The sequence below is a fragment of the Urocitellus parryii genome, chromosome 6 (genome assembly GCF_045843805.1).
Source record: "Urocitellus parryii isolate mUroPar1 chromosome 6, mUroPar1.hap1, whole genome shotgun sequence".
Taxonomy (NCBI): Eukaryota; Metazoa; Chordata; class Mammalia; order Rodentia; family Sciuridae; genus Urocitellus; species Urocitellus parryii.
This window is the reverse complement of record NC_135536.1, coordinates 185,538,015-185,681,646: the sequence shown is the minus strand read 5'-3', so window position 1 is coordinate 185,681,646 and position 143,632 is coordinate 185,538,015. Positions and strand designations below refer to the sequence as shown.

At 47.4% G+C, this 143,632-nt stretch overlaps 1 protein-coding gene and 1 non-coding gene across 2 annotated transcripts; one reads left to right on the top strand and one right to left on the bottom strand.

Annotated features, from left to right (window-relative positions):
* Positions 1–50,116: 50,116 nt before the first annotated feature.
* Positions 50,117–111,858, top strand: Znf831 (zinc finger protein 831). Its single transcript, XM_026412234.2, has 6 exons — positions 50,117–53,824; positions 54,521–54,660; positions 72,774–72,862; positions 106,468–106,521; positions 110,149–110,303; positions 111,007–111,858. Exons 1-6 carry the CDS (start codon positions 50,117–50,119, stop codon positions 111,856–111,858), a joined length of 4,998 nt encoding a protein of 1,665 aa, XP_026268019.2.
* On the bottom strand, positions 103,141–103,214 carry Trnaa-ugc (transfer RNA alanine (anticodon UGC)). Its single transcript has one exon. It is a non-coding gene; the product is annotated as a tRNA-Ala (tRNA).
* Positions 111,859–143,632: the final 31,774 nt, after the last annotated feature.

Sequence of the window (143,632 nt, the reverse complement as noted above, 5' to 3'; positions counted from 1 at the left end):
TGTGAATTTGTCTGATTATGTTGTCAGGGAAAATTCCTAGGTGATTAATTGCCGTGTGCCAGTATTGCCAAGTTGTTCTCCACAAAGTTCACCACCAGACAGGCTCAGCAGCGGGGCAGGAGCATCCTGCTCCCCAACCCCAGGACCTGGGCCTTGGCAACACCCACGTCATTGTCAGTCTGGTAGATAGAAACACCGTCCTGATTTTACCTGTTTTCCTTGTGCTCAGAGATGTGAAGCATCTTTTCATTTGCCACTTGGACGTTGGCACATCTTCTGGAAACATCTTTGCCCATTTTTTCCCCCAACTGGGGTTTGTCTTTTTTATACTCATTTGAAACCCTAGGGTCCCTAAATGGGGAGTTGAGTCCTCTGCATACTTCAACCTGATCTCCAGCAGCCCACAATGGAAGGAGGTGCGCTGAGTGGGTCTAACAGGCTATTTCTCTGGCCTCGCTGGCCCACGAGGGGACTGAGGCCCTGCTCTGCTGCCTCTTCTAAGGCCAGACAGCAGCCCCTTATGCTGCTGACCACAGCTGGAAGTGTCTCAACTGATCTGTTAGGGCCTATTCAACCTCTGGTGCCACATGACTTCCATGGGGTCGCCTCCGGCAGCTGCTATGCTTGTTTTTCCAGTAAGAAAACACACCTCACCTGTCAAACTCTCACCCAAAGTCAATTTTCGAGATGATTTAAGGCAGCGTATGTTAATGCTGATCTGTGCCTAGGCACCTCCATGCAGTCAGACAGCCCTGCCTGTGGGCGGGCCGGGTGGCCCCACGAGTGCCTCGATTTGATAGTTTCCAAGAAGAAAGAGGGAAGAAAAAGAGTCGATTTACAGTTATGAATGCAGGGCTGGCACACAGCAAGCGGCAGGTGAAGGCTGGCTGAAAGAGAGCAGTCAGCACGCGGTCCAAGCGGAGGAGCCAGTGGAGACTAGGGAGCTCTGCTTCCTGCTTTCTCTCACTCCCCAGCCTCCTGAAAGGGTGGGGCTCACAGCGGAGATGCAGATTCACCGCAAGGACTAGCTGGAGCCTGATCCCTGGCTCCTCCTCCTTCATCCCACACTCTTCCATTCTGCCCGCTCTCAGGTCCCAGAGCCACAAGGGAGGGCCCTAGCCACTGCAGGACGAGTGGCACTCTGGCATGCAGATAGCTCACATCCCAGAGTTACCTTCATAGTCCCTAGGAAATGTCTTGGGCATGTTGGAAGTCACCTCCCTGCCAGCTTCTCAGTGGCATCCACACTGTCCCAGAGCCCTCTAGTAAAGGTGACAATGCCCAGAATCCTCCCTGACCTTCTCCTGACCCAGATCTAAAAGGTCCTGCCATGACTTAGATATGGTTTGAGTGTCCCCTAAGTGGTTAGAAGTGGGATCCCCAGGGTGGTGATATTACCTTTACTAGATGGGGCCTAGTTGGAAGAAATTGAATAAATGAGGTCTTGTGGGACCCCCGTTAGTTCTTTCTGAGGATTGTCATAAAGAGCAGCCTGGCCCCTCCTTGGTCTCACCAACTGATCCCTCTTGCAAGTGCTCCTGTCATTGAGATGCCATCCTCTTCAAGGTCCTCATCAGAGCCAGGCCAATGCTGGCAGAAGGCCCTTGGACCTTCAACTTGGGATCTAAAGAAACCTCTTTTCTTCACATCACCCAGCTTCAGGTATTTTGTTATGCAACAGAGAATGGACTAACACAGCCCCCTTCTATCCAGTTGGTCTTATGTGCTTATTTTGTTACTTTCTCACTCCTTGTCCGTATCTCCTTGCAGGTACCTGATCGATCCATCTTGTTCATCACTATGACCCAGCACCAAGGACAGGGCTGGCATGTAGAGGGAGCCTCAGCTGCTTCCCTGCTTCGACTCTCAGAAAGTTGAAGTGAAGAAGCCGCCAGGCTGTGTGCTCTCTTCAGAGGCTCTGGGAAAGTCTTCCTCCAATATGTTCAGGTTACTGGCAGAATCCGCCTCCATGTGATTGGGGCTTTTGTTTTCTTACTAGCTGGGGCAGGGGTCATGCTCCGCTACTAGAGGCTATAACCTTGACTCACAGCCTCCTTAAGGCCAGCAGTGGTGGTCAGGTCCTCATGAGGTGGCCCTGTCTTCCCTCCTGTTCTGGCTTGTCTCCTGCCCACTCTTCTGCTTTGAAGGGCTCATGTGGTTACCCTGACTCCACCTGGATGATCCAGAATAACTTTCTTATCTGAAACTCAGCTGATTAGTGACCCCAATTCATCTGCAATGTCCCTTTGCAGCAATGCTTAAAGTTTGGAGGTCCAAAATTATGGGAGGAAATGTGAAGAATTCTGCCTTCCACATTTGCCCAGAAGTAAATGGCAGGGCAGAACCCCAACTCTGTCCTCTGACCCTGAAGCCCAGGGTTCTCTCTGCTGCCCAGATCCTTGGGGTGTGTACAAGTTTACCCTTTAACCTGGAAGGATGTTTTGTGGTAGATACTGTAGCTCCCTTTTGATTTCTTGATTTTCCAATATCTCCTTTCCTCCAAGCTTTCATCCTGACAGGTGTTTGGCTCATTCTAAAATGAAATGTTGAGTTGAATCATGTTCTTTTTGACCCACCAGGCTCCAGGTTCCTGGGGTGAACCAGGCTTGGGCTACGAGTTGCCCCACACCACTTCCTTTCAGTCTCACAGTGAGCATACCTGGTTCTAGCTGCACAACGTCATGAAGAACAGGCAGCACTTTTATCTTTTGGTGTTGCTGGGATGGAACCCAGGGGCTTGAGCATTCTAGGCAAGTGCTCTACCACTGATCATACAGAAAAGAAAAAACTTTCCAACTTTTCTTGCAGTTGCATGTGATCTGATGGCTAAAATCTGGCTAAAGAGCCTTGTGCAGAAATGAATTGTGCTGTTTCCGTGTCCAGCCTTTGAGGGATGTGCACACATCCCACTCCTTGTCCATTCTGGGAGACTGTGCGTGCCATCCTTGACCATGTGGCCAGGGCTTTGCTAGAGGGAGCACAGCCAGCCAGAAGTGGCCTGGGTCCTGTGTGGCTCCATAGCCATCCCTGGGACTGCCTGTGTTGTGACCGTAGCATAAAGAGAAGGTAAGCACTCTTCTTGCTTAAGCCACTGTTGTTTTAAGTCTTCATTACAAAGCCAAAACTTTTATCCCAAGATGGGGCAGTTACAGGTGGTTGACACATTACACATGCAGCATGCCTTTGATATGTTTTTTTTTTTCCTGAAGGCTCAATGAAGTATTGTGCATAAGATAAAAATGCCTGGAATTTCCCAATATTGTGTGCAACCCATCTCTCTTTACTGCCATTCACCAGTGAAGTCTGTGTGGGGAACTGTGAGTTCTGAGATGTTACTTGATGACCCTGGGTCCAAAAAGTGGGTAAACCTCAGATTCCAGCCTTAAATTTCTCAAGCTTTCTAGGGATTTCAAAGCTGAGATGCCACCAGGTAAGCATTTCCTTTCCCTCCCTCTCAGTTAAGTTCATGCAGGGGCTGGGATTCCTGTGCAGAGTGGCAGTTTGAAGCCACAGTCAACCTGAAGCCTTCCAAATGGGAATAGTGCCAACAGAGCATTCATAGCAAATGGCACCAGGCAGGGAGCCTGGTACTGCCCATATGTTCTGGGCACAGTTGTATTACTCTAACCATGCTAGGCCCCCTCTGACAAACCCAGCCCTTCATTTTAATGCCTAAGTCCTGTCTGTCCCACCCCTCAGTATCAAAGTCCCAGCCCCCTTCTCTCAGGTCATCTCAGAGAAAATCCCAAAGGTCCTTTGGACTTTACTGTTGGTTTCCTGTGTTCAGAGAGGCATTATTTTCAAAATCCAAACACCAGGTGATAAATGTGTGTCAATTATTCAATGTATTGAATTGCAGGATTAACGCTGTGACACAGTCATGTATTTAAGGACACATTAAATGTATTATTTTAAAACTGTGATTAGCACCGATTTTTGGAGCATTTTGGAAGACTAATTAAATGATTGAAAGCCACATTCTGGTATTGTGATGTTTGCTCAACAAAAGCATTTGTGGAAATTAGGTGTCATTCAACCACCTCATTATACAATTAGTTGTTTAATTCTGCCTGCAGACATTTAAGGTCGTAGTTAGGATGAAACTGTTGCTCCCAGGGTGCACCTGGCCTTGGGGGTGGGCCTCCCCACTTTAGGGTGCTATCTCCTCTGCCCACTGTCCTCCCTGTGCACCTATTATGCCCTTGTTTGCCCTCCCGCTGGGCCTCATTTGGACCCAGAGGCTCCTGTGGGCCACTCTTCTCTCTGCCTGTGTGGTCATCATTGCCGCTGTTCTCCGAATATTTTTGGTTCTGCTCACAGGCACGTGGGGTGCACTCAGCTCCCCACCCGCAAAGAAGTTCCGTGTCCTTAGTAACGAAGGCATCGTAGGCAGAAGGGACAGGTGCTGTTTCTTGGCAGAAGGTTCCAGAACCCTGAGGAATATCCCCCTTTCCTTTTCCTTTGCCATGGCAACTGGAGAGCTTCCAGACAGTGGCTTCTCCATCAACCTTGGGTCTTGACGTGAGGAAATGCTTCCTCCCACTTACAGACACGAAGCAGAACTTAGAAACAAATCTTTATGGTCTTAAGCCACCGGGACTTGGGGATTGTTTGTTCTGAATGATCTACCAGCTCTGATGGACAGTCAGGGTCACTTTCCCTGACCTTCCTGTGGCTGATGCTTCTGGAAGGCATTCCCTCTTCAGAAAGTCCTCTTGTCCCTGCCCTACCCCTCCTCACTTGTATGTCCTGCCTTAGGTTCTTTGAAGCACTTGTTCCCTTCTGACATTATTTTATTTGTCCATCTTACTCGCCTTCATTAACTCTAAGATACAACATTTCCTGTGTTTGCATTTCTGGAATCAGAAAGGGTCTTAGGGGCATGATGTCAATCAGGCCAGGGCGTGGTTGGATGCCTGTGTATGTGGACATGCCAGTGATCTGCACCCAGACCTGAAGTTCCATTCGGCAGCGAATGTGTCACTAACATGTCGCAGGGCGCTGTCAGCACACGGGAGGAGAATGCGGGATTGGAGAGTGTGTTAGCTCCTCCAGACATCATGGCTGTGGATCACACGTTTAGCCACTTTGCTGAAAGATGACACAAAGCAGAAAACCTGGACACGATTTTAAAGCCTGCTCAAGAGCCTAGTGCTCACGACCCCTCATCCTTTTTTGGGTTCTGGGAAGAAATGCCACATCGTTGGTGTGCACGGATGAAGGCAGGGATGACAGAGCGTGGAAAAAACCCAGTCATTGATGAGTCGGAGCTGAGCAAGCAGCTCGGAGGAGTTGGCCTGGGTGTGAAGTAATGTGAGGAATAACAACCAATTTATTTCACTTGTATTTTCATTTTTATGTATGCACAATAGTAATATGTGATAAAAATCTGTCTAATTAAGTCTCAAAGAACTCTTTCAATAAGTAAAATTAAAAACTCTAAGTGATAAGAAAGCATTGTGTCACGGTTTAATTGGCTGCATATTTTTCTTTCATAGCGGAACAAAAAATAATGGTTCTTCTTGCAAGTGTGCATCTTAGGGCTGATGAAATGTGGCATTTTCGTCTGAGGCTGCCCTGTCGCGAAGACATCTGCTGTGTCATTCAATTTAGTTTCAGTTGAGTTTAAACAAGGCCTCCGGCAGGTTAGAGAGTTGGCTCATTTAAACCCAGAGGCTCCTGTGGTTTTAAATTTGATCTAACCTGGACAGGAGAAGAGCTGGTGTTCTGCCTCCAGGACCCATTAGGTGCCTAAGGCTTGGCTGTCCAGAGACTGTGCTCCTGGCTGCACCAGGTCCCCAGCACCTAAAGAAACAGCAATCCCAGACCTCAGGCCTATCACCATCACAATTTTTTCTGTATTCACAAATCACTTATAGTATTATTTAATATTCTCCTTTTATAAAACTTTTATTTTTCAAAAGTTATAGGCCCACAGGAATTTCCAGTACAGAGAGGTCCCAGGGATCCTCATCTGGCTTGCCCAATGATAAGGTCCTTATGGAACTAGAGTGTAGAATTTAAGCAGGAAACCGATACGGGTTTAGAACAGTGAGCTGTGGTGCAGAACTTATTCAGACCTGCGTGTGTGTGTGTGTGTGTGTGTGTGTGTGTGTGTGTGTGTGTAGTTCTACAGCACTTTATCATATGTATAGGGTTGCGTGACCCTGGACATTATCTGGTTGCAGACTTGTCCCTGGGCATAAAGATGCTCATAAGGCCCCTTCGTTGTGGTACCCCATTTCCATCCCTAACCCTGGCAAGCATACTTATTTCTCTTGTTCTAATTCTATCTTCTGGGAATTGTAGCACACATTGAATTGTGCAGTATACATGATGTTTTTTCTCCACTCTGCTCTTGAGATTCACCCAAGTTGTTGAGTTTATCATGGCTGATTGCTTTCTGTGGTGTCCCATGGTCTGGATTACTGCAGTTTACTTTGTCACCTACCTGTGGAAGGGCGTTTGGGTTGTTTTCAGTTTTGGGTACCAATGGCACCTATAAACATTTCCGTGCATTTTGTATGTGAAAATACATTTTTATTTATCTGGGATATATGCCCAAGAGTTCAGTTGGTGGGTTGTCTGGTACGTACATATTTAATTTTATAAGAAACCACCAAATTGTTTTTCAGAGTGACTGTCCCATTTTACGTTCACACCAGCAAAGTGTGGGGGATTGGTTTATCTACAACTTTGCCAGCATTGAGTGTTGTTGGCATTTTCACTTTTAGCTCACCTAATGGGTATGGTGTGATATTTCAGCATGGTTTTTAGTTTGCATTTTTTCTGATGGTCAAAGATGTTGAACATTTTTCATGTGCTTTTTGGCCATCTGTGTGTCCCTTTTGGGGACTGTCCTTTCATATCTGCTGCCCATTTTCAAATTGGATACAGTGGGTGTGTTTACCATGGAGTCTTGAGAGTTCTTGATGTATTCTGAATATTAGTTGGATATGTGGTTGCAAATATTTTCTCCCAATTTAAAGTTTTTGTTTTAGTCTTCTTAACAGACTTTGCAGAGCAAAGGTTTTTAGTTTTAATGAAAGCTAATTTAATGATTTTTTTCTTTTATGTTTTTTTTATATATTATGTTGAGGGTCTCTTTGAATCCTAAATCTGAAAGCTTTTCTCCTATCTTTTTCTCTTAAATTATTATGGTTTTACATTCAAATGTACGATCCATTTGACTCATGCTCTGTATAAGGAGTAAGGTTTACTACAGCTTTTCTCTTTCTCTTGTAACCTTCCAAGTCCAACGGCTTCAGCATCAATGAAAGGTTACCCTTCCTCCACGGAAGTAACTCTGTCCCTTTGCTAATCAGTCCAGCATCTCTGTGAGGGTCTATTTCCAGGTCCTTTATTCGGTTCTATTGATGCCAGTGTTTAATCTCTTGATTACTGTTGCTACATAGTAAATCTTAAAGTTTGGTACTGTCATTCCTCCAAATTTATTATTTTTAAAAATTATTTTAGCTATTCTAGTTCCTTTACTCTTTTTCTGTAAGTTTTCGAGTAAAATCAATGCTTTAAATTGATGCTTAAAATTTTACTTAAAAAGGAAACACATGAGTTAGATATATTAGATCTGTACTGTCAAAAGCACATTAACATGAAAATATAATTAAAAACTTCATCTATGAACCATGTTTAATGATTTCATGAATCAGCAACTGGTCTGCTCTTCATCTCCCAGCATCCCAGCTCTGGAAGGTCCTGAGAGCTGGCTGTGCCTCTCTGGGGAGGCTCACTTGGCCCTGACCCTTGGCTAGAGGGTCAGTGGTGGCTGGTGCTCCCCACCACCCAGCAGTCATCTATAGTCTGGTTGCAGCTACACAGTTGGCTCTAGGAGCCTCTGCCTAACTGTGAGGCTCCATGTGGACTAAGGGAACTGTCAGGCCCTCATTCAGCACAGCTGAGTGTTGGGTAAGAAAGTCAGTGGTTGGCAGTGGGCATGGGGCAGAAGCCACGTGGAAGAAGGACCAAGAGGGAGCCCAACAAGCAGAAAGTAGGTAACTCGTGTGGAGGGAGCAGCCAGTCCTGTGGGTGGGAACAGGAGCAGGGAGTGGCACACCCTTCTGCCCTGGCAGAGGCCTGGGAAGAATGAGGAAGTAGACTACCAGGCTCCGGAGCTGTCCTAGGTCCTGACAGCCTCCTCTCAGGAGGCCTGAAGCCCAGGGTTGAGCTGGCTGTGTCCCCTCCCTGTGGACAACTCCCACCTCCTACAAAAAGTGTCATAGAACAGAAGACCTAGCTCTCCAATGGTGTTAGCCAAGACCAAGAGCAGGTCGTTGGGATCTGGCCCTTCCCTAGTCCTTTAGAAAAAGAGGTGGCCTTGGCCTTAGGGCTCTGGGTGAGCCACACCCTTAAGGCTGGAGCTTAATAGTATGTTATGTTTTCATGGTGGGTTTTGATGGTGATTCACCTACCTACGTTTTCCTTCATTGGGCAGCACCTAGTATGTGGTAGAGCTTCAAATCACCACCCAGTGAGTGGCGGAATTGGACATTTTTTTGTCGTTATCACTCTTTGATTTTTGACTTTTCATCCTGATTGACTGTGAACTCTGCCAAGGCAGCGACTGTGCTGTCGCTTCTTCTTTACTGACTTGTTCCTAGGGCTCCATAAAGTGTTGGTCCAGGAGGCCTGCTGGTGTTTCTTCAACTTGCCCTCTTCCTTCCCTCCTGGGCTGGGCCTTGTCCTCACCCCACCATGTTCCCATCTACCAGGGACCTCTCCCACCCAGGAGGGAGCCAGAGTGAAATGCGGCCAGATTGTCCACTCTGAAACGAGGTCATCTGCTGTCACCTGCACCTCAACTCCAGCTTGACGTTCTCTCTTCATTTTCCTCTGATAATTTGCTGTGGGCCGAGGGCTGTGGTGCAGCTGGCTGAGGACTTCCTTAAAAGAAAAAGCCCACCCAGGCTGGCTGCATTAGCCTGGTCAGCGTGACCGTCCGCCTCCTTCAGAGAGAAGGTCAACAAATAATTTTCAGCTTTGTTTAAAACCTCTTTAGTGGATTCTATAAAACGCTCTAATTACAAGTGATTACCTGCCTGAGTGCTGGCAAGCTTCTAGAGCTTTCTTTCCTACACCCTTTCCACTCTGTTCACCCAGAGTTCAAGTTATCTGATGTACTTAAGCAAGAAGAGGCATTTCTCTTTTTCCTTCGCATCCTCCTCCTCCTCCTTTTCTTCATTTATTATTTCCACCCCCTCCCCCACAAAATCATACAGCTTAGAGCATCTATTGGTCAGGCCAGTTCTTTCTCTCCCTGTCTAAAGCAGGGAGTTTTTGTTCTACTTTGTTTCTGTCTTATCACTCAAAAAGAAAGCAAAGGCCATTTAAAGGATATGGAAGTCTCTTTCTTGCCAAATAGAAAGTTATTGGTCTTTGTTTTGCATAGAATTCTTGCATGTTGTCTCATCTGGGCTCCACGGGGGGGGGGGGGAGAAGGGAGCGGACACTTAGTCTGGGCTTCTCTACCTCAGCACTGGGGACAGTGGGGCTGGATCCTCGTCTGTGGCCGGGCTGTCCTGTGCAAAGAGGAATGGTCAGCAGCATCTCTGACTCTGCCCAAAAGATACCTCTACCTAGCACCATCCGGAGTTATGACAACTAAAATGTCTCCAGACACTGCCCAGTATTCCCTAGGGGGCAAAATCACCTTTGGCTGACAATAGTTGACTTAAGTCTATTTTCAGAGGAGATCAAGACTCATGTGAAGGGGCCATAGCCAAGGGCCCAGAGATGGTGTACTGTAGGGCTGGGGTCTGTCAGTCTCTTACCTTGCTTGTGTGGATGGCCCGTGGAAGCCCCAAACCCAGGAGGGGGCCTCTCTGTCTTCACCTCTCCTAGTCTGCTTCCTGCTTCCTTCCTGATAGTCATCTCAGTATGAATGCCACCGTTCGGTAGCTCCCCGTTGCAGCGCTGCTGTCTTGCATGTCTGCCTCACACTGGAAGACCTCTCTTCTCATCTTCATAGTGCCAGGGAGGCCCTTCCTGCTCTCCGTCACAGGATGCCCTGTCCCTGGAGGCCCACTGGGGTGGAGAGGAGGCAGAGTGACAGCTGCTGTAACAATGAGAGATATAAACTCCCACATCTTGGTCCAGTCCATGTTCTGTTCATGAACCAGGACCAAAAGTCTCAAGTTCATTGATAACTCCATGTGGCAACCAGTGTTGATGCAAGTGGAGAGTGCCCTGAGGTGTGAAGCTTGCCTCGTTCCCATTCTTAGCATGGGGCTTTTCCTGCCCTCTCTGGCTATGAGGGTTGATTTGGGTCACGCTAACGTTGGTTGGTGTGAGTATGTTGTGCTGTAATCATTGGTAAGAGGGGGATCCTTTCATCTAAGGTCTCCCACATTGTGAGAAAGTTGCATTAAACCAAGGAGAACAAGATTCTGTATTGCAGGACTTCTCCCAGTCTTTCTTGGCTGAGTGCTATGTGATGACCCAGAGCAGTGTGGGATGAAACATTGAGGAATTTGACCACAGACCCCTTTTCTGCTATCCGTGGGGTACTTCCTTCCACTGTTCACAGAACATTCTTTGGGGAAAGCGCCACATCCAGAAATGAAGGTACACCTCACCCTAGTCATGTTGGCTGGTTCTCAGGTAGCTTTGACACTAGGAAACCTGCAAGAACATCAACTACGGACACCCAAAACCTCTTTGGGTTGGCTGGCGCTCAGTAGCTGGACTCTGGGAGATCCCAGAGGAAAGGGTATCTTCCTCAAATGACTGGACGTTCTCAAAGCAGTGGGCACAGATCTTCAGAACTGACCTACCTGTGCATTTTGGTGGCCACAGGGATGGTGTGGCTGGAAAACATGGGCTTGGGGGTCCCTGCAGGGGAAGTGACCACCCTCACTCTCCTCCTCAGAAACTCAAGAAGAGAGGTGAAGTGGAGAGAGTGAAGAGAGAGGAAGGGAAGCAGAAGTTTCCATTTGTACCCAATGGTTTTGTTTTTTTTTTTTTTTTATCTGTTTGCAAATGTTCAGTGCAATGGTTTGAAACCCAGCCGTGTAGCTGCTGCCGCCCACACAGAGCTGCCGTGGCGCTCAGCTCCAGCAGGAAAACCATCTCACCAGCGTCGGCCATTACCCCCGAATCCACACCAGGGCAGGCTGCTCACCTACCCCCCGGTGTCCCCCTGCCGCCCCCCAGCGCCCCGGCACCCCCGACACCCACCACCCTCCACACACACGGTTCTTCTTTTTTTAAACCTCCAGCACTCTGTTTTCTCTAGAGGAGGCATAAAGAGAAGGCAGAGATGGGACGAGCAGGGAGAGCACTCCTGCCTCATCGGAGCCACCGGCTTTCGGGAGAGAGCAGCAGCCCCCCCCTGCTTGTGGACTGACCACTGAAAGGTGAGAGAGGACTTTGTGATTTCTTTGTGCACCTGGAGGTCTGGGATGCAAGGCCAGGTGAAGGGGTCTTGACCACTGAGCCTGGTTTGCTGCCTCGGAGTGAGTCGATGAGGCAAGCGTGGTGGACGCCCCCTCCCGACACTCGCCCTTGTCTCTGACACAAGCCCCCATGCAGGGCCCGCAGAGCTTCCCACCCGGGGGCGTCCGAACCCCCTCCACCTTCCAGCACAGCCCCCGACACCCAAGTGGGATTGAGGTGTGACCCCGCCTTCGGTTGGACCTGTTGATTCCCAACCAAGGCTGCTGGCTCTTCCTCTCTGGAGTGTGTGGTGACCCACGCCGTGGGGGCCATATGGAATGCTTCTCCATCCAAGGGGCTTTGGGAAACCTGTTTCCCTAGTGGCCCCAAGCCCGGTAATCAGAAGCAATCAGACCCAGCTGTCCAGCTAATCTGTATGAAATAGGCTTCCTTCCTTGTAGAAATCAACAAAGTTTAAAATAGAAGGGACTGTAATCGGAAACGAAGCTATAGAGCTCTCTGTGTGATGCCACGGGCAGAGACATCCGCATGGAAAATATTAAGTACAGATGACATGGCTTACAACCCTGGGAGCCAGGAAAGAAGTGATTTCCTTGCTTATTAAGCATGTTTATGGGTCGGAGGGTAGCTGAGTGGGGACATCACTTCCGGAAGGTTGAAACCTTTCAACAAGAAGGACAGAAAGAAAAGGAAGAACAACAAAGATGGAGAGAAAGGAAAAAGGCCATAACGTAACGTTCATGTAGAAGAGAAGCAGAGAAAAAGGCTCCGAGTTCTGTGCAGTCGGGGGATGAATCAGTAGGCAAAGATCTATTTTTAGTTTCCAAGATCTGCTGCTACATTTTGCCTGGCATTAATTAATGTCACAGGCATGTTCCACACACGGTTCTGAAGGGCCCTAGCATGTCACCAAAACTGGAGGTGTCCGTCCTGAGCACAGGCATTCCCTGGCCCTTCGGGATCTGGTCTCTGATACAAACATGTGTCCAGGCTGTTCTGCCCTCTGACCTTGTCCTCTCCGGGTGTATCCGTTAATCTCCTGGCTCCAGCCCTTGGATGTCTGGCCACTGGCCAAGGGAGAATTGCAATTGTTATGCTTTGTTTTTCAAAAAGGAGAGGCTGTATAAGCTGAAATTTGAAAAAAAAAAAAAAAGACATCAGATCATGGCTTGGAATTAAAAAAATAATTAAAAAAAAAGGTTTTGGGGGCAACTCTACCACTGCTAGGAAGAAGAATGAGGTCCCCAATCTCCAATCTCCAAACGAGGTTGACTTTGACAAAGTAGATTTCATAACCAGGGAGCATCTTCCAACATAGCTTAGACAAAGAGCAATAGGCTGTTAGCAGGAACTAACTATGTGACTGGGGTTGGGTGGAGGTTGGCTGAAACTGTGTGTGGGGCACCCCCAAAACCTGTTCTTATTCAGAGATTAGGCGGTCAGTCTGAAAAGCAATGTCCATGAAAGAGGGATCCTAAGCATGGTGCTTTGCTCCGAGGTGAGGACAGAGGTAGTGGCCAGCTTGAGCAGAGAGGACGGTAAAAAGCCAATTGGAAGTCCACACTGGGGCCACTGCTTTGTGCACTTGCATGGGTGTCAGGCCAGTGGCACCATTAGAGGTGATCTCCATACACTAAGATCATTCAAAATAGTCTCCGACTCTTCTAGAGTTACCCGAAGCCACGAGGGTCCCTGGTTCAGTGCCACCCGTCAAGGGCTGACCACAGTCTCATTAGTTCATATGTCACCTCTGTTTGGCCCCTCCAACACGCGGCCTGGACAGGGTTCTGCTCTTCAGAGTGGGCTGGGAGAGTTCCCGCAGAGTCTTGAACCCTTTGTTGGGTACAGAGGAGCTCTGACGACCATTGGTAGAGTTGATTTTCAGGTCCTTGAGAAGAATTAACTCCCCAAATTTAAAAAGTTCTTGAGAATAAGGAACAGAACAGAGGCTGTGACCCAGGCAGGGCACTGACCTTGGGTCTCAGGTCACAATGTGATTCGAGCCTAGCACTCAGATAGCTCGATCTGGGGTCCTGAGCCCACCCATCTCAGACCATGGATCTGAGGTGCACCCTGCCCTTCTGACTGTCCCCAAGTGCCTTGGCCATGGCTCACAGCCTCCTTCACTGGGTGGCTTCATCTGGTGAATGGGCACAGTGTGTGTGGGGTTCTGAAACAGGAGCACTCTGTCCACGAAGGGCAGGGCTGGTAGATGGGGGTCTCGCCCCCTTTTAGGCTGGTCACATCTGTGGCCACAGATGTGCAGGAGGGGTTCCCATCTTGGCAGACCACACAGGCAAATGGCTTTTAGGCCACTGTCTTTTGTTGGAGGTCTGATGCCTGGAGGCCACTAGGAAGTCAACAGAATATCCGTCACTTTCCTCTGTGCCCCAAATCGAGACTCCCTTTTCTGCTTCCTGGTTTCTTCATGCACTCGGGAGTCTGATGAACGGGACCTCAAGAAGGAAACTTAATCGCTGGGTCTGGTCTCTGTGGGAATTAGTGTCCCCACAGAAGGTCATACTTGGCCTGCTGTGGCTGTGCAGGGTCTTTCCTCAAGTCCCTGCACTGTCTTTGCAAAAGTTCTTGGGGACTGCCCTCTCCATCACCACTATATAGAGCAGAAAATGGAGTCGTACACACTTCACTTTTTGTATTTGATCTTAAAAATACAAGTCTGTTGCATTATGCTCCACAGTAAAAAGTCCACCGATCTTACTGTAAGACAAGATTTCCCTCTCAAAAAGCTCTCACGGGAAAGCAGTCCCCCCTGGATTAGGTTCAGGTTCTCAGCTGGGGTCATCGACTGCATCACATCAATATTCAGAAGTACCTGTTCCCCAGTGTGCAGAGCCTGGCAAGGCAGGGCCCTGGAGTGCAGAGCAGATCATCCCCAGAGGTCTCTCACCCCACACCCTCTAACACCTATGCTTGGTGCCCTCAGTATTGGTTCCAAAAGAGTGGCAGAGCTGGGACTTGAACCCTGGTGCCCAGCTCTGTCCAGCCTCACAGGCCCCCGGTGCAGGCAAAGAATCTGGCAAGGCCCGTTTGCCCCAGTGCACTCTGGGAAAGGTCCCAGTGGACCTGTTATGGCAGGAAGTTGGGCAGTGGGCTGGTGCAGGCCCTCAGGCTGTGGGGCCAAGGCTCTCCAGGTAGACCCTGGCTCCAGCCCCAGGACTGCAGCCGCCTGGCCCACGGGCCCCCCTGTGTGCTCGCCTCTTCCTCTGCGACCCACCGTGAGCCTCACATCCTGAGAGGAACCCTAGAAACGAGCTCTGTTGATGAAAACACACATACCCTTCACCACAGGAAGCGTGGCCTCACGTTCGCAGCGATAACACTGCTCCTCACAGAGACCGGAGGGGAACAGATTTGAGATCTTTAACTAAATTAGGAAACACATGTTCTCTCTGGTCTCCCTCTCCCTCTTTCTCCCCTCGGCAATTTTCAATGTACCTCGCAGGGACCCCCGCCCTCCCTTCCTACCCTGGACTGGGATGTGGACGTGTAGGTAGCAGAGACGTGCCCTCTGAGCGGAGGTACACTCTGCGAGAAAACAGGATGTGCGTGATAACAGAAGCCTCCGGGCCTTGGGTCCAGGTAGTGTGGTTGGACGTGCTCTGGGACTCCCAGTTAGCACTGGACTTTCAGGTAAACAGCGGACACCTTCTCACTGTGGGAGGACTGCACAGGACAGACTTCCCCTGAAAGTTCTCTGTTCCCTTGAAATTCACATCCAGCCCTGCGTCCTATAGTTTTATATACTTGCTGCCACTAGTTACCAGAGCACAGGGGACCCTCCTTGTGAGCCTCAAGCATCATCGGGGCATAGTGCTAGGGAGAATTTCTCTGTCCAGCCTTGCTTCCTGCCCTCTGATAGGAATAAACAGCCTACTGTGTGCCAGTAGCTGCTCAGCTCCGGGCATGAGCTGGGTTTTGAGCATGAGAAGCTCTCTTTGGGTCTGCCCAGTAGAGGTGTGTTGTTGTTTGTAGTCAAGGGGGAGAAACAGGCCCGGGAGGTCCCTGTGAGTCTCCGAAGCTCCACCATCTCTGGGCTGTCTCCTGGCATAGTATTGCTGGTGGTGGGTGGGGATGCAGCGTGAGCTCGGAGGAGCAGTAATAACAGGTTAGCTTGGAAGTGCTCTGCGCAGAGATGGGAAGGGCTGTGTCAACACATGCAAATTATATGCAAATACACTTGGCCTCCTGGCAAGCTCCCATACCTGGATGAGAGACCCAGGAGCACAGCTTCCAGCCCAGCCGTCCATGGGCTTCCTGCAGGGGCAGGGGAGGAGGCAGGGAGAGAAGCTGAGGGATGCTGGACCCGGGAGGCCCACGTTTCCCTGTGCACGTGGGCTGGGGCAAATGCACACACGTGTGTTCTCTCAGCGTGGATGTGGAGGTGGATGCAGGAGGCTGTGGGGCGTGTTGATGTGTGCGTGACCTGCCACTGCGATCTGTGTATTCCCAGCAAGCCACAGGGTTTCTGTCTCCTGGGATAACCCCTCCTGAGCTTCTGGCATCTCTCTCTGAAGAGAAGGAAGCATCCTTTTTTCTGGGCATCCTCCTGATGAGATGCCCCAGGACAGGAGAACTTTGTGAATCATCCTGCCACAATAAAGGCCTTGTCAGCAGTGGTTGGGTGTTCAAGCACCTTGTACTTAATTCTTCAAGTGTGGGGTTTGGGTTTCCCAGACTTCATGGTTGAATATGCTAAGGTTTGGAAGGTGAAGGCCCTTGCCCTCAACTAGTGAGACTCAGAGCCAAGATGTGCTCCTAGCTGCCACTAACTCCTCGCTCTTCGGTTTGGTCAGTAGATTCAGCGGGAAGGGGCAGGATGAGGTAGGATAGCATGAAGATCAGGTCCTGGGCCTGGGCTTCCTAAAATGGGAGAACTATTTTGAAAAGTCCTCTATGGAGATTTGTAGTAGTTGCAACTGAGAGAGTTCGGGATTTGGCCTATGGGAGTTAGCTGGCCTCCAGCATTGGTGCTGAGGTACAGGGAGATATTCTCCATGGCAGGGGACACCTTGGAGAGGAGCTGCCTTGCCTTCCGTCTTTCACATGCTGCTAAAGGACAGCATGGTTCACTGGTAGAACATGCTGGTGGGGCAAGGTGATCTCCAGTTGAGTGGTCTCCTGATGGTCACCTCCACCAGCTTCTTTCCTCATCTGTTAAATGGGGTATTTGAAAGGTGTCTTTCTCTCACATGGCTTGGAGGTCTCACTGGCCAACAAGTATGATTATTATTTGAATAATAATAATAATAATAATAATAATAATGGTGTTAGCTCTCAGCTTTGATAATCTTACAGTTCAGTGAATCAAGCTAAATCCATTCTAGTGAGGAAGGTAAAAATTCACTCAGAAAGTGTAGCAGAGACTGTGATGCTAGGGTTCAGGACAAGGGGAGATCATATCTAGCTGGGAAGTGCACCCTGAGGCCTTTGCTGAGGAGGCAATCTTTGGGATCCACTTTGATGGATGGGTAGGCTGTGGATATATGGATCAAGGAAGGAAGGAAATGCCACGCTGAACAGCCCACAGATTCTCCTTCATGCTATGTTTATACCATGAAGGAGAATCTGTGGGCTGTTCAGTTTGACTGGGAGGTCCATTCACCATCCATCCATCCACCCACCCATTCATTCATTCATCCGTCCACCCATCTACCCACCCATCCATCTATCCATCCACCCATCCATCTATGCACACCTGAGCATGGATGTGAGGCATAGAACAAGATAGAAAGCCTCCTGACCTTATGGAAACTGCATCATTAAACAACATTAAACAAGCAATGCTGTATCTGATAGTTTACTCATGATTGTGATGGGCTGGTGGGCTTCTGAGCTGGTCAGGGCATGGTGTCTAGAAGCTTCCCTGAGGACGCGATCACTGAAGTTTCATTAAGAGGTAATGAGAATGCAAAGAGCACTTAGGGCCATGAATGTGGCTCTCTGGGGACCCTGACTTGCACAGGAGTTCAAGGACCTAAAAGGCCAGTGCGTGACTGGGCTGTGTGTGACAAGAAGTGGCTGGGGGGTAGAGTGAGGTTGGTGCACATGAGACCAGTGGGGCCAGGGGACATTACTTTATCCCAAGAGTAGCCGGTTGCTGGAAGGCTTTAACCAGAGGGAGGACATGTGCATGTAATCCTGTGTTTGAAAATGTCCCTCTGGCAATGGTAGAAATGGCTTTGCTTAGGGCATGGGTTAAAGTAGGTAACTGCGGCCTGTACACTTTGACCTAAATCCTACTTGGCTACCAGCACTGTCCTCAGCACAACACTCTCAGGGCCTCACTGGTGTCTTGTTTAGACCCTGTTCCTGAGGTCAACATCCCGCTTGGCTTTCCACCACCCTTGCTTCAGAGAACATGTGCACTGGCTCCCGCCCCTGGGCTCTGAGTTCTTTCCATCAGAGCCAAATCCTGAGGAACTGGGCCCAAAGAGAACAGGAAGGAGTCAACAAGATATTAAGCATGCTTAAGACACACTGCCTGACTTTTGAGAAGGTCAGGGCCTGATTTCTGTTTGGCCCTCCTCACTGGGCTGGGCGCATCCTCATGGGGTGGATCCCTGGGGAGCCGAGGGCTTGGCAGGAGCAGTGGATTGCTTCACTGAGCAGCAAGTGCCAAGGCATACAAGGTGAAGTGCTTAATTGTGCTGGACTCTGCCCAGGCCGCCCGGGGCCTCCCGCAGCCAAGACCTGATTGCGAGGCTGCAGAGCATGTTTGACTGTCCCAAGGGCCACCAGCACCCGCTAGGAAGGGTGAGACAGTGGGGCAGGGGGCATCAGGAGGAACCCCAGAAGGTCAAAGACAGGGCGGATGAGGCTTTGGCCTTGTGGTCTCGAGAGAGAACCACTGCCCCACTACTTCTTCTACAATAGTAGACTCTTTCTTTGAAAAAGCCACAAACGATTTTTGCTCTCCCAGCAGATAAGAGATCTCTTTTGGTAATTGCTTACCAAGTACTTACTCAGAGCCAGGCTAAGAAAGTTAGATTTTTGTCTCCTTTGTCAGAGAATACATAGTCTGGTGGGAGAGACTGACATGTAAACCAGTCAGGACAATACACTGTCCTAAGGGCCCCAGTGGTGGAGCATGGGACTTTGGGACCCTAGAGGTGTCTGTGGTTCCCAACACCTGGAGGCTGGGTCATACCCTATAGAGGGTGGAACATTTGAGTAAGGCCTGGGTCTGTTTTTCCCACTTCAGGGCTGGGGAAACAGATGCATCCAGAGCCTGGCACTTCTCCAAGGATGCACACACTGTGTCTCCATGCAGCTCGGGAAGCCCCTAGAATGCATACGTAGCCTCTTGGCCAAGTCTCTGAGCAGTTTTCTGTACATTAGATTTGAAGCAGTAAACAGAAAGCCATTTGATAACTCAAGTACTTGACTTGCTTGTATTTCTTAAGCTCTATGAAGAAGCATGATCCACATCAAATATTCCTTAGAGTCTCTTAATCTTAATTTCTTCTTTCTTTCTCCACCCCCTTTTCTCTCTTCTCATAGAATTATGTGGAAAGTTCTTTGGTTATGACCCCTGGATTTCTCTCATGCACTGCCCCACCTCTGTGTCAGGTCCCATGCACTTGGAATCTGATTTCTGTTACTTGTCCCCGGCATCCCCTCTGGCTTCCCTGTCTGTGCTGTCCTCTTTGCTGTGGCCCTACAGACCCACTGACCTTGTGGCCAGTGAGCGCCTGAGACCTCTGTTCTCACTGCTCCGTCCACCTCTCCCCTCTGCCCTCAGACATCCTCATGCTGGGTCTTCCTGGTCTGCCAGGGTGGAGAAGGTGCCCTCTCAGCCCCCTGCTCAGTGCTTGTCACTAATTTTCCTCTTGTACCATCTTTATATAAAATGGAGGGAGTGTCAGCCCAGGAGGGCAGCGACCTCATCATCCGCTTCCTCTTGGTCCTGTGGCCTCAAGCAGAGCAGGGACCTGGGTTGGTAGATCATCAATATTTGTCCAACAAGTAACTGTTGGACGCAGTTTCCCTGACACCTGGGAGGGATTGTGACTTCTGTCACTATTTTTTTTTTTTTTTGCTTAGAATCTGCCTGTTTGGCTTTTGTCATTGTTTTTCTCTCCAATTATCTTGATTATGCGTTACACAAAGGATGACAGAATAGTCTGTAAAGACAAAATCCTCTCAGAGGAAGGAAGCAACGGATTGGATAGAGCTGGGCCCTTTCGTCTGCCGGGAGAGTGGGCGAGGCCAGGCACATGATGCTCTGCTGCTCTCGTCCACGTGCACCTGTGCGCATGTGTCCGCGTTTGCTTGCCTCTGCTTGGAACGTGGTGCTGTGAAGAGCAGCAGCTGCACCTTGGTGTTCTGGTGATGGGTTGGTTCCCATCTCGCCCACGAGCTGGTCAGCTTTCCCTGCTCCATAGTCTTCAGAACCAAGAGTGGCAAACTGGTTTTAGCTCAGGTGCTAAGCCTCCTAGGGAATGATGGCCCTGGAGGCCCCGGGTGAGGCAGGTCTTGGATGAGCAACTGTGGGAAGAGGACTGTGGCCAAGCAACCATGTCCACCCTGAATGTGGGAGGAGGGAGGGCACCACAGTGCACCTGGCCTTGCTCAATTCGATGATCCCTGAAGCAACCTTGGCTGGGATTTCAGGAATGTCTCCAACCTCGGGACACTGGTAAGAGATCAGCTGGGGACCCTGAGGGAAGAGGAGAGTTCTCCCCATCAGGAAGTCTTCATTCAGGGTCTAGCCTTGGAAGACTCAATAGGGAAGCCCCTGCCCTGTGGCGTGAGGTGGATGGACCTGGAGGGTGTGCAGATAAACTTCATCCTTTCCTTGGTGCCAAAGACTTAAATCCTAGCACTGAAAGTGGAGTCCTGTGAGAAGTTGTACATATGTAACTGTGGGCAGCTCCATCAAGTCCATGGGCATCCCCGTCACCCTGTTAACCCCAGCATCCTTTATGAAGATGTGTGGTAAGAACATTTTACATGAGATCTGCTCTCCTAAAAGACTTTAAGTGGTCTACACTATGGCCAGCTCCTGGTATTTGCCACATAGTAGGTCTCCAGAACTAATTCGTCTTGAGTCCTGAGATTCTGGCCTTTGACCACCACCCCCTGGCTCCTTGCACCCTTCAGCTCCTGGCCAACACCAGGTTCCTCCCTGCCATCTTGGATTCCACAGGCAACTGAGACCTTCTGAGTCCAGCTTCCCTCACCTAGCACGACCCCCTCGGGGTCCAGCTCTGCTGCTGAGAAGGCAGGTTTCCTTATGTTTTTTTAAAAGTTGAATAAATACTTCAATGAAGTAGTCTTCAAAGAGAGGGGAAAATAATAAAAATAAGAACAAGTGTTGTTGGGAGGGGGAACTAGTGTCCCTGCGCTCAAGGAAAAGTAGGACGTAGGTCATGCTGGCTCTCTCCTTAGGGTGTGGGTGGGATTCTGAACTCAGCTCTTGGAGGCTTATTATTGGAGCTCTGCCTATTTCCAAGAAGAATTTGAGAGGACTTACGGAAGAAAGTACCCAGAGGACAGACAGCTGGAAATGAAGCTAGGCTGAGAGTCAGAGGACATGCAGAAGAAGAGCAAAGCTCAGGAAGGGCCAGGGTCTTGGGCCAGCACTTGGATTCGAGGAACAGCCATCATTCGGGTTCACAAGGACAAAAGCATCCTTGGCTCAGGAAGGCAACTGGCAGAGGCTAATATACAAATCTGTGTTTTAGTCTGTTTATTGAAATGTTCAAACATATTGTTTTCCTGAATAAAAATACATCTAATGGTTGTGGCCGATGTGCCAGCCCTGCAAGCTTTGGGTGGGGCAGGCTTTTCACTGACGGTGTTGTTCCCATCAGGTCTAGATTTTTTTTTCTTTTTAAAATTTTTTTTTTTTTTAAAGAGAGAGAGAGAGAGAGAGAGAGTTTTTTTAAAATTTATTTTTCAGCTTTCGGTGGACAGAACATCTTTATTTTATTTTTATGTGGTGCTGAGGATCGAACCCAGTGCCCCACTCATGCCAGGCGAGCGTGTTACCGCTTGAGCCATATCCCCCAGCCCAAGATTTTTTTTTCCTTAAAAAAAAAAAAAAAAAAAAAAAAAGAAGAATTGCTTTAGCTATTCTGGGTCTCTTATTTTTCCAAGTAAATTTCATGATTGATTTTTCTATTTCTATGAAGAATGTCATTGGGATTCTAATAGGAATTGCATTAAATCTGTATAACGCTTTTGGTAGTATGGCCATTGTGACAATGTTAATTCTGCCTGTCCAGGAGCAAGGGAGATCTTTCCATCTTGTGAGGTTTCTTCAATTTCTCTCTTTAGTGTTCTGTAGTTTTCATTGTAGAGGTCTTTCACCTCTTTTGTTAAATTGATTCCCATGTATTTTATTAATTTTTTTGAGGCTGTTATGAATGGAGTAATTTTCCTAATTTCTCTTTCAGTGGATTTATTGCTGATGTATAGGAACGTGGTTGATTTATGGGTGTTGATTTTATGTCCTGCCACTTTGCTGAATTAATTTATTAGTTCTAGAAGTTTTCTGGTGGAATTTTTGGGATCTACTAGATACAGAATCATGTCATCAGCAAATAGGGATAGTATGAGTTCTTCTTTCCCTATTTGTATCCCTTTAATTTCTTTCTTTTGTCTAATTGCTCTGGCTAGAGTTTCAAGGATGATGTTGAATAAATGTTGTGAAAGAGGACTACCAGACCTTAAACTATACTACAGAGCTATAGTAACAAAAAATGCCATGGTATTGGCACCAAAATAGACTTGTAGACCAATGGAACAGAATAGAGGACACAGAGACAAACCCACATAAATATAGTTATCTCATACTAGACAAGGTTGCCAAAAACATTCACTGGAGAAAAGATAGCCTATTCAACAAATGGTGCTGACAAAACTGGAAATTCATATGTAGCATAATGAAATTAAACTTCTATTTCTCACCCTGCACAAAAATTAACTCAAAGTGGTTCAAAGACTTAGGCACTAGAACAGAGACCCTGTGCCTAATAGAAGAAAAAATAGGCCCAAATCTTTACCATGTGAGCCTAGGATCTGACTTTCTTAAGAAAACCCCTAAAGCACAAGAAGTAAAATTAAGAATCGATAAATGGGATCAATTCAAATTAGAAAGCTTCTCAGCAAAGAAAACAATTAATAACGTGAGGAGAGAGTCTATAGATTAGGAGAAAATCTTTACCACATGCACCTCCAATAAAGCATTAATCTCTAGAATATATAAGGAACTCAAAAAACTTAACACCAAATAATAATAATAATAATAATAATAATAACAACAACCCAATGAATAAATGGGCTAAGGAACTGAACAGACACTTCATAGAAGAAGAAATACAATTAATCAACAAATATATGAAAAAGTGTTCAACATCTCTAGCAATTAGAGAAATGCAAATCAAAACTCCTTTAAGATTTCATCTCACTCCTGTCAGAATGGCAATCATCAAGAATACAGTAGGCAACAATAAATGTTGGTGAGGATGTGGGGGAAAAGGCACACTCATACATTGCTGGCAGGACTGCAAATTGGTGCATCAACTATGGAAAACAGTATGGAGATTCCTCAGAAAACTTGGAATGGAACCACCATTTGACCCAGGTATCCCTCAGTAGATGAAGGGATAAAGAAAATGTGGTATATATACTCAATGGAATATTACTCAGCTTTAAAGAAGAGTAAAATTATGGCATTTGCCAGTAAATTGTTGGAGTTGGAGAATATCATGGTAAGGGAAATAAGCCCATCCCACAGAACCACAGGTAAAATGTTTTCCCTAATATGCAGATGTTAATTTGCAATAAGGCAGGGGTGGGTGTGGGTGGGTGGGTACTAGGGAAGAATAGTGTTACCTTAGATTAGGTAGAGGGAAGTGATGGGAGAGGAGGGGAGGGGATGTGGGGATAGGAAAGACAGTAGAATGAAACAGACATTATTACTGTGTGTATATATGTGACTACATGACCAATGTGATTCTGCAACATGTCCACTCAGAAAAATGAGAAATTATATCCCATCTATGTATGATATATCAGAGTGCATAAATGCATTCTACTGTCACATGTAACTAATTAAAACAAATTAAAAATTTTAAAAAAAGAAAGAAAACAAACTCCTTACTTAGGGCACTTCTGGGGGAGGAGATAGCGGAGCCAGCCTTGGTCATTATAGTTAAAATACGACTTGTTCCTCTGGACTGAAGAACAGACCTACAGAGCAGCGGGCGGCAGCCACAAGCTCAGGTCAGGTGGCAGCAAGGGCTTTGGTTTTAACTCTGGGGTTAAAGGTCGTGTGGTCATGAGCTCAGGAGCCACATCGTGTGTCCATTTTAGGGACACATGATGCCCAGCCTGCCACTGGCTTTCCCGGGGTCACCTGGGCACTGTCAGCACAGGGTGTGCTATGAGAGATGGACCCACAGCGGTCACTCAGGAATGCATTGAAGGGGCCCTTCCCTGAGCGGGAAGACTGTCAGGCACAAGAAACCCCATCCATTCCCAAGAGTGGCGCGGCCAGGCCTGCTGCCCCCCATAGCCAGCTTGATAGAGCCAGCTCTGTGGCCTGACGTGACAGGAACTGATCCAGAAAGGCCCTGGGGTATTTATTTCCCAAATGGCCTTTGATGTTTGGGGAGAGGAGTGGAGGCAGCAGGGCAAAGAAGGTGAGAGTGGTCAGCTTGGGGGATGCTGTCTTGCAGTCGCAAGGACAGCGTCTTGGCAGAGTCCTGTCCATCCTGTGCCCACTGAGTCATTGGTAAAGGCCACATGGAGCACCGTTACTCAGCTTCCTCCCAGCCTGTCCCATTGCTTAACCTGTCGGAAAATTCAGAGTGCAATCTGGTCCCGAGACTGGCGTGCAAACCCCAGGAGGGCGTTTGTGTTATTGTTTCCTTTTCACTTTTTACCTTCTTTCTTTTAACTTGAGGAGGCACTGGGTTTTTTTTTTTTTTTTTTGTCCTCCTTTTGGTCAACGTTATTTTGGAATTCTTTTAGATTTACAGAAAAGCTGCAAAGTGTGTGAGGAGCTCCCACATCCCTTTCACCCCGTGACCCTCGAGGGGCATCTGTCATGGCTGAGAAGTGTAGGGGTCAGCGGCCGCCAGGCTGGAGCGCGTCTCTGTCTTTCATGCATGCTGCCCTTCTCCAGGAGGCAAGCTGGGCTCGCTGATGCCTTTTGATATAGTTTTTTAAAAGAAGTGCAATACTTACCGAGGTATTTTAATGGATACCACAAAAAATATATTATTATCATTTCAACTAGTACTACAGCTTGGGGCAAATTAAACGATAAAAGCAAGTCAATTCGAAGGAATGTGTCATAAATATGAATGGAGATGGCACACAGCTGGGCTAAGAGCAAAGCCACAGGGAGCGGAGGGCTCACTTATCACCCCTGCCCCCCCCCCCCCGCAAGTTAGAAGCAAAGTCCTGGGGGTGTGTAGGGATGGGGACGTACATCCCAGGACCCCTTATGCCCCTCTAGTGACCCTCTTCTGGCCTGGGAGCTTGAGGGTAAGGCAGGAGGTGGAGAGGAGAGAAACCTCAGTGGGAATGAAGTTTCCATTTCAACTATTCAGCTGATCCTTGACCCCCATTAGCATAGACGATCAAAAAGTGGCAGGATGTGGGAAGCTTTAAGTAAAAACAAGCATCAGTTGAGTGGCCCCAAGGATGGGAAGTGCAGACAGATAATCGCAGGGGTGCTCATCCAGTTCCACATTTCCATATGCACAGAAGGAGAAGGACAGCCACCATCAGGCTGTCACACCTCTGTGGAGTGCTCCTTCCTGAAGGGGCTCAACAGGTACAACCCCGTTTTTCCTCCTGCAGGGGTGATGGGGAGCCTCTTCTGACAATGGAGGGACCTGTGCAGAGGCCATTAGGGGAACCAGACCCCCAGAGAGAACCAGCTGAAGGTGAAGCTGAGTGAGTGTGCGTGTGCAAGCAGACCAGCACTCCTCCGTGGAGTGTAGACCCGGGCCTGGAGCCTTCCTGGCCTCCCTCCACAGGTAGGCAGGTTCCACCTGCTGTGTAGGTTCGCCAGGCTCCCCAGGCCGGGTCAGTGAAGGCAGGGGTCTGGCCAGGGCTGACTGTGCCTGGCAGAGGTGTGGGGGTTCCTTCAGTGGAATGTGCTGCAGTGCACACGGGTGTGTGTTGGGCAGAGACAGGCGCTCACGCTGCTGGTGAGAGGGTAAAGGGCAAGGGCAGGGACCCAGAAGCAGAGCCATGTGTTGAGCACGGAAACAACGGTGATCTGTCGTGAGAGACTTGGGAGGTCTCAATTCCTCTGATTGTGGCTGTGGCCCCTAGGCGCATGCTGAAATGAATAAGGACATTCCTCCTCCCCCACCCTGCTCATTTATTTAACACAAACTTTTGAGTCCAGTCTCTGGGGAGAGCATGGTCAGCAGCAGGCTGTGGCGACAGGGCTGAGCCCTGGAGGAGCCATGGAGATGTGTCTGACCATTGTCACCCACATGGCTGCCCAGGCAGCAAGAGGTGATACACAGTTCCCTGCTTGCTTGGGAAGCTGTGCTGGGCCTCTTGTCCTAGCTGTCCTTTCAGACATGCCAGGTGGCTCCGTTTGACAAGGCTCTGCTGGTGACTTTCTGCCCCCTGGTTGCACATGTGGCACTGGGGAGGGTCCTGGGACCGAGCCCTGAACTACCCCCAAAGACAAGGGAGTATCCTGCATCTGCCTGCTGGCTTCCTGCTGGCACATGGTGTGAGGGCGCAAGGCCTCTTTGGCCTGCCTGAGTGTGCCTTCTTCCCACCCGTGTGCTTCCCAACAGTGTCTGGTGTCCTCTCTTGTTTGGCTGCTTGTCCACTTAGCTGCATCAGAGTTTTGTCTTAACACAGACTGCAATTTGCCAAAGAGCCTTGCTCTTGGCAAGAAAATTATTTATCTTTTTTTTGTTTGTTTCCTTAGAAAAAGAGGCCTGAGAAAGCGAGTTGATTCTTTGAAAGTCATTTTTCTTTTTCTTTCTTTTTTTTTTTTTGGTGACTGCATCGTGGTGCTTAGAGACACCGAGGGTGCATTTGTTTAATACTCAGCCGCAACTCACAAGACCATTCGAAAGTGCACCATGTGAGAGTGCAGTCAGTGGTTAGCGAGGCCACATATCCTCATGGTGATCTGCTCCAGAGCCCTTTCAAGAGTCCGGAGGAAACCTGTGCCCTCCAGCACATGCTTCAGCTTACCCCACCCCCACAATGCCCAGACCCTGGCAACCACTGCTCTACCTTCTGTTGCTACAGATCTGCCTCTTGTGACATTTCATCAAAATAGAATCACAATATATGACTCTGGTGTCACTTTCTCAAGGTTTCCCTGTTATTGCCTCAAGATTGTCCCCCTCTTATTGCCTCAAGATTGTCCTGCCTACCGGAAGCCCACATTCTTCTTTTCTGGTCCATATTTGATACTTTGTTTTTAATCAGACCACTCCAAAGTCTTCGTTTATAAAGTAGCTTTGTGCAGGAAACCTTTCCATTAATTCATTTCAATGAAGTACATTCCCAGTGAAACTTAGAAGGAGAGGCAAACGGAAGTCTTTTAAAGTTCTGGAGACAGATTCTTTCCTGAGGATCTCCTTGGTAAAGGCCAGGGAACAACTGGCCAGGCCCTGGGGGGGAGTGGGCTTGGCAGCTGCTTGGGAGACCCTGTCCCCACTTTCTGGTCTCATCTCCCCTTTTCATAACTCTCTGACTCTGTCCTTTGCGTCTTTAGTCCTTCCAAGGTCGGCAAGTAGAGCCCAGCCTGCAGCAGAAGCAGAGACTCCCCTTGAGAGCCCAATTAAAGGCAGAGGCTCATCCTTCAGATCATAACTCAGTACAAAGTTTTAAAACAGAAATCAATGCAAATAAATTTATATTGAGCACAACATCAAAATTATTAATAAAGCCAGCATCCCAGTGACCATGGCTGCTCCCCATCCCCTGCCTAGCCACCTGCAATGGAAATGCTCATTCTGGGCCCTTGGGAACCTCCAGGGTTACAGTGGAGGCTCTGCTAACCCCATCTCCAGGAAAATGTACACCCTGGCTCTCCTTCTTACTAACCTGTGCAGAACAGTCTCGGCTCTAATGCAATATCTTGTACACCTACCTTCCTGGGAAGCAGCCTCCATTCATAGGTTGTTAGATCAATAGCCACACTTCTAAAGATCTGAGCTGTGTCTGTACTTTTTTTTTTTTTTTTTTTAGGTCTCTGCTTCTCTCTCTTCCTGTTTTCTAAGGGTTGCTACTGTCACATAAAGTAACGTATAGACAATAATTGACTTCCTTTTTCTGAACCCGACAAGTTTCATCTCTGCTCGAGTCTCTTCCAGGTTACCCAAAATGGTGCTTTTCTCAGTTAAACATGGAGTTGACTCAAAGGACAAGCACTGGGAGGCCCTTCTCTTTTATTTTACTTTCTAAGGTGCTTGGAACCTCTCTGTGCTCTGAGATGCTGCCCATGGAGCAGGAACTGGTAGAGAACACCAGATACCTTCTCAGCAAAGAGGAGCAAGTCCCCTGCAGAGTGTGGCAAGGCACCTGGAGCTTAGTTCTCCTCTGCGCAGCCAGCCTGGGGTCCTTTCGGGATCTGTGGATGTTGTCTCCAGACTGGGCCAGGCCGTCTGGGTCTGAACGGGTGTGTCTCTGGTTGGAAATGCACCTCTCTTTATGAAGGTAGGTGACTGCCCCAGGGCACAGATACAGAAGGGGCGAGTTATTTATTTATTTATTTTTAACCAACAAGCTGATCTTTTACCCTGTGTTCTTAATGATATATTTGTCTCCAAACCCGCAGTTAAAAAGAAATGCTACGTGAAACTGGGTCTGACCCAGTTCAGTAATTCTCCTGTGTGCCTACCACCACTGTTGTGTTTGTCAAAATATTTACTGCAATTTATAATGGCTGTCAGAAACCAGGCTCACAATCCATGTTCTACTAAACTCGAAAACATTTGTAAGGAAATTTAGTGCTTTATAAGCTGTATTTTTTTTCCCCCAATGATGGACCTAATTACATTGAAGATGTGAATTGGTTAAAAACATACATTATATTAGCACAAGAGTTTTAAACAGAGTATAATCTGACTATCAAGGTATTTGATAGACATGCTATTTATAGCAGCTGCGCTAATCAGTCACCCAAGGGTAGCATTTTTCAGTGAGATTTACGGGGGCCAAGGAACCATGTATTTATACACATATTTGGCTTCCCAGCCTCCAAAATAGCTGAGGGCTGGAGAGAATCTCAGATAAGCCATGGAAGCCAGGTTCTGAGTGGCAACATGTCTCTCCTTTCCCGTAGCAAATCTTTCTGTGAGAGTGACACCAGAGATCTTATCTGCTGAAATGCATCCAGGACAGGATTCAACCTAGAGGATGATAACGGTGGCTGGTGGGGAGACGCAGCGTCAGCGTCAGGGCCCGGAATGTGCCCGGAACCACCTACACTCTGTATTCAGGACCACAGGCTCATACCAACCGCAGACCCCAGAAGCCAGGCCACGAGGATGGGCTGGGAAACTGGGGATGGGGCCAGTCATGGGGGAGGGGGGATGCTCCACGTGAGCAAGGCAACCTGAAAGGACCTAATTGACCGCAGCACAGCTGCCTGGGGAAATGAGCTCACGGCGAGGGGCCAGGGGTCAGCAGCCAGAGAGACCTTTCTCCTGGCAGGCAGCGCAGCAGCATGTCCACAGAGACCAAAGCTGGAAAAGGGGGTTGATGAGGGGGCAGACTCACGGGGAGCCCGCCCTGTGCCAACAGTCACATCTGTGACTCTTCTGATCTTCAACAAAGGAACGAGAGCCCACTGTGAGAAAAGGGAAACAGCAGGGCGCATAGAAGTGACTTTTTCAAGGTCACAGGGGTTGTAGGTAGCCAAGGGGCAAAGGTGGGTCCTGTCTCCCAGGCCTTGCAAGGGTGGTGCAGCTGAGGGGCCGAACCATTCTGGAACTTCACGCTGAGAAAATTCTGCAGCTGTGGCTTGGGCCTGGGGCTGGGGTGGGGGCCCTGGCCTGAGGGCTGGCTGGCTCCCGTGTGCTGGCTCCTCAGGTGTGTCTCTTTAGCTGTGCCTTCTTTGTGATGACTTCTGGTTGGCAGCTGCTCTGAAGCTTTTCCATGTATGGTAGCAATGCAAGCTGCCTTTGAACATAAGTGTATGTGGACAAAAAGTGACTTGGTACAAAGAAAATGGAGTGGAGGAAAATGGCCTGTGAGAGCCGGCATTTCTTCCAGAGGGGCCAGGTGCCCATGGCTAGGGCAGGGTTTTAGGTCTGATGCATCAAATAACATTAACTCACACTGAGAATGTTGTTCTGATTCCATTTGTTTATGATTTAAAAAAAAAATAGCCTCTTTGTTTTGAGATAATTGTAGATTCACGTAGAGGAGGAAGAAAAAAAGCAAAGTCCCCGTGTGCGTTTTACACGATTTTCCTCCGTGATGGCTTCTTCAAGTTGTAGTCTGATGTTGACAGAGGCCGAGTTAAGGTACAGAACATTTCCATCACTGCCAGGACCCCGGGGCCACACTGACTTTCTCCTGCTCTTCCCATCTATTCCATCCCCTTAACCTATGGCAACCACTTACCCATCTGGTCTGCAGTTCTGGAATTGGTCATCTCAAGAATGTTATGTGAGAGCATTGTTTCGTGCGCAGCCCTTGGGCATTGGCTTTTTTCACTGAGCATAATTCCTCTAGAAATTCATTCAAATCCATGTCAACAGCTTGTTCTTTTTTCACTGCTGAGTAGTATTTCACTGTAGGAAAGTTCTGTTGAAGGACGTCTAGACCGACTCCCACCTTGGACCATCATAAAGCCAGTGCTCTGAGCATTCACAAACAGGTATCCCTGTGTCCATGTTTCCTTGGCTCTGGGGCGAATTTCCAGGAGCACCGATGTTGGGTGAAGGCGGGCTGCATGTTTAGCTGCACCCTCTTGGGATGGCTGTGCTGCTTTACTTCTAGCAGGGACATACCCAGCACGTCCGCGTCCTCACCTCCATTCTTTATGGTTGCTTTCTGAAAGGAGCACAGAGATGTCCCGTCTCGTCGTGGTTTTCAGTTGCATTTCCTTGGTAGATAACGATGGTGAACGTTTTTTGGTGTGTCATTTGCTATCAGTTTATCTTCTCGGGTGATTTGTCTCTTATGTCTTTTGTTCATTTCCCAACTGGACTGTAATTGGATTTTTTTTTTTTAACTCTTAGTCTTTACTCTTACTCTTAGTTCTTTCTACATTCTAGATGTGCGTCCTTTGACAGATCTGTTGCTGCAAATATCTTCTCCAGGTCTATGGCCAGTGTTCTCTCTTCTCTTCTTACAAGCAGGGACTTTTACATAGTAAAAAGTTTTCATTTTAATGAGGTGAGACTTTATCAATTTTTCTTGTGTGGCTCATGCAAGTCTAGAAACTCCTTCTCGTGTCCTAGATTCAGAGCATCTTCTCCTATGGGTTTCCCCTAAAGCTGTGTAGTTTTGCGTTTCATATTCAAGCCTGTTTTGCATCTGAGTTAAGTTTTGTGCATGGGAGGTGTGAGGTTGAGGTGTCAACTCTCAGTTTTGCTTTTGGCAATGGAAGTCACTTGCCCCGGTGCCTTTGTTGAAAGGCTGCACTTTTGCTACAAAAATTGCTTTGAACCTTTGTCAAAAAATCAGTCGGGCATATTTACGCAGCTCAATTTCTCTTTCATTATTATTATTCTTATTCTGCTCTGCTGATCTATTCCTATGTCTATTCCTCTGACAATACAGTCTTGATTACTGTAGCTCGATAATAAATTTTCAATCAGGTAGACTGGTTCTCCCACTTTATTATCCTTCTTCAAAATTGTTTGAGTTATTCTGGTTCCTTTCCCTTTCTATATAAATTTTAGCTTTTTAGAAAATCTTACTGGGATTTTGATGGGGATTGCAAGAAGTCTGTATATCAATTTGGGGAAAATAGACATTTTTACTATGTTGAATCTCCTCTTCTGTGAACACAATAGGCCTTTCTATTATTTAGGGTTTATTTATTTTTTTTTTAGTTCATTCATCAGTGTTTTATGGGTTTCAAGATATAAGTCCTGCACATGTTTGGCTAGATTTACACCTAAGTATTTTATTTATTTTTTTGAGTGAGTGGAAATGGCATTGTGTTTTTAATTTGGGTTTCCAATGATTCACAGCTAGCTCTAGACAGGCAATTGATTTTTGAGTGTTGATCTTGTACCCTGCTGACCTCACTTACTAGTTCTAGGAGGGCTTCTTGGGGGGAGGGGTGGGGATTCCTTAGGACTGACTCTCTACAGGGACAATCAAGTCATCTGCCAGCCGGAGCAGGTTTGCTGGTCCTCTGCTGTCATGTCTTCCCTGTAGTCTGCATTTCTCCCCACCCTACGGCACTGTCTAGAATTCCAGGGACCTGCTGGATCAGAGCAGGGAGAATGGGTGTCTCTGTCTTGCTGTCAACTCAGGGGAGAAGACAGTGTGTGATTTAGCTCCACAGTCATGTCAATGTTCTTTATCACATTAAGAGGATCCCTGTTGCTATTTTTTTCTTTCCTTCTTTCTTTTTTCCTTTTTTTTTTTTTTTTAAGTACCAGGGATGAAACCCAGGGGCTCTGAGCTACATCCTCAGCCCAGTTTTTAAGACAGGGTCTTGTTAAGTTGCTTGGGGCCTTGCTCACTTGCTGAGGCTGGCCTCAAACTTGCCATCCTCCTGCCTCAGCCTGTGCTTATGGCTATTTTTCAGAGATATTTATTCAGGAAGGGTGTCAATTTGTCAGAGGCGTTCCCTTGTTGACTGTTTCTCTTCACTGGGCTGGTGTGGTGGTTTGTACTGCACACACCCCTGCAGCCCCCGGTCACGGTGTGCAACTCTTTCATATCATAGAATGTGAATCCTGTGGCTAGTACCTTCTGAAAGCTTTTTCATCTCTGCTCCTGCGGGACATCCTCCTGGGCTTTCTTTCTCATGCTGTGTGGTGTCAAGATAATACCTAGGTTCTTGAAATGAACTGAAAGCACTCTCTCCTTCTCTGTTTTCTGGAAGAGATGATATAGAATTGGTGTTGACTCTTCTTTCAAAGTTGGGCAGAATTCTCCACATCGGGGCCTGGGGACCTCTGATGTGGGAGTTGAAAATCACAGGTTTATCTTGATGAGTTATCATGCTATTCATACTGTCTGCTTCAGATTAGGTGGGTTCTGGGGAGCTTGTGCTTCTTGAAGGACTGGTCCATTTCATGGAGGCTGTCGGCTGTCAGTAGTACAGCGGCTTCCTCCTGAGCCTCCCGATGCCCAAGGGGCTGTAGCTATGGCCCCTGGCTTGTTTCTGCTATCGACAGTCTGTGTCTTCTCTAATTTTTCATTTGTCTTTGAAGAGATTCTGAATCAATTTTATCAATCTTGCCCGAGAACAAGCTTTCTCTTTCATTGATTTTTCTCTATTATTTTTGTTTCAATTGTATCGATTTCTCCCCCATCTCTGTTATTTCCTTCCTTCTTCTTGCTTCAGGCTTTTCTTTCTTTCACTCGATGGACCCAGGGCTTGGAACTTTGACTGGAAACTCTGTCTTTTCTAAGGTAGGCACACAACGCTGCGCCTTTGCCTCCCAACCCTGCTTTAACTGTGTTGTTGTACTTTTGTGCTCCTACACCAGCATATCTTTTTTATTACTCCTGAGACTTCTTCCCTGACCCATGGATTATTTAGAAGCATGTTGTTTAGTTTTCAAGTATTCAGAGTTTTCCTGTTATCTTTGTGTGATGGATTTCCAGCTTGATCCCACTATGGTCTGAGAACACACTTTGTGAGATTCCCATTCTCCAAATTCGACTATGTTATTTGACGACCTGGGTATGGTCTGTCTTGGGGTAGCTGTCTAGATCCAATCAGGAAGTTGAAGCTACACAGAAGTTTAAGCATGATATAATGATAAGAGTGATTAACCACACTAAAAGTGACTATGAGAAGTGGGAAACTGCATTTGGTACCCCAGGATTGAGAGCGTACCCAAGGTGAATGTGGAAGGAATTCAGATCTCAAGGAAGAAGGTGTGATCTGCCACGGGGTGACTGAGGATTGGGTCAGTTTGTCCAGACTGAATTTCGTGTGGAGTTGCTGGGCAAACAGTAGGCACAGTCTTGAGGGGAGGTAGGAGCCAGCCCTCTCTAGTCCTCAGAGCTTGCAAGCTGCAGGACTGGGTAGTGGGGCTGGTCACTAAGGATGCTCCAGCCCTGGCAGGCGCCATGGGCTGCTGGTGTTGCAGAGGAGTGTCAGATCCCCATGGAGCTCTGGGCCACAGGCGAACGGCCAGGGCTGCACAGGAGCTCAGGTTCCGTCCTGCAGTGCTCCTCTGGCATCTTCTGTTGGGAGGACTTAGCACTATGTTCACTTGAAGGAGAAGAGCAGAAGGAGCTGCACTGTTTACTCCAGGTGCGCCCAGGTATAGTGGAGCAGGTAGGAGATCTACCTGCGAGGGATGCAGTCGGCCCTTGGTCCACTCAGCAGCAGGCGCACCCTGTTCTGCCCGTTCAAACCACCTTATGGCCGCAGAACGGCTCTCTGCTTCTACCTGGCAAGAGCAGCCATCCTCCTGCGAGTGAAGACTCTCTCATTGTCCTCTCGATGAGAAGACAGTCCCTGTGTCCCGTGGCAACTGTATACATTGCTCTTCCTACTCACTCGCAGTCTCGCCAAACATTCTGCTCCCTGAAGACTAAGTTGTAAAGTGAGCCTCTGACGACTTCTGTGTAAAACTTAAAAACAGGAAGTAGGAAACAGGCGAAAGGAGTGGAGACCGAGTCCTGTAGGTGAATAAACTCATTCGTAGGCCATTCACAGAGAACATGTGCAAAGCGGCCCCGGCGGCCTTACCGGCTGTGTGATTAGATGTGAGGTCGCAGTTCACGTCTCTGGCCTTCTTGACGTGCATCCCGTGTGGACCTGGCCCTCAGGCAGAGCCCCAGCTGCTCTGGCTCTTGACCTCTTCGGGCATCTGGTGATCGGTGAAGACTCCGAGCATCTGCTTTTCCTCCAGTCAGTCATCCTGGTGTGTGGCCGCCGGTCCCTCAGGGGGGCGGAGAGGAAGACAGACTTGCAGTGCGTCCTGGTGGTGCCAGTTCAGGGTCCCCCATCAAGGGGATCTGAGCTTCCCTTCAACCCGGCGCCTGCAGGTCTGCGAACTGGCTTGGCTCATTTGTTCGTGCACTGAGGAGCAGATAACTGTGTAGATCGAGTGAGGTCCTGGTGGGCTGCCCACCCATTCAGTCCTAGGGATGTCACGGTCCTTCAGCTGTTGTTGAAGGTGTCCGTGAGCTGGGCAGTCTGATTGCTGTCATGTCCGCATGGCCTTGTGGCTGACGGGCCCATCTCGCCTTTGACAATGAATTATGCTCCTTGATCTGATCCTTGCTATTCTAGGATCCCTGTACCACCCTGAAACGAGGAAGCCCTCCTCCATGATGACATCCCCTGTGCCCTCCTGAGCCTGAGGAAGGAGCAGACACAGAGGTTGGGGAGGTGGGCACTTTCCCCAGTGCTCTGGGGAAGAAGGTGCTCCTGAGTCTTCCTGAGGAGTTGGGGGTGGAGGTGAAGGCTGCGTGTGATGCTTCTAGCCCAGTCCTCCTGCAGAGCTCTGCCTTTGGATTACCACCTTGGAAGCCCTGGCATGTCAGTCTCATTAAATGTAGGTCACCCTCACATCCAGATTTCTGCCAACCCACCTAGGAGACCCCTGAAGCCATCTGGCACTGCACAGCTGTCGCATGAGACTGAGGCTCTGGCAAGGCGCCCACAACAATTTTGACGTCTTATACATACCTGGAGTATAACTTATTTTAATTAGGATCCCACTCTTGTGGTTGTACATGATATGAAGTTTCACTGGTTGTGTACTCACATGTGAACATAGAAAAACAAGGTCTGATTCAATCTACTGTCTTTCCTATTCCCATCCCTCTCCCTCCCTTCATTCCCCTTTGTCTAATCCAATGAATTTCTATTACTCCCCCTGCCACATTGTGCATTACATCCATATATTAGACAGAACAGTTGACTTTGGTTTTTTGGGACTGGCTTATTTCACTCAGCATGACAGTTTCCAGATCTATCCATTTACCAGCAAATGCCATAATCTCATTCTTCTTTATGGCCGAGTAATATTTCACTGTGTATATATATCACATTTTCTTTAACCGTTCATCTATTGAAGGGCACCTGGGTTGGTTCCATAGCTTAGCTATTGTGAATTGAGCGGCTATAAACATTGATGTGCCTGTGTCACTACAGTATGCTAATTTTAAGTCCTTTGGGTATGAATTGAGGAGTGGGATAGCTGGGTCAAATGGTGGTTTCATTCAAAATTTTTTGAGGAATCTCCCTACTGCTTTCCATAGTGGTTGCACCAATTGCAGTCCCACCAGCAATGTATGAGTTTACCTTTCTCCCACATCCTCGCCAACATTTATTGTCACTTGTATTCTTGATAATTGCCATTCTGACAGGAGCGAGATGAAAACTCAGTGTAGTTTTAATTTGCATTTCTCTAATGGCTAGAGATGTTGAACATTTTTTCATATATTTGTTGACTGATCATATTTCTTCTTCTGTGAAGTATCTGTTCAATTCCTTTGCCCATTTATTGACTGGGTTATTATTATTTTTTTGGTGTTAAGTTTTTTTTTATTTCTTTATATATCCTAGAGATTCATGATCTGTCTGAGATGCAGGTGGCAAAGATTTTCTCCCATTCTGTAGACACTCTCTTTAGGTTCTTGATTATTTTCTTTTCTGTGAAGAAGCATTTTAGTTTGATACTATCTCATTTGTTGATTCTTGACTTTACTTCTTGTGCTTTAGGAGTCTTGTTAAGGAAGTTGGGTCTCAAGCCTACATGATGGAGAGTTGGGTTTACGTTTTCTTCAAGTAGACACAGAGTCTCTGGTCTAATGCCTAGGTCCTTCGCCCACGCTGAGTTGAGTTTTGTGCAGGGTGAGAGGTAGGGGCTCAATTTCATTCTGCTCCATATGGATTTCCAGTTTTTCCAGAACCCTTTGTTGAAGAGGCTATCTTTTCTACATTGTATGTTTATTGCACCTTTTTCTAATATGAGATAACTATATTTATGTGGGTTGGCTTCTGTGTCTTCTGTTCTGTTCCATTGGTTTTCATGTCTGTTTTGGTGCCAGTATTGAATGGTCATTTTAATTCAGCAACTTGCACCACTAAATTTTGTGTTTGGGGTCCAGCAAAGTCAGTCCTCCAGGTGCAGGAAATGCAAGATTCTTTCAGGGCTGTCACAGAAGCTGTCTGATTTTCAGACTGTGATTTGAGGTGGGAAGGGACCTGAGCCTGTCATTTTCTCTCTGTAAATGTTCAAGGACTCTCCAAGGAATCCATTTCACACCACAGTTCTTACAGTCGTCATCACTGTGGTCCATGAGAGGAGGACACGACCCAAGGCATGTGCCCCGACTGTGGCTTTATCACAAATGACTGAAGGTGGTAGCTGGATTACCTGTGATATTGTGGCATGCCATGGGTCCTAAGCTGCGTTTCTCATTGGCAAGGAATTCAGCATCATGCTCAGGTCCAAGAACAAGGCCAAATCAATCCCCAAGCCCCATATTTAGAGGGACTGCTCCCAGGATCAGGACTGACCCTGTCTGTGTCCAGTTTGGAGATGTAGACTGCATGGTATGTTGTGCTGTGGAAGAGTAGCGTAAAAACAATTAACCATAACAAGAGAATAATCATAAAACACAAGGACACCCTGTGCAGTGCCTGGGATCAAGGGAGAGTGTTCTGGGAAGGACAAACTTGGGAGGGGTTCAGTTCTATTGGAAAAGCTGAGCCTTTGATTACCTGAGCTGGTCTGGAGGTGCTGGGCAAATGGCTGCCAGCCTCTGGAGGGCAGTTGGAGAGCAGACAGTGACAAGTGGAGGTGGGGTGTGTACCTGCAAGTCTGGGCACCAGTGAGGTCAGAGGGTAGAGATCCCAGGCTGCACGGAAGGGAGTGGGGCTGGTTGAGGGGGCAGTCGCCATGTGGACTCATGGCCTCAGGCAGGCCATGTCTTAGCTGCAGATAGCTTGTCACATCTTAGGCTGTGAGTTGCAGAGGGATCCCCTAGGCATCTGGGGTCCAAGCAGCTTCCACAGGATGCCCTTCCACCAACTGTGTAGTTGCTCTACTGTATTCTATCTACAGGTTCTGCATCTGTGGAATCAATCAACTGTGGATGGAAAGTATTTGAAAAACATTGTGCCTATATTGAGCACTTACAGACTTCTTAGCATCATTCCCTAAACAATACAATATAACAACTATTTACCCAGCAGCCACGTTGTACAGGGGAGGATGTGCAGAGATCTTATGCAAATACAATGTCATTTTGCATAATATTTTTGGAGTTTGGTCTCCTTGAGGGGTCCTGGGAACAATCTCCTGTGTATACCCAGGGATGACTTGGTGTATAGGTATGTGACTTATCCCTGTCTACCGGGTCATTCTTTTACAGCTGGGGTGAAGTGTAGAAATTGCACCTCTTTTGATGCTCCCACTGAAATTATCTTGAATATTCAATTCTCTTAAACAGATCCTCTCCTTACACTTAGAGCTATATCAGATGGTGTTATAATTTTTTGTTTCAACCACCAAATATAATTTAGAATCTTGAAAGGAAACACTGTTTTGCCCCAGTCTCCATTTTCTTCTTCCCTCCTGAGGTTCCGGGTCACCTCTATTATTATTCTTCCCTTTGTTTTGAGAGCCATTCCTTGTGGGTAACAGACCTGCTGGTGACAAATTCTTTTTATTTGAGAACATCTTGGTTCTTCTTCATTCTGGAAGCAGATTTCTCTGGAGGCAGAACTTCGCACTGATGTTTCTTTACTCTCAGCCTGTGGGGAGCATCATCCCCTGTCCTGCTGACCTCTGGTCTTGAGGAGGAACCTGCTGTGGCCAGCACCATCTCCCCCATGATGGAGGTGCCTCCTCCCTCACTACCCTCAGGCCATGTGTCCCTGTGGGTCTCTTTGGGCTCATCCTGGTGGGAGTCACTCAGCTCCCTGGAAGGGTACTCCATGGCTTTTGCCAGTTGCGCTTTCTGGCCTCCTTCTCCGTCCTTCAAGGATTCCGGCGAGGCGAGTGTGGGCTCTTGGCTTGGTCTGGTAGGTGCCTGAGGCCCTGCTCAGTCTTTCCCACCCTGGTCTCTGTTGCTCAGATGGGTGGCTTCTTGTCCCGTCTTCAGTCCCTCTGATTTCTCTTTTCGATCCTTTCCACATTGCTGGGAAGCCAATCCACAGATTTCTAAACTTTTTGATTTTAGTATTTTTATTTTGAAATTTCGGTTGCTTTGGCCTTCTGCTTCTTTGATGGGTTGCCCGTTTTTCATGTGTTTTGAGTGTGTTTGCACGTGTTTCCTGAAGTGCCGCCTCCACTGCTGCTTTCCTCTGCCACACATTCCGACTTGGGCACCTTGGTGTGGGCAGCAGTCTGTCTGGTCTCCTTCTCTCCCCGTGTGACTGGCACTTGAGTGTGAGAGGCTTGGGTGAGTGAGCCTTCTGTTTTAGCTTCCTGGGACTCTGCCCTGGCAGGGGAAGGGGGCTGTTTGAGCTCAGATGCCCACTGGGCCCCTGTTGACCCCGGGCCCAGGTCCTCGCTGCTGCCTGGGGAGGGTAGTAGCTCTGGTAGTCCCAGCTGGCCAACATGGATGTCTCTCTGACAAGACAGAGAAGAGTGCCCTGTCCTGTCCCCGTGTGCCTGGCCCTGATGCCCAGCAGGTAGGGCAGTGGGCAAGTAGAGTGGACTGCTGCTGCTCATGGCAACCTGGGGGCTCAAGGGCATGGTCCTAAACCACAGGAGCCAGCCAGAGCCGGCTGCTTTGTCCACAGTGCCATTTACATGACATCTTGAAAAAAGTAAACCTATAGGGCAGAGAACTGCTCTGTGGCCCCAGGGTCTGGAGGTGCAGGAAGGGGCCCACCACAGTGAGGCGTGGGGAGAAGTGAGGTGACAGTGTTCTCCTGTCTTGATCGTGGGGCTGCTTGTTGAAAGTCATGTGACCATACACCAAAGGAGTGCATTTTATTGTATGTAAATAGCATGTGAAACCAGTGTCTATGCAGGGTGGCTCTGTGGAGATGGAGGGGTTTGGGGACCTGATTGCTTGCCTCTTTCTGCAACTAGAGCGTCACCTTTTGTCCTAGTTGCCTACCTTGTAAGTCTGAAACCCTCTGCCCCAGGCCATGGGTATGCATGTTGTGATGAGGTGCACACCACCTTTGCACAGAGTACCCATCCACACCTCATTTCTGAAGCAGGGGTAGCACTGGGAGCCGCGTCAATGTCGGGGATGTTTTTTTCCTACCTTTCTTTGAATTCAGCATTGCATCTGTTTGCTGTTTTCCTAGCTAATTATTGTAATTATACGAAGCAATCACCATCACAATACAATATTCTGAATTACATTATTTCACATCATAAACAAATCTGTTTATAGCCCGCCAGACAATTGTGAATTGGGGTGTTGTGTAGCATTTTTATATTATGTGTTCCGAGCTGCAAGGATTGGTGACAGGCCTTCAACATGGCCAGGCTGTAGTGGGGAGATCCAGCCTTGGGATATGAGACAGTCCCTTCAACATGGTACTCAAGGAGGAAGGAGGGCAATCCCGGGTGGTGGTTCCCACCTATGAGTTAGCCCTGTCTTCCAGAGCACAATTAGGCCTCGAGCCTGTTTCTCCACTTAGCGTAGAGGAGAAATCATCACACAGCAATCAAGACTGCTCCTGACTTGTCATCTGACTAAACATGGTGCTGTAATTTCAGGCTGCTTCATAGTTGGACTTAATTCTCCTCATTTTGCAGATGAGGAAGTAGAAGTCCGGGAAAATAAAAGTTGCCTAGAAAGAATCACAAAATACTGTCGAGCAGGTTAGCATCTCTGAATGCAGTTCCTTGAGTTTAAGGATTTATGCCCCAAACATCCAGGCACTTCCCCCTCAGAGCCCTTGCTCAGGCTGTTGGCATTTGCCTAGGTCTTTGTATTGCCTGAAAACCTGAAGCCCTTTTCTCCAGGTGCCAGCAGGACTTACCCCATCCCATTTATTTTATTTTTTGAATTTATTTTTTCTAATTAGGTATGTATGACAGCAGAATGCATTTTGAGTCATTGTACACAAATGGAGTACAACCTTTCATTTCTCTGGTTGTACACAATGTAGAGTCGCACCACATGTACAGTCATACATAGACCTAGGGTAAAGATGTCCATTTCATTCCACCATCTTTCCTACCCCCCATGTCCCCCTCCTCTCCTCCCCTTTGCCCAATCAAAGTTCCTCCATTCTCCCCCCGCCCCCTCATTATGGATCAGCATTCGCTTATCAGAGAGAACATTCTGGTTTTTGGGATTGGCTTACTTTGCTTAGCATAATATGCTCCAACTGCATCCATTTACCTGCAAATGCCACAATTTTATTCTCTTTTAATGCTGAGTATATTCCATTGTGTAATATACCACAGTTTCTTTATTCATTCATCTATTGAAGGGCATCTAAATTGGTTCCACAGTTTAGCCATTGTGAGTTGAGCTGCTATAAACATTGATGTGACTGTGTCCTGTAGTGTGTTGAATTTAAGTCCTTTGGGTATAAACCAAGGAGTGGGATAGCTGGGTCAAATGGTGGTTCCAGTCTGAGTTTTCAAAGGAATCTCCACACTGTTTTACAGTATGGTTGCACCAATTTTCAGTGCCACCAGCAATGTATGCATGTATCTCCCCCCACCCCCGCCATCCTGGCCAGCACTTATTATTGTTTGTATTCCTCATAATTGCCATTCCTACAGGAGTGAGATGAAATCTAAAAGTAGTTTTGATTTGCATTTCTCTAATTGCTAGAGATGTTGAACATTTTTCCATATATTTGTTGATGGATTGTATTTCTTCTTCTGTGAAGTGTCTGTTCAGCTCCTTAGCCCATTTACTGATTGGGTTATTTGTTTTGTTGGTGTTAAGTTTTTTGAGTTCTTTATATATCCTGGAAATTAGTGCTGTATCTGATGTGTGTGTAGTAAAGATGTTCTCCTGCTCTGTGGGCTCTCTCTTCACGTTCTTACTTGTTTCCTTTGCTGAGAAGCTTTTTCGTTTGAATCCATCTCATTTATTGATTCTTGATTTTAATTCTTGTGCTGTAGGAGTCTTATTTATGAAGTTGGGGCCTAATCTAACATGATGAAAATTTGGGCCTGCTTTTTCTTCCATTAGGCAAAGGGTCTCTAGTTTAATTCCTAGGTCCTTAATCCACTTTGAGTTGAGTTTTGTGCATGATGAGAGATAGAGGCTTAATTTCATTTTGTTGCATATGGATTTTTCAGTTTTCCTAGCACCATTTGTTGAAGAGACTGTCTTTTCTCCAATATATGTTTTTGGTGCCTTTGTCTAATATAAGATAACTGTAGTTATGTGGGTTTGTCTCTGTGTCTTCTATTCTGTACCATGTCTGTTTTGTGCCTATACCATGCTGTTTTTGTTACTATTGCTCTGTGATGAACCCTCTGAATGAGAAATTAGGAAAACTACCCCATTCATAATAGCCTCAAATACAATGCAATATAATGCAATACAATACAGTGCAATACAATACAATACTTGGGAATCAATCTAACAAAAGATATAAAAGACCAATACAACGAAAATTACAGAACACTAAAGAAAGAAATTGAAGAAGACCTTGGAAGATGGAAAGATCTCCCATGTTCTTGGATAGGAAGACTTAATATTGTCAAAATGGCCATATTATCAAAAACATTATACAGATTTAATGAAATTCCAATTAAAACCACAAAAGCATTCCTCATATAAATAGAGAAAGCAATCATGAAATGCATTTGGAAGGATAAGAGGCCCAGAATAGCCAAAGCAATCCTTAGCAAGAAGAGTGAAGCAGGAAGCATCACAATACCCCATCCCATTTAAAGTTGCAACCTCTGCTCCCTTCCTGACCACACCCACATTCCTTCATCAGAGTCCCAGACTTCTTCACCTTGCTTGTTTTATTCCATGACAACCATCATTTCCCAATATATTACAAATTTATTTTTTACAATTTCTTGTCTGTATCTCTGACTGGAACATAGATTCTGTAATACAAACTTTTTATTTACTGGTGTTCTGTACCCCTAGGGAAGCTGGCTCATCCTAATTTCCACTGGACTTGACTGGTTTAAAAATGTAAAGTCTGGCATTCAAGGAAGTCCCTCAGTTCCAAGCAAAACAGGACCCAGCACCCAATAAGTGCTCAGTGAACATTAGAATGAATTCACAATACATTTTCAATAGGTGGGAACGAAATGGAAATAGTCACCATGCTTTTGAAAAAGTTATATACTCCATTTGGTGTCATCCCAGAGAGTGCTGATTCACACTTTCACTTTTTGTATGAAATAATTTACTAAATCAAATGTAATGCTCATCAAAGTGAATTCCTGAGCATTCCTGCATATTTCCAGCTAATGAGATCCAGCATGGCAGGCAGTGCTGTGAGCTCTCTGGGTCACTGGGAGCTCTTTGGAGCTACTCTGCCATCCAGCATCATGGGGCATTTCCTCTCTCTCTCTCTCTCTCTCTCTCTCTCTCTCTCTCTCTCTCTCTTGCATTCTAGCAAAAATTCTGACCTAAAATTGATGTCAAAAAGCATGTAAGTGCTTAATGGGACTGACCCAAGAAGCAAAGGAAGATACTTTTGCTATATGTTCAAATAAAACCACTGCTGAGGCCCTTCAAAGAAATGGCTGAGAAAACAGGAGGTAAAGGCCAGCTGAGGGAGAGGCTGTCCTGGACAACAGGCTTGAAACAGTGACCAATGATTCTGAGGGAAGTTGAAGAAGCTCATGGTGGCTTTAGGACCTTGGGATATCGGAAGTGATGGGAAGGGTACGGCCATGTCCAGAGGGAGTCATCAAAATGATATTAACCATTTCAGCAGACCACTGCCATCTCGCTGTGGTAAGTGCCATGGGAATGATGTGTTCAGTCCTCCTTGACCCCATTTTGCAAGTGAAAGATCCTGAGGTTAAAGGCACTCGCTGAGCCATGTGGTGGGCCGGTGGCAAAACCAGGATTTGAACCCGAACTTTCCCTTTAACCTCCCCAGGGCTCCACAGGGCCCAAGCCGCTGTCATCAGGCTTTTCCTCCAAACATCTGCAAACTATCGACCATCTGCAGGGAAGCCACATAATTAGCATGTAGAAATCAAGCAACTGCACGAGATGCTTTGACTTGCTCAGACTTTCTGCACATCATGTCTTTGTAAACTCTCTTCTGGCCTCTCAGGGTTTTAATTTGTTTAGGCAAAACATGACTTTGTCACCAAGTGGAATTATTTTGGGTGAAGTTTTGGTGAGAATTGCATGCTGGGCACCTGGGACATGGACCCTGCATCTAGAACCAGGCAGACTTACCCCTCAGAGAGACCCTCTGCTGTGGAGACCCCTCTAGGCCTTTCTAGAATCAGAGAAAATGAGGGACACTCTTGCCCTATGGGAAAACCCACCCAAATGCACCATGTGAACTGTGATTTCAGTCTGTGTCCTGGCAGGCCAAACATGCCCGGGCTGATGGAGGAGAGATTGATGGGGGGCTTTCCATAAAGAGTGGGTGTGAGCAGTGGTGGCAACCCCGTGGCGGGCCTGAGGGTGCTACCAACCACAAGACAGAGCCGCTTGCGACAATTAGGCCTGGAGAGGTCCTCTGGTGGGTGTGTGGCCTTCACAGAGACAGTGGCATCAGAGGTGGCCTCGATGCCTCCCCTCAGTCCTGCTGTGCAGTGCTTTACCTGGGCCAGAACAGCTGGACGCCAGACTGGCCCAGTCATGGGCTTCCAGAAGGATGAAGGAGACCACCTATCTGAGAGGTCTAGGTCAAGGGTGTCCCAAATTAAGGTCTTAAATTAGAGAGGTGGTCCTCAATGTAGGAGACCATATAAGGTGGTGTCCAGATGCATATTTTAAAAATTTGCCAGAAGCAGTGGCACATGCCTTAAATCCCAGCAACTCAGGAGGCTGAGGCAGGAGGATCACAAGTTCAAGGCCAGTCTCAGCAAATTATCAAGACCCTAAGCTACTTAGTGAGACCCTGTCTCAAAATAAAATAATAAACAGGGCTCGGGATGTGGCTCAGTGGTTAAGAGCCCCTGGGCTCAATCCCCAGTACAAAACAAAAACAAAAACAAAAAACATGCATTTCTTTGCTGGTGAGCATGAACGTGTCCCTCTCTTTTTAAAACTTGTTTGAATTTTAGAAACTTTTTAAAGTTTAGAGACTTAGTTCTTTTAGAGCAGTTTGAGGTCTATAGAAAGTGCAGGGACAGTGCAGCGCTCCTTGGTGCCATGCTGACCCCGCCCTCCATGCTGCCTCCCACCGGAGTGGTGCATTGGTCACAGCTGGTATCACACTGGTGTCACACTGGTGTGTGGCTGAAATCCACACTTTGCATGAGGATTGCTCTTCTGTGGTACCCTCCATGGGTGTGGTGCATTGCAGGGACTGGATCCCCCTCCAGCCTTGTGCAGGTGGCTTCACTGCCCTGAAGACCCTCTGCACGGCCTGCTCAGTGCCCTCCACGCCCCAGACCATGGATTCCTTCATTGTCTCCCTGGTCTCCCCTGCTCCAGAGCGTCGCAGCCTTGGAGCCACGCAGCCCTCTGCCTCTCAGGCCTTCTTCGCTCAGTACCAACACTGAAGGTCCATCTGTGCCTTTTCTGGCCAGCTAGCTCCTTTCTTCTCATTGCTGAATAAGTGTCCACTGTCTGGGTTTCCAAAGTTTGTTTTTCCATTCATCGACCCAAAGACACCTTGGTTGTTTCCATGTTTGGGCAATTATGAATAAGTTGCTATAAACGTCTGCGGGCAGGTTTTTGTATGAATGTAAATTTCCACTCTGTGTAATGACAGTCCCCTCCTCTGTACGTACTTTTAAAACTTGTGGTTAAAAAAAAAATTTGACATAAAATTTACCTCTTTACCCACTTTTTTAGCGTCCCACTCAATGGCATAAGCACTTTAACACTATCATGGGCATAGTTCCCTTTTAAAGTAATGGTATTCTAGAAAGACAGGGGCTTATGCAGAGATGGGACAAGCCATAGCCTGATGAGGAAGCAAGGGACAATGGTGAAGAATGACCTGAGGCCTGGGAATCTTGTACCTGCAGCTGCTGTCTCCGCACCCTGTCTGTTCCTTCCCAAAGGCTCCACCTATTCAGGGAGTTTCTCCACATCCTTCTCTTCCAGGACCCTGAACACATATTCCCAAAGCCTATTTGTGGCATTTCCTTGTTCTCTCCCCGCCCAGGCCCACCTCTGAGTTGGATTTGATGAAGAAAGCTTGGGAAGGTCTCTTCCTTCCTTCACATTTCTCTCACCTCTCTGCTGACCTCTCCTCCATAAAGCTGCACCAAAGAGCAGGAGCAGTGTGCAGGAGGTTGGGGGAGGGGGGAGCCGCACAACTGTAGAATAAAGGGAGTCTCAGGTAGCAGCAGGGTAAGTGCTTGTCCCTGAGTCTAGGTGACTAGGATTTTTGCCCAGACCCTTCCCTGAATCTCACCCTGTCCCTCAGTTTCCCAGGGTTCCCGCAGAGACACTCTGCCTTGCCTTCTCCTTGGTTCATTCACAGTGACCCAAATCAGCTGTGGCCCTTGGAGTTTTCCTGACCCACATGCTCACCCCCAGGAGGAGGGTGTCTGTGGGCTCAGCATCTTGTCACAGAATCAGCTGTTACTAAGAGGCCTCTGTGGGGCTGGGGTTGTGGCTCAGTGCAGCGTGCTTGCCTTGCATGTGTGAGGCCCTGGGTTCGATCCTCAGCACCACATAAAAATAAATAAATAAATAAAAGTATTGTGTCCATCTACAACTAAAAAATATATTAAAAAAAAAAAAAAGATGCCTCTGTGTGTTGTGAGCACAAGACAGGCTGCAGAGGTGGCTGGTGGCCATGGGACCTGGGGTCTGGATGCAGGCTCCCTCTCTGCAGCCTCAGCCTTCTTGTCACCTACAGGGGCACGTGGTGCTGGCCCTCAGCTCCCCTGGCAGGTCCTGCCTCAGGACCTTTCAACCGTATCTCCTCTGTCATCTTCTGGTCCTCCTGGGCCCCTCGTGGGTGCTTGGGAAGGCACTGTGGGGCAGCACTCTGTGGGTAGCCTCCAGCCCTTTTGCAGGGACTGGAGTGTGGAGAGTGCTGGCCCTGTTCTTGTGGGCTGCTGGGGCCTGCTCCCAGAGACCTCTCCCTCTGCTCCCCTTGAGGCGCAGGGGAAGCGCCCCTCCCTTCCCTCTCTGCTCCTCCCTTCACTTCCCCGCCGGCCTCTCGGAGCCTGGGCATTAGAAGAACTGGCTGCGGTCCACCAGGTTTCCTTCCTCAGGCTCCTCTGCTTGCCACAGGGACTCCAGCAGCCCCGCCCATCAGTCCCCTCAGTCAGTTTCGGAGCCCACTGTGGGCAGCCTTTAGGGCTCTGGCGCTTTTCAGGCCCTCCGTGGTCAGGTGGGACTGCCCGGACACCTACTGGGGCCCTCCCCTCCCAGGTGGGGGTCTGTGGCACACTTGGAGATGGCCTTCCCCACTCCCCTACTTCCCGGGGTCCCTTCCCCCAAGAATGGAATCCCTTTCTCAGGAATCCAACCTGAGACTCATCCTTTCCCAGAGGTGATGGAGACTGGCGCAGTGATTGACGGGGGAAGAGACAGGGGTAGGAGGAAAATAGGGTGGGGGAGGATCCATTATTTAATAGTTCAAAATATTATGGCGTGTTATTGAACACTCAGATAAATTGAGAACTTATCCGGTGCCGGGCACAGCGCTCCGGGTTTTCACATGAATGATTTCATCTGATCTTCCCAGTGGCTCAGCCCTACTGACATGGTTCTTAGAGCCAAGGAAGCTCTTCGTTCCTCAGCCTGTAGAAAGGGCAGCATCCCAGGGAAAACTTTATCCCATTCCATCAGCTCTGCCGAGTCTGGTAGCCACCTACTAATCTCTGAAGACCTTTTCTAAATCTTTTCTTCAAAATTTATAAGCTCTCCAGTCTCTTGAGGCCACGTGTTCTTGCAGGTGATATGGTGCCGTGAGATCCCCAACACTGGGCAGAGGTCCATGGGAGGGACAGAGAGTGGGTGCTGTTCAAACTACCTAGTCTAGGATGTTTTTGTGACAGAAGTCCGAAGTACTTGCTTTCCTGACCACTTTTATCTGATAGAGGGAGTACCTTTTAAAATGTTTGTATTCAAACAGAACCTTTTTCTATTGAGGCAAACCTCACATGACCTTAGATCCACCCTCTAACTATCTTAGGGTGCACCATTCAGTTGCATTTAGTTATATACAGAGTTTTGTGCAACTACCACATCTACCTCGTTCCTAGTTTCATCACCCTTAAAGGAAACCCACTTAAACGGTCTCTCCTCATTCTTCCCATCCTCTGGCAACAACTGTGATTTGTTTTCTGTTCCTAAATATTTTCTGATTCTGTTTTTCTTTTCTTTTTTCTTTTTTTTTTTTTAACTTAGACTCACACTGCATGTGGCCTTCCGTTTTCTTCACTGGACGTTTCAAGCTCCCTCCTTGCAGCAGGTGTCACTTTTGTCTTGTGGCCGAGTGACACTCTGCTGCATCTGACCTGCCCACTCCTCAATTAATGGATGCTGTGACACTTTCCCCCTCCGTGTGGAGTGGAGCTACCAGGAGCGGGCACTCTGAACAAGCTTTGTTTTGAATGCCTGTTTCTGATTCTTTGGGGCGAACACGTTGGAGCGGAGATGCTGGGTCACGTGGCAGCTCTGTTTAGCTTTTTCAGGGAATGCCAAACCTGTGTTCCTCAGCAGCGATGGCATTTGATGGCCTTTGGCAGTGTTTGGGATTCCCATTTCTCCAAATCTATACCAACACTTGGATTTGCACAGGGCTGTTTTTCTATTTTCGGTTTATGGTTATTACTAGTCAAGCTAATTGGTGTAGAGTTATATCAGACTGTGGTTTTGTTTTTATTTCCCTAATGACTAATGATATTCAGTATCTTTTCCTGTGCTCTTGGGACAATTGTGTATCTTTCTTGGAGAAACGTCTGTTCCAATCCTTCGCTAATTTTACAATTGGGTCATTTGTCCTTTTGTGGCCGAGTTTTTAATACATTCTTTATGTGTACGAGAGTTCTTTATACATTCTGCCTATATCAGATGGACGATCTGCAAATATTTTCTCTCATTCTGTGTCTTTTCATTTTCTTGATAGTGTCCTTAATTTTGAATCAAATTTACCAAGTTTTTTTCTTTTGCTGCTTGTGGTTTAGGCTCTACCTTAGAAACCTGTTGCTAGATCTAAAATCAAGATTTTACCCTGTCTTCTCTTAAGAGTCTTATAGTTTGAGATCTTTCTTTAGGCCTATGATCCATTTTGAATGAATCTTTGCATATGGCCCCAGGTGGAGGTGACTTTGCTCTTTCGCATGTAGACACCCAGTGGTAGTATCTTTCTTGTTAATAGAATTCACCTAGTTGTAAGCTTATATAATTTGACTTCTAATTAGGGCTGTGTTTGACAACTGGCTTGCAAGATCTTTGAAAAATGAACCACTGACTCTGTTGAGCTCGTGCTGGTGTTAGCTGGCCCACCCAGTGGCCACGTCCAACACACGTTGCTCAGACAATCTGCCTGGTAAAGGCTGGAATTGGGAGGTTTGAGGAGCTGAGCTGGAGGTCGGGTGCTTGTGGGGCTCCCAGGGAGTAGAAAGCCCCTCGAGCATCCTCCAGCCACCATCCCTGTACACCTAGCTTTCCCTCGGTGGTTTAAGAGCAGAGTTAGCCCCTCTGAATCCTTTCCCTGGTGTTTGCTCAGCTGCTCCTTCTGCTTAGAGGGAGTTGATTCTGTCCCATCTAGGTTCGAAGGGCTTTGGAAGCCCCTCCACCTTTGAGCCTTTTCGGGAGGCTGAGGAGTGCTCCTTTTCCCGGCATGTTGCCAGGTCAAACACAGGGTGCCCAGTTATGTTTGAATTTCCAATTTTCAATACAAGCATGAACCATGGAGATACTTATACTAAGAATAATTCTCAGGCACATTTGGGACATACTCATGATGCATTGTTCACCTGAAATTCAAATATAACTGAGAGTCCTATGCTTCTGTTTGGGAGATCTGGCAAGCCTCCACGATGGCCCACCTTTCTCCTTGTTGTCTTCATCTTATATCAAAGGCTCAGAGCCCCGGTGGGGGAAGGGCCTGATTCCCCGTCCATTTTACAGATCTGGAAATTGAGCCCTGGGTAAGTCATGCAACTTAATGACTGTGGATGTCGAGGACTTGGACTTATCTCTCATGAAAGTGGCTCATTTTCCCAGTGTCTCCTCTGCCAGGGGGTGATGGTGACCAGCCACCATGGGCCTAAAGAGGGCAAAAATTGGGGGTCCCTTGGGAAGTGTTAAGTAAGACCCAGGCTTCAGAGAGACCAGGTTGATGACCCCTGTGCCATGTGTTGGTGGCATGATGGGACTGCTCTTTCCTACCAGGGAACAAGAGTACTTGGGGACTGTGGTCAGGGTTCAAAGGGGTAGGAAATGCCCATGGGGTTAGGGAAGGGCTTACTGATGGAGAGAAGAGAGGTTCCCATGGTAAAGTGTGGTTGTCACCCACAGGTTGCCAACATCCCGGCCCACTCAGAGATGTGGAATGGAGGCTCCAGAGTCCAACTGTTCTGCCCCAGCTGCCAGGGACCAGCCAGCTCCTGCACCTGGGCCCCCAGGGCCCCCAGCTGGGCAGGCCTCACCTCACCTGACTCTGAGTCCTGTCATCTTGCCACCAGAGCAGGGCCTGCCCTCCACCGTGCTCCTGAAGGCCCTCCCCATCCCACTGTACCACACGGTGCCACCTGGAGGCCTCCAACCACGAGCCCCTCTAGTGACAGGCAGCCTGGATGGGGGCAGTGTGCCCTTCATCCTCAGTCCCCTGCTCCAGCCTGAAGGGCCTGGCCCCACCCAGTCAGGCAAGCCAGCTGCCCCAACACTGACAGTGAACATTGTGGGTGCCCTGCCTGTCCTGTCCCCAGGCCTGGGGCCCACACTGGGCAGCCCAGGAAAGGCACGGAATGCCGGCAGGTACCTCTGCCCACACTGTGGCCGGGACTGCCTGAAGCCCAGTGTTTTGGAGAAGCACATCAGGTCCCACACGGGTGAGAGGCCCTTCCCGTGTGCCACCTGCCATATCGCCTTCAAGACCCAGAGTAACCTCTATAAGCACAGGCGGACACAGACTCATCTCAACAATTCCCGGCTATCCCTGGAGTCTGACGGGGGTGGGAGCAGCCTCCCAGAGGAGGGGGACAGGGTTGGAGATCTCTCCACAGCAGATGGCAGCGGGGAGAGTCGGAACCAGAGGACGGGTGAAGGAGCACCAGAGACACCCCTCTCCCCAGATGCCCCTCTGTCCCTTGTTGCCAAGAACCAAGGTGTGAAGGCAGAAGCTGCTTCCTGTCCAGGGTCCACACTTGCCCACAGAGAGACCTCTCTGGACTCCACCCAGATGGCGTCACCTGGGATCTTGCTGGCCAGCATGCAGCCCCCGCGGAAGCTGCCAGAACTGAAGACATGCTCCCTGCAACGGCAGCAGGAGGCTTCCTCCGAGAAGCCCTGGGAAGCCAAGGTCCCGGAGGGCCGACTGAGGAAGTGCGAGAGTACCGATTCAGGCTACCTGTCCCGCTCGGACAGTGCCGAGCAGCCGCCTGTCCCCTCCAGCCCCTTGCACAGCCTGTCGGAGCACAGCGCGGAGTCCGAGGGGGAGGGAGGCCTGGGCACGGGGTCTGGGGGCACCAGGGCTGAGCCAGGAGTGCCAGGGAGCAGCCTGGAGCTGGAGAAGAAGCGGCTGGAGGAGCGCATTGCCCAGCTCATCTCGCACAACCAGGCTGTGGTGGACGACCCCCAGCTGGACCACGTGCGGCCCCGCAAGACCGTCCTGTCCAAGCAGGGCAGCATTGACCTGCCCATGCCCTACACCTACAAGGACTCCTTCCACTTTGATATCCGGGCGCTGGAGCCTGGCCGCAGGAGGGCGGCCCTCAGCCCCGCCCACTCGACCTTCACCCCTCTGGACAAGTTGCGGCCCCTCTTCTTCCACTCTGTCCCCACTCAGCTGTCCACCACTGTGGAATATGTCCCCCTCACGAGGAGCAATTCACTGCCTTTTGTTGAGGGCTCCAGGACATGGCCAGAGCCGCGGGCCCTGAAGGATGCCTGCCCCAGGACACAGAAGCCCCTGAGCCCCAGGCCCACCCCAGCCCGGCTGGGCTGCCGCTCTGGGCTGACCTTAGCAGATGTCCCCAGTGGCCACCCCCGGGCCCTGGTCAGACAGGCTGCCGTGGAAGACGTGCCATGTGCCTTTGCGGGAGACACCTCGGCCCCCACGGAGGACCCTGGTGGAAAGAGAACCGTCACGGCTGCAGGGGAAAGCTGGAAGGGCAGAGCGACCAGTAAGAAGGGTGGCCAGCGGAAGCTGAAGATGTTCTCCCAGGAGAAGTGGCAGGTGTATGGGCACGAGACGTTCAGGAGGCTCTACCAGAAAGTGAAAAGCAGCCACCAGGGAGGCCAGAAAGCCAGGGAGGTGAGAGTGGGCCGTGGGACAGACCCGGCCCTCCCTGCCCAGGAGGAGGCAGTGGGCGGTGAGAGCACAGTTCCATCCCAAGACAGCAGGACTCCCATCCTTGAGGGCATTTCTGTAGAGGCCAAGCCAGGGTCTTGGGGAAGCCTGCCAGCCCCTGAGGGCTCCTTGGAGACTGAGCCTCCTCAGCAGAGGAAGGCAGAAGCCAGAGTAGGAGGCAGTGACCAGCCCAGGGCAGCGTCTTCCCCAACCCTCAGTAGCAGAGAATCACCCCATTCAGGCAACAGGAGCCCTCTGCTTCCTCCAAATGAGGGGCTAGAAACAGGATGGCAGCTGCCCCCAGCACCTGGGACACTCCAAGGAGGTGACCTAGGAGTGCCCAGGCTGGCTTTGTCAGCTTCCAAAGTGGAAGGGGGCATTCCGGGTGCGGGAGGCATGCAGGAGACTGGTCCTTGCACCCAACTTGTCCTGAGACGGCCCAGTGGTAGCTCTGGGGAGCCCTGGCCTGCAGAGGACAAGCATCCCTCAGAAAGAAAAAAGCTGAAGGTGGATGAGCAGGGGCCCCTGGAGCAGCCAGAACCCCTAGGAGCAGAGACCCCTGGTGGCCCCGTGCAGGCTTCCTCCGTGCCATGTCAGACGCAGGATGGTGACCATGGGGAGATGCCAGGGGGGACACATGGGAGTGCCCAGCTGATGGCTGAAGCCCTGGACTCTTCTGATGCCTCCTCAACTGCTCCTGTTGCTTCCCCAAGCTGGGCAGGGCCAGGGGACAAGGAGCCCACATCGCTTGCTGCTGCTGAGGACCGGGGCCACCACTCCCAGCTGGGTGCTCCACCTCAGGCTCCTGGTGTCCTGGCTGCTCTGGCAGAGGGTGCCTTTACCCCCAAGTACCTTCTTAAGGTACCTCAGGGAGAGAATCCCTCAGCACTGCTTGCCACCCAGAGGCCACAGCAGGGTCAAGACTCTCTTGGCACAACTGGGCCACCTGAGGAACAAGCATCCCTTGTTGGACCAGGACTGGGGACACCCTGGTCCCTCAGCACAGGCTCAGGCCCAACCTCAGGTGGGGCAGATGGCATTCTGGAGCACCCCAGCTGGTTCAGGCCAAGGGATGGAGGACAAGAGTCTCAGATGGGAAGGGAGAAGAGAGAAGGGACAGACAGCAGAGTGCCAGCAGCCAGGGAATCTCCTGGCTCAACCACAGGGCCCCCCTGGGAAATGACCTCCTTCCCGGACACCCCCTCGTGTGATGCCCACGTGGCCCAGGATGCAGGAAGTGAGGGGCACGCCATTCATCGTCTTTGCATGGGCAGTACATTGGCAAGGTCCAGGACATCTGAGGGTGTCCTGAATCTGTGGACTCCCAGTGGGGACCTGAGGGGCCCTCATGAGGATGCCCCAGAAGGCCTTTCTTCAGAGCCACCGGCACTGCGCACCCCCTGCTGCTCCCTGCAGCCTGGTTCCTTCCTCAGGGCTCTCACCAGGCCCCAGGGTATGTCTCTGGGCCAGCCAGAACGGGCCCTGTCACTTCACTTAGGGACGCCCAGGAGCTGTGGGGCCCAGAGCCCCTTCCCCTCGCTGAGAGCTGAGCCCCGGCTCACATGGTGCTGCTTGAGCCGCAGCCTGCCTCTGCCCATGGAGCAGAAGGAGAAGGCCGCGTCAGTGTACGAGGCTCTCCACTTCCCTGGGGGCAGGCTCCAAGATGCAGGTCCTGACGCCCTGCCCGTGAGCAACCGAGGAAGGACCAGGAGGAGCCCTGGAGGAGGAGAGCTGGTGCAGACACCTCAGGTAATTCCCAGCTTCGCCCTGGGCTGGGGGCTGACGGCATGTTCCGTAGACAGGGTCTCTAAAGAGAAGGGTGAGGGTGAAGCAGCTCCTGTCCCTCCTGCAGCAGTGCAGTCCATGATAATATCTTGGCCTGCTCCCAAGGGAGGTGGGGCTGCCACACACAGGGCAGTAAAGAATAAAGCCCCCAGTGCAAGCAAAACAAAAGAAAGTCATAAAAAGATAAATTTCAAAGTGAAGAATCACTATACTGGAGACTGCAGGCTTGCAGCCAGCTCTCCTGCCTTCTGGGTGGAGCCTGGGGTGGGGGGTGGCATCTTTGTCACCCTGAGGGTGCAGGTCAAGGAGAAACATGTTGGAACTGAGGAAATCCAAGGTCCAGTCTGGCTCTTCTCCTTCCCATCGGTGTGAGGGTCCCGAGGAGAGGGACTCAGGAGGGAAATGGGCCCTGGTGGCCCCAGGCTCCATGTGAAGCTAGGCTTTCCTCTGTGGAGTCAGCCCCGGTGGGTTCTGGAAGATGTGTTCAGGCTCACACTGCCATCACCTTGTTGAGTCCCCATATAAGTCAGGCCATTTGTCCATGTTGCATTTCTGTGTTTCATGTCCATGGACAGACGTCCATCTGCAGAGAGAACCCCTGAGGGCTGCCCATCACGAGGGCTTTGAGTAATGTCATGCCAACATGCCTGGTATTTTCAGCTCTCCAACCCAATAGTCCCAGGGATGAGGTCCCAGGACCAGCCATCTGATCCAGAAAGGAAGAAAGGACTGTTTCGCAGGAGGGTGAAGACTTCTCGTGGGAACAGCAAGCAGAAAAGGCTGAAGATCAACCCCAAAAGGTAGGACTGTGGCCTCCTCCATGCTTTCCGCACATGCCCCGAGTACAACACAGTTAAGCTCAAGGAGAACTTGACATGGGACTCAGAGAGCATCTCTGTGCTCCGAGAAAGAGCTCCAGCTTCACAGGGCCTGGAGCTGCACAGTTGAAGGACTGAGTTGTCCTCCCAGCAGCCCATATACTTTGCCATCTGTATGGTTTTCAGTGGTGACTTTCTAAGACCAGGAATACAGCAAATATCTGAGATAACTGGGTTGGATACATTTCCATCCAATTTAAGTCCTGAAGAGAAAGCATGTTAATTATTTATAGCTTTTATTGTTTTCTAAAAAATTATGCAAACAATGTATGGCCTTTGCAGAAAAAATTAGAAAATAAAGATAAGCAAAGGGAAGACAATAAAATAACCTAGTTTTCTTCCCTGGGAGCTCATTGCTGCTCATGTTTGGGAGTATGCCCCCAGCCTTCTCTTTGAGGCATATCCATGCACACACCCACCAATGCAAGCCCGAGGATGGCAGGTTCTAAGACCACTCTTCCTTCATCTCATTATTTGGACATCTTGCTCCTTTGCCCAAAATCCTTCCCATTCCATACAAGGTCAAAAGCAAGCTCTCTGCCAACTCCAATCCCCTCTCTGTCCACCCCCTGAGGCTTCCTGGGCTCATTGTCCCATGATCTCCTTTTCTCCCATTCCCTGTGACCAGGTCGACCTCTGCCCTTACTTATTCTCAAAGCCACCCTCTGAACCAGGACCCTAATACCTGTATGACAGGTCCCTCCCTTGAATGCTCTGGGCCTTCTCTGATCTAACCAAACTCAACCCCCAGTCTATGTGCTCCTCAGCAGTGACTCCAGCTCCTAACTCTCCCCCACGCTGCTGGAACCCTCAGGGGCTGGGGTGCTCTACTATTTCCAGTCATCTGCAGGACCACAAGCTGGAGCTGATCCAGGCACAGTGGCTCGGTGCACTCATGCCTTCTCCCTAGTCCTCCTCGCCACACCCCAAACTCTAGGAGACAGGCTCATTATTAGCCTCACTTTCTCAAGAGGAAACCAGAGAGGTCAGATTTGAGCTTGCCAGTTGCCTGTTTTCTGGAATTTTCTTGCAGTGCTAAGTAGAACCCAACAGCTCTGGGGAGGGCCTCAGATTCTGTATTGCTAAAGGGTGATGAAGGTGACACTGTCCCTGGAGCCTGCTAAGAGGATGGAATCTCCATGCTGTGCCAATTCACGACCTGTCCTTCCCAATGTCCATCATTTTTTGGACACATCCTTTATTCCATGGGTCATTCAGGCTCTTGTGATAGAAGCCCAAATCAAAGTAGCCCAAACAACAGAAGGCCCATTGCCTTGTGACACAGGCTTCCAGGCCTAACCATGAGCCCTGACCTAAATGGGTGGACTGAGGAGGGGCAGTCCCCCAAGGGAAGATTTGGATGCTGTCCTCAGAGGAACGGGGAGTGCATGCTGATGGACTGGAGTAGCTGCCTGTGGGTTCCGGGATCTCAAGGATGCTGGCACCTGGTTGTTACTCTCCTTGGCTTCTCACTAACATCTGAGTGACACTGACAAGCCCAAAGTCTCAGGCAGCAGCAGGAATGCAGAAGATGTGAGGAGAGGAAGCAGGGGAGGGGTCTCCTGGATGGTTGTACCTTCCCAAGACTTCAACCCATCAATTCCACAGTCAATGTGCCCCTGCCAGCTGCCCACATGTGGATGCTCCAGGGGGACTTCCCAAACAAGGCTGGGAAGCCCCAGATTGGTGCCCCCAGAGGCCTGGAGATGTCTCTCCAGGATGCCCGGCAGAGCCAGAAGCAGCTATGGGGCCAAATGTTATACAAGAACCTCATTAGGCCAGTTCTGACACTTTTTAGCTACATAGTAAAAATCTAGTTTCACACAAAAGTCTGGATTTCTCACTCCTTTTGACTGTTAGAAGGTCTGAAGACACCAGAGCTGCCTCTTGCATGGTGACAGCTGGCTGGGGCTGAGCACTGGCCACCCTTGGTGGGAGAGAGCTGTGCTTTCCAGCTTGCCGCAGTCCCTACCTCTCCCCACTGTCATCAAGTTATATTGTCTACCTGGCCCTCATAGGCATTTGGGTTTGCAGATCTTGCTCTAACAGTTGGCTTTATGGGAGAGGGAGGTCCTCAGCAAGAGCCTGTGGAGGAAACACGAAGGGACAGGGTACAGTGGCACAAGGAGGTTTGAGTGAGGACCTAGAGCTTCATCAGGTAGCCCCCGACTATGTGGAATGAGGATGGAGATTTTTGTATCTACCAAACATTATTGGTTAACCTTGAGTCACTCACCTCTATTCCTTTATTGGCTCGTGACTGTCCTTTCATTCAATTCCAGTTTGGGGGCCATCGTGCTTGCTGGTTCCCCTACCTCTATCAGCCTGCCTGCCTCTGGCTCCTTGCCTCCTGCCTCGCCCTGTCTCAGCAGCATAGCTGTGCCTGGGCGGCTACCTTCTGCTCTCCTACCACTGTCTGGCTGGAATTTCCTTCCAGCATCCCACTGTCTTCGTTGGCCTGTTTGGATACCCACTAGCCAGTTCCCAACAGAGCGTGAGCCTTTGTGTCCCCGGCACTCAGAGCAGTGACTGGCACTAGAGACTGTTAGATATTGTTGTGTGTTGAGTATTCATTGAACTTGGTGAATATGGGTTGAGAGCTACCCGAGTTCTCTATTGCTATGTAACAAATTACTCTAAGACTCAGTAAGACTCTAAGACTTTCTTGAACAAGAAAGCCTTGTGATTTCTCAGAATCTCTGTAGGCTGAGGATTTAGGAGTGGCTTAGCTGGTGGTTCTGGAGTGGGGTGACTCATGGAGGATGCAGTCAAGGTCCCCACTAGGTCTGCAGGCTTCTGAAATCTCGATGGGGGCTGGAGGACTCATTTTCGACTGGCTCCCCCAGGGTGCTGGTTACCGGCAGGAGGCCTCAGTCTCCCACCCCATGTGTATTCTCTCCATGGATAGCTGGGGTATCCTTCCAGCATGATGACCAGCTGCTTAGAGCAAAGATCAGAGAGGGCATAGCGAAGCCACAGGGCCTTGGAAGTCACATTCTGCTGTTTCTGCAACATCCTATTTGTAACCCAGGCCAGCCCTATTCCTCATAGGAGGGAAGTGACAACCAGAAGGAGTTGGGGACCATCTTGGAGTGTGCATGGTAGGATATGGTTCCTTTTCTCAAGGTGCTCCTGGTCCAGGAAGGGAGTGAGGGATGGAGGTATATGGAAATCAACCATGAAATAAAGCAGGCGGGGGTTAGAGGAGAACTATGGGTCCCAAAGTGAGCTGGCTACAGAGACATGAATTCCAGTCTTAAGCAGATGGCCCCATGTGCAGGCCAATGTTTTATATTCTTCACATATAATAATTAACCCATTTAATTCTGAAAACAGCCTTGTTGGGGCGTGCAGGAGGCAGAATTCTAAGATGGTCCCTAAGATTACCACCGCCTAGTGGGCACACACTGAATCACCCTCTTCTTGGGTATGGGTAGATCTAAACTAACCAGAGAGGGTCTGAAGATCAGAAGTAGAAGAGATCCGAAAACCTGGAAGTGCAGTTGTTTGCTCTCCTGTCGCTTTGAAGGGGCAAAGTTGCCTGTTGGTGGAAATGGCGGGTGGCCTCAGAAGGCCGGGGCAGCCCTCCTCTGATGGTCAGCAAGAAGATGAGGACTTCGTTCTCACAGCTGCAGCTGAGCAGGTTGTTCTAATAGTCAGGGAGCATACAAGGTGACCTTGAGCTCTGGGAAGGCATGTGGCCTGGCTAACCTCTGATTTTAGCCTTGTTGTATCCTGAGCAGAGAATGCAATTAAGCTGGGTGCAGACACCTGAACTTCAGGAGCTGAGAGGTCACGGGTGATGCTGTGTGTGGCTGGATTTGTGGTAGCATGTCATGCAACACAGGGAACTAAACACACAGCTGCCATGTTCACATCTGAGAACGGAGACCCAGAAAGTGGAGGGACATGCATTGAGGCCACACAGCTAGTTAGGGCAGAGCTAGCCCTCGGGCCAAAGCACTGGCATGGATGGGAGTTGGACTTAAGAGGCTCCTAGTGAAGATGCCTCCAGGTTGGACCCTTCACTCAGGCCTGTTATGTGGTAACGACTCGGTTCACTGCTGTTTATTTTTCGGTTAAAAGGTGGAACCAATGCAGATCGATGATGCCTTCATTGTGCAGGTGGGGAAGTGAGGCCCAGAGAGAAGGACAGGCTTGTCAAGGGTCCTGCAGTGAGCCCAAATCTGGGGCATGTGTCCACACCCCACGAGACTATTGTTTTGCAGCTCCAACACCAGCAAGAAAGGGAGACCTCGGGGCAGAAGGAGTGGGTAGGGATGACTGTCTCAGGCAGAGGCTGCCACACTGGCTCCCAGTGAGGCCAGATCCCTCAGACAGGCATGAGATGGCCTGGGCTGCTGGCCTGATCTCACAGGGAGCACTGTGCTATAGGGCAGCACCTGGCAGGTCATCCACCTTGAAGGAGATGAAGAAAGCACCAATTCTGTGGTCTTCCTTCCAACAACTTTGGACATTTGGAGCAGACTGTAAGAAGCTTTTTCTTGTTTGTATTCCTTAAAAAGTTTCTCTGGCAGAGAGATTTCCATTGTTCATCCTACAGAGTTGTGTGGTTCAGAGGATACGCTGGTTTCTATGACAAGTTACAAGTCACCACTTTGGGCTTAAAATGGCACCCATTTATTACCTCAGAGGCCTGGGCATGGTTCAGTTGGGTCCTCTGCTGCAGTCCTACAAGGCCCGCATCGAAATGTGGACTGGGCCATGCTCTCATCTGCAGGCCTGACTGGGAAGGTTGTAATCCCAAACTCCATCAAATTGTGGGCAGAGGTTGCAGTTCTGAGGCATGGGGTTCACAGCAGCTGGCTTCTTAAAGGTCAGCAGCAGAGACAGAAGGTCTTTGCAGCCTCAGGTCTCTGATCTCTAAACTCATTGCCGAAGGGCTCACCAGAGTAGGCAAAGCCCTCCCAGGGACTTTAATTACAGCAAATTGATAAGGGACTTCCATTACATCAGCAAGGTATCTTCACCTTTGCCATCTTTTATAGGCATCGAGTCAGCTTCTCCCACCCTTGAGGAGAGCAAGGAGAGGAGATCATACAAGATGAAGTGTCTGCCACAGTGGCCTCCCCAAGCTCACATAACTAGCGGAGACAGGATCATGCCCAAGTGTCTCTATCCTTGCCACTCAGAATCAATGCTGAGACTTATGATGTTAATGTCTGGACAGGGTCTGGGAGATGGCCCTGGGTGACGGGAAATGGTTCTTTACACACCTCTCCCAAGGTGCTGGTTCTGTCTCACTTGGCCTGTGCAGATGTGATCAGGGAGCTGCCGTTGTTGGACTCCCAAGTCTCAAGGGTCATCAGGTTTCTGGTGATGGAATTGCCTGGATGTCAGAGCCTCTCAGAGAAATGGCTGTCCTTCAGAGGGCCCGGAGCTGGGGCCCAGTTCTGGGTGGTAACGTTGGGATGATGCTGAAAGGAGCCCCTCATCTGCCAGTGTGTTTACTCCATGCTCGAGGCCACACATGGAGTAGCTCAGTTCTGCTCCCCAGAAGGGCTCTGCATGTTGAAGCCAACCCACTTTTAACATGGTAGTTTATGGCTGATTTATAAAGAAGTCAAGAGTGACACAGGAGTTGTTTCCTATGCACTGACTTTGTGGATAACTACACAGGAATATTTTCCTGATGAAGTCTGGGGCCTCTTTGTATACCTGCTTGCTGGTCTGGGTGAGTTTTCTATGGCTGATATAACACATCGCCAGACATAGGGTGTTGTTTTAATGACAAACATTCAGTAATCACTTTAGAGTTCTGAGGGACAATATTCCAGCATGGAGATGGCCAGATCCAAGTTGGAATGTCACAGGCTTCACCCTTCTGGAACCTCTCGGGGAGAATTGTATCTGTTGGCTTGGGTTGGGTACAGGATCCAGCCTCTCCGCTGGTAGCTCAGGTCTTCCTTCTTGTGCTTCATCCTCCCTGTAGACACAATCCTCTGCCTCTTTTTTCATTGATAAGCCCTCATGTGATTACCTAGATTAGGCTCAACTGGAAAATCTGGGATAATCACCAGTGTGAGGTCAGTGCCCTTTAAATACACCTGTAAATTCCCTGTTGCCATATAAGGTCATGTATTCATAGGTCTGGGGACTAGGACATGGACACCTTTGTGGGGGTATTATTCTGCCTATCTACCCATCTACCACCCCCATGTCTATAGGTATCTATCTATCCATCTCTCTATATCTATCATCTATCAATTATCTGTCTGTATCTCACCTACGTATCATCTATTTATCTAATATCTATCAATTATCTATCATCTAGGATTCTGCCTATCATCTCTCAATCATCTGTCACCTGTGAATCCAGCTATCACCTGTCTATCATCTGAATATCTGCCTATGTCCATCAATCACCTCTCCATCACCTATGGATGCGCCTGTCGCCGATCAGTCATGATCTGCCACTTGTGTTCTCTCCCCAGAGAGTGAAAGGACCTGTGTCTCGGGTCTGCGTATCTGTGTCTGCCGTTTCTGCTTCAGTTGTCTTAATTTCTATGGAAAATGAAATCCTGCAGCAGAGATTTCCCAGTGGGCCAGAGCTCATGAATGATAAAATTCATGCATCAGAGTATCTGTTCTCTTTTTCCTTTTTTTTTTTTGAAAAATAAAAAAATATGGGGAAGTTCAGAAAGAAAAAATACCAAACTTCTGGCAAATGACAAAAACAAAATTAACAAACATTAACATCATTTCACATTTTCCTCCAAGCCTTAAAATAAAATAAATGAAACTTTACAACAGGTATTATATATAATATAATAAGTAAATAAAAAATTGAATATAAATAAGTAAATCATTACCATATGCATTATATATAATATGTAGAAAAGGAAAATAAAATCGAAAAAATAATGAGGTAGTTTCATGTGCTTCACTCAAATCGCGTCAATCCATGATTTCATACGTCATCTAGAAAGCGATGTATTCATCACCACCTAGAGCATTGCTTTGTGCATTTGAAGCACATCATAAACCTGCAGCAGTTAGGATCCATCAGCCTGACTTTCTAGCTCAGCATTATGCTTTTGAAGATCCAATTGTTACCGCTGTTGACCGGTGACGAGTCCGTTCCTTGCTTCCCCGATGTTGAAGAATAACACCAAAGAAGCATGGAGGAAGAAGGGGACCCAGAAGGTGGAATCCGTGGAAGTGCAGTTGTCTCCCCTTTTTATAGTTCTTTCAGTGATGGAATGTAGGTTGGAAGGCCTGAGAGGTGGGACACAGGTGGGCCAAAGAAGTGGTCTGAGCAGGAAGGACTTCATTATCACTCCTTTGTGATGGGCTATCTTCAAATCTGCTGGGGGCTATTCATTAATACTTCTTCCAGGTGGACTTTGGCCTAGGGCCTCTTCAGGACTTCATTAACATTCCATGAGTTAGTTGTCCTGTTTTCCCTGAGTCATTCTCAGCATGGCCTCCATTTTAGATTTCACTCGGTATTAGACCCGATTTACCTAACTACACTGACTACCTAACTTTAAATCTGGCTTCACTATGGTGTGAGGACACACAGGCCACCCTCCACTTGTCTTCGATGGGGATTTCCACCCCTAGGGTGAGGTCCATCACCGCTCACTGGAGCTCATCATTGTCAGGTTTTGATGATAGGCATGCTTCACAGGGTCCTACATATGCCTCAGATTTGTACGGGCTCTTTGCCTGTTGGAGTCACTAGGTAGGTTTCCTGTGTGTCCACTGTGATGCGCTTGTCTGTACTCCGCATCTCACCCTCTCACTCTGTTCTAAACTTGAGACCTTCCTTCTGGGAATGTTTCCTTCTGCCTAAAGCATATCACTTAGGGTTTCTTGAGGTGAGAGAGCACTCTCTGTTTTTATTAGCCTGAAAATATATTTATTTCATCATCGTTGTTGAAAAATATTTCTGCTGCTTCGTCTGGGCACATCAAAGCCGTCATGGTGTGGCCCCTGGTTTGCATTTGGTATTGGAGGAGTCAGCTATTACTCAGCTCTCAGCCACGTCTCTGCTTTTCAAAGTCTTTTCTCTCTGGCCACTTTTAAGATCTTCTTTTAATCTTTGGTGTTCCACAGTTTTACTTTGATGTGTATAGGTGTACATGGCTTTTTATGTATTCCATTAGGAATCCAGGGAGCTTTTACGGTTTGTGAATTCATACATATCTCACTAGAAAAGTCTCAGCTGTCAGTCTTCAAACACTGTCCCCCCTCCACCCCCATTCTCTTTCCTCTGTTTCTGAAGCATTGAAATAATGTATCTTAGACTTTATCTTTCATCTATCTCTCTTTTACTTTTATCAACTTTATTTCTTTCTGCTGTAATCTGGATACTTTGTTCAGAAGTATCTTTGAAATTTTGCTAGTGTTCTTAATCTACTGAATCACTTTTTGTAAAGTTTTATTGAAATATAATTGAGAAAAAAAGAAATATAATTGAGTTTTAATAAATTCCATCTATTTAAAGCATACAGTTTACTAAGTTTTGACACATGTATACACCTGAGAAACTAAAAATACAATAAAGATAATGGACATAGCCATTCCCTCCCAAAGTCCCCTCTTCCCCTTTGTAATTCTTCCCTCTTGCCCACCGGCTGCCTCCCATCCCCAGTAACAACTGATATACTTTTTGTCATTATAGATTAGTTTGTTTTTCTAGACTTTATAGAAATGGGAATACAAACACATATATGTATACACTGTATACTGTTCTTCTGTTTTGGCCTCATGGTTTTCAGTCGGCATGATTATTGTGAAACTTGTCATGTTGTTGGGTATGTCATTCCTTTGTGTTATCAAACAGTGTGCCACTGGGAGGACATGCCACAATTTGTTCATTCACTTGTTGGCAGACATTGGTTTGTTTCAGTTTGGGACTGTTACAAAGGAAACTCTGCATGCCCATATTCAGATTGTATAAGCACACCTGCTCTAACCTCTCTGGAGGAAGCTCCTGACCCTGGACTGGCTGGGCTGAAAAGACCCCCGTTTCCCTGTCCAAGGAGAATCACACGAAACACTGGCTGCAAAAAGCAAGAGGGATTTATTGGGACACAGGCGCCTGCGGGTGCCCAGCAGAACCTCAGCCGGAGCTTTGGTGAGCTGGCACACCGGGCTTGGGGATACAGAGATTTTTATAGGGTAAAGGGGCAGTTTTCTCGCGGGGAAACAATAGGTTTCTTATTGGTTAATTTTAAACCCAGCATATAGATTACCTAAAGGGCAAAGTTGTTTTTCACTGTATGTTACTAAAAAGAACCACATAAAAGCTACATATTTGCACTCTGGTCCTCCTGTTCCTGCTCATTCAGGCATGCCTAGGGACCCGGTCCTTTGTCCTTTCCCAACCGGTTACACCTAACTAATTATCTGAAAAATACCTCTGGTGCCTGTGTAGGTTTGTGACATGCCTCGGTGGTTTTGCAACTAGGCCTGACGTTGTTGGGCTGGGGTCTTTCAGGGCCACATGGCAGGGGCACCGGTCCCTTTTCCTGGCACATATGAGGCCCTAGGTTCCATCCCCTGCTCTGCAAAAACAAACAAACAAACAACAAGAAGCAGAAGAAGCTGCCAGATTGATTTCCAAAGAGGCTGTGTGGTTTCGTATTTGCACTGGCAGTGTGTGAAGGAGAGTGCCAGCTTCTTCACATCCCTGGTGATGCTTAGCATGGCCATTCTTTACAGTTTTAGTCGTTTTAATAGGTGTGTAGCAGTAGCTCCTTATACTTAGAATTTGCTGACGATATTGCGCATCTTTTCATGGACTGATTTACCATTTGTCTATCTTCTTTGTTCAAATCTTTTTCCCATTTAAAAAATGAGTTGTTTATTTTTTTTTTTTTTACTGTTGATTTTGAGAATTCTTTATATATTCCAAGTCCTTTCCCAGTCATGTGATTTGAAACTGTTTTCTTCCTGTGCATGGCTTGTCTTTCTCTCTCCTTAACAGTGTTAAAGAAGTTGCATGCATCTTTAATTTGGATAAAATTATTTTTTGTTGATTTGCTTTCAGTGCCCTGACTAAAAATGTGTGTCTAACCCCGGTCACTTCTCCTGTTTCCTTCTAATGCTTTGTACTTTTAGGTTTTACATTTAGGCCTATGATCCATTTTCACCTATTTTATATAATTCTTAAGATGTCAGATGGATTGTTTCAGCACCACTTGTTGATCTGTTTGCCCATTTTAATGTGAATACCATGCTGCCTGGACTAGGCCACCTGATTTTAAGGCTTATTATGATGCTAAAGTAGTCAGGACAGTGTGGTATTTGCATCAGAATAGACCAAGATCAACGGGATAGAATAGAGAGTAGGGAAAGGAACCACAAATATTTGGTCAATTGAATTTTCATAAAGATTTAAAGAGGAGTGGTGGGGACACACCTGCTCTTTCCAACAAATGCTGCTGGACCTAGAGAGCTTCCTCACCAATGGGTGGGGCCTCCGAGGCATACCTCACCTGCTCCTCTCCTTTCAGGGACTGCTTCAAAGCCACTGGTCACCCGTTTATGCAGTATTTTTTGGGGGGTGGTGAGCAGACTGCCATCATGCATCTTAAGCTCAAGTCACCCCAGCCTCTATTGCAACAGCCTCTTAATTGACACCCCTGCTTCTATTGTTCTACTGTTTTAAATTCAGTTGTTAGTGGATAGTATGCTTTATTTCCAGAAATTTCCATTATTTTCAAATCTGCTTGGTAATTCTGATCTCTTAGTCTTTACTCTTATTTTCAATTTCTTTTTTTAAACACACTTACTACTGTGCGTTTGTTAATGCCTACATGGGGCATCTCCACACGTGAGGCTCGGCTTTATGTATCAGCTTCCTCTTAAGGTAACTTGGTTCTTTGTCTGTTTGGGGGTTTTTGAACTGTGAGCTGATGTTTTTGGAACTTTGACACTGGGTTGAAGATAGATTTCTGCGGTAAATATTTGTTTTGCTTCTGCTAGGTGCCTCGGGGCCCTACCAGACGCCACTTTAAATGAAATTCCTGGCTTTGGATTTTTTCCAGTCTTCTGTGCCTTGTGAATTCAGTTGCAAGCCCATGTGCGGCTGTTCTATCCTTCTGAAATCAACAAGAGAGTCTTCTCTCCTGCACTCAGTTGAAGGTCTGAGTTGGGAGTGTTTTTGAGGTCCGTTGGGCAGGCAGTGGGGTGGCAGTATTTAGCCCTAGTGTACCCATGGGTTGGCGAGGACCTTCAGAGGGCTCAGTTCTAAGCAGGAACGGAGGTTGTCTTCCACTCTACTCTCTCCTGGGCACATTCTGGGCTGATGATAGACAAATGCCCTCCAAGAGAAGGTGAGCTTGCCCATCCAGGCCTCAGTTTTCCTTTTACCTTCTATAAAAATATTTTTTAAAAAAATCAATGCATTTAGATGTTTACAAAATTTTTACAATTTAATCCGCATTTTCATTTGTTTTCAATAGAAGGGTGAACATGGGGGTGATATTCAATCTGAGTACTTAGCTCACTCTACTGTTGAAAATGGAATTCTTTTTAAAATCTTGCCTATGATTCTTTTGTCATTAAGAAGTTGTGTGGTTTGGTTTCCTTTTTTTTTTTTGAACTGAATCTCACTCTGTTGCCCATGTTGGCCTCCAACTCCTGGGGCTGACCCGGTCTCCCGGTCAGTGTGTACATCACCACGCCTGGCAAGAAGTCCTGCACCTTGATGTGTTCACAGGGACTGGCCTTTTCCCTTATGACTGTTAGTTTGGGGTCTTACCTAAGAAATCTCTCCCTACTCGCAATCTCCCTAAATCACAAATATACAAATATATTCTCTTCTGTTTTCTTACATGAGTATATATGCATTCACACACACACACACACACACACACACACACGCACACACACTTGACTAATATATATATATATATGGATTTATTTTTATTTTTGTTATACAGACAACTATGGATTGTGGGTCAATCATGACTTTTGATCTATTTTTACATGTCTTCATAAGGCATGGTTTTATGTTTTTAAGAGGACATATACATATGCACATATATATATATGAATACGAATTTGTACAGAGATCCTACGTGGCCTGCTAACTCTAAAATATTTATCTGGAATTTGCTTGAAAAGCTTGCAGACCCTGCTTGAGGCTACTTTCCCTCATGTATTTGCTACATTTCGGCTTCCCGTTTATACTTGGAGTTTATTTCAAGGCCTTCCATTCTGTTTCATTTATCTCTTTGTCTTTTGCCAACTCCAAATACCACACTGTAATGAAAATGGCTGTTTTCGTTAATGAAACTACATGAGTTAAAGGAAGGGGATTAGAAAACGCAGGGTACATTTTCAGAGTGGAAATGGAAAATTTATACTTGGATTCCTAATTGCCCTGACATTCACTAGAGGCATAGAGATTCAGAGTGCTCACAAAATGCGTTTGCCGTGCCCCAAGCAAGCGCTGGACCATGGAATTGGATTTTATTGATTAATTTGTAACTGTGTACAGTGCCGTACGAAGCATGAAACACTCAGAGATTTGTTCCCGGAAGCTTCCAGCAAATGGAACAATGAGCTGTGGCGCCCCAGGTGAAGGGAAATGAGTGCGGGGGTGGCTGGAGGTTGTGTGGGAGAAGGGCACACTGCAACCCTGAACACCCAGTTGTCGCCAAAGAGAGCCTGATGGGGAGAAGCCAGGCCCCAAGCACAGTAGGTCTGTGTGGTGGGTTTCCTCCCAGAGAGACGTCTGTCTGTCTGAGCCCAGGGCCTGTTCTTAATCATGGCACCATTTCCTTATCGATGAGCCTGCACTCTTGACAACGAGAGCACAGCCTCCGAGGTGATGTGAACTGAGGCCAGCCCTGCAGACGTGGCCTCAGTTCACGTGGCCTCTCCACCTGTGGCTGCGTCCTGTGTCCTGCTAGCTGCACAGCCCAGGTGCGGCTGTGTGGGTGCAGGGGCTGGGTTGTGCACCCTCTACTCCACTCCTTGGCTTTCGTTGACCCCGTGGAGTCCAGAGAGGAAGCGAGAGGGTGAGAACACCAGCTTTCCCCAGAGCACATGCGTGTGAGTCAGGCCTGTGTCCCACCACGCCTTCCATCTGCCCTCCCTAGAGAGTAGGTAATAGATTTCAGCCAGTTCCAAAATCCCAACAGAAGCCTCACTTACCTCCTTTCTTGAATTTCCCACTGAACTCCAGTCAAAACTGATGTCCCTGACCTGGAGAGCCTGGCTGACTAGGCTTCAGGCCTCTGCTGGGCTGACCGGGCAAGAAGGCTCGTTCCTGCTCCGTGTCCATGAGGCCTGTGAACAGAGGCGACTCCTGGGCTCTGGAGGGCCTGTCACATAGGCTCCATCTGAGACCTATAGGAACACAGTGGGCAGAGGCGAGAGGAGCCAACAAGTTGAATTTAAAATCTTGGACTTTAAGTGGCAGCTTATTAAAAAAGACTTAGGTTACTAAAGAGCTCAAAGTGGCAGATTAGACGTAAACACAAATCTGCATTGATCTTAAAGCAGTGAGATAATGTGAGAAGCGGAAGGGACTCTGTAGTGCAGTGTCACCAGAGAAGAGGCACTTGCCCACCTAACAATACCTCTTAAGCAGCCCAGGACCAGTTCTTTGAGAAGTAGAGAGTTCACATTGTGACACCTGAGGCTGGGTTCCTGGGACCTAGGCCAGGGGGCTCTTAGGAGGCCTGGGAGGTGTGAGGAGGCAAACCTGGGTGAGTCTGAGGAACAAAGGCCTGATACCATGGGAGCTTGGGCGCGAATTGCGCCATGCCAGCTTCTTGCTCAGAGGTGAAGAGCCGATCCATTAAGTCCTGCAACAGTTGGTCAATGGCTTAGAGTCTTCCATACAAACTCCTTAGGGGGGTAACACTGGCTCACACTGGCCAAGACAATCCTTTTGAGGCAGGGGCAAATATGTCCCCTGGACAACAGGGGGACAGATGTGCAGCCTGGGGAAGGCGTCTGATGGGCCACCAGCATTAGCCATGCCTTGGGAGTCTTGCTTGATTGTTGATGAAGGCCAGTGTGCAGAAGTTGCCTGGCCAGGCTGATGTCCCTAGTGGCTGCACAGAGAGCCTTCTGAGAGAATCCAGAAGAGGAAAAAAAAGACCCTGTCTGAGTTGAACCAAAATACTGCTTAGAAAATAACACCAAGGTTCACCTTGCTCTCCCCAAGGGCAAAAGGAAACAAATTCCACCTTGACTTGATGTAAATTCAGGGTGGAACTCTCCACCTTGATTTGATGCGGATTCAGGTGGACTCTCCCTGCAATCTCCAGTTACTCTGACTGAGCTGAGTCCCTGTGGCTCAAACTGTGCCATTTTTTTTCCAAATGATTTTTTCATATTTATTTTTTTAAAATTTTGTTCTAATTAGTTATTCACGAGAGTAGAATGCACTTTGACACATCATACATAAATGGAGTATAACTTCTCATTCCTCCGGTTGCACATGATGTACAATCACATCAGTCATGTAGTCATATATGTACATGGGTAATAATGTCTGATTCATTCTACTCTCCTTCTTACCCCCATATCCCCTCCCCTCCCTTTACTCCCCTCTACCTAATCCAAAATAACTCTATTCTTCCCTACCCTATCCTCTTTATTGTGAGTTAGCATCCGTCTATCAAGAAAACATTCGTTCTTTGGGTTTTTGAGATTGGCTTATTTCACTTAACAGGCAAATGCCATTATTTCATTCTTCTTTAAGATCGAGTAATATCCTATTGTGTATACGTACCACATTTTCTTTATCCATTCATCTGGTTCCATAGTTTAGCTATTGTGGGTTGAGCTGCTATATACATTGATGTGGCTGTGTCACTGCAGTATGCTGATTTTAAGTCTTTTGGGTATAAAGGAGTGGGATAATTGGGTCAAATAGTGGCTCCATTCCAAGTTATTTCTGAAGCATCTCCATACTGCTTTCCATAGTGGTTGCACCAATTTGCAGTCCCACCAGCAATGTCTAAGTTTACCTTTTCCCCCACATCCTCGCCTACATTTATGGTTGCTTGTATTCTTGATAATTACCATTATGATTGGAGTGAGATGAAATCTTAGAGCAGTTTTAATTCGCATTTCTCTAATAGCTAGAGATGTTTAACATTTTTTCATATATTTGTTGATCGATTGTGTTTCTTCTGTGAACATTTCAGTTTCTTTGCCCATTTATTGACTGGGTTGTTTGTTTTTTGGGTGTTAAGTTTTTTGAGTTCTTTACATATCCTGGAGATTCATGCTCTATCTGAGGTGCAGGTAGTAAATATTTTCTCCCATTCTGTAGCCTCTCTCTTCATGTTATTGATTATTTCCTTTGCTGAGAAGAAGCTTCTTAGTTTCACGTTCCTATACATCAGTGATGATTTAGGAAAATTATGAAAACTCTACTATTCACAATTACCTCAAAAAATAAAATAAAATAAAATAAAATAAAATAAAATACTTGGGAATCAATCTAACAAAAGAGGTGAAAGACCTCTACAATGAAAACCTCAGAATACTAAAGAAAGAAATCAATAAAGATCTCAGAAGATTAAAAGATCTCCCTTGTTCTTGGATAGGTAGAATTAATATTGTCAAAATGGCCATAGTAGCAAAAGCACTACACAGATTTAATGAAATTCCTATTAAAATCCCAATAACATTTCTTATAGAAATTGAAAAAGCAATCATGAAATTAATTTGGAAAAACAAGAGACCCAGAATAGCCACAGCAATACTTAGTGAGAAAAGTGAAGCAGGAGGCATCACAATACCAGACCTTAAATTACACTACTCAGCCACAGTAACAAAAACATCATGGTATTGGCACCAAGACAGACATGTAGACCAATGGTACAGTGTATAAGACACAGACACAAACCCACATAAATACAGTCATTTCATTCTAGAAAAAGGTGCTAAGGGGCTGGGGTTATGGCTCAGGGGTAGAGCTCTTGCCTCACGTGCATGAGGCACTGGGATTGATCTTCATCACCACATAAAAATAAATAAATAAAGATATTGTGTTCATCCACAACTAAAAAAATATTTAAAAAGAAAAGAAAAGAAAGGAAAGAAAAAGTGCCAAAAACATTCACTGGAGAAAAGATAGCCTATTCAACAAACAGTGTTGGGAAAATTGGAAATCCATATGTAATAAAATGAAATTCAACCTCTATCTCTCACCCTGCACAAAACTCAATTCAAAGTGGATCAAAGACTCAGGCACCAGAACAGACATCCTGTACTTAATAGAAGAAAAAAATAGGTCCAAATCTTCACCATGTTGTCCTAGGATCTAACTTTCTTAACAAGACTCCTAAAGTGCAGGAAGTAAAATCAAGAATCAACAAATGGGGTCATGATTATACAAAATACACGTATGAAGATTTGAATTTGGTGTCAACTTACCTTATATACAAACAGAGATATGAAACATTATGGTATATATGTGTATTAAGAATTGTAATGCAAAAAAAGAGTACATGTATAATGGCATAATTTGGCGTGAACATATTTTATATACAGAGTTATGAAAAATTGTGCTGTATATGTGTAATAAGGAAATGAATAAGGAGTGTAATGCATTCCACTATTGTCATGTAATAAAAAAAAAAGAATCATCAAATGGGATGGATTCAAACCAAACTGTGCCATTCTTTAATACCCGCAGGAGTGTGGCAGTCACCTGCTGACTCAGGCAAAGGTGACTTACAGCACAGAATTCTCTGCACATGACTCACCTCCCTTTCTCCATTTGTCTCTGCACCACTTTGAAATCACTCTCTACTCATCCCTGCAGAAACCCCAGTTGGATTAGGCTTTGTGATTAACCTCTCCTCCCAATCTGGCTCAGAGAGATCTTTCTGGAACCTGTGGTCTTGACCAGTAGGGAAGCCTGCTTCAAAGAAGGAGCTAAATGCCCTGGATGGTAACAGCTCCTGCCCCAGGCAGGGGAGACAAGCTTGTCCCATAGAAACCCTGCAAGTCTGGACACAAAGCCACTCTTTCATTGTTGCTGCCAGGAAAAGCCAACACACAAGATACATTCTGCATATCTTATTTAACATTCTACAGGAGACTGTGGCCACATCCAGGCAGCAGCTCAGATAAACAAAGGCAAGTGGCCATGCAGGTTTCCTCGCCTTCTCCCTAGCAGGTTCTGAGAACCATGGGAGTTCACAAATCTTGTGAACTGAGATTTGTAAACAAAGCGGGTTCTTGTATTTGACCAGGGAGCTCGAAGCAGTACACAGATCTTTCAAAAGAGCTTAGAGCACGTGGCAGATACTCTTCTCAGTTCCTTTGCCTGCAAGATGGGGTGCTTCACTAGATGATATGTTATAGGGTTGCACATTGCTTTAAGTAGATTATTGTGAGCCTGTATCCTAATAAGTACATATTTGTTCATTTGCAAATTATGCAAACATTTTCCTCTATATCACGATGTATAGCGTGCATCTCAGAAGTCTTGTTCCAGTGGGAATGATGAGGTTCAGAGGAGGGTAAGTGTGAGTAGAAGCCCTGGATTCTCACACCTTCTCCCTCTGGGAGGTGAATACTTTGGGGGATCACAAGATCAGATAATCCAGAAGAGCTCCTCCTCATGGACCCCTACATGTGTGCTGTCCGTTGTGGTAGTCACTGTCACTTGTGTCTATTTAAATTAATTAAAATGACAAAATTTAAAGCCTGATTTCTCAGACACACTGACTACATGTTAATTGCTCAACAGCCACAGGAGTTAGTGGCCATGACACTGGTCAATGCAGATTACAGAACATCTTCATGGGGGGTCTGTTCAGCAAGAAGGGAGGCGAACAGTTCAGGGCTTCCTCATAGCAGCTGACCTTCCCAAAGTCTGACTCAGCCATATGGGAGCTTCATGAAGCACTTTATGGCTTAGTTCCTCCATGTCCTGGGTGGGGATGAGGGCTGCGGGTAGCAGGGTTGCTCCAAGCTGACCAGCAAGAGTCCAGCTGAGTTCTTCCAGAGTTGTCCCTGACTTGTGGGGCACGTGCTCTCCAGGCTGGTTCCTGCACGTGTGCTTCTCTGTCCTGCAGGTACGAAGGGAATTTCTGGCAGAGCCGTGCTCCCTTGAGAACCAGCAGACTGCGTAAGCCCCCATGGGTGCCAAGAAGAAGTTGTCCCCGTCTCCGACTGGAGGGGCCAGAGCCACATGGGATCCTCAAGAACTCAGGTAAAGCTCCCCTTGGAAGTGAACCTAGACTGGACAGATGGCTGGGAGGTAGGCTGCACAGCAGCCAGCCCAGCTCTAGCAGGGGTCAGTGCATGAGGGACAGTGTCAAAGTGGATGTCTGTGAGATAATGAGAGGGACCGTGAGGAGACAGAGCCTCCCACACTGAGCAGTCCATGAACATCCTGGAGTCAGGTCCTTACTGGGCAGAGTCCCTCCAGAGCCTGGGACAACAGGAACCAGACATCTGAGTGGTTCTGCGAGAGCCACTGCTGAGATGATTGCCTGGGAGGCAGGGAGAGCTGCCCTCCCCACTCCCAGAAGGAAAGTACGGGAGCTCGAGAGGCTGCTTCCTGGAAGGGGCTTTTCTAAGCTGCAAAGGCTGAGAACCAGGCTGAGTCACTTACCTTCTCTGGACCCCTGTGTCCCCTCCCTTTCCCCTCTTCCCAGCAGCAATGAGCCCAGCCTGGGCCTTGCTTGCCGAGGGTTAACTGAGAAGATGAAGACCATTTGTGAGAGGCTGTAGGCCCCATCTGGCCAGCAGTGACTGAATTACCATCCTTCTGTGACTGATGTTTACCTCTTTGGTTCAAAGCCTGCCCCGGGACTACGTCTGAAGACTGAGGTTTTTGGTCTTGAGGACGTGTATGGAGCACCTTCTCTTCCACTTTTGGGCAGCCCCAGTGGCCCCTGCAGGCAGAGGGCACTTGCTCCCCTTCCTTCCCCCATTCGTCAGCCCCCAAACCCTCTGTGGTGGTGGAGGATGAAGACCAATGTTTTGTTACCCAGAATTTAAATCAAGGCAGGTGTTTGCTCTAGTAGTTGGTTGGAGAGTTGTAAAGGCAAAAGGAATGTGAAGGTCCTTATTCCCATAAGGAATAGGGTGAGGGGAGGTGGAAGTGCACTCAAGGTGCCCAGCGCTGCTCTTTCTCGCCCTCATCTGCATCGTGTTGCTCCTTATTCCATGGCGCTCACACTGGGCTTTGCCTGGTGACCCCTACCCCAATCACAGAGATGCCTCAAGGCCAAATGCTGCTCTGCACACCAGCCCCAGACTGCAGGCTCCCACACCAAGCGCCAAAGAATACAGTGCAACTCTTTGCTTTGTCACGGGGCCTTCCTGTGACTGTGGCAGGTGACATCAGTGTCACTTCTGTGCTTTCTAGACACTACGCGTGCCCACTTCCCTCTCCCTCAGAGCCTTTTCCACCTGCACCTACCACTGGGCATCCAGGTCCAGCCTGGCGCTCTGTGAATGGCAGGTCACAGCTCAGAGCCCCTGGAAGGTGAGGAGTTCTGGGGCATGGGGGCCCCATGTGTGAGGGGAGCCCCATGGGCATCATGGTCCCTGTGGTGAGCTCCTTGATTCTTGTCTCCATGGACCCTGCCCTCACCTCTCTTCCATCAAGTCCAGTTCTTGAATCTTCTGTTAGGCGGGTGTGGAACCATAGTGACAGCTGTGGCCGGTCACCTGCTGAGGCACTGGCAGGGTGGCAGGCACAGCTCTGTAGGTCAGGGAGGTTTCCAGTGGGTCCCAGTGTGGATCTCATTGGACCATCTGGAACTCTGCCAGTTGACCCAAATGATGGAAGTCCCCCACCCACTAGCTCCCTTCCCAGCACCTTAAAGACAGCTTCATCCAGGAAACTCCTGCGGCCTCTGTTTCTATGTTGGGGCTCTTCACTGTGCCCCTGAAGGGAGGGAAGAAGATAATCCCTGCTCTGATGAATGGGATGGTGGGTGAAGCCAGGAGAACCAACTGACTCTCCTTTGCTCCCATCTTACTGAGAATGACATTGTGGCCAGTCAGCTTCCATGTGGGGTCTCTGACCGTATGGCATTGTCCCCTGTCCAGTGCCTCAGCCATACAGTCAGAGACCGATGCCTCCCGTGGCTCACTGAGAGGTCAGGGGAGCTGTGTAACTTATGCTGAGTGCCGTGCCCAGTGTGACGCGTGATGATAAGGGTCCTTGCTGTTCAGTGGAGGATCAGGCCACTTGTGGATGTATTGGGGGAGAGACACGCAGGGGAAGTTCTCTTTGGGGACAGGGGTTTCTTCTGGAAAGCTGGGTGTGGGAGAACAAGGCAGAGGCTTTCTAGACGGGGATGGGACACACGCAGGCTCATGGCCAGAGGGGAGGATTTTAGGGAGGACTCTGGGGAGGGAAGGGGGAGTGTGGGGCCCTGTGCAACAGGCAGCAGCTACTGGGCATTTCTATTGGGGTTCTTAGGTTGCTGTAAGAAATCACCATACACCTGGTGGCTTGAAGCAACTAAACCTTATTCTCTTTGAGTCTGGAGTCCAGGAGCCTCCCAGACCCTCCAGGGGTTCTGAGGAGGACACTCCCTTCCTCTCCAAGTTGGCTCTGGGCGTTCCTTGTTTTGTGGTCACATCATTCCAGTCTTGGCTTCATTTCCACATGGCTTCCTCCCTGTGTCACCATGGGTCAGACCTCCCTCTGACTTTTTCTGTGTCATTGGATTTAGGCTGCACACTAAATCCCACTTGGTCTCATCTTGAGAACCTTGAATTGATTCCTTCTGCAGAGTCAATCAACCAACCATAGAAGTGACCTTTTGCCTAGTAAGGCCACTTCTGCAGGTGCTTTGGGTTAGGACTTGGGGGGCACTATTCAACTTGCTTTATAATTTCTCCCCATCAAAACTAGAGGAAATGATCTTAAAGTGTGTTTCTAAACGAACAACACGGACACGGTGTGTACAAGAGTGTGCATCATCCGGGCTCTCAATGTTTGTCGGCAGTGTTTGCAGAACCTTAATTATAAACCTAAACCATAAAAACACATATGTTCTTGCCCCCTGCAGGACATGTTCCACACTCTGGGGAGCGGTAGTCCAGGTAGCTTCTCTCCCGATGGCTGTGGGACCCATCAGTTCCCATTAGGGAGAAGACCTGTGGCTGGCTGCCCAGGCATGTCAGGGCCTTTGGTGTGGCTACGCACACAGCTTTACCCCCTGGCCACAGCCATAGGACGGGGCTGGGCCAAAGCAAGTGGTGCCTGCTCTGTCTGCTTCTCCTCGGGGGGGTAGGCTCCTACATGGCTTCCATTGCAGGTGCTGCCTCTTCCTAACAGGTGCACACACCTGGCTCGCTTAGGGTGACCTAGGAACCCTGAGACAAACAGATAGGCTTTCACTGTCCTTTCCTCCCTTCTTCCCCTTAAAAGCCTCAGGACAGAGTCCTGTGCCCACCTAGCAGGGCCTGTGGAAGAGCCCCAGAGGTCCTGAGGCTCCCCGCCTTTGGGGGAACCAGTTTCTATACATTTCCTGTCTTGATACCAGCACTTCATGGCTTTGTCACTCCATGATCCCAAGAGCAAGGTGGGGTCCTAGTGAGGAATGTGTCCAGACTTCAATAGAAATAAAACCTGAATATAGAGATAGGAAAGCAGGGGCCAACCATCGTCAACTCCTGTTGGGAGCATAGGTCCCCCTGCCCACGCAGGTGACAATGCCCAGGAAACAGCCTTCAGTGGTGACAAATGTCTGTGCTTTCATTTTTATTATTTGAGCAGCAGGTTGAGCTAGAAGCCTGTGTCCCTGGTGCCCCTTTTCAAAGGCCTCCCACCCCAGCAATTATAAAGGACGGGGAGAATGGGCATGGAGGGGCAGGAGGAGCCTGCAGATGTGTTGGAAGCCACGGCCCGGGGAGTATTAATCACCTCCCATTCCTTATTGAAGTGTCAGAGGGGGACTAGGGAAGGCTGATCGTGCCGCCTGCAAGCTGGGGTTCTACAGCTTGTGATGGACATGGAGTCCGAGGGAAAAAGAAAGAGTGCATCAAAATAAATGCCGCCTGGAAACCAAGGGGGCCAGAGGAGTTCATTGCCACCACCTGCCAATATCAATATTTCACAGCAGAGTGACAGGCACTCTGAAGGCTCTGGGTGTTTGAAGACAAAGTGTTGTGACTTCAAAGGAACCTAAAGCTGGGCCCTGGTTGCCCCCATTTACAGACAACTTGCTTGGAGCTTCTTTGACCTGGCAGGTCCTGGAGGGGAGATCAGAGCCGACCCTCAGCTGCGTGTGTGTGTGTGTGTGTGTGTGTGTGTGTTTTGGGGTGAGGGAGGATGACGGCTTTCCCACGGCAGGACAGGGAGGCGTGATCTGGCCTGGGTGACCCGTGATGCTGTAACTTGGGGAGCTTGATGGAGTTCAACAAAGATTTTGTTATTGACAATGACCTTTGGGGAAGGGGATTGGCCAATTAAAAGGTAGGGAAAACATCAGTCTCAGCCCGGATACACCAACAAGATGAGGAAGACATTTACTAACAATGCTCAGGAACATCTGTGTCCAGGGGCTGCAATATGTACTAACCATTTTTTTTTTCTGGTCTTCTTTATGTTTTGGAGACTCTTCCTGTCAATAACTTAGGAAGATGAGAGAGAGGATGTTTTTTAAAATTTTTTTTTCAAAAGATGTTTAATTTCTCTCTTCTCCAAACTATTCCAATAGCTTGGTACTAATCATTGGAATTAACAGATGGCTCGATGGTGAAGTCATCTGCAAGCAGAAGGCCAGAGGAGTTATGGAGGATAAAGACCTAATTTATGAGATTTTACATTAATTAGAGCCCATGAGACACTCCTGAGAACGTGTTTTCTTTCTTAAACCTAAACCGAGTAGACCATCCCGGCCAAGTCTCCAACAAGGGATCCGACGGGGCTGACTAGAACTTTCTGTTCAGTTACTAAGCACTGTGGACTCACCAGGCACCCCAGCTAAATGTAGAATGTGCAGGCATATCATTGATTTTTCATATCACGGTTTCAAAGAACGCTGTTCATTGGCCACATTCACTGGAGTGTCAGGCTGTGTGTGCACTGGGTTGGGGGCCACTCACTGAAGGGACTGGCTCTTGTATATGAAGCCATTGAATGTCCCAAGGAAAGCAAGCATCTGCCTTAGACTCTAAATCGTCTGTATGGGATACCCCAGTCGGGAGGTGTGCCAGCTAAACCACGGCGTATGAGACCCTTATCTAAATTCAGACCTCCTCCACTCTCTCTCTGCTTCCCATACCATCCATACAAGCCCTTCACATTAATTTTCACGGTGTAATGTACAGGAGTCCCCTCTGACCCACAGCTCTACCCTCCACTGTTTAATTACCCGCCATCAACTAACTGTGGTCTGAAAATGTTAAATGAAAAATTCCAGAAATAAGCCATTTGGAAGTTTTAAATAGCTTTTATTCAGTCTGTTGCTATTGTGGTTCTATTTCGTCATGTGTTATGATGGTTGATCTCTTAGTATGCCTAATTTACAAATTAAACTTTATGGTAGGCAGGTATGTATAAGAAAAAGCAGAGTTTTTATATGGGGCTTGGTGTTGCCTACAGTTCCCCAGCCACTGGGCTCCTGCAAGATGTCCCCTGTGGATAAGGGGCTGCTGTAAATTGGCCACCAAATGTTAAGAGACATGAAGTTGATGAACTGACCATTGGAAACCTGTGTGATTCACACTCGTTGGCAGAGTCAGACTGGGTGACAAATGAACAAGAGAGAACGAGGCAGGGTGACAACTCCAAGAGGGAGGTAGCTGCCCCAGGCTTAATGAAAAGTCCCTGGAAAACCGATGAAGTGCTATAATGTGTTTTTTGGTGAAAAAAAAAAAAAAAAATCCTTCTTGAAGTCTTGAAGTTCTTGCTATGAAAATAAATAGGAAGTGAGGTGCCGCCGCTTGGACCACCTCACAATTTTGTGTAAAAATGTACTCTGTCCTCATCAATGCGATGAACTCGAGTTGATCACAACAATTAGCTCAAAGCTTGCCATCAGAACCTGAGGCTGAGGGTTCATTTTGATTTGATCTCTGTGGGCGTGACAGCTTATTTTCACAACTTTTGTTTTCATTGATTTTTTTAGGACAAATTCTCAGATGTTAATTCCCTCCTACTTATTGTGGAATTTTGGTCCCCAATGTGGATGGGTTAATTTTACCTAGTGTCCCCTCGTTACAATGATCTGAGTTAATTAGGACACTGTTTATCAAGTTGACAGGCATTTCTGCTGCCTTGTACCCAGGTTGCCCAGCTGACCTTGTAGCTTACAGAATCACCATCCTCGATCTTATAGATCATCTGATGCCCCCCCAGTTTTGTAGATGAAAGTCTGGGGAGATGAAGGTAGCCCCGAGCATGTGTTTTCTAGCCCAGAGTCCTCTCTGACATTGGAGTGGGACCATGTTTCAAAGGTGGTGGATCTCATTTGCAAGGCCAGCCTGTAAGGCAAAAAATCATCTGGAGTCACAGTTATCTTTGAAAATCCCGCAGATCCACCATCAGGGTATGTGTGCAGAACTCTAAACAGAAGTGTTCACACACACACTATGTTTGAGGCCCACCAAGATAAAAGGAGGAAAGCAAAAAGGCCATCCATCTGAAGAGGAATACGCCTCCCACAGAAGAGGACCATGAGATTTTCAAGTGCTCCTGCTTTGCTGCCAGGCAGGAGCTATTTGGTTTTAGCATTAAACCTCTAAAACTGTGTTGGCACCCTAATGGATTGGGTTGTTGTGCTGGGGATTGAGCAAAGTAATGGAGTTGTGTCCGCCTGGGTCAGGGGAGGGCCATGGGACCCAGGGGGTTTCTACCCTCACTTGGAACACCAGAAGATACCTGCCTGGGCATGGGTGTGCAATTCCCCGCCTCCATGTGAGTGCTCCATGCCAACCTGAGCCAGCTGGCACCAGGTGGCCAAAGGCCACCCTTTCGACCTGCTGGGGAAAGTCCCCCGCAAACCTTGCCTTGAAATGTTCTTTTCACTGTCTCTAAGGGTCTCACTGGGGAAAGCAGCCTTGCTTCTGTGGTGCACGTGCCTGTGCCAGCTCACGTGCCCTTGTGTTATTTTTCCATTAGAGAAAGCCACTGAAATCCCACAGATCCTCACAAAGAGCTGACCCCACCTGAGCAAGAGCCCCCCACGACTCTCCTTTGTTGTGGGTACACGATTCGGACGAGGCCACTGCTCTGAATTGAGTGTTCTCTTTCCAGAGCGTGGGCGGTGGGGTGAAGGCCAGCGTGGCAGTTCTCTGGGACCAGGAGGGGCAATGTTCTCTCTCTGAGAGCTCAAAACCCCTCTGTACACAGCCTCGTTACCGTTCTCTTGACATCACAGTTATTGACCCTGGGCTGCAAAAAGAATCTCATAATTAGGTTTGCCCTGTTTTTGTGTTTGAATGCACATCTCTTTCTGGCTGATGACCTACCAGCTTTTTATTATTATTATTATTATTATTATTATTGAAATCCCTGTGTTAAAAGGACCTGTTCCATTAACTGAGACCGGTTCTATTTACTCCGATGCTGGGATACATTAAAACATTCCGTGGTATAAAGAGTGCTCTTATACATTTCCTTAGAAACGCATTTTGTGGAACTGAATAGAGAACATTGATGTGGTTGAGGTTAATTATTTGGGCTTTTGCTGGGCACATTGGAAGTCGTGCCGCTTCTCCCGGTACACAGACTAAAATTGGAACACTGAAGAAGAGCCGAGCATGGCCCTGTGCCCGGATGACACATCTGAAGTCATATTGATTGAGGGAGATGTTTTATTGAACGATAAGAACTCCATTGAGTTTATGGTTTTGCAATTTCCTGCAGCTGGCGTGGCTTATAACAGTAAACACCGTGAGGTTCGGGACCACAGTTCCAAGGGAGGTTTTAGAAAACTCTCAAAAATCTAGGAAGCCCATCCACATTTCACCCCCTCACAAACTTGTGTAACTTTCATTCTCGTTGTGCAGACAGACAAACTGAGGCTCAGAGAGGCGTTGGTGCCTGCTTGGTGAGTGTGGTGGTCGGTGGCGTGGATTCATGTCACTCACGACCCCCTTCAGCAGCCCCGTTGTGCCCATCGGTCGCCAGCCTTCGAACTTACTCACTGTTTTTTTTTTTTCCTACTCGGTCACTTATAGAAAGCTAAAATACATAAAATAAATGTTTGCCACCATTAAAAACAAAAGCCAATACCTAATGCCATAAAGGGAACGTTACAAAGATGAAAACACCGCAGTGTACTTGGGTCAATAAATTCCAGTGGGAATCTGTTGTGAACTAAAGTCCATGAACTCTAGGGACATTCCCTTTGCTAGAAAGAGATTGGGAGAGCCAGGGAGACCTCACCGCCATGTTGGTGTCCAGTTAAGGCTTCCTTCTTTCCATAATTAGAAGAGTAAGATAAAATTGGCAACTGTGCCATTTAGATTTATTTAACTCTGTGCCTGTGAACCACCTAAGATCATGACTCTCTCTGGCCCCCTTGGGGGTCCCTTTCCTGGGGCTCTCTTGTTCCTCCATGTCCCTTTTTCTCTGTCCATAGGATGGTCCTGGGCTTCTTTTGCTGATCTAGTATCCCCTTGGTTCCAGCAGAACTTTGCCTTGCATGGTTTTCAACCCTACATTCAACACAGCTGATGGCAGAGGTCACAGGGACATCCTGCCAAGCCCTCCTTGAGGAGTCCTCTTTCTTGGGCTCACTGGGGTGGCATTCCCAGCACAGCTTTGGAAGTGCAGGTTCAAGTTCTGAGGTACTGTGTGGGTGCCCGCAGTAGGCGAGCTGCCCGTGCCGAGGTGGTGGTATGTGCCCGAAGGTGAGAGGTGACCTGTGCAACCAGAGCTTACAGGTTCTGGGGGCCACCTGCAGGGATCCCCAGGCCTTTATGGGGGCCTGATCTTTCTCCTGAAATCAAAGGGGACCCAAGGCACGATGAGGGCAGGGGGCAGATCATCACATTTGGGTTTTGCAAAGATCACCATTGGCCACAAGGTACCAGGGCGGTGGAGGACAGAGCAGGAACAAGGAGGCTGCTGATGGTGGCCCAACCTGTTCACCCTTAAAAGGAGCTTGGAAAAAGTGGTGCTCCACCCAGAAGAACAACACTTGTGGTCACGCACAGATCTTTTTCCAATACATTGTAATATGGTCGGTGAGGTTGGCGCCCACCGTGGCCCCATCTGCAGCTCACCACCCTCTTCAGATAGAACTGCTCAACCTACAGTGGTGGAACCCCAGGGACCCCTGTGCATCGCATTGAACAATGCACCATTTCTACTCAAAGACAGGTTGTCACTCCATACCACTGACTGCCCATCTATTTCCAGCTGGGGACCAGGGACAGAACCTCTGGGTGGAAGGTTTTGGGATGTCACTCTTCTCTGCTGACTGGGAGACTGGGTGTCTCCTGTGCTTCATTCTACATGAGGTAGATGTAGAATGCTTCCTATGGCCTCAGCCCAAGCAGACGGTCCCTCTGGGGAAGACCCTGGATGGAGGAGGATCACTGTGAGAAGGGGTCTCTGAGTACCATGTTGTACCTTTCTTATAAGACTCTGAACTGGTCTCAGATTTTAGCTTCTTCTACTAGAAGAAGCATTAGAGTACTCCCTTTCCTCAGTTTCATGGGGCTTCATCTTCTGACCCCACGATGGGGGGGTGGCCTGGGGGCTGCCCACCTGCTTTGCTTCTCCCGGGGTCTGCTCCTCTTCTGGTACAGGCAACATCCAGGGAGACAGAACATGGAGAGTCGAGGAGACTATTTTTCTTTTTAGTTCACAGAGAAGTTGAGTTTCTCTTGACCAAACTTTAAGTCCACTGGGCACAATTTGATGTTCTCTCCAAATATTAATAGATTTGTTCCTCAGCAGAGGCACGATGTCTCAGCCTGCTCCGGGAGAGTCTTGTCACTGTAAAGGACACAGAGCCACGCAGGACTTCCTCTGTGCCTAGCCAATTCATTAGAACCGGTTAGCAATTTGCAAAAGAGATTAATTGATTTGCAGGCTGCTGAGCCCCGAGTGTTACTCAGTTACCTCCCAGGAAGCTCAGAGAAGCCTGGCCTCCTGGGAACTCAGAAAGCAAACAGCAATATGCGAGCTTTCATCAAAGGCTGAGCAATGTCCTCATTCCTCATGATAAACAGAAGCCAGAGAGATGAATTTCTCAGCACCTCCTGGCTTAGGGTGGGATTCGGGGCCACAGTCTAGACTCCCTGGATAAAATGAGAAGGCTCACGGAGCTGTGACTATCAATATGATAGCATGTTTCTTTTTTAAAGCTTTTATTATTCCCAGATACCCTGGGAATAATAAAATAATAATAAAATTATTTTGAAATGTTGCTCTGGAGGCAGAAGTTTAAGTCCTTCATACCTGTGTTATGAAGAACTCTTTGGGTTGGGAAGAAAAGAGACTAAATTCAAATTTGCCTGGAAAAGAAAGAAAGAAAAGTAAATAAATAAATAATTCTCTCACATAACAGAGAGCGAGATGGCTTCAGGTCTGGCTGGATCCAGAGTTCCCTTGGATGTCAGCAGGACTCAGTTTCTCTCTGTTTCTTGGTAACTCTCGACCTGACCCATCTTTCCATATTTATGGAAAGATTTGAGCTGGTCACTTTCCAAAAACCAAGTCCCCAAACTGGCCCTTGGCCCTTGAGAGGCCTGGCCTGGGATATCCTTATACCGAGGGAGGGGTTGGGGCCACCTCTGCTATAGCCACAAGGAGTAAAGGAGCAATGATTCCCAGCAGAACACAATGTAAACTGAGAACTGTTTCTTTCTCCTGGTTTAATGTAATGAAACAAGTACATGGGAGCAGCTGAGCCCCTACAGCCCCTGAAGAGAGGAAAAAGTGAAGGAGCTTAGGGACTGGCTGCGGACCCAGAGTCACCCAGCCTGAGGTTCACGGGCAATTACTAGGGCCTCTCTATGCCAGGCAATGTGTGGGCGCAGGGGACAGGAAAATGGGGACATGACATGGCCCCTGTCCTCTGGGAGAGCCCAGCCTGGCAAGGGGAGCCGGCACAGACTGGTAAACAAGTCATTACAGATGCGGTGCAGTGAGCTCGCTGATATGATTAAGCTTCCAAAGGAGGGATGCTGACAGGGCCAGCTGCGGGGAGCAGGCAGAGCTGCCTAAACAGGAACAGAACAAGGAGGGCCCGCGCTCCCCAGGCTCCCAGCCCGAGGCCCCTTGCCGGCCCGCCCGCTGCAGGGGCAGCATTATGGCCTGCAGGGACCAAGGCTGGCACTCTCTGTCCTCCTTGTCTCCCTCCTTGGATCGTAAAGAATTTTTGCCATAAGCACTAAACTGCAGGAAATGGAGGCACACAGCACTTAACTACTATTTACTTATTTATCTAAAATGCTAAGTGTTCCCCTTGGCAATTACTAATAGATTCCTGTAGAAATGGAGCAACCCATTCAGAATTCTGATTTCTGTGCCCACAGGAGGAGGGAGGGCAGACCGCCTGTGCCACCTGACGACCCTCAGCTGGGCAGTGGGTGCCCGAGGTGGGAATGCCATTCACAGAGAGGTGGAAGGGTGCTGATTTGAAAGATTGATGTGTTTATGTTAAAAGGGAGTTTCTACGGTGGTGGTGGTGGTGGTGTGTGTGGGGGGGTAACATCTTCAGCCCCAAGCCTGAGATGAGGGGGAGTCTCCTTTTGAAAGAGTTTCTGAAAATGATTTTCACCTTTGGACTGGAAGAGCCCCTTCTCAGCAGAGAGCTACATATGAAACCTGAGTCTTGTTCTAGAATTTTCCTACGTGAGCTGCTGGAGACAGCTGCTGAGTTCAGGGGACAAGGCCGGATGGGAAATGTAGATCTCAGGCACAGAGCCAACAGGCTTCCCTACTGGGCACAAATGGGGAACATTTTCATGAACCATCTCGAAAAAGAGAACAGAGCTTGCTGTCCCCCCCACCACCTAGCACCTGTTCCTCCTGGGGGCAAAACCCTTTGGTTTTGGAGGAAGGTGAGACTTTAGGATTAATCCTAAAATGAGGCAGGATGGGGTGACCAATAGTGAGCCCGGGGGGTGGGAAGTAACCCCAGGTGGTACAGCTGCCTACCTTAAGTGACAGAAGGCAATTGGCATCTCAATCCCTTTAAGCCTCTTGATGGCGTCATGGAGAAAGTCTCAGCCTGATGCTAAATATGCATTTGGCACCTGTCTACCCCCTTCCTAATCTCCCTTTTAATCAGGGAGAGGTTAGGTCTCAACCTCTACCTAGAATTCGAGAACATGGTTCTGTTTATTTCATTTGTTTTTACAGGAGCATCTGCTCCTTCTAATGCCCGGTGCCTCAAAGTCTTTGCAATCAATTGGCGCAGCTGACTTTGCAAAGCAAGTGCCCCTCTCAACTTCCGTAGAAGCTGAGGGTGGTCCGGGGCAAGAGATTTCGAGTGGGGATTTAGAAAAATTCATTTGAGTCCTGACTTTTCCTAGTTTCTCAGGTCTTCATCTGTAAAATGGGGGTGCAGTTCTGAGTCCATGATTATTTACTGTGGCCCTTGGAAGGCTGGTGAAGCCTAGCTCCAATGCCCCAGAGGTAGTTGAGAGGCCCCCCACTACAGGAGTTGGGGTGTGAGCTCACTGTGTGTAGCATGAGGGACACTGAGTGGGCAGGGAGGTGCGCTCAGTTTTCACCCAGGATTTGGAGAAGCCAAGGGAAGGGTGTTGGTGAGCCCTGGAGGAGAGGATATTCAGAAAGCTTGGGTTTCAGCTGTAGGCACACTATGCTGTCCCTCCTGTGGGGAGATTGGAACCAGAGTAGCCCTCTGAGCTGCAGTCCCAGCCCATCCCAGCCTCCCTGAAACCTGCTCTGCTTGGGGCCCTCTCTTCCTCCAGATAAATGCACGCCCCGGCCTCTGCCCCAGGCTTGGATGCTGGCGCTGCTGGGGCATGGAGAATCTGTTCCAACAACAAGCATGTTTCCTGCTTCCACATTTTGAGTTTCCTCCAAATGTTTTTCCTCATCTGATTTTCAATATGGCCCCAGGGGTCAGGAGGTGAATGTCACGGCCATTCCCCATCCTAATTAGGAGTCATGTCCAAGTTCATACGTTGAAGAAAAGAAATGCAAGTTCAGTTCCAGGATTTTTCCTTTGCTAGAACTTTTCAAATCTTGGCTGCTTATTTAACTTCAGAGACATGAAAAAGTGATGTTTGTACCACCCTCTGCATAGACATTAGCGATCATTTTCAGCTTTTCCGTTTTTGCTATGAGGCACCTGGCGTGCCGGGAACGGACAAAAGCCATTTTTCTAAGTACCAGAGTTTGAAATTATTAAGTGTTCATTAAGCACCCCCGGGTGCAAAGCACTCTCCGAGATGTTTGTTTCTCAATTTTCTATAATTTCCTTATTTTTCTCCCCTAGCTAAAGGCAGATTGAAAAATGAACTCGGTGCGTTTGAGTCTCTGAATCATAGTTAATGCACGACGCCCCCTCCCTTAACTGCGTTGTTTTCCTCCTGCCTCCTCTTGTCTCTTTTCTTATCAATCTGATAAAAGTTCTTCTTTTTCTTCTTCTTTTTTTTAACCCTTACCCACGGACTGTAACTTTTGCTTTATTCCAACCTACCCTCAGGGGGAAATGCGAAAAAAAACGCCTTGAGTAGCCCTCGCCCCCCGGACTGCGGGCAGAGAGCCATGGAAAGATCGAGAAAGCAGCCGGTAGCCCGGTAGCCGTGGTGCAGCACGGCTCCTATGCGGCATCTTGGTGTTCAGGCACAGTGGGGGCCCTGCGCAACCGCCCGCATCCCCCCACCCCGCCCCCGGCCCCGCAGACCCGCATCCGGGGGGCTGGGGGCCGCAGCTCTCCGAGGACTGTTCTGGAAAAACACAAAGCCCAAGCCCCCCTCCCATCCGCCTTCTCGGCTCCGTGACTCGGGCTCTTACATGAGCTGAGAAAAAGGCTGTTTTTCTCTTTTCCTTTCTTTTTATTTTTTTGACAACAACCTCACATAACCTCAAAAAGTTAGCCATGAATTTACCAAAACTTTTTATGAAACTATTTTAACCTCTGGTGGGGGTTAAAAAACAAGCTCTGTGAATTTATTACCCGGAAAAAAAGCGAAGCATGACTTTGTATTTGATGTGAAATCGTCTTTCAAGCTTCAACGGTGCCCCCTAGCGCCGTTTGAGAGAAGGGCAGCCCGGGCTCAGCCGCTGCGGACCTCGCGGCGGGTCGGGGTCTGCGCCCACCGCCGAACCCCTCACCTCCTTTTGTGTTATGCCCTGGGGAGTTGGGATGGCCAGAGGAGAGCCAGCTGAAGCCCCCGCGGGGGAGAGCCGGGAGTGGACCCCGAGCCTCGGCGCTGTTTGACGTGCGCTGGACCCCTGCCGAACGAGCGACCCTGGCCGCGTCTCAGCACGCAGGCGACCCCCGCCCGTTTATAACGTTTATTGCTCTCAAGTGCATCCCACCCAGATGCGCGGGAGGAAGAACCAGTTCCCGCAGAGGAGGGCGGCATCCCGCCGGCACCAGGCGCGCCAGGGTCTCGGGGAGGCTGGGACAGAGTCAGGGGGCTTATTTGAAATTGCAGGGACGAACATGAAAGATGGGGGAAAAGGAAAGGAAGGGCAAGCGGGCTGTGGAAGGACCCTTCGGGACCTCGCCGCCTGGGGAGACGGCGAGGTGCACAGCAGAACCCAGGATTCCGCCGCAAGACGCGGGTTCCCGGGCTCTGCGCGGGGCGAGATGTTTCTATGCCCTCCGAACTTGGAAACACGCTCTTTTTCTCGTTCCAAACTAGCCATGTTTTTTAAGAGCACACGGAAAAAAATATTAAAAAGCAGATGTTCCGAAGCAGACGGGCAGGAAGGAGAGCCGTGGAGCCGGGGAGGCTGCTGTATTTCGCACGGAGAGGACGCTGTACCCGGGAAGCCGGAGAAGCCGGCTCAGGTCCGAGTCCTCCCACCTGTCGTCTCAGAGACGCGTCTCCGCTCTTCCGTGCCTTAGTTTCCCCGTCTGTAAAAAGGGGTGATAATAACGGTGCCCCCAGAATATATAATTTGAAACAACATTTTTGCAACATGTAGCTCTCGGGTTCTGGGTGGTAGCAGGGTGCCAGCTCATGCTTACTAAGTTCCCTGGTAGAGGAGCCGGGGAACCGAGCTTTGCATTAAGTAAAATCTCCCGTTTTTTACATAAGGGTGATCCATGCACAGCTAGCTTGAGACCCTTCCCCTACCAGCTGCCAGCAGCGTAAGGGGAGATAGGGGCGGGGGAACACGCAGAGGGGGCTGCTACCTCTCCCTGCCCCCAGCGCCCCCGGGGAGGCCCCTTGAGCCAGGTGTGGAGGCCAGTGTGACCGCAGCTCTGTGGGGGGGCGGGGGGGGGTAGATTGGATGTGGGAAAAACAAGTCCTTCTCTCCCTCCCTGGGACAATACCGAGGGCTTCTACAGCCGAGGCTCTGCCCCCCACCCCAGCTGAGTGTTCTGCTCACCCAGCAGCCCACCAGCCCATGCACTCTGCTCCCCTTGGCTCCCCATGAGTCCTGGAGGTCCACTGCTGCTGCCTCCTCTCTCCAGCCCTAACCCGTGCTGCCTCGGTCCCTTCTGATGATACCCTGATGCCCTGACACTGTGACTCCAGTCTGTTCTTAGTGTCCCATGGCTGCGGTAGACCTGACTGCCCGTGCCTGGCACAGCCCTGGCGGAGGGAGCTTCCTCCACCCAGGCCTCTATGCATCTTGTGGCTCCTCACCCGGCACAGGCTCACGTGAGGCTTCCGAGGGTAGACCAAGAACATCTCCCTGTGTTCCCCTCGTGTCCCAAACCTCGCACCTTTAAAGGGCCTCCAAGTTTACAGAGAAAACAGCAGAAACCACTCACTACAGTGATTCCAAAAGCCAGCACCACAAAGACCCCCAAGGACCGAGGACGTGTGTTCCCACTTCCTTTTGGTCAATGCATTAAATAGGATGCTATGGATCTTTAAAACTCCACACGTTAATGATTCAAAAGAAATTGGTTTTGTACATTTTAATATGAAAGCCATTGTTTTCCTTTGAAAATTGCTCCCTGTGTCTGTGAGGTTTCTCTTTCTTTCTTCAGTCGGGGAGAGTGCTGCATACTGCCAAGCGCAAGGGAAAAGCTCTTTATTTCCACTCATTAATCCCTGCCTGTTGTCTTCAGTTGTGTCTAATTTTAATTAATTTGGATTCATTTAAGTAACATTTCATTATAGATTCAAAGCATAAATATTGTTGATTTTTTTTTTTTAATTAAGAAGTGGGAAACATTTTTGTCAGTTGTAAGATACTTGGCATTAAAGCTCAGAGAGGGCCCGAGGCCTGGCTTGTTTCACAGTCTCCTTGAAGAGCCTGAGGCGGCTCTCCGTTTGTTTGGTTCTTTGTTTGTTTTCCCCATCTCTTCTCGGATCTTCCGCTGCCAGTTTAGCAGGACTGCCTTCACTCCCAACAGCTTGAGTCTCCTGATGCTTCTGAGGACACAGGGCATATTTCTTTTTTGCTTCCTGCTTTGCCACTCAATAAATTCGAGGTGTCACCAAGCAGTCATCTGGGTAGTTAGATAAGGAAGGAAACAATGCTTTCTCCATTAGCTTGCTGAGAAGAATGGGGACTAGATTAATCAACGTGGGCGGGCAGTGCCTCCTTATGAAAAGACTGGCTTCTTCCATCAAAGTCATGACTGCCTCTCCAATGTGGGCACCTTAGATGCCGTCCATGGTGGAGGAGCAGATGATCGAGCCTTGAATTTTAAGTCTGTCATCGGTTGATGACATTTTGCAAATCTTTTATCCTACTTTTAATATGGTCCCACTCAAGCTGGGAGTCAGCAGACCCCTGGGGGCACAAGGAAACAACAATGTCTTAAGAGCTGAGAGGATGTTTTGGTATCAGTCACAATTCTCAGTAGCAAGGGACTAAAATCCAACTCAAAAAAGGTTTAAGCGCAAAAGAGAATTTGTTTGCTCCATGATGAAAAAGCCTAGGGTAGCTCCAGCTGGATCAAGAGACTTCAGCAATATGGCCTGGCTTTGAGTGTCACTTCTCAAATCTGAGTTGACTTCCTTCTGAGTCATCTTCATCAATAGGCCCCTGGTGGTCCCCAGTGGCCCAGGCTTATACCCTACCCACTCAGCAAAGATCTCTGATCAGGGCTCCAGCATCCTTTGGTCTAGTGAGGTTTGGTTTTCGCAGCTTGCTCTGAATCAACTCCTTGGCCCTGTGGGTAGAAATCATGCACTTTGAGAAATGGGGTGAAGGCTCATCACCCAGAACTGAAATGGGACCTCCGACTCTTGCAAGACTGAGGGGCTCCATTCCAAAAGCAAAGTGGGATGCTTTTGGATCCCACTTTGGATGCTCCTTGCAGGGGCACTGAGGAGAGAGGCTGAGTCTATAGAGTGCAAATGTCTATGTCAAGCTACTCATGCACATCCTCATGCACTACTCATCTATGCCTAACTTCTCCCCATTCCTCTTTCTCCCTCCAAGTTCCTCAAGGAGGATACCTGTAAGACATTGCTAAAACAGTAACCCAAGAACCAGTTGCTTGTAAGTCACAAAATGTAGGTATTTACCACTTAGGTCCAGCACAAGGCTAGCCCCTTTTCAGCACAAAGATCAGAAAGTTTGGGGCACATGTCTCCTCGTGATGTTTGGTACATTAGTCTCGTGGCCTACGTCCCTTTAAGTCACCCATTACATAAACCATTAGTTTTGTGACACCTTGTATTCTGCTGTTTCTCACGACACAGCTCCAGCTGAACTTGTAATGAGCGTCTTTGATAACGTCTTTGTCATCACTAGAACCACTGGTCTGAGTCATCTAATAGGGTTTTCAGAGCACGGCATTTCGCTCTCATCCCGGCACTTTGAGACTGAGTGCATTTGGAATCCAAGCACGATGCCAGCTCAGAACTGTTCCATGACATTGGGGCAGTGGCTTTCATTTCTCCAGGAGGGGCCCCTTTGCAATTTCCACATGTAAACACATTCTGCTTTGCTGTCTTTAAGGGATTTGTTTACAACATCTGGTGCTTGTAATTGTATCTCAAATGCCCGAGAACGATGATTACATGTGTGTTCAAGGTCCTGCCTGCCTCTCCTCCCCCCCCCCTTATTTTTAGTGGTAGATGGACACAATACCTTTATTTGTTTATTTATGTGGTGCTGAGAATCAAACCCGGTGCCTCACACGTGCTAGGTAGGTGCTCTACCACCGAGCTACAACCCTAGCCCTTTCCTTGCTTTTTTTTTTGAAAATCAATTTTGTCAGTCTAGGAGAGACCCAAACCAGCACTGATTTCAGGCTAACGTACTTTCCTAAACAGTGTTTTACAATTCAAAAGAAAATATGGATGCTCCTCAATTTACCATGAGATTTTTCTCCTGGGAGACCCAGAAAGTACCCAAGGTCCAAAATGCATTGTTACCCCCAACCTGCCAAGCAGCTAGCTCAACCATCCACAGGAGAGGAGGGGTTGTTCCCTTCGTGAGTGCAGATTGCTGCCACCCAGGATCCTGACAGTAGGTACCGCAGAGGGATCCTGGGAACAGACTCAGATTCAAACCTGCATGCATTCCCCTCTCACACCATTGTCAAGTTGAAACATAATTATCAAACCATTGTGTGATATTGGGAACTGTCCCTGCACAATGGAGACTTTGTATGGGTTTGGTTATAGGGCAACTCTTTTTTTCTGAGGGATTATTTTTGGGGGAAATTTTTTTGGTGTACCTGTCTTACACCAAGACTTTTCTGCTCTGAGCGCCAGAAAAGGAACTGAAATGGGACCTCCGACTCTTGCAAGACTGAGGGGCTCCATTCCAAAAGCAAAGTGGGATTTGGTTGAACGTGGAGAAGGTAGACTATTTTAATATGAGCAGAGGGAGAAAAGACATAGAGTTGAGACCCCCAGGAGTGGTATGCTCACTGTGATTTGTAAATAAACATGGGGCCAAGGCTCTCATGCCCAGTCACTTCCCCTCTAAACTCTCTTAACATCCTGTCACACGTGAGCCCTAGGGAGACACCTCATTTCTGAATCATGACATGGTATGACATCTGTTGTATTCTGCTGGCTGAGGTCAGTCATGAGGCCAGCACAGATCCGAGGTGTGCGGAAATCGAGTCCCCCTCCTGATGGGAGACCTTGAAAGTCCCATTACAAAGGGTGAGAATACACAGTGGTGGAGAAGTAAGGCTGGGTTTTACTTTTTGTTTTATTATTTTATTTTATTTAAATCCTTCAACCATGCAGTCCCCTTTGGGGCATGTGTAGCCACTTGGGCAACACTTGCAAGGAGCTAGTAACTCACAAGGGACTCGCTGATACAACAGGTGTCTAGGGACAGAATCCTGGGCTACCCCCCTGTCCAAGGACCTCACAGGTGACCCAGGTTCCTCTGCTCTCCTGCTACCATGCCTTCACCCTACACCATTCATTCTGTGGGGAGCATGATGGCTGCCGTACAGGGGGCAGGGAGAAGAGTGTCAGGGGGACTGTGAGCAGCTGGAGGGGGGGAGTGCAGAGGCTGTGCAGTGTCTGCCCAGCAAGTTTACAGCTTCCATCCAAGGCCATCCCAGTTAATTAATTAATTAAAAATAATCTTAATTAAGCAACAAGGAGAAATCATTAAACATTTTAGGTGATGCTTGTCTGGGACTGGGGTCAGCGAGCTGTTTCAGTGCAGTACCAAGCAGGGCTGTGCAGAGACCGCTCTTGACTGTGCTAAGCATGCACTTCCTGTTGCAATGACTCAACCCCACCACTTCGGGCAGAAAACATTCGATATGTAAATTGACAAGCGTGGGTGTGTGTCAAAAACTTCATCTGCAAAAACTGGCCTGGGGGGCGGGGGTGAGGTTTGTCCTTTGTCATTTGCTGATCCCTGGTCCTCATAACTTGCAGATATGGCAAAATGGTGAAGGCTTAATGTATGGTGGTCAGCAGGTCTGGACCATTTGCCAAGGTCATGGGGGATAACCAACATTTAGAAACTAGGCTAAAGTTTACGCTTTCACATCAAATGTTTCCCATGGCAGTGGAATGAAGTATGATAAAGTTTAGGTTTCTCTCATGAAGACTGAAAATAGCAATGGGCTTAAAAAGATTTATGAAGTTTCATAAATAACCATTGGGTGTAAATCATCTGGGTCTCATGTGTGGCTCTGTGGTGTGTGGGGACCTGGGCTCCTCCCATCCTGGTACTCTGCTTTCTTCACCCTAGGTTTTTCTTTTGTGTGGTTCAGAATGGTTGTTCCAGCTCCTATCATTAGATCTGCATTTCAACCAGAAGAAAAAAGGGAAAAGGAGGGTATACACTTTCCCTTGAACGACATGCCTTGGAAATTGTTATTTATCACTTCCTCTCACATCTCCTTGGCCAGAATTGAACTACCTGGTTATGCTTGACTGCAAGGGAAACCAGGAAGGATAGGTTTTAGCAGAGCAGCAATGCACCCTGATAAGAAAGAAGACTTCATGTTACTAAGAAAAACGATCAGAAATAGGTATGAGTTAAGACATAAGCAAGACCTGTAAAAAGAACAAACTTTTTTCCCTTAGAATAATTTAGTCAGTATTCAGACCAGCAATGCTATTTTCCAGGTACGGTTTTAATGTTAAGTCTTCTGTTTGTGTCTTGACCAGGCACCTTTCCAAGCAGTAGGGCGATCTTATCCATTATTGCTCTCCCCAGCACAATAAAATGTAAAATTAAAAAAAAAAAAAAGAATTTGTGAATTCAAGTTTGAGGGAAGCTAGGGCGTCCCTTCTAGAGTCACAGCAAATTCACATGTTGGTGTCCATCAGCCTGGGAAGGTAAGAAACTGCATCTCGGCCCCTCCACTCCCTGCATACCCCCACTGGTGGTAGATGAGGACCAAGGTCTGGCCTGAGTGGGGAGCCTCCAGGATGAACCTGTGCTGCTGCTCTCCTGTCATCTCTATGGAGTCCTTGCTGACTTTCCATGGTCACCCCTGAAGAAGCCTCTTGTTCTACGCTGAGCTTTGGGATGAAGTGGAAACTCTGTGCTCTGGTTTATATAAAGGCACTACCCCACAAAGTTGTGTGAGCCTCTGGTAATCCACATACTCCTATGGTGGCCTCCCAGCAGCCCCACTGACCCCTGGGAAGAGCATGTGGCTCTGCCGAGACACTACTAGAGTGGACCTTGCAATCTGTTCCTTCCTGAAAGTGCCTTCAGACACAGGGTCTGTTACCTTCATGATCCATATTTAGCCTTTAAAGAAAACTACCTCTTTAAAGAAGGAAAAAAAAAAAAAAAAACCCTGATGAATGCAAATTGACATTAAATGGAGTTTCAAAAAAAGATGGAGGTTTTAAAATATGATTATAATCAGTGACAATAGTGGAGGGGAATCACATCATTATTGATCTCACCCATGGGGGTGGGAGGGAAGGACTGCTGGGAATTGATTGGAAAAGGAGCATTTCGGTTAAGCCATTCCAGCTGTGAACTCTCCCTGAGTGGCTCCAGACCAGGAACCTCTGAGATGCTGAGCTGTTGGTCACCTTGTGATGACTCTCCCACGGGATCTACAGTCGTGCAGAAGGGGACATCTCCAAGCAGGTGTCTTGTATGGGATTTTGTGGACTGGAGTGTAAAGGAAACCTAGAATGCAGGCTTTAGGATCAGACTGACTAGTTTTCAGGCACTAAGCTCATTGAAGAGATTTTTAGTGAGCACCTGTTATGTGCTGCATGCATTGTTTTAGTTGTTGGGGACACTGGTGGATGGGACAGGCCACTAGTGAAGCTGATGGTCCTGCAGGAGGGCAATGGCCCCTGTGCTGGAGCCTGCCCCAGATCTGAGCTTGGTGCTGTGGTATCCACTCTCTTCACTTCTTCAGCCTGCCCTGTTGGAAGGGCTGGGATTCAGCCCATTGTATGGATGGGGACCATGAGGTCCAGTGAGGGAGTGATCTCTGCCTGGGCGCCATTGTCCACAGGTGGCAGAGACAGGACTTGAGCCTGGCATCTGGCTCCAGAGCCTGAGTGCTGGGGTTGTGTGGGGCCAAGGCCCCCGCTTTGTTTGACCTTGTCCTGTTTCTGCCTTGAAATTCTAAATAAGGTTGAATAAAGGCAGCATGTCTGGGTTTGCAGGGGCTCTGCTTGCAGCTACTTTGTCTTGAAGGCATTATGTCCCAGTGACTGTTGAGGAAGTGGGGATGAGATAACTGAAACACAGGTGTGCTCATTTCAAGGACTACTGAGAGGGAAAAGATCCTCAGTGCAGAAGAGCCCTTAGCTGGGGGTGAGGTTCTTAAATCAGTCTAGGTTTTGAGACAGCTGTTCCTGCACAGCTCTTCAGCCTCCCCGGGGGGGAAGAGGGTGAAAGTGTGGATTTCCAGAAGGTTCTTAAATCAGTCTAGGTTCCGAGACACTCCAAGCAATAGAAGTGAAACACTTGTTCCCCGGAAGTCTCCCCCAGGAGAAGGGAGTCTGCACAGAGCTTCCAAGAACACAGGGCCTTGAGTGGGTTTTTATGTTTCAATAAACTTTTAATTTTGCAACATTTTTAGATTTACAGAAAAGTTGTGAAGGTGATACAGAGTTCCCACCTACTCCACTCCAGTCCCTCTTCCTGGACATCTGAGGCTGATTCATACCCCAATATACTCACTGTTGATACATTATGGCCACAGAAACTTTGTGGTTTATTTAGATTTCCCTAATTTCCCTCCTGAGCTTTCCTTGTCCCAGGACCCCCAGAATTCCATGTAACATTAAGCTGACATCCCTCGTGGCTCCTCTGGGCTGTGACTGCTTCTCCACTGTCCTTTCTGACCACAGTTTGGAGGAGCACAACGGAGCGTCTGGGGGTCTGTGTGGTGTTCCTCTCACCACTTGGCGGGGTCTGTGGGCATTGAGGAGGGGGAACGCAGAGGGCAGGTGCCTCACTACACCTGCCCTCGTCCCCGATGCCAGCTCAGCTCGTGGCTGATGCTGCTGATCTGGATCACCTGTTGGTGAGCCTGGCTTCTCGGTCAGCTTCTCACCCACAGAGTTCTGCTTTTTCTCCTGGAAGCGTCCAGCGACGCCTCCTCTGCTCCTACACAGCTTTCCCTTGGAGGCAGCCTCTGCCCTCTGTCCCGGGGTCTCCCTGCTCACCCACTCACGTCCCTGTGATGCATGGTTTAATTAGTGTTTCTGGAACACAGTCAGGCCAGGCCCTTTTAGAGCTCAGTCTCTGCCATTATTGGAAAAGTAAATTACTCATATTTTTCTTGAAAATACTTGATAGGCACTGCATTAGAATCGTCACTGAGAAAATAGACCCTGAGCCTATAATCAGAGGAAAGATGTTACCTATAAAATAAATAAATAAATAAAAAAGAACCATAGGGTTTGTTTCTGCACAGAAGCCTATTTTAAATTTTATTATTTATCCTGGAGTATTTCATCAATCCCACCCGCTCTCGATATTTATTAGCAGGTGAGCCCGGCTTTCGCCCCCTCAGAGAACCATCATAACAGAGGAGTGAGTTCCAGGTTGTCTTCCGGCAAGAGGAGGCTGCAGAGGCTCCCTGTGGGAAGACGGATGGCCTTGGGTCCCCCTAGGCAGGGAGAAATATTTCTGAGGGAAATAGACTAATAATTTTTTAAGATCGAATTTTCGAGGGCTGTTTTTGCATAGTGAGGTTAAAAATGTCTCTGACGGGAAGGACCCTGGAAACCAATTTTCCATGCAGGCCATTGGTCAGTCCCTGCCCTTCTCAATATGTGTCTGGGCCTCCTGAGTCCCTTTGACATCCTTGTAGATTTTTTCCTTCTTGGGGGCCTGTCCGGGATCCTCCAAAGAGGCTCTGGCCATGTGGCGGTAACTTTCTCTGTCTAGATGCAGCCACGCGGTGACCCAGTGCCTGTCTGCCGTGGCCCAGTGTGAGGCCCTCGGTCCACTCTGCCCCTCTGGTTCCTGCTGTGGTCCTCCAGGTCCAGGAGGAGATAAGGGCATGGAAGGCTGTTCTTCCCGCTGCGAGGGGGCTGTGCTTGGCTGGCCCTGGGCCTTCCAGGGGTCCGCAGAGATGTTCCTGGTGGAGTGAGCCCCACTCAGCCCCTCACGGAAGTCCGCCTACAGACAAGTTGAACAGTGAGAGCCAAGATGGTGCCCTTTTGTTCCCCTCCAGCTGAACAAGAGAAGAAAAGGTTTTTTTCCCTTTCTTTTTTTTTTTTTTTCCCTCCTTTTCACAGATCTTGAGGGAGAAGTTAGGAGCATAACAAAACTCTCATCTGGAAAATGTCCCTGAACCTGCAATTATGGGAGAGTGGCGCCCTGTTCAGAGCAGAGGACAGCCTCAACACGACGCCTCTTCAGAGGCTGTTGTCTGCACCAAGCCACCTCCGCTCCTGTGTCCCTTCCCTCTCGCATTCATCGGAAGCCAGCTCAGGTTTCTCACCCAGAAACAACCTTCAAAATAATGAACTAGACTTAATAGTCTTTCCTAGTGGTTACGGACCATTTGGAGAGAAAAGGGACAGCCTTGGGTTCTCGATAATGGAGAGAACGGGAGAGTATTTTTGAGATCAGATGGACGAATAATTTTTCAAAATGGACTTTTTGAAGGTTGTTTTTCATGGTTGTCTTAAAAAGGACGGAAGGGCCGTGGGAGGCTGGCTGTTCTCTCTTTGTACCTTTCTGTCTCGCCTTTTTCCTGTAATCTTTGTTCCCAGAATCTCTTGGCGCCCCCATAACTTATTCTCTTGCGAGGGCTTCAAGATCAACCCCATGTTCGGGATCTTTAGGAGATGACCCATCCCCTGCAGGAAGGTGTCTTTATTGGTAGTAATTAGTAATCCTAAATCAAGGCTATGCCCACAACCAGCCCTGGTCAACAGCCTCCAGAGATACAGTGCCGGAGCCAGGCGGAGGCGGAGGTGGAGGCGGAGTGACAGACCTCCCTCGGGCAAGGATCCCACTCAGCTTCCCTGCCCTCCACCCTGAGGCAGGGTGGCCAGGTTAAGCAGAAAAAAAAAATGCACACTCTCGGTTAAGTTTGGATTACAGATAAACAATGGAAGCATGTATTTTTTAGCATAAGTCTGACCCAAATGTTGCATAAGACATGCTTAAAATGACCCCTTGTTTGTCTTGAGATTCAAATGAACTAGGCACCCCCATCTTTTACCAGGCAACCCTTCCTGAGTCCAGGCTGTGGAGGGGCAGACCATCACCCTTTCGGTCATGGTCCCCCTGGGGGGATTCTGTATGCTTGGACATTGCAAATCTGATTTCCAATTTTCATTCTGGTCAGTTTGGGTTCCCGCCCATGCCTGCCCAGCTGTTCTGGGGCCCTTCTTCTGATTTCTGGGCTGTTATTTCAAGACTAAGCTGGTTGCCCCTTAGAGGGACGAGGCTAGTTCCCACCCACTGGGCATCCTGAACCTAGACCCCGGGTGCCTAGAATCGGTGCATTCTGGTTCCTTTCCTTCCCTGCACCTGACTGCTGGGCTCAGTGAGGCCCTTCCTTCCCCAGGCTGTGTCTCAGTGGAGGTGAGGGGAGGGCAGTCAGGGTCCTGACTCTCTATTTTGCCAACCTTAAAAAGCCACATTTATACTCCTTCTTTCCAAAGCCAATATGTGGAAGAAAAGGGGTTAATTTCTTTCCTCTCTGAGACTGGAGACAAAGCATCAGAGCTGCACCCTTCTGGCTTACAAAATAGACTCAGGAGCCATGATCTACATGAGCCTCTGTGCAGGGCACATTTTTACTCTCAACCCTATTTTAAATTTTATGACCTAGCTCATGCTATTTCATCTCTTCCCGCCCTCCCCCTGTATTTATTAGAGGTTGGGTATGGATTTCCTTCCCTGAGAGAACTTCCATAATAATGAAGCACACTTGACAGCCGCTCACACAGGGCAGGGGATCTGAGGAGGTTCTGCGAGGAAAATGGATCGCCTTGTTTTCCTCTGTGGAGAGAGGGATGCACGCGGGGTAAAGCAGACTCATAATTTCTCAGTGTAGAAGTTTGAAGGCTGTTTCTGCATAGAGACATCTAAACTCCGGTGAGTGCGGGGGCTGTTCCAGTGACCATTTCCTGCCACGTGCTCCTTGCCTGTTCCCAGGTCTACCTTTGTTCATGTTCACGAGGGGCCCAGGGGCCTGAGTGACAAAACTGAACAGAATGGTTCCCTGCAGGGTGTCAGGCCTCTCTGCTTATTATGGGGACAGTGTGAGGGACTTAAAACCATCGGCTTGGTTTACTCCATGATCATTTAAGCTGGGCTTCCCTTTTCTGATTTGGAATTAGTAACAACATGTTTTAAAGCTAGCTGGGGAAGGGTTCCTAACTAGACAGCACCTGAGCTCCGCTGTCTCCTGGAATCCCTCTTCACTGGACCTCAGTTGTTTACCCTTGGTTCAGTTTCTCTTTCTGTGAGTGTTTTGAGCAGGCCCTGGGACTTCCACGGAGAGGAGACTCCGGGAAGGTTATCCCACATGCCCAGCTGTCTCTCACTGGAGAAATCCCCGAAGCTGACAGTATCATCAGGTTGGGTGCCCATGGCTCCAACCACTGGGACCCGCTTAAGACAGTGCTGGGTGGCAGCCTAGGAATTGCCAAGGACGGGGTGACCTCTGAAGTGGCCTTCCTTCCCCTCCAGGGAGGTTTGCATTTTGTTTTCCTGCCCCCCCCACCACCACCCTGAGCTTCTGGGTTCATCTCTCTCTCTCTCTCTCTCTCTCTCTCTCTCTCTCTCTCTCTCGCCCTTCTGCAGCCTTCTCCCCTGGGATTTTCAGGGTACGTGACCTGTTTTTGTTCTTCTGCAGATGGGAGCGAGAAGCTGCCAACCACAGTTTCCTCTCCTGTGCTTTTGTAGGACTGCAGAGCGGACTCCTTTTGTGAGCAGCGGGGTAGAAAGCATCAGGAAAGACCTATCTAGTTTTTACATACCTTCAAGTGGACATTCTAGGTGGTTCTCCTAGGTCAATTGCTGCTCTTAAAAAAAAAATAGCCCAGAACTCAAAGAGTCCCCGACGCATGTCATAGGCTACAGGTGATCTCCCAGGCGCCTGTTACTTTCTGGCCCTCTCCCCTTCCTCCGCCTTGTTTGTAGTCCTACTGTTTTTCTAGGTGGGCTTTTGGGCTTGGGGGGAGTTGAATTTTAGTTTCCAGTGCGCTTTCACTTTCAAGTGTGAAGACACCTGGGCATGGTGTCAGGCAAGAGTGCTCCTGAAGTGAGAATGTTCTCTCATTCCAGATCCCTATCACAAAGGACCCCTTTTCCAAAGCTGGTGTGAGGACAAGAGAGAGAATTCAGAGCCCTCTGTAGGCGGAGGTCCATCTCCTCCTATTGACTCTCTCCCCTTTGTTCCTCCCACCTCAGCTTCCAAGTTGAGTGTGACCTTGGAGTTCAAGCCCCCACCGTTTTCTCAGCAGGGTTGAGCCGGCGCCCGCCGGAGATTTTGTTCTCTGCTTCCGCCTGAAAGAACTCAAGACCGTTTCCGGTATTTCTTGTTGGAATCCTTGGAAACCATGTCCAGGCTTTTTCTAAGAAAACACCACTCCAGACGCCTTACAGAAACTTTGCGGGCGCCCAAGGACTCTTTCTTTTTTCTTTTCTTTTTTTTTTTTTTTGGAGGTGGAAATTTTGAGAAAAGATGAAGAAGAGAGTTTCCAGAAAGCACTTCAAATATCCCATAGTCCACCCCATTGACTTTCTTTCATTATTAAGGAAACCGCACTTCTAGAATAAGTCAGTAGATTTGGGTATGGATATTTTCAAAGAGTAATTTTGGACCATGTTCCCCCCCCCCCCCCTTTATCTGGGACCCCTTGGGTTCAAGCGGTGTTTAAACCTTCCATCCCTCTACATTTGCTAGGATATTTAAACTGGCTCTTCCATTAATATTGTTTGGAAGAAATGTCTGAGTGGACAAAAGTGTTCAGCTTCCCAAACCTTCCCCTACCACGCAAAAGGCAAAGAGAACTCCGGGGCAGGAGGTCTGCAGTGGGAAAAGCCTCCCCGAGCTCCACGGGATCTGTACCTGAACACGTTATGGAACCGGAATAGCACCCCCACCCCCACCCCCGCCCCATCCTCTTGTCTGGTTTTCTTAACAAATTAAGCTTCATGATTTTAATTTCAGTTTGAGTCTAGGTTCTCCCTCGGCGTTGACCTTTCCATGGAGGCTGAACCTAGAGGGTTTTGGTCTCTTTTTCCTAAATTGATCAGAACCCCAGATTTGGCGAGGGACCCATGTTCTCTTTCTTGTACCATTTCTCATTTGACAGGAGCCTACCTCTCCCCCTCTCAGAATTCATGAGGAAGTACAGGGAAACTCATTCTTCCCAGCTGTCGTCAGGGAAATGGACCGATTTCTCCTTTTTAAGGATGCAAAACTTGCGGAGAAATGAACCTTCCCTAATACCTCAATCGCATTTGGAGAAAGGGGCAGTTGTTTCTGGATCCAGTAATGAGAAACGTTGGAAATGAAACTTCAAAGATCAGATACTCTTGATTTCAGTTTTGGACTTGTAGATTTCCAAGGACACGTGAACGTGTGGCATTATTTTTCTCTTCATGGGTCTTCTTTGGCTCCTTAAGTTTCAGGAACAGGCAGTGGTTCAGGCACAAACTAACCTGAACTTAAGAATTGATTTTTGAATGTGACTTTCCACTACCCATCTTTCAGGAAGAGAGAAAAAAAAAAAAAAAAAAAAACCAACAAGACAAAACAAAACAAACCTCTGACAGGGAAATTTTAAATAGATTGCCTTTCGCCAGAGAAAGAGAAAAGAACTGAGTGCCATTAAGAAAAATTGTTTCTGAAATAAAATGTGTGGTTACTTTGAAGAGACAAACCTACAGAGAACCGCACTGTGGAGAGATGCCCTGGCATGTAGCTGGTTTGGGTGGACGTGTTTTTCTGCTCCTCTCTGAGGCCTTGGGACCTGCAGGCCATTTTAGAGATTCCTCAGGCTGTCCACTTTTGACACTCCAGCCAGATTAGGTGTCCTTGAGCTGTGATTCATAGCCCATTTCTTTGCGGCATTTACTGCAATACCAGTCATTGTATAATTATGTGCTAATTTTTCTCTCTTTAGCTAAGTGTGTACTGCATCCACGCTATAGAATTGAGCTCCTTAAATGATTCGTTATAAACCTGTGCTCAATTCCAGGGCAAGGCCAGGGTGGAGGTCTTTGATTTTTTTCTCACCTTGCCTCATTTATTTTCCTTCTTGCTGGAATCTCTTTTTAAAATTCTGCACATAGTTAAACTTTTAAATGACTGAAATATTTTAACTGGGCTCCTCCCCACAACATAGTTTAGGGAAAATTCCTCTGAGGCTGAAGCTTACCAAAGTAGCTGTCTTTTGTTAAATTTTTTTTTTTTAAGTATAAAGAACTGTTCCAACAGGTCCTCCTAGAGGTGAAATGTTTACCTAACTGTGTAAGAGACAGAGCACCTAAACTGGTGTGAGATGGTGGTATACTTCTTTAGGAGTAACTAGAGGAGGAGGATTTCTTTCAGACTTCACAGTTGTGTCATTCTGCCACGAGGAGATGGACAGGTGGGGTGGGGGCTCCCTCTCTATCCCTGTGTCCTGCTCTCTGCCACAAATCACCTCAGAATTTTTTCCCAGGGAAAACCAAAATGGCAGCCTGAACTCCAAGGCTCCCTCTTCCACCAGCTCCCTCCCTACCTCTCCGACTAGAGCTAATGGCTCTGTACCATTATTTTTCCTGTCAGAATTAATAGGGAGATATTCTTTTCCCAGAGCCATTAGTTAAGTAATATTGCTTACAGAATTGCTGAAACAGGATAACACCTCCTTCTCCAGGGTGTAAATCTTAAGAAATGATGAGGCAAGTGCTTAAACACATCAATTATATTCCAAAGCCTGAACTTTTCTCTTTACAATTTTCATTTAGATTAAGAAAGTTTGAAATTAATGATCCATAAAGTAGATTCTCTTGATTTAATTTTGGCACTAAAGAATTCAAATAATATTAGCTTTCCTCCCTTCATTTAGTTTCCCTTCTTCTCCACAATTTGTCCTCTCTTTAGTTTAGAGCATTCTCTTATTGTCTGGGCATGATTAAAGTTTTGAGAACACTTTTCCACTATTTTTTTTTTCTTAGAAGATGGTAAGTGAAGTGTTCTCAAACTGATTGCCTTTCATCAAAGAAAGAGAACAGAAATGAGAACCTTAGAGAAGAGTGGTTTCTGAAAAAGAAGATTCAAATGATTACATAGAAGAAGGAAAACTAAAAAAAAAAAAAAATGGAATTACAGAAATACTCTAGGTTCAGCTAGAGATGGAAAAATATCTTTCTCTTCTTTTCATGGGCTTCATAGCTTTTCTCTGCCAAAGAAACTGAACTTTAGTTACCAGTGTGTGGCGACTTATCTCCTTCTATCAGCAGTTTTGGTAAGAGGACTGACTGAACTTTTTTTTTTTTTTTTTTTTTTTTTGTGGTGCTGGAGATTGAACCCAGGGCCTTGTGCATGCAAGGCAAACACTCTACCAACTGAGCTACATCCCCAGCCCATCGCTGGACTTTAGCTTTGCCTGAACATACTAGACACATCCTGGGAATTTGTTTTATTATTTACAGTCCAAATTTTGGAAGCACTATCATAAGTTGTCTTATTTTTTTCTGACCCACTAATGGTATCAAGTAATACCATGCTTGTTGCAGCATAGACAACAGCACAGACATAGTAAGAAAAGTCTGACAACTCTCTGTCGCCCGAGGCCATCAGAGTTAGGTTGGTGCACATCCTTCTACGCCTTTCTCCACATGCAAGCAAATATGGACAGACTCTTTTTTATTTTTTTCTTTTCTTTTGACAGAAAAGGACAATGCCCCAGTAGGAATCATCAACTCTTCTTCAAGAACCTCTTAAAAAACTCTCGGCCAACACATGCATAGATCATTTTAGTACTGGCATAAACTCCCACAGCCTGGCTATCTTGTCTTTTGTTTCTCCAGCCTTTCCTCTGCTGACAGATGATCATGTTGATTCCTGCTGTTTTTTGTTTTTTGTTTTTGTTTTTTGCTATTGTTGCAGAGAACATTCTAGCTCAGTTTCCCAAGGAACAATTGATGGAACAATAGCTTAATCATTATTTCTTAGCTCATCTTGTAAGGTATTACCAAATTGCTGTTCAGAAAGAGATTCACTCTCCCATAAATGTTTTTTAAACAGTATTTAAAAAAAATATTTTTAGCTGTAGATGAACACGATATCCTTATTTTGTTTAGTTTTTTATGTGGTGAAAGGATTGAACCCAGTGCCTCACGCCTGGTAGGCAAGGGCTCTACCACTGAGCCACAACCCCAGCTCTTAAATGGTATTTTGAAAAGGAAGCTTTACCTCAGCAAGAGGGGAGAGCTCTGCTCTCAACGTCACTGAAGCACTTGAGTTTCCTGAATATCAGTGGGTAACCTACTGGCCTCTCATTGGCCAAATTCAGGACACGTTGATGTCGGGTAGCACAGTTGTTGTGGTGGTTTTGAAAATTAGCTATTAATATTTAAAATCACATCAAATGTCAATGTCTAGTTAGTTTCTCTTGCAGAGTGGACACCTGTGCTGAGCAGGAGGCTGGGTCCCTTTACCACCTCTCTCAGGGGCCCCTTCAGTCTGGGCATGAGGATGCTCCCTGCCTGCCCCCAGAGTCCCCCAAGGGTGGGATTCGCTTGGCTCCTGCAGCATCCAAGTCGGTCATCTTTGGGGCCAGGAAACTCGGTCGCATTACAGGATATTCATCAGTACCCAGGGGCTCACCCAGGAGAGGTGGAGACACCCCCCACTCCCACACTCTGAGTCAGGACACCCAAAAAGTCCCCAGACATCACTTTGGGTTATATCAGAACCCCCGGTTTTAATGCACTTTCCTGGGTAAATTCTGAGATAAAGCTAACTCTGCAATGTCTCTGGCCAGCCCCCTTCACCAAGCAGAAAACATCCAGAGGACGAAGTGGTCCAAACCTGCTCCTCTCATCTGCAGCGTGGAGATGCAGGACAAGTGGATTTGCAGGTGGTTCTAGTCTCTCTCTCTCTCTCTCTCTCACACACACACACACACACACATACACACACACACACACACACACACACACACACACACACGACTTGGTTTTCTAAATACTATGTGAGGAGTACCACGAGTCCCTGGGGCAAAGGTAGACATCGCCTTTGTTTGCTGCATTTTTTCTTTTGCAGGTGACCAGCCACCTGCCTGCTGCCCTGCAGCTCCCCCCACAGGGGTTTCTGGGGCCAGCAGTGGGCTGCCAGGGACCCCAGGCTCCCCTTCTCTGTCAGGACATCTCCATCTCTTCTAATGACCTCCCTGTATCTTTTCCCGTTAGAATTAATGGAGAAGTATTAATTCTTTCCCCAAAGCTATTAGTTAAGTTGCAGTGCTTGGAAATTGCTGAAACAGAATAATTTCTCCTTCATCCCAGGGTGTAAATCTCGAGGAATGATGAGAAGCTGTTTCAGGGGCATCGACTATATCCTAGCAAAGAGGCTCACATAGACAATTTTCACCCAGCAACAAGAAACTTTTAACATGATGACGCATAACACAGAGTGTCTAGGTTCAGTCTGGGCATTTCATGCTTCAAACAGTATTTCTTTATTGTCTCCATTTTTCTTTCCGTGATTTGAGAACCCTTCTCTGTCTCTGTGTTTTAAGGCCATGCTCTTATTGTCTGGACATGATCAAATTTTTAACTTAGAGCAAGATTTAAAATACCATTTTGCCCTCAACACAGTTTAGGTTGTTGGAGAGGGAGAGGACTCATTCTGCTTGCCTTTCATCACAGGGATAGAAAGGAGATGATGAGAGTCACTAAGAAAAGTGCTCTGCTGAAGTGGAAGATTTGGTCATGATTACTTAGAGGCAAACTTTCAAAGATCACATTAGGGTGGCGCAGAGTGCCCCAGGCTGCGTGGGTAAATGTGCTCCTTGGTGCTCTTGGGGCCTGCCCACCTGGGGCTCTTGTCCGGAGCTGCCTCCGTGGCCCACCTCCGGGCACTGATTGCTTTCTGATTGTCATGAACAGTGACTTCATCCTGCTCCCCTGAGAGGAACAAGCCTCTCTCTACCATTCTTCCTAGTCATGTTTTTTTCCTAAATAGGATTTATAAAAAAAATTGTAACAGGATTGCAGAAACCCAAGAGCTTACTGCCAACTGTATGATAACACCAGGTATACAGAGGGCACTTACAGAAAAATGGGTAGAATAATCTCATGAACACATGATTCCGGCTCAGGATGATTGATGGCGGTGTGGCCAGTGTGGTTTCCCTCCTTCCCGAAGGTATAGGTTGGGTCGGGACCCTCTGGTTTTCCCTTCATCATATTCACTATATTTGTTTGGTAGATTTTCTGTGCAATTCTTTGCTTCCTGAATCTCTTCCCCATTAGAGGGTCATCTCTTTGAGGGGGATCTGAGCCTCCTCCACTGTTGAGCTAGCCCCCTGTGTGTTTCCCGGCACCCCATCAACATTCCATCAAGGTTTAGGCTCAATAATCAGGGTCAAAAAGGGGCTTCAAAAGTATGGGCTTAACAAACGAGCTCCATAAATATTTGAACAAATAAGCAAAGTACTGTCGACAGGGTGATTGCTTTGAAAGACCTCCCCCCGGCTCTCTAAGTAATCGCACTTTTTAATCGCCAGCGAGTTGTCATCCTTTAATGACAGGAATCCTTCTAAACAGGTTCATCTCCAGTTGACTGACAGCCGAGGAGATGGTGCCCACTTTTGTGACCATGCTGGCAGCTTCCTTAGAAGGTCCATGCCGGGCACCCACTTTTAGCCCCTGCCAACTCCATGGTAATGGAGTTTGGGGTGTATGGGAACAAACCCAAAGAAATGTTTCAAATGACTTCCATTTTCAGATAATGATACTTGAGTAGTACATGGACTAACATTTTAGCAAGGCCTAGAATTCTGGCAGCTGAAAGCAGGTTTGAGCCGGAGCGGGCAGCGCCGTCCCAAGCTCTCATCCTTTCTTTGCCACATTTTCTTTTTAATTATCTTACATTTCCTATGGCCCTTTCAAGAGGGCTAAATTTACAATTGCTGTAATGGCTGAAGCCGTTGCTTCCTCCTGACGTGGCGTGGCAATTATTTCTGAGAGACATTATTAAAAACGCAGCCTTTAATCAGGGGAAGAACAGAACAGCAGCGAGCGGCAGTGAGAGATGGCTCCTCTAATGAGATCCACGTAATGGTGTAAGAGCAGCCGGTGCTCCTGAGATGGAAGGGCGACGCGGCATCTGTAATTTCTGAAGACGCAGGAAGTGATTCATGCAGTGTGATTCTGAAGCTGGCACAGGAGCACATTCTGTGCCTTCGGATGTGACCAGGCCATGACTGACTTTTTGGAAAGGCCATTCGTTTAAAAGCAAGTTAGTGTCCTGCTTCAATAATCCAAATTAGTTTAACACACTTCGGTGACATTATTTCAGCATTTTTCACAATTATTAGAGATAACTCACTTTTCTCTGTAGACTGTAGGGTCAAAAGCAAATTAAATCAATGGATTTTCTTCCCCCATGCTCTCAGATGAGCCAGAAGTTTTCTGTCTGACTTGCTCTGCCCTTTCGGTTTGAGCTTAAAAACCCAAACAACCTGTTGGGGAGACATTGCCAATTTGATTACTTTCTCTTTGCTAATTAGTTTTGCCTTCCTGTTGGATGGAATGAATGGCCTGGCCATTTTGTCACCGTGGGGACAGAGCTTAAGTGGAGCAGTTGTCCTGGGAAACTGTGGCCACAGGAACGTCCCCATCATTATTACTGTCTGGAGATTCGTCCCCTTAATTACTTCTGTCTGGAGATGTGTCGCAGGCGAGAGTGAAAATCTGTCTTGACACCATCACTTTCTCCACCCTTACTTCCTTGCTATGATCAAGTCACCCCATGTGGCCCCAGACCCCAGCAACCCTCAGGGATGCCAGGTACAGCCAGTCTAGCAGGGGATGAGGGACCTGCCCAATGGTAATCCTGTCATGGAGCCCCATACCTCCTCCCCAGCCTTTGACTCGGGGACATGCAGCCTGCCTTGCGCTTCCTAGGCAGCAGGTAGGAGGACCCTTCGGTAAAGATCCAGAGAAGCTTCAGGGCTTCCTACTTCCCCTCGGGGCTGGGGGATTGCCAGATGCTGGGGCCCCTGGTTGAGAGACTGCACCCATGAAGTGCTAGCACCAAATAGATTTTTACAGCCACTTCTTAAATATGGGCCAATATTGAAGATGGCTCCTTCCCTCAAGAGAGCCTGTGACAGGAAGAGAAAGACAAAAACACAATGAAACAAAAGAACACGGGAGAGAGACCCCTGCAAGGAGCAGCAGGACCCAGCAGCCACAACAATAAGCTGTCATCTGAGTTGCCAGAGAGAAAAGGGAAGATGACAAAGAACAGGATGCAATTTTAGAAAATGGAAAAGGACCTTAGAAATTTGAAGTATGACAGCAGAAATAGCAACTTATGAGCTGAATGTAAAAATGGGCACCCTATGGAACCAGTTAGGTGTCCATCAGTGGATTCACAGATGAGGAAAATGTGATCTATGTACACAATGAAGTTTTATTCATCCATAAAGATGAACGAAATTATCTCATTTGCAGGTAAATGGATGAAACTAGAGACCATCATGTTAAGTGAAATAAGCCAAACTCAGAAGGTCATGTTTTCCCATATATGGAAACTAGAGAGGAAAGGGGAAAAACAAGGTGAGGGCAGATCTCATGAAAATCAAAGAGAGATGAGTAGAGTAGAGGAAAGAGACCAGGGGAAAGAGGAGGAGAGGGAAGGGGAAATGCAGGGGAACAGTATTGGCCAAATTATATTGTTCTATGTGTGCATGTGTGAACAGGTAACAACAAACCCCACCACTGTGTATGGTTGGAATGCACCAGTGGAAAAAAATGTGGAAAAAAGATGATGGAAGTCTCCCAAAAGAAAACAAGAAGACAAAGATATAGAAAATATGGAGGAAAAAAAGAAAAAGAAAAGATTATAGCAGGAGGTACAATAACCTAACAAGAGAAGTCCTATAAAGAGAGAAAATACAAAATAGAAGGAAATCAAAGCAATGGCTCATAAGTCCAAGAGATCTTTCAAACAACACAGGGCTATTGTTAATAGCAATGCATTATATTCTTGAAAATTCCTGAGAGTACATTTTAGGTGTCCTCACTCCACACCCACAGGAAGATAAGTATTTGAAGCAATGCATATGTTAATTTGTTTTATTTAGCTTTTCCATAAAGCATAGATAGTTAAAACAATACAATTTAAAAGAAAAGAAAGAATGAGCCATATTTTTCTAAAATCAAAGGACAAGGTTTAGATGGAAAGGACCCATGGCACGCCAGCAGGTGCCTGAAGACACCAGGATCTGCCCCCCACCTTTCTCTTTCCCTTTGCTCTGTAGTCTCCACATATGAGAAAACATGACCCTTGACCTTCTGAGTTTGGCTTATTTTGCTTAACATGATGGTCTCTTGTTCCATCCATTTTTCCGCAAGTGACACTGGGAGTGAGGGGAGCCACAGAGCTTCCAGAAGAGGAAGCACACACCATTGCACCAGAGGATGGTGAACCATGAATCATATTCACACAGAACCTGACAGCGCCGCACCATGGGTTCTGGTTCTCTTTCCTTCTTTCCCCCAACGAGATTTATTATGGGCCCAGAATATGGGAGTGTTAGACTCTCAATAAAGATATTTCTAAAGAAATGAAATGAAATCTTATCACTTAATTTTCTTAGGGGAATGATTTTAGTAATATGTCCATCGAAAGCTAAGCAAAAGAGAAAAAAAATATATTATTTACTCCCAGGGAAGCATCTTGGGCAGGAGGTGCCCAGCCGTGAGGGTCAAGGGTGTGCTCCTAGACATCGTGGGCTTGACATGCTCGTTTGCCCAAACGAAGCCTGGCTCAGGTTGCAGAATGGTGGGCAGAGGATGAGAAGCATGGTGTTGGTGGTGGGGCGGGGAGAGTGATGTGGTGGACAAGGGAGTGGGAAGGGCTGACCTCTGCCCTGATGGGAAGTCATCAAGTACACAGGGTGCTGTCATCCATAGTCTAGCCTGAAGCTTCTACTGGGGCCACCTGTTGTATGGCAGATAAATCAAGCTGATCTGAAATGAATCTGAGCAAATATGGCCAGGAAGATGATTGGTGGTGGCGGTGCAGGGCGTGGAACGCCCTATGAAATAGCCTTTACAATGAATGGGGAACTGTTTGGGGAACTGATGCTGCTACTTCTGTCCTCCACAGAAGTGAAGTCGACTTATCTGAGTGTGGACTGGTCAGAGGTAAAGGGAGCTAAGTGACGTGATGGGAGGTGAACCTGGCAGTGACAGGAAGACAAGGAGCAGCTCTTGGGAAGTTGTTTCTTGTGCCTTTGTAATTCCAGATGTCTATACTCGTGTCTCCCCGTCTTCAGGTCTAAACCTGCAAGGAGACCTTGCCATTTCAGAATTTTCTCTTGGTTATGGGAATGAAGAAGAGAAGGAAGACGACTGTGGCCGCATCTCAGAAAACGCCTCTCCTAGTTCAAGTTCAAGGACCGTCAGGGAAAGAGACAAATTAACTGCGAAGGTGGGGATCATGACTTCGAGCTATCTCTGCCTGCCCATGGTCTAGAATTAGGGCTCCCCTTTTCCCGTTGTCATTGTTGACTGTGGCAAAATGAGCTGGGCCCCCCATTAGAGCTTCCTGGCCCTGAAACACAGGGTGACTCTGCTTGTGAAGCAGTTGGGATTATTTCTGATGGTTTATTGCAAATCCTCAGGACATTAGTAATTCATACCTGAAGGAAGATGTTGTCGTACATCAGACAGTACTGGGATAGGAGGTCACCCCTGGCAGATCGTGGGGCCGCATGTTGAAGACCACTAGCCTACAGACCCAGACCACAGGTTGAGCAGTGCTGATGTGGATCCACTGAACACACTGTGCCATAAAATCACACGGCCTTGTGTGAGCTGTGGGGACGGCCAGCAGGAAGCTCAGGCCTGGGTGGATAATTGAGTGGTTTTGTTTTTAACACAGCCAGATAAAAACACATAGCAATCTCAGCAGCTTATTTTGTATCAATAAGGAGCCTGACTTGAGTTAATGCTCCAATTAGTTATTAATGGAAATTTATTGAGGGCATCACATTGAAGTTCACGCTCAGTAAAGAATCATTAAAACCTTGAGACCTTGTTTTCATTGAGGACCACGTTCCTGACTAGTTTTTTTCTTGTACCAATTAACCTTTTCTCCCTCTTTTTTTTTTTTTCTTTGCACTCTGTTGCAGGATATTTCTCCATCTGCTGGCAAGCATGATGGCTGTTCTCAGCAGCATGACACTGCTGCCCTGTCAGGGTTATCCCTGCAAGTTGACACCTGTGTGGCAGTGGCAAAGGATGACCCTACGTCTCGTGGCAAAGGTCTTGAGGCTGGATATCCGGAAGCTCAGCTGCCACCATCCCAGGGTTCAGTCTCGGGAGATCCCAAGCCATGCGTCTTCTCTGATGCTCAAGAGCCTCCTTCTTATGAGTCCAAAGGAACCTTTCCCCACCATGACATTGCTGCCTCTGTTGCTGCCATCTGTATTTCTGTGGGGGCGGCAGCAGGTCACACAGTGCTGGGCATTCACAGTGCAGAGCCTCAGGAGCACAGCTGGGCTGCAGGGGAAACTCTGGCCCAAAGCTCCCCAGACAGAAGAGCCATCACCGAGGGCATATCACAGACGCCCCTGCCAGCAAAACTTGCATCTGGACACAAGACTGTGGGCTCAGTTCCCCTGGGCTCAACCGGAAAGCTTCATCTTGAAATGCCAGCTTTAGGACTAAGTTCAACTCGTTCACACCAAGAGGAAGGGGGACACCAGGTGGCCTGTCCTTCCAGGGGTCAATATGGGTGTGGGGAAAAGGCCATCCCCTGTCCCACTGTCCCAGGAACCGACAGTGGGAAACGCCAAGTACCTGGATTGATTACTCGCAAGGGCTGTGTGGTTTCTTCTAACCCAGGGCAGCCCTCAGAAGTCCCTGAGGCCCCTTCTAGATCTGCGAGGAAGAGAAGTTTGGAAGGAATGAGAAAGCAAACTCGGCTGGAGCTCAGCGACTCCAGCAGTGATGATGAAGACCGCCTGGTCATAGAGATATGACACCTCTGTGACAAGATGACGTCCCTGGCTGAAGACTGTTGATGCTTCCCAAGTGAATGTCCTTAAGAGGCAGAAGCACTGATGGTACTTACAAAACACCTGCAGACCAGAAAGCCATCTGGGCTTCTTCCAAGCCAGCTCCAAACCCCAGTTGGCTGCACCCTGTCCCAGTTCCTATTGGGCAGGCCTAACAGGCTCCTCCAGTGCCACGAAGCTCGGTCTGAGAAGGCTCCATGTACCCAGAGACGGGCCTTGACTGCAGCCTAAGCCCAGAGTGGGTCCCAGTGCCTCACTCTGAGAGGAGCACATTCACCCAGGGAGCCACAGTTGGCCCACTGACCAACTGGTGGACCTGGGGTCTGGCCACTGACTTCTCCACTAGTACGTGGAGGGTTTGCTTCAGGTAGTGAGCACACATGGGATGATGTGTGTGTGTGTGTGGGGGGACTTCAAAAAAGGGAGTGTGACTTGGGCAACATTCTGGAGACAAAATTCAGATTTACTGAAAAACTGATTTGGTCGAGGTAATTTGCCTCCTTGGTGGAAGCTGTAAATATACTTCAAAATGCCCATGGTCTGGTGAAGTGCTGATATCCTTTAATGTTGCACAAATGGTCAATGCTCATTTATGGTCAAATGACGCACGCACTTGCTGCTCTTGTACCTGGTGCCTTTTCTGTGAGACCCCTGAGACCATTAGTTTTTCCAGCTCTTTGCAAAGGAACGCTGTGTTAAAAGTCAATAGAACAGTCTTTCTGTAATGAGTCATTTTTTGAGGGGGAAAAATTCACTTATTTTCCTCTGATTCTTTTTGTCATATTGTGCTCTGAGCAATTTCAATTAGAGGGTTCCATTTTAGTAATCTGTGCAGCTTGAATTGATGCCTGCTCCTCGTGACGGGAACCTTTCAGACTTCCTCCAGAAGCTTCAAGGATACAAAACTAATTGGAGTTTTGACGCTGTTTTACATCTCAGTAATTTTATTTTGGGGGCTTGGTGTTACTTTGCTGTCAAATTAAATCAGCCTCTGTATTGTGCAAGTCAGAACAGCACAGATAAAATTCCCCAGTATTCCAAGCCAGCGCACCCCTATGCAGAGGAAAATAGCAGGTCTACGTCAGCCAGCCCACTGAGCAGAGCCTCAGATTTCCTGCTTCCTCTCCCTCTCCTTAAATGGGAGAGGAAAAACTTAAAGAGGTTTATACTGCTGCATTTCAATAAAATTTTTATACTTGCTTTTGGTATGATTTTGTACAATTTGAAATTTATAGCTGAGCTCTTTTGGCTTAACTTTGATGTAATGATGTTCATATGACATCTTGTACTTCAAAGGCAAAGCAACAATGCAAACCATCTCACACATGTGAACACACTTTGCCAAGCCCTCGCCTGTGACCGTGTGTGCTCCCATCTCAAGTCTCTTCATGTGAATTTTCCAATTCTGATGTTATTCATAGAAAACTTCAATGAAGGGCCAGCTTCCCCTGGTTACTTAGAATATGTCAGTGGTCATTTCATATGCATTCATAAGTAGCTCAGTGATCACAACCTCAGAAGAAGGCATCAGAAGGAAGGTTGCTAGACGTCAACGGAGGGTAATTTTTAAGCCAAGCAAAAGTGCTGCAGTGGTCATCAACTCCTGGGAATGGCCTATGCCACTTCCTGGGAGAGGTAGTATAGGGAAGCAGTTGGAGCTCTGGACAGAGAGAGGTGAATTCCCAGCTTGGTCTTTAGCTAGGAAACGTTGGTGTGAAGACCCTCTCTGCACCTCCATTTCCCTAAATGAAATTAAGAGAATTGGACAAGATGAGCTGAGTGTGTTTCCAGATTACAAACCTGGGGAGAGTGGATGACAGAGAAGCTGTCCTCTCCTTAACATGCCTGGGCTCCATGGTTTGGAGATGTTCTCCATGGAAGCCTTGCCCTAAGGATTCTGCATGTGAAAGTTTGGGTGACAATCACGAGGAACAGAAGCAAAAACCTCTGGTGCGGTAGTGCTGCAAAGCTTCATTTCATTCTTTCCCAGAGCTCCGGATTTTGGTGTGATGTCACCAATCTTATAAATGTTGGTTTATAATCCAAATACTAAAAAGTAAAAGCAGAACACTACTGTGTGAGTGGAAGAAGACCTATTTGTTGTCCAAATTGTCTGCTTTGTCTTGGAGGTACTTGATAGGGGAAGGGAATGATTTTCCAGATCCCTCCTTCCTGGGTGGCTGCTGAGGTGTCAGCTAGATCTCAGGACCTAGTAAGCTAAAAGTCCAAATAGTACTGGCCACAGGTCGCAGTGGAAGCTCTGTCATTCTGTGAGCCACTGTGAATGGCTGTCATATCACAACCTAGATCCAATATGGCGGAATGCTGATTTCATCTTTTTAACTCCCTGTAAGTCCCTCAGAGGTAGGCAGTTGACCAAGTAGTTCTGTTTCACAGGGTCATTTAGCTAGCTGGTGGCAGTGTTCCCAAGTATACCTTACTTTGTATTAGCATGAATTTGTAAAAAGTTCAATGGATTTTTTAAAAAATCAGAAATGTTTTTTTGAATGACACTAGGAGAGCTGGCTATTGAAGACATCCTAAGCTGAGTTTTGATTCTTTTGTTTACAAGGAAGAATTCTTTCAGAAAGCAACAAACCGATCTCTGATTCTTTAGAAACCCAATTTTCCTATGGGTTTTCTTAAACTGAAATGCAACCATGGGAATACATTTTAAGGGTAACATCAACAACCTGTATTCCAGTTTGGACAATTGGAAATAAAATTTAAATATTGTCAGCTGATAATTATTTTCATACTGAATGGGTACACACTGCATGATGTTCAGAAAGGATAAGTTTATTTTACCACAATGCAAACTCAAGTATAAAGATCAGACGTTTCTTTTTCCCCCCTAGTGCTGTGCATTTATTTTCAAGTAAGGGTCTTAATCAATTGGTGCCTCAGCTTCCTCAATGGAGAATATCTCTGGGGCTGCTGGCATGGGCTGAGGTGAAGGGCACTTCAGATTCTCTGCCTTGCTCTCAGGCAAGGTAAGCCAGGGCTACAGCTCCTGATGCTTGAAGTGTTTACCAGTTCATTTCTTTAACTTTATCTCCCACCCAGCCACGTCTCACTTCTTCAGATGTTTAAAGGAAAGGGGCCTCACCTTGGTAATATAAATTTTTACCTGACTTTTAAATTCACATGTTTTTTGGTGGGCAAACTGGGTCCTCCTTGTTATAAGCTGTGATGAATAGCTCATCCCTCCTGGTAAGGCCAACCTTCGGAATTCTAGATGAAGTGAATCCTCTTTGGTTCACACTTCACAGTAACCAGGAGGACATGTGGTTCCTTTGCCAAGAAATCAAAATAGAAGGGGGGAGGGTGGTATCTCTGAAATCTAGCCAAAATGTGGCCAATACCTTTGTAGGTGACCTAGAGCAAGTTACAATTTCCCTTCCTAAAATCCCACTTCTGAAGCTGAGATCAGAAGAGTAATCTTGAAAATGCATTTTGACCACAGTCCTTGGCATGAAAGAAACGATTTACAGTCTTATGCCAAAAAGTATTTCCTTGCATTTACATTCATTACTTAGAATGATCACATTATTCATTTTTTCCCCAGCATAGAAATTTGCATTTTGCACAAAATTTGCCTGGTGCAGCAGATTTTTATAGTTATGGAAACTGTCATCATGATGGGAATGTGCTGCTGCTCAACTCCCTAGACATAATTTAATATGGGGAGGAGAAAATGGCCTGCCTGGCCTATGGGCGATCATATTTCTACGACTGCAGCAAGAAAAGCTTGTGTATCTTTCCTCACTGCAGTGGTTATTCCCATCGTTCGTGCGTGGGAGAAACTCTGGATTTTGAAACACTACATTTCTTGTCCCTATCTTTCAGAATTCATTAACTACCAATGTCAGGATCTAGAAAACCTTGTATGGTTCTTTGCACCCATGCTTTGTACTTACGTGGGAATGTGCATAATTTGGTCTGAAGAAGTATAGGAATATTTGAGCACATTATTTCACCACTGGAAGAAAAGGAGTCAGGGAAAACCATCAGCCCTTGCTGTATGGAGTCCTGGAGGATGACTCACTATCTTACATGCATAGTAAACTGTCAGGACTTAATACTCTATTGACTGTCCATAATCAGGGAAGCGATTGGCTTCTTGGTTGTTTGTTGACATTTATTTCCATCTTTATATAGTTAAATTATTTTGTTTTGATAAAAATAAAACTTAAAATGAAAGTGCTTTATCTGTTTTGTTAATATTTTAACTGAAACCACCACAAGCAGTATCCTGTATGACTTGGACATCTGATTATTTCCAACAAGTTGGCCAGACACCCGGTCCGCCATATTGGTATTCCATTCCACTCAACAAAAGGATTAGATAATGGTGAATTATTACATTTTCTTGTGCTGTTTCTTTCTCCCGTGTGTCTCATTTGTCATTATCTGCCATATTTTATAGTTTGTAACTTAGAAATATGTTTTTAAACTCTTAAATGTAGCTAAACTTTGAAGCCACATGAGGGCACTATCCACAGTGCAATAATCCAAAACTTTCCCCCTCTGAATTGGTGTTTTTTGGATATTTAATTTTATTCATCAACAGAGAAAACATCCTTACATCAAAATTGTGCCTCCTTGCAAATATAATTCATGTACTCCTTGCAAGAATAAGTAGGCTTATTTTATATCCCAACACAATATTCTTCTTCTGGGTATATATCAGTTGAAACCACTTGAACCCAACAGGGAGACGATGCATTGGGAATAAAAGTGGAAACTTGGAAGGAACAGATACATTAATTGAGGACTCTTAATTGTTTTTTTTTACTTCCTAATCTATCAAATTATAATAGTAATAAATTAATCCATTATTTCCAAATTTCAGTCATTTGAGAACCATCTTTTTGCCATATATATCAACAGACTATGTGTAGTCATATTATTTACTTAATACTCTTATTTAAATAATCTCTGTTAATGAAGAGATTATTGCTGTCATCAAGAATATCTGTGAAATCTCAAGTTTAATTTGCTAGTTAGGTATATTTTCTAGTTTGTGTTATGATCCATTAGAAATTGTTTCTCCATCCACCACTTCAGTATCATCTTCAGACCACTGTGGTATACTCACTACATTTTGGGAAACATTGAATTCATCTAGAAGGTACATGTGTTGTTAAATTCTCTACAATGTTCTATTTCCTAGTAAGCATAGCTCTGCCTCACTTTTTCTCCAAGTCAATAGAGTTTGGTGACAACAAGTAGAATGGTAGATATATAGATAGCTTTCTTGAGTCAAAATTTACAGTTGAATAACTAACATTTCAAATCAAAGGATTATCTCATTATTTAGTCTTGAAGTAATACTATAAGGTCTCATCGTGTGATTTTTTTTTTTGCTTTGTTTTTGTTTTGACTTTTTGTTGGTTGGCCGTTGGTGAACACAGAACAACACACAGGGATAGCAGATTCACGCACACACATGGCTATCAATTCTGTTGAAAGACCCACTTCCATATTTTAAAATGTGAAGCAAATGGATTTGGCTGCACTAACAGCCACAGAGAGCAAGTTTCAAGTCTCCTCCTTGGTGACAGCTTGTTGATCTTCAGGCTGTGAAGGCAGAAAAACTTGCTCTGTGGCATCTGGGGCCTTTGTCTCCAGCTGTGACAGACACGTTTTCAGTTTCCGTCAGTTTCTGCCAGAGATACACTCAATGCCCTTCACCAATGAGCAACCTGGGATTAGTTCATGGCCATTTCAGCCCAGAAGTAGGTAAATTATCTTTCTGTGTAAGTTGCACAGTGGATAGATTTCTATAGAGAAATGGAGATTTTATTTGTGCAGCTTCTGGTACAGACAGACTAAGCCCTATCCTTGACCACAGAGATCTGGCTGCCTCCAGTGTGTGTACCATGTGCAATGGGATGTAACTCAGCAGGACTGAGGCCTTGCAACTCTCTTGTAAATTAAAGGCCAAATACCCAGTCTTGTTTGTCTATATGATATGTGAACCACAAATGCCAGTGCTCTAGTCAGACATATTTGCTTGAAAGTAGCCCCTTAAACACCCCCCCCACACCCCCCCCCCACACACATATAAAGATACATGGAAAAAACTTACTCAAAAAGTTTTTCTCTTATTAAAATAAAAAACTGGGTGGGCTGGGGCTGAGGAGCTAGGAAATAAAACAGCTATGATTTGGGCCAGAAGGAATCTCCTTGGGAGCAAGGGGCATGGTCTCTTCATCTTGGTGCTTCTTGTCATTGGAACAGGGCTCTGCTCTTAGCATTAACTCATGTTTGCTAAGTAAACAAATGAAAATGGCTCATCAGGAATCAAAGGAAGGAAAGAAAGACTCTTAGAAAAGTAATTTAGCTTAATCCCTTTTTTCCTGAAGACCCATCTTATTATCACAGATGGGGCAAACTCCCCACTTTCACTACTTTGAGAACACAGTGGCAATTTCCCATTGACTACTCCATCTTCTTGTTCTTTGAACACAGGCTGAGAGTCTAAGTCTGCGATAGGCAGGAGGATGCAGGAGTGAAGAAGACGCATGAAGGAGGAAGGGGCACTAGGAAGCGCTACCTTTACCCTGATTCAAATCATCCCTACTTAACAATGACATGATTCTATATTTAGAACACCCAAAAAAACTCTACCAGAAAGCTTCTAGAACAAATTCAGCAATGTAGCAAGGTATAAAATTAGCACCCATAAATCAATTGCATTCCTATACACCAATGATAAATCAGCTGAAAGAGAAATCAGGAAAACTATCCCTTTCACAATAGCCTAAAACAAAACAAAACTTGGGAATTACCTAACAAAAGAGGTGAAACACCTATATATTGAAAACTACAGAACACTAAAGAAAGAAATTGAAGAAGACCTTAGAAGATAGAAAAATCTCCCATGTTCATGGATAGGCAAAATTAATATTGTTAAAATGGCCATACTACCAAAAGAGATATACAGGTTTAATGCAGTTCCTATTAAAATTCCAGTGATGTTCTTCACAGAAATAGGAAAAACAATCATGAGTTCATTTGGAGAAATAAGAGAGATAAGAGGGCCAGAATAGCTAAAGCAATCCTTAGTGAGAAAAGTGATGCAGGAGGCATCACAATATCAGAACTTAAATTATACTACAGAGCTATAGTAACAAAATGACATGGTATTGGTACAAAACAGAATTGAAGACCAACGGAACAAGATGTAAGACACAGAGATATGTAGGACCCACTTTCCATCATGTTGGCTTAGGAACTGACTTCCTCAATAAGACTCCTAGATTGCGAGAAGTAAAATCAAGAATCAACAAATGGTACGGTATCAAACTAAAAAGCTTCTTCACAGTAAAGGAAACAAGATCGTGAAGAGAGAGCTTACAGAATGGGAGAATATCTTTGCCACCTGCAGCTCAGATACAGCTTTTATCTCTAGGATATGCAAAGAACTCAAAAAAACCCTATCCCCCCCACAATAACCCAATCAATAAATGGGCAAAGGAAATTAACAGGCACTTCACAGAAGAAGAAATACAGATGGTAAAAAAAAAATATGAAGAAATGTTCAACATCTCTAGCAATTGAGAAATGCAAATTAAAACTATCCTTTTTCATCTCACTCCAGTCAGAATGGCAATTATCAAGAATACAAGTAACAATAAATGTTATCGAGGATGTGGGGGTAAAAAGGTCCACTCACACTTTCCTAGTGGGACTGAATATTGGTGTAACCACTCTGGAAAGTAGTATGGAGATTTTTTAGAAAACTTGGACTGAAACTACCATTTTACCTAGTTATCCTATTCCTCAGCCTATACCCAAAGGACTTAAAATCTGCACACTATAGTGACATGGCCACATCAATGTTCACAGTAATTTAATTCACAACAGCTAAGCTATGGAACCAACTTATGTGTCCTTCAACAAATGAATGAATAAAGAGTCATGTGGTACACATGCACAACGGAATATTCTTTAGCCACAAAGAATGAAATTATGGCATTTGTTGACAAATGGATGAATCTAGAAACTATCATGTTAAGTGAAACAAGCCAATCCCCCCAAAATCAAAGGCTGAATGTTCTCTCTGTTATGTGGTTGCTAACCCACAACAAGGGAGAATAGAAGTCCATTAGATTAGAAAAAGGGGAATGAAGGGATGGGAATAGGAAAGAGAGTAGAATGAATTGAACAAAACTGTTCCATGCTCATATGTGAATACATGACCAGTGAAATCCATATGCAAGCACGAGAATGGGATCCTAATTAGAATAAGGTATATGCCATGTATGCATAATATGTCAAAATACACTCTACTGGTATGTATATCTATCTAAAAAGAAAAACTAAAAAAAAAAAGAACAGCATGTCTTATAAAGATGTTCTGCATCAAGTTTTGAAAAATTGATGAGTTTCTGATTAATTGAAAATTACCTTGATAATCAAATTATCCAGACTCTCCCATCCCCTAAATGTTCCAGTTAATCAAGGTTTGATTGTGTTTGTTTTGCAAAAACAAAACTTTTCTCCTAAGACATCTAGACTCAAATAGTTGAGCACGGTTCTTATGTGGTCTCCTAATTTATGCACTGGAGTCGCTGTTCCGTGGGCAATTTGGCAGGGATCACAGGCACAGACAAAGAAGACGTTAACAGCAAAAAGACATCACCAGAAAGTCTTTGGAAGACAGGCACTTCACATCTTCAATTATAAGACAACCTGATGCAGAAAGAGAATAAATTAATTTAAAAACCTCCTGCACAAAGAAAATAATGGAAAAATACATCATAAGTAGTTATCCCTTTTGTGCTAAAAACAAGTGATTTGGAGAAAATAACTGCATGGGGCTGAATGTGTTCGTCTTATTATCTTTTTCTGGTTTTAAAATCTTAGGGAAGAAACGGAGAACAAGAGAAAAAAAGCTTCATTGTCTCAACAAACATTTATTGGATATTTGGTATGTCGCCAGGCACCAGGCTATCCTTTCTGTGACTTCCTGTTCTTAAAGCCACTTTCACTCATGTAAGAGAAACTCCTAGATGTCTCATTGCTGATTCCAACAGTGGTTCAGAAAGTCCGTTTTCTTCCATGCACTTCCCAGTAGTGTTGTGGTTCAACTTAGGCACAGCTGGAAATGTCATGTGGAGCTTCCCCCTAGAACCTGACTTTGGGGCTGGTTTATCCTAGCCCTTGAGGGGCACCCATTTACAAGGAGATGGTCCAGCATTGCTCAGGTTTATGAGTGTTTCTGGTTGGGTTCTCCTGCAAGCAGACCAAAGTAGAGGTCAGCATGTGTGAGGTTGACTAGGGAGTACCACTGATATCCACACCTGTGCAAAGGAGGTGGGCCAATAGCATGGATGGAGGGAGAGGCAGCTCCCTGCAGTTGGAACAGTTCCCGAAGGGCCCAGAGGCTGAGGGCTGCCTGCTGATAGCCCTCCCAGCAGCTGGGCCTGCAGTCTGCCACTAAGGGGATCTGGGTGGCCCATTACAAATTCACTACAGTGAGGATCCACCCAAGGCCCCACCCTCCCTCCCTCCTCCCTCCTTCCTTCTCCCTCCCTTCCTTTTTTCCTTCCTCCTTCCATCCTGGCATCCAACAAATATTTATTGAACATCTGCTATCTGCCAGGCATAGCCTGGTAGAGAAGATGCCATTAAGCAGAATATTACATGGGTCTATTTACAACTTGATAAATGCTAGAAAAAGAATACACTAGCTAAGAAGAGAGAAATCCATTGGGGGAACCCACAGAACCAGGGAAACTTTAGGCCGATGCTGAAGAATGAGCTGGGATGAGAGGGGAATGGGTTTCCGGGGTGAAGCACGCTCCGTGCTGGAGGGACTGAAAGGACAGGGATGTGGCCCAGGTATGGCAGATGGGGGAGAAGCCTGCAGGGATGTCAGTCCTGAGGACTTGGTTGGGGGAGTTGAGATGGGTTTACCCTATTCACTATGACTATGAAGTTGACATCTTCTGGGGATCCCAGAATGAGGTTCTTCTGAGATTGAAAAGTGAGAAACTGGCTTAAAATTTATTCTTATTATTATTCATGCTGCTGGGGATGGAACCCAGTGCTTTGTGTACGCTAGGCAAGAGCTCCATCACTGAGCTACTACACCTTTGGCCTTGGTTTAAACCTGAATTGACACTCCTGCCTGAAAGGTTGGTATTGTTCCTGAAAATGGGAGGTAACTGAGATTTAAAACAATTTAAAAAACTACATCTAATGCTGCTTGGGAGGGGGAGAGCTTTTCAGAATGGCACAAAATTCCATATGACCCTTGGATGTGGACCATTGTGATTTCATAACAGCTCATCTTAATGGGATAACGTAGGCTGTGAAAGAAACTCTGAATAGGTCAGTCAACCACAATATTTGAGAACTGTGGTCCATAAACCCTCGATTAAAGAAGCAGACAGCGTGAATTGACGTGATTTTGCTTTTATCTGAACGGACAGATGAAAGAGAAAAGTCACTTAACATCCAGAAGATGCCAAATGTCTGCCGCCGATGGTGTCTTGTGGGATTCACGGAGAAAGACGCTTCTCTTCTGGCATAAGAACAGAACCTAAGAGAATTGGGCGCTCATAAAATTCCAGAAGCTTCAATTCATATTTGGAGTCTGTATCCCTGCCCCGCCCCTCTCTCATTCTCTCCTTTCGGAGGAGGCTGGAGGAACACTTGGAGGAAGCCTGTTTCTGGCTAGAGGAGAGACTGGGCTGTGCCTGCTGTGATCTCGCTCAGGGCCCACTCCTCACCCGCTGGGCTGGGCTGCTTCATCTTGTTCTGCGCTCTCCATCCTTATTTAACACAGATTGAAAGTTTGAAAAGCTTAACCTTTTCAATTAGTAGCTGAGCTCTCCCCCATTGAGATTGTCTAATTAAAAAAAACGATTCGTGGGTCAGTGTGTATTAGTTGCCTTTTATTTGGTACTTATAAAAACAGTCCGCATCCGCCAAGGAGCGCGTGGGGAAAAGCTCTTCAAACGTGCTGTCTTCAAAGTGTCAAAGATGACACTTGAGGCCTCCGCGCCTGAGAGCGGGAGGTGCATACTGGTCTTTAATTAAGGAAACTGTTGAGAACCAAGAATGTTTAACAACCTCAACTGTGGGTGGCTTAAAGGCAGCAGGAAGCCTATGGTAGCCAAGATGGGCTTGCCATCCCAGTGTCCTGCTACCTGCTTCGGCCTGCACGGCTAACCCTCGGCTAACTGTCACATGGCCACTCTCGTGCTGTGACAACTCAATTTTCACAATGGCAAAGAAAGTAAAGCTGTGGTCCCCTCCCATGGGTCTTGTCTGCCACAATACATTAACAGAGCTGGAGAAGAAGCAGCCCTCTTCCAAATGAGACCCACAGACATGGGGACATGTGAGCTGCCCTGAAGGATCAGAACCTCACTGTGTAGACCTCACAACTATTTCAACTGGGGAAGAAAGATCCTACAGAAAGACAGAGCAGGGGAAAACCTGCACAGATTGTACTCTGATTTTCTAACCAGATTGTTGGAAATTACTGACAGCTTGAATAAAATAATGTGCTTTGGAGCATCAGGGAACTTAAAGGTGGAAATTTAATTGACTTCTACTCCAAACCTAGGAGCAGGAGGTGGAGAAAGCTAGATTATTATCGCCACTGAGTCCACTGCTTGGTGGCTTCATGTGTGACAAGAGGAAATGTAGCTTTCAATTACATACAGATGAATTTCAAATGACAACCTGGTGCACCCAAGAGGAGAAAACACGCAGAGTAGAACTGCAGTCATGTGGAGGTTACATGAGCAGAGCCACCTCACCCTGGGAAAGATGCAATTAGGGAACGTGTGGTGGTGCCACAGTGGGGGGTGTGAAGTCTCCATCCACAAGGGTCTTGCGTGTCAGCACCCTGTGGAAGTGTGTGCGATTTCCTTCCTAGAAGGCCTTTGCAATAACCCTGCCTGGAATAGATTTTAGATCTGCCTTGAATACGAAGTTCCTCTGGTTGCATTCAGCCATTTTCTACCCTGGAGGGCAGAGGGACAAAAGTTAGATTGTGGCTGGCTTCAAATGACATTTCCGGAGTTCTCTAAATGTCAAGATAGAAAAGTTGTGTTGCAATTGTATACAATGAATAAAAATGCATTCTGCTGTCATGTATACCTAATGAAAATAAATAAATTTTTTTTAAAAAAGATTAGATTAGGGGTAACATGGGGAGGCTTTTCCTAATTAATATGAACTCTTGGCAGCCAGCATCGCAGGCTGAAGCTTCCACAGTTTTCCTCTAGATTTCAAGCCAAAGGAAGATGTTTTTTAATGATGGGATTGTTGATAAGAGCCGAGGATGGCTTCCTTTAACAAGGCAGACTTCTGCTGTCAAGAAAATGAGACTCCCCCACAACTAAAAAATAAATAAAAAATCAAATGTTAAAAAAAAGTCTCCCCTGGGCATGTTACTTGTGTATTGAATAGCTACTGTGAGTCCAGCCTGTGCTGGGCTTGGGAGCCTCAGCAGTCAGTAGAGACAAGTCCCTGTTCTCAGAAAGCATGTCCAGCCCAGCATAGAGCCGTCTTGTGGTGGGCACACAATGGTCTGCAGAATTATGTTGCATAAGCTGAATTCCATCCACTTGCTGATTCCTTTTGCAAACCTTCTCAGGGACCCTCATTCATGCAGATTAATAGTCAGGTAGCCACCAGATGGAACAAGGTAGGGAGAGAAAATAAACTCAATGTCTTGCTAAGTACTTGGGCTTTGGATATGACTGACCTGGGCTTGAGTTTGGCTCTTCGCTAAATCTCTGCCTGGTGTTGAGTCTTCTCTTCGCCTCAGTTTCTGCTTCTGTAAAATGGGAACAATACAAACACAACTTCCAGGTTTTTTGCATTCAGTGAAATACCAGCAGCTCACATTTGGTACTCTTCTGAAATGCTTTAATGGCTATTATGTTGGCAGTTGTGATCGTCAACACTCTGAAAAATGATTGAGATTCCCCAAAAGCCTATGTTAAAAAGCTTCTCTTTCTGTAAATCTCTATTATAAAATACTCATCCATATTTATTGTATTATAAATTAAAACAGAAAACATTTAAACTTGTTTGCTAAATTCATTTTGAAATAATAATAAACTTATTACAAATTTTTTTAAATAGAAGAGAGCATTTTTCAAAATAAGCATTTAGTGAGAAAAGGGACATTGTTTTCCACTTTGTGCACATCTCTTTTAATGTCTGTTGCAATGTCATTTTTCCATGTTGTCTGGAAAACTCCACTGTGTGCTAAGAGGCTCTTGGTAGGAAACGTCAGCCATATCTTAGCATTGCCGTGGAAGCCTATCTTCCTGAGGGGCTGGGCCCACCACACCTGAAGGAGCCACTGCTTTAGTCACTCCCCTGCAACCTTTCAGGTGAACCCCAGGCACAGGAAAGCTTGGGAACTTGCCCAAGGTCGTGCAAGGAAGAGCAGTGGAGCTGGCATTTAAACCAGCTGCTGGCTCCAAGTTGGTGTCCCCACTTCCGTAACTCAGAGCAGTGGTAGATGGGCAAGCTGTGTGCTTGCACTCCACGTGTTGTGAAGACCCCCCCCCCCCCATCCTCTGAGAGCCCTTTTGTTTCCCACCACGATCCTGGGTCAGCCCTTAGGAATCAAGATGGGAGCTTTGCAAAATAGTCATGAAAATTCTGAACATTTCTTTAATCACCTGGATCTTCACCTGAGAGCTTCTCCAGGTGTTAAAGTCACTCACAGAGGAAGAGTGGGTCCTTCTGATCCTCCAGGAAGCTTGAGAAACCCTGAGCCATCAGGAGGCTCCCTGCCTCAGTTTGCTATGTGGTAGGCACACAATGGTCTGCAGAATTATATTGCATAAGCTGAATTTCATCCACTTGCTGATTCCTTTAGCAAGTCTTCCCAGGGACCCTCATTCATGCAGATTAATAGTGGGGCCTCCTCATGTGCACAGAATGGAGAGCATAAACAGCAGGCACACTGAAGGGCGAGCATGGAGGTGCTCCAGTAGGGGGTCTCTGCTTTGCCTCCTTGGACTCAAAAGGGCAGGTGGTTGATTCAGATGACTTGGGTGTACTGAGGCCAAGCCAAACCAGGATTGTGTCTCACTTCCTCTCTCTCTTTATGGGCTATCTATTGTGTTTGGTTCAATGTATTCCACAGACTTTGCAAGTTACCCATTTCCATTTGCTAGTTAAAAGAAATTAGGAAAGGGGAAAAAGCCCCATTCATATCATGGGAAGAAATGAGATTGTTTTTGAGACACAAGCAACTGAATTTTGTTGTTTTATTAGCATAGTGAATTATTAATTCAGCCCAGATCTGTTATAGAAAAAAATCATCAGTATCACCGGAGACCTTCGCACCCAGGATGGTGATAATGCCATCCTTGCATTTGCATAATGCTTATGATTGACGAGGCCTGCTGTTGGCTCCTTGGCTTCAAGTGTGACAACTGTGTGGAATGGCATTTCTTCCTGACTGGAATCGGTAAGAAAGTGTGGGTCTCTTACTTCATTAATTACCACCATGTCCCAAATCAGGGGCAAACACTCCAGATTTGAGCAGAAACACCTGGTGGGACATCCTTATTGTTATTTCACATTCTTTTTTTTTCCTGCACTCCCACTCAAACTTTTCCAAACTGGCCTTGGAGAATGCAGCCACACAGGATCAGCTTTGGGGATGTTCTATGAATGCCATTGTTTTTACCCCTAACGGGGGGTGGAGCCATTGGCTGGGGTGATCACCATGCAAATAACCGCATTAGCCATTTGTTGTATGACTGCTTTGTATGCCTACACACGCACACACACACACACACACATATACATACCACGCTTTGGATGTGTGTCTTGATGGACCTCACATGTCTATACTCACAGCCTCCATTTGGTCAAGACCCAAATGTTCCCAGCAGCTGCAACATGCGTGCTCTCAGTATACTACCCTCTCCCACCTGAAGTCATCACTCCAACTTCCATCACCACAGATGAACTTTCGCATGCATTTACAATTCACATCTTTGGCCTTCTTCTTTCTCTTGTTCTCCTCCTCAGTTGTTTCCCCAAAGTCCTATTAGGATCCATCCACATGGCCAGTGTCTCCCTTACCTATAATAGCTCAGATATGCCACTGCCCTGGGAGGTCCCAGCTGCTTCTGCTCCCAGCGGCAGGGCAAATGACTCCCGTGGGTTTGTGCAGGGCAACCTGTGGGATGCCTCAGTTTGCTGACACCGGAGGAGGTCACGTCTCAGTGGGGGGAGGGTAACCAGGCCTTTTATGTCTCACATCCTAGGGCTTTGGTTTTTTTCATGGTACCTCCTTGAGCAAGGAGGAACGAGGCAGTGCAGCCACACTCTCTGCATGCAGGACCCTCCTCCCCACCCCCAACTGGACTCACGGAGTCTCCCATTGCCTCTTAGAAGTGCCTCAGGATGACACTGATGATTGCAGTGGGTCCTTGTTGAAGTGGGATTTGGAAGGGCACCCCTTCTGCATGGCACGGGAAAGGTGGAGTGTGTCTGTCAGTTGTTCCTGTGAGGGGCTGCTCACCACTGCCTCTCAGCAGCCCAGAAACTCTGAGAAGATTTTGAAGGAAGCCCCCAGGGAGGGCAGGGAGGGAGGTGGAGCCAGGATGGGCCTGCAGTCTTGTTCCCACTGCGTGTAAACATCAGAATGTGTGGTTGAAGACAAGGCTGTCACTAGCTTCAGGGGCATCCGGCAGCGAGAAAGAGTTTCTGGGGGCCCTGTCAATGAGGGTGTCCCAGAAAGGAGCCATCCCTGTTTCCTGCCGAACCAAACATTAGGGACAAGACAATCGAAAAGCAGACTGGGAAGCCTCTTGCCCTGGGGCTGCCTGACCCGCCCCGTGGAGCCACTTGCTGAGGAAGCAGCAAATCCTCCTCATCCTGTGCAATTTCAGGATGGTCAGGAAGGTTCTGCTGAGGGGGATTTAGTAGCTGAAGCTGATGGAGAAAGAAAATAAATGAAAAAAAGGAAAATAATCACTGTCTTCTAGTACAGTGGGAAAAATATCAACAGAATCCTGATTTCATGTAATTCAAACCAGATGAAGAGAACCTCGCATCCAACCAATTCCTTTGATTTCCAATTGATCTTATGGAAATGACCTTAACAGAGTTTTTGGGAGTAGAGGGAACTGTGGCAAGCCACCTGACTCTAGGCACACCAGTGAGGGCAGGCAAGAGTTGGAGGTGACAGACCCAGGCTCAGAAGTTGGCAGGACTGGAGCCAAATCCGCATTTTCCCACCTATCAGTTGCATGATTTGGGGCAAATTACTTACCATCCCTGACCTTCAGTTTTTCTCATCTGTAAAGTGAGGGTCATAGCTACCCCTCTCCAGTGACACACCCACGAAGTCTTGTGGACTGGGAGAATGAGCCGGCCCAGTATACTGGAGATCTCACTGGTCACCAGCCCCATGGCTCTGATTTTACAGGATGATCCCCAGCCTTCATCTGGTGGTGACCACTTGCCAGAAGAGCAAGGCTGGGGTCTTCAAGGTCTATCCACAGTGAGGTAGCGCCCATTTTCCCTTTCCATATCGTGTCCACTGCAAGACACTTGTCCTAAAGAAACACATTCACAAGCACACTGCGACATTTTTGCTAGGGTACAGCACTGTTCGCAGCAGGAACAGAGTGGGAAGACCCTAAATGTTCCTCCAGAGGTCAAAGTTGAATGAGCCGAGGTGCTTCCATTCAGCGGGACATTCTGCAGCATTTAAAAGAAGCAACAGGTTGATAAGTGTGGCAGGGAAGGGGCCGAGTCCTAAAAGGAAAGCGTGTCCCAGCAATCACAGGGCGTCCATGTGTCCACACCATGAAGAAGACACAATGGCATGTCAGAGAGCACAGAGGAGAGGCCGAGGGCGCCTGTGCACCAAGCTGCCACCAGCTGCTCAGGCCCATGGTCACACGGCTGGCCAAGGTGGGCACGCCCTCTGCACAGGAGGTGCCGACCTGGACCTGGCAAGCCATCTGGGACACGTCACACACTTGAGACTCCTCTGTTAGTGACAAACCCGTAGCCAACCTGCTCTGCTGATGCTCCTGTCCCTGAGACCGGCATCCCGGGGCCTGAAGTGAACTGGGACTGGAGGGCAGGTGGGAGCCTATGCCAGGACTTGGGACATGAGGCAGCCCACGGGAGTGGAGGTGGCCTGGCCCCAGAGGGAGAGGGAGAGTGAACGTCTGGAAGAACCACCAGCCTCCACGTCCAGGTGCAGCCTTGGAAGTTTGTAAGACCTGATGTCACTGGGGCAGGTGTCACCGGCGGCTGGAGGAGGAGCCTCATGAGAAACCTCTGAGGGTAAGGCGGGGCGTGTGGGATGCCACAGTGTCAGCAGGGGGAGGAGGGGAGGGGAGAGCAGAGAGGGATCTTGAAAGGGTGTGTGTATTTTTCCTTGGGCGGGGTGAGGGAGCTGGCTTTGAAGAGCCAGCAAGGGGACGTGTGAGAATGTGGGGCTCTGGATGGAAGTCGGCTTCCCTGATTGGAAGCAGCTGTGGGCCTTTGACTTTCTGGAGGAGCACAAAGTTTGGTGTCCTTATGGTGTTAGGGGTTATTCCAGATGATTTCCTGCCACCCAGGCCCCGCTGAATTGGAACCATTTCCTACCCACTCAGACATCCAGGACTTGTGGGGGCTCTGCCGAGGTAGCGGCACCGCCCTCCACATCAGCCTCCTAGCCTGCTCCCTGGAGCGCCGCGGTGATTCAATCCCAGGGGCTCTGTGCCCAGGCCTGGGCCTGGCAGCTTCCACTTCTCCCCTTCCCTCTGAGTGATCTGGGTCACTCATGCTTCCGGGCAGAGAAATTACCTCTTTGAAATCTTCTTTCATGATCTAATTCTCAGGAGCCCTGGGGTAAACAGGAGCTTGAGAGCAGGGTTTGAGAAATTGCTAGATTGATAATCAGGTTAGGAGACAGTGATTGGAACTCCTCGGGACAGTCTCCTCACCCATCCATTAGGGCAAACGATAGCATCTACCCCAGCGGGTCATATTATTTAGCAAATGGATTTTATTGAAATTAATTTTCATTTTAAAATCCTTTTAGATTTTCAGAAAGATGCAAAGACAGTGCAGAGAACTCCCATAAGCCTTTCTTGATTGTGGTCTGCGCCCTTGCCAACTCCTGTGCCTTCAACCTGTGGCTTTCGCGTCACAGAGCCGGCCTTGGTGCTTCCCCACTGACCAGACCCCATGGTTCATGCAGATGTCACTAGTTCCCCCCTAGTGTCCCACTTCTGCTCTCTGATTTCGTCTGGACCCCCTATTATATTCAGATGTCACATACCCTCAGGCTCCTCTGTTCTGCGACATTTTTTTTAGACTCGCCTTGGTTTTGATCACCCAGAGAGCTTGGAGGGGATGCCATCAGGAAGTTCATGGAACGTCCTTCAGTGTGGGTTTGTCTGCTGTCCTCATTAGACTGGGCTCATGGGTTTTGGATAAGAAGATGGCAGAGTTGATGCACCCCCTCATCACACCACAGTAAGGGTTCCTGCTATTGGTGGGGACGATGACCTTGACTCTACAGGGGAATTCTGAGGAGTCAGTGATGTCATGCAGGTCAGTTGCTCAGAAGAGCAAGTCCACGAGGACAGGCCAATGCACTGTTGAGTAGGTGGTTATGGAGGGTTTTTCTGGTCAGGGCATGTGTCAATTTCAGATGAGAATGAATCAGATCAGACTCCTGTCCTTAAGAGACCTGCAGTTGGGGTGTCCACGATGCCGGCACCTCTGGTACAGCATGGCTCTTATCACTGTGCTTTGTTCAGCTACTTCTGAGCCACGGTCTCTGCAGGGAACTATGGCTCCCACTGTGGGCAACAGGGCATGTGCGAACATGAGTCTGAGTTGACATAACAATTTCTGGCCCGGAATGAATAGCCCAGGAGACAAAGGGATAGATTTACAGACAGCAGTGAGCCACAGGAAGGGAGAAGAGCCTTTCACAACAGCAGAACAGCTCTCCTGGGGACCGTGTGGCCAGGGTGGACACCCACAGCAGCTGTTGCTAACTTTCCATGCAACTGTGAAGACTCCCTCCTCAGGGTCCCATTCTTGGTTCCCTTGTGCATAAAGTGGGGACAGCAGTATTCAACTGGCCTTGCTCACCAGACTCTCTTCAACCTAAATTGATGTTTAAGACCTTTGGGTAAATGTGGAGACAAAGGCCATGTCCCAGCCCCCTGGAAGTTCACAGTCTTCTACTGTAAGACTTGGAGGGCCTTATGGTAGTAAGGACTTTAAAAAATAGGAGGCTCAATACAAATGTAAGGCATTTTGAATAAAAGGCGGAAAGGGCCTCATCTGTCTTTCTGATTGCTTTTTTCAGCGGGATGGCTCTTGTCAGTTCATCTTGGAGTATAAAACACCCAGCAATGGAAGGTGTTCTAGGCCTGAGGGTTGGTGGTGAAGAGTGAGCAATCTTCTCCTCCATCTCCCACAGCCATCGGTGATTTCCAATCAACTCACTTGTAACCACGGTGCAGGATGGTCAGTGATTCCCTGAAGCTCAGCTCCACCATGTCCTCCCCCATCCCTGCTGAAATCACCCAGGAAACAGTTCAGTGATTTTGTTCCCGATCAGTGAACTTTGTGGTTTTAAAAGGCATCTAGAAATTGCCCTGTACCCATGCTCCTGGACTTGTGATGGGACGACCCCTGGAAAGTGCATGGGGTGTTGGTTGACATATCTGTTGCACCCATAGGGTGCACTAGACACCCTGAACCCTAGATCATCCTTGCTTGGCCCAGCCTGCTGTAAGTGTACTCTCAACACCAGCAGGAGCCTCCAATAGGGCAAAGCCATCTGACACAGAGGCTGTTTTATAAGAAGGTGTTGCAGAGCTCACAGAACTTTTTGGATATAATACTGATGTGGAAACAGAATGACCATGTGGGTCCTTGAAATACAGTTTCCACTGGATGCATATCGGTGAAGACTGTTGCCCAGGTTGGCCCCCAGTGGGGGACACTGTCTGTGCTTTGTCTCCTGGGTCCTTGCTCCAACTCAGAGGGGTTTCCATTGTCTGGTGAGGAGCAGTGAAGTCTACTCTTCCTCTTTGTAATGCTCTAGACCTTTTAGTCCCATTTTCCTAATTGTTGAAGAGCTCTTGGCATATTTGGAACCACAATATAAAATGGATATTAGGGAAAACCAATTATTTTTTATTTTGGGAGATAAGAGAAAAATGATAGTTCAGCACTATGCTTGGCCTAGACTCTTAGGACTTAGAAACGGTTGAAAGCACACCAGCTACCCTCCCAGAGCTATGCTGATCAGCAGGACTGCAGGAAAGGATCATTTTGTACCAGGAGTTTTATGTTATGCTGTGTATAAATTGAATTTGTATTTGCCATGATTTTTCAGGGATAAGTTCACAGCCTAGAGGAATATTAACTAGTCCTAGAAATGGTCTACAAAACAATAGAAAATCAAAGAGCCCCAACTCATTATGTCCTCCTTCTCCATTGATGCAAAACAGAAGTTCTCTGCCTGGAGCAGACCTTGTCCTCAGAAGGACATGCACACAGAAAGGAGATGCACCTGAGTTTTGCCGGCGTGGGGGCTGTCTGAGCAGCGTGTATGGGAACACCAAGCTATGAATGGCTTGAGAAGGTTACTGCTATGCATGGGAATTAGTGGGGCAGTGGCCTCACTGTTCTTCTGAGCCCCTAAGAATGGGATTTAATTTCTTAGAGCCCAGAACCCCCTCTGGATAGTATGCACCAAGCCTGGTGTGCAAACGTTGCTTAGTAAAGGTTTGTTGTCTGACCCTCTGGACACTCTAAAATGTATGGTCCTCTGGGTCAAGGTCCCACAACCTTGGCACAGCGATATCAGGGCCTGGTGATTCTTTGTCCTGTGCACAGTAAGATACTTAGATGTCCCTGGACCTTAACCATTAGATGCCAGTAGCCAACAAAACCCCACATACACACCAGTTCTGAAAACCAAACCTTCCAATGTTGCCAACTGTCCTGGAGGGGCAGGTCACTCCAGTTGAGGACCTCTGATGAAAGCACAACTACAGGATCTCATTTTGAAGAATGTACCAAACACCTCCAGTAAGAGGTCCTCTGGGGATCAGATAAGAACACCAAAAAGCAAAATGGAATAAGATGAAATCAGATGAGAAGGTCAAGATCTTGTTCTTCATGCTTAGTATGGTTGATCAGGGGCTTGCAATCCTCACATGCAGATACTAATACTGACCGAAGCCGTTTACCTTCCAGAAGTTACTGGGAGGAGGGCTGGCTGTGTTTACCCAAGGCCTGCAGTCCCTGCTCACCCACAGGTCTGCTTGGAGTTGCTGGTTTCTTCATGAACACTTCCCATCTGGCTCACAGTCGAATCCTGTCCGTCTTTCTCCCTCAGTGATGGAGGGGTTTGGTGTAGGTAGAAGTTTGCTTATCATCATGATTGCACTTATTCATTTAGAACACTGAATTCCCCTTGAGATGACAAATTGGTTCTCTGTTGAAGGTATGCAGCTGGCTGTTTACACCAGGCCCTATAATTAATTGGGTCCTGTCACTGGAATGCATGCTCTCCTTCCTTGGCTTTTCAAGTGTGAAATCTTAGAAGTGGCCCTGCAAAGTGGAAGCTTCTGGTCACATTAACTGAAGGGAGCAGATCTTCAAGGCCAAACCTTCTGCACTCTATTTTTTAATTGGCTCTTGACATGGGATGTAGTTCCCTAACCATTCACGTCCTTGGTTGAATCTGGACCGATTTAAACATTCATTATTCCACAGAATTGGTCTCAGCTTGTTTAGAGTTTTTGTTTCACAAAGCTTATTTAGACACTGCTCTGGCCTCCCTTCTAGTTTATGTAAGTATTTTCTCCTGAGACCCATTGCTTGCTTCCCCAAGTGTCCAAGGCTCTACTGACCATGAAATCTTATTCATAATCTATTGTGAGGCAGAACAAAGGCACCAACTGGACATGGCCTGCGCTCACCCAAACTTTCCCATAAACATATATATGTATGTGCTTCTGTTTCCTAGAAAAGCGTCAGAGTTCTCGGGTGTTGTGGAAATGTACCTTTGACAAAAAACAAAGCTGAAAGTAGAGAGCTGACTGTGCTCCTCCTCAGTTCAGCTTTTATTTCATTGCTCCAGCCTTGGCCCCCATTTCCAAAAATCTCCTAAGGTAAGTTTCCAGTCATCTCATCATCTCCCTCCTTTCCATCCCAAACACACAAATTTCGGGTAAAGAAGAGGGAGGACAGTGGTCAAGAGAAAATGTCAGATATTAAAAGAAGATAATCCCATATTCCTCAATGACACATGAAAGATTGATTTAAAATTGATTTGATTAGCCAATGCAGGACAAACAAAACAACAGACCCAATTGCTCAAGATGCCAGGTTTTTAAAATGATTTGATCAAATAAATGGTTGATCTGAGGTCCTGCCTCGATGAACTCATGTAAACATATATTTTAAAACAGATTTTTCAAGGAAATCTAATGGACTTAGAACATTGAAGTCAAACAACGCAAGAAATGTGTAAATACAGAAGAATCTTGTCTCCCGTAACTGACAACTCTCTTTGGAACAATTTATCATTTAATTTATCTGAACATCAAAAGAATTCCTCATTTTGAAATATTTTTTTTTCCAAAAAAGATCATTAAATTACATGTTTCTTTCAAACACAATCCAAGCTGGAATGGAAGTCTTCGTGTATGTATCTATTGGTGTTTAAAATTATAATTCCCCTCAAGAGACACCACCTGGTCAAAGAGAGCTTGGTTCTGTTCAAAGGACAGAAAAGTTTAAAAATTATAATTTGGGGGATCCCCTTCCAAAAGGATGTGAAAACTGTTAAAGGAACTGCATTTATGAAATGGCATGAATGCCTTTTTCTTTCTGAAGGCAAGGATGGTCTGGGTAGCCCAGAGACCAGGCCCCTAGGAGATTCGCCTCACTGCATCTTCGAGGCCAACATGACTCAGTTTTCAATGTTCCCAAAGAGTGAGTTTATTCTGTAACAAAATTCTGTGTGTTCGATAGTGGGGACCACAGCCCCCTGCACCATCTCTGCTTCTTGTTCATGGAGAGCCAAGGCCACTGAGCATTCCTGGATGGAAAGGGACAGGAGTGTGGCACCGGGGTGTGCCCTCCCATTCCCTAACCACAGGACCTCTTTGTTCTCTCCTTCCTCTTATTTTAAAAAGAGATTTGGAACATCTGTTTCACTTGAAGAAAACTTTTATTATCTTCAAAACTCCTGCCTCATCCCTTCCTAAAACTCCTTTGGAGACCCTGCAACTGAGCTAGCCCATGACTCAAACAGCACAGGGATCAGATTCCAAGTGCCTCTGGGCTCAGCTGGCCAAAGGAACAAGGGTGGGATGTCAGGGGCATACCTGGGGTCACCAGCTCAGTTCCCCTCCCCTTTCAAGAGGTCGTGGGAGGAAGATTTTGAGCGGGTCACCATCAACCACTTATACCTTGTGTGGAGGAAGAAATGGATTGCTTTTTCCAAGGCTCCCGGGACCTGCCTTGATGTCAGTCTGGCTCTGGACTACAGTTACCTGAAAACCACCTCAGTCACCACCACCATTAGGAACTTTTTGTTGTTGTTGTTGTTGTTGTTTTGTTTTAAGAAAAGGGGAGCTTCCCGCTTCCCTCCATTTAAAACTTCAGTTTCTAACTTATTTATTTTTATGTGGTGCTGGGGAATGAACCCAGGGCTTCACACATGCGATGCAAGCACTCTACCACTGAGCCACAACCCCAGACCTGCTCAAAGCTTCAGTTTTTAAAATTGTAAAATTGTGATAAAAGACACATAACCCAGAATTTATCTGTCATGGAGCCGTTTCTGAGCGTGCAGCTCGGCAGCATTGAGTCGACCCCCACTGTTGTACAACCGTCCCACTTTTTACCCCCAGGGCTTTTTCATCTGAAACTCTGTCCCCATTAAGTGCTAATTCCCTTTTCTCCTCCCGGCTCAGCACCTGACACCCATCACTCTCCTTTCTGTCTCTACGACTTTGCTCTAAGTGCCTCCTGTGAGTGCAGCCATACAGTACTTTTCCTTTTGTGGCCGGCTTATTTCACTTCAAGGTCCATCCATCTTGTAGCATGTGCCAGAATTTTCCTTGTGTATTGTGTGCATGTACCACATTTGGTTCACTCCCCCCGTCCTTGGACGTGGAGTTGATTCTATCTTTTGGCTGTGGTGAAGAAGGCTATTATAAACATACCTGTTCATGTCCCTCTGTGTTTTGGGGACATTTTTATTTTCTGAGGAATGAGTAGACTGTTTCTCATAGTAGCCGCACCATGTTACCTCCCCACCAGTCACGGACAAGGGCCCCCGATGATCCACATCCTCATCCCCACTTTTTTTCCCTCCCTCGATCCCTTCTTTCCTCTGCATGAAGGATAGGAAGGGATATTTCACTGTGGTTCTGATTTGTATCTTTTAATGTTTAGTGATATTGGACATCTTTTCATGGGCTCATTGGCCACTTACCTACTTCCTTCAGAGAAAAGTCTATTCCAGGTCTTTGATTTTATTTTTAAATCTTTTTGCCGCAGTTGTTGGGTTTCAGGAGTGCTTTGTATATTCTGGATGCTAATCCCTTATCAGATGACTGACTGGCAAACACTCGGCTTCCGTTCTGGGCCCTGCCCTTTTACTCTGTGGATACTGTCTTCAATGCATAAACATTTTTAATTCTGATGAAGGTCAAGTTGCCATTTGCTTTTTTGCCTGTGCTTTTGGTACCGTATGCCAGAAGTCACTGCCAGATCCATGAAGCTTTCCCTGTGTTTTCTTTTAAGAATTTATAGTTTTAACTCTTATGTTTAGATCTTGGATCCATTTGAGTTCATTTTAGTATGTAGTATTAGTAAAGGTCCGATGTCATTCTTCTGCATGTGGAGACCCAGCATAAGTTTTTGAAAAGACTGTCCTTTTCCCATGGGAATGAGCTTGGCACCTTGTTGAGAATAATTTGCCCAGCTATGTGAGGGCTTACGTTTTGGTTTGCCATTAGTAACTTTTGCTGTATTCAGGCATTCTTTGGATTTGCCATGTTTTCATGGGGCCTATGTCATTTCTGTGACTGTCTAGGTGCTACATTATATTAGAAACGTTTTCAGAATGGTGCCCAGATTTTTCTCATTACTTTGTATCTTGGTGTTGCCTAGCGGCTTTCTTTTTTATTTGCTAGGATTAATCTGATCAATGTAATCAGGCAGGCCTTATTGACTCATGTGACCTGTTAAATGAGTTTACATTGATTCCTATTTGATACTTGCCACCCTGGGCATGTCATAGGCAGACTATGAGTACCTATGGGGATTGACTCCAGGACTCTCCTTCGCCTCTAAGACCACCAAACCCTGATGTTCAAGTCCCTTATATAAAACTATGTAGTATTTGTGTAGTGGCACCCCTTCCTCCACCAATGCCTCTTGAGCTTCTCCAGAGACCCTCACCACAATTGTTCTTGTTAACAGAATATCATCAAAGACCTCTGCAAAAGGGCTCAATGTGGTTAGACACCTATTTCCTGTTGTTCTGCTCTGTCTTACAAAAACTAAATTTAACCGTGGACTTAATGGATGTACTCTGCTTTTGTGGTATAATCTGTAAAAATCCCTGACTGTTCTAAGAAAGGGAACAATGGGCGCCTTCTGAGAACTCAAAGAAAAAAAATGACTTTTATGTAGACCCCTGCAAAAATGAACATCTCAAGCGCCCCCCCCCCGCCCGCCCCGTGCCGCCACTGGGTATAAAGTAAAAAGAATTTCTAGACCCTGTGTTCTGAGGGACAATTTGTTTTAGTCGAAAACCCCCTCTGGAGTGCCTGCAGCCAATAAACCTGCTTCCTGCTAATTCCTCCAGTGTTCAGCCTCATCTGTCCTACTTCATTTGCATATAACTTATGTACATCTTCCTACATACATTAAATCATCTCTAGATGATGTATGATACCTACTACAACATAAATGCTACATGGAAATCTGTTATGCTGTATTGCTTAGGGAATAATGACAAGAAAAAAAGCCTGTACATATTCAGTACAAAATGCATTTTTTTCCCCCAAATATTTTCATTCCATGTTTGGTTGACTCTATGGACAATGGCTGCTGGATAACAAGGGTGGCCACTAGTACCAGGATATGTAAGCCCCTATCGTCAGAGGGAGCAGCGGCCCAGTGGGGTTGAATCACGGTAGAATTCTCTTTTTCAGTCCCATTTTCTGGATCTTTATTATCCTTCCAATCTAAACTCTGGACTGGCACAGGTCTTAGCCTCGTGGCTCCATGTTCTTGCCAGGTGAGCACATTTTGAAGCTCGGAGTGTAACCCACCTCTAACGGCTCCTGAGGGAAGGTCTCCAGACCCATGTGGTGAAGTCCTGGGGCCTTTCTGAGCCTCCGCTTCCTCACTGTAAACCAGGTATTAAGTGCCCTTCCTGGCTGCTCGGCGTGGTGGATAGTGGACGTTGCTGCCGGGCACGTAAGAAGGGGTGAGCATTATTTCAGTTTATCTTATTAACATTCAGATGAGGAAGCTCATCAAGACCACTCATATTATCAAGCTTTCCTTATTGAAAGGCTTTGAGGGAAATTAGAGCAAGAATTTAATATGGTGGAGCCCAGCACCTCTTGACTTTTCTTAAAATCTGAAAGCAAAGCAGGCAGCTCAGAGCATCCCGTCCCCTGAAAGTGGGAGGAGTGCGCACCATTTGTGCATTTGCACATTGATCTGTTTTTCCGAAGGTTTCACTTCCTTTTGTTTGGGTCATTTTGGAGCAGTGAAGTCAATACGCGTTAAGATGTTTTCAAACCTTAACGATGTGTGACTAGAGTCGGATGGCCTGGTGTGAGATTGGGTGGTGGGTTCCTCACCAAAGCCCGGCCCATGTGGTGGCTGGATGATGTTCCCAGGGAGTGGGTGCCTGGAGGGGAGCACCCAGGGTGATGGGCTAGGCTTCCAAAACTAACTCTCCTTATTCCTGAAACTCTTCTACGAGAATTGTGCTCTGAGTTTGAAGCGGAGACGGTCAGAATAAAAGAGAGGAAGCGGTTGAACGCTGGGGAAAGGCTTTTGGGATGTGACCTTCTGATCCTGCGCACACAGACTCCTACTCCTAGTGATAGTGGCTATAAGAACATGGAGAATTCCCTGAACTCACACAGAGCATACCCTTCAAAACACTTCCACACATGCCTGACTCCCAAGTTTCCACCCCAAATCCTAGAAGGCATTTGATTCCTTTCTAAGACTCTTCTCTGCCTCCCAATGTCAACCCATCACAAGATCCAGCTGGCTCTGCCCCCTAAATAGTTTCTGAATCTGATCAGACGGTGGTCCTCTATTCCTGCTGGGGCACCCCAGACAAAAACACTGCCAGCTCCTGTGTGGTCACGTGGGCATCTCAAGTGGCCTCCTGCGTCTATTCTTAAGCAATACCGTCCACTCTTTACACGCCCTCAGAGGACTGAGGAGATGGAGCTGAGAGCCATGAGGACTGTCCCTGGCCCTTAGGATGGAGCCCCAAACCAGAGGGTTATCTGTAGGCCTTTAAACCTCATGGAATTTTCCCTCCTGGATTTATAAGTTCTCTGGGGCCTAGGTGTCCCCTTTCCTTGGCGCTGTGTCTCCCCTTTGGATTGCTACTGTCTGTCTTTGCCTCCTATATTGTATTTTGGAAACAGATGCTTTATTTCCTAGCTTCACGAGTCCACAGCTAGAGGGAAATTTTGTCTGGGATGGGTCACACCTAGGGTGATTTGATCTGAGATCGTGTTGGGATGAGATTCGGGACGTGGAGTTGATGCTGTAATGGTTGGAGACTTTGGGGATGCTGCGGTGGGGAACGTGTTTTGCACTTTTCAGTCAGTTTGGAGCAGTGAAGTCAATAGGCATTAAGATGATTTTGGGGGCAACAGAATGCAGACCGTAGTGAATTGAATGGTAGTATCTCTAAAGATATTTCCACTAGGAACCTATAAACGTGACCTTATTTGGAAAAACTACTTTTGCAGATTAGTGCAGTAAAGAGATAAAATCATTCTAGATCACAGTGGGTTTTAAATCCTAAGACGTATTCTTGCAAGAAAAGGGAAGAAAAGGCACAGTGGGGAGAAGGTCATTGCAGACAGGGGCCAAGATCAGAATGATGCTGTCCTAAACCTGGAACCCCTGGAGATGGATAAGAGGCTGGGAACCTTCTCCCCTAGAACCTTCAGAGCAAGTGTAGGCCTGCTGAAACCTGGGTTTCAGGTTTTCAGCTGTGAGAGAGCAAGTTTCTGTCTTAAAGTACCAATTTTGGGGTAATTTGCTATGGTGGCCCAAAGCACTGACATTCGCCTTCACTTCCTGCCCCTCTTTCTGTCCATCATTGCTGAGCCCGATTTGCCCCGCAGGGTCTCTGCCCTTGTGTTTCCTTTGCGGGAAACCTTTCCTTGATGCCTGGCTCCTTCCCATCTTTGGGATCTGCTGGAATGTCCGTGGCCGAGGGAGGTCTCTGCTGACCACCGGAGGTAGATGGCCTCTCCCAGTTCCTCCCTGTTGCCTCACCCCGTTGGTTCCTTTGTCACACGGACACAGCCTGTGACTTTGTCATTCATGTCATTTACAGGTCTGTTGTCTGTGCTCCCCACTAGAACTGAGAGCATCTTAAAAGCTGGGGCCCTGCTTCCTTGTAAGGCTTGTGGGGCTGGGCTCATGGTGTCTTTGCTGAGTGAATGAGAAGCAGGGGACTGCCGTCCCTCCCTTAACTTGGTACACAGAGAAACAGATGGTTTGAGGTGTGGGATCAATAATGAGCTCTTTGTATGTCTGGAGGGCCCTTGGGGGCTGGCAGGGCCTCTGTCCCCCACACTGGAATCTGTTCTTTCCTCTACTGTAGATTCCTTTTTAAAGGTGTCCCATTTTGCTTGCTGACTGCCTTTCCTGTGCCCTTGTCACCTGCAGGCTACCCTGGACTCTGGCTCTAGGGTCTGGTGAGGTCATGCATCTGCCATTTGCTTTCATCCCCACCCCCAGTTTCTTTGCTCTTCTTTGATTTCTTCTGCTCTCCAGGGACAGGACCCCTTCCCTGCAATGCCAGGGGCTGACCACCTTGGTCATCCTCACAAATTTGTGACCACCAATGGCCATTCTTTCCAAGGTCATGTAGCTCCATGTTGGGAGCTACATATTGCTAGTCTCCTGTGTTGAGCACACATGTGAGTGAATGAATGAATGAGTCCAGAGTCCCCTCAGAACTTGACTGCCAAATCCGACAGCCATTTACCAAGGGGTGAATGTGCTTTTAAATAGTCTAGATTCATGTTTCACATTCCCCCATCTCCTGGGGAAGCCTCAGGCTGTTGGAGGTTGAGGAGCCCTCAGACCCCAGAGATACCAGCTGCACTGTAGCTGTACCCCTCAGCTCCCAGGATATATAGCTACCTTCTGGGAGGTCTGTCTTGCTTCTGAGCAAATGCACTTGGGGTCAGTAGCAAGGAGGATGACAAGAGACCCTCACATAGTCACAGCATGGCCATGCATCTTTATTGATCCCACCCAAATGATCTGACCTCTGCTCCTGAGATGGTGCCCGTGATGAGTCAGCTCCAGGTAGAGAGTCGGATGCAGGTCCCCAAGGCCTGAGGTCTCCTACCTGCTGCTCTAGGAGGGAATGGAGTCCCTTCCATTTAAGATGAACCCAGGCGTTAGAGTGCATCTTGCCAACAAACACTCCTGGTTCATGTCTGCAGATGTCAGCTCAGTTGAGCAAACTGGTTTGGTGAACTTCGTGCCAACACCTACCAGGTGCTGAAGATGCTGGAGACATGAAGATGACAGTGGCATGCACCTGGTACTCTTGGATCTCCCTTCTCATCAGAGGAGACATAGCAGGACAAAGCTGTGTGACTGTGGAAGAGGACATGAGAAAGCCATGAAATGCCTGGATCTGGCATCAGGCAGACCTCACTCCTGGCCCCAGAATCTCGTCTCTTTAGCTTTTATGACCTAATTCCCCTGCTTCATCTCCCCAGACAGTGAAAGGGGACATAAGAGCCCCTACCCTGTGGGATACACATGAAGTGACATGGGATGAGGCACAGGAGTGTTCAGTGGAATCACGGGCCATGACTCCTCTATGCCTTGGCAGAACTTACCTCCTCTGCCACACACCTGGCTTGAGAAGGTAAACTGCTGCTCCTGTGCTGACGTCACCCTTCATAGCTTCAGGTGGAAAGCTGCTTCTCAGAGCTCTGTTGGGAGCCAAAGTCCAGTTCTTTGAGGTGGTTTGGAGGTGAGCTATCTTTGAGGGCTGCCTGCAGACACCTCCAGTCTTCTTGACACAGATTCTAACATTGAAAACAGTTCCTTGACTTGGGCAAAATTTATTGATTGATTTATTCAAATTAGTGTTGCTGTAGACGTGCTGGGTATGCGGTAGTGCCCAGCTACAGCTCTGGTCAGCAGGTCAACAGGTCATCCAGGAGCTCTTGCTTGAGGAGCAATGTCCCTGGGTGATGGGAACAGGGATGGTAGCAACTGCAAGGCACACCCAGACAGCCCTTTGGAACCAGTATAAGACAGGCCTGCATGGCCACACCCTCACCTGGTGAGTCCAGTCTGGCCTTCGCCCAGAGTGGAGGGGCACTGGGTGGGGATTCCAGACCTGGGCCTGCCTGGAAGCAGCCCCATTGGAAAGCCACATGTCTGTGATGCTCACCCATTGGCTGCTCAGCCCTGCTCATTTGCATGACAGAATGTTCCCTCTCTGTGGCTCTCTCCATCTTTAGGCACCAGGTGAACTTGGAAGGGGCTTCTCTAAGTTGGGTTGTCCTATTCTAAGGCCCTAGACTTGGCCTTCCAGCCATGGGCACCTTTGGCATTTTGCTTTGGCCAACTAATGCTGCCTTCCTGCTAAAGTCTAAGCTCTTAGAAGGCAAGGACAGTGTCTTATCACAGCCCAGACATCAAGGGGCAACTCTTCAGCATCTGTTCAGGAACACTAAGGAAGCCCAGGCCTTCCACTTGATTATTATTGGCATTGTCACCATTGTCATTATAGCAAAAATGACAGCTTATATTTGTAGAGTTATTTTGAGGCATATACTATTGTACATATGTCATTTCACTTAAAATCCCCCCACAATGCTGTGAACCAGCAAGGAGGTTTCATTATTGTGACCCACTTCCAAGGAGGAAACTGACTTGGAGAGCCGTGCATGGCGCCTTTTCCCAGGGCACCTGCACCTGACGCTGAACTGCGACCTGTGAGACCAGGCCTCTCTCTCCTGTTGCAGTCCTGGTCACCTCTGGGACAGTCTCCCTCTATAAATACCGTGTCTCCAACTCCTCCCAGAAGGAAAAGGAGAATTCCAGCCAAGAGCTGAGAGTTTGGGGCACACAAAAGTATCCAGTTAGATGGCTGATGAGGGTTTCTGTGTTTTCACTACATTTAATTTTATGATTGCTTTCTATTTACAGCACACAAGACTGGCTTCCATTTGGGTAACTGCTGCTGTCTCTTCTTATGGCAAAAACTTCAAGAAAATAATGTTACTGAGTAAAATATAAACAGTAAGTAAATGGTGGTGGGGGAATGCCCAGCTAGGGCAGGAGGCCTGGGGCGGGAGTTAGTGACTGCAGTGGAGGCCCTAGGGTCCCAGGACTTTCTTGAGCTTGGCCTTTCCCCCACTGAATGCCCAGCCTCTTCCACCACTCTCCTCTGGTTGCCTCTGTCTCA

Bases quoted from the DNA above. Each gene is read 5' to 3' on its own strand.
- Znf831 (XM_026412234.2), top strand. From the start codon at position 50,117: ATGGAGGCTCCAGAGTCCAACTGTTCTGCCCCAGCTGCCAGGGACCAG. The intron at 54,661-72,773 runs GTAGGACTGTGG...TCTGTCCTGCAG, and splicing joins CTGAAGATCAACCCCAAAAG to GTACGAAGGGAATTTCTGGC. The intron at 110,304-111,006 runs GTGGGGATCATG...ACTCTGTTGCAG, and splicing joins GAGACAAATTAACTGCGAAG to GATATTTCTCCATCTGCTGG.